We start from the raw sequence: 102,999 nt of genomic DNA, 5'->3' as shown, positions 1-102,999 counted from the left end.
GAAAGTCGCCTGAAGCCTTCCTGAAATTGACCAAAACCGATCCTAAAATCAGTGCCAAATAGTCCAAGAACTGCCATGTCGAAATGTCTATGATGTCGCCTGAAAATCGTGTATACTATGATGTATGCATATCACCTAATATTTTTTGTGTTGTCATCGGGATTGAGTACTTTTGCTCACAAATTTTCGTACTATAGAGCTCGTGCAATAATGAATAATGTGCATCCATTATTTTTCCATGTGAACGTATGGTCATTGTACCAATGGGGCAATGGACCTGTCTCCCAATGGCCATAAATTCAATATGCACGTGAATAAATTAAGGTACTCCTACCTTCAGTTGAAAACCACAGCTGATCTGCATGCCCTTAGGCCTTATATGAATCTCATATCCATCCATGCTGAAAATTCTATGTTAATAATCTTTAAAATGACTATTTTTATATTAATATGGAAAAATTACAATCTTTGACTCATTCTTCTTTAATATAATAATACAATCTTTTGATTATTTTTTAATGATATAACCTTTAAGGGGAGTTAATTTTAAATATGATAAAATTGGATATCCAGTGGATTTCGAGGTTAGGAAAGGGGAAGGAATCAGATGAGTTTTTGGTGGTAGCGTTGGGGATGAGGAAGGGGAAGGGGAAGTTATAACCTTTTTTTAGAGACATAGAGAAATTACCTTTAAAACTTTAAAAAGCAAATATAAATACCAGTAGTTAAAGGGACCCGACCAATCCAACTAATAGTAGCATCAGCATTCCAAAATTGAAAAGTGTAGGAATTAGATAGAAAAAGATGATATTGAGTTTCATCATGACAATTACAGAGGGGCACATAGAAGAAATATATCCAACTGACGATGAACAAAATTAGCCTATTAGGTAGAAAATTGTCAAACAAAAATTTTCAGTTTTGGAGAAATATTTAATTTCCAAATCAAAGAAAAATCCCATTTAGTATGAGATGAGATATTATGACAAGCCAAGTAGGTGATTTAACAATAAAATCACTAATGTTAGAGAAACCCCAACAAGGCTCAACAGAAGAGGGAAGTGGATGGGATTCCTTAAATAAGATCAAGCTAATGATAATTCAATAAAATCATTCTTACTAGACTTGTACACTATAAAAACTAAAAAGTACTCAAACTAATGTGAAAATCAATAAAATCAAGCTAAGCGTTCTCCAATTTTTATTGGCAAATCAAATAATGGCAGCAATAATAACAACATGACTTTGGCATATCAAACATGTGCTGATACCATTTTCTTCCGTCTGAGTAAACTTTAGAGATTACAAAAAATGAACGCCTTTTGAAGGCAAGGTATATGGACTTGGTTTATCAACATATTCAGATGTAAATTACTCAGTTATTAAAATTAGATTAGATTTGAAAAAAATGTTTTTGAAAAGATTGCCACCATTAATCCGAACTTTGCCTCGTCTGCCAATAATAATTCCTACTTTCGTTTATTCACCATCACTCCCAACTTTGTATACCTTTAATTTCTATCACCCCTCAACCGGTCATCTAACTTGATATAGCAAATTACCTAGACACGTGTCCACACGTGATAGGTCCAAACAACATTAAAAAAAATTAAAAAAAAAACTACCAAACCCACCCCCACACCTATCCCGAAAAACACCCACCCCCACCCCCCGGAAAATTGCCCCCAACCCCAAAAACCCCTCCCCCGCTGCTGGAAAACGGCGCCCACCGGCCCCTCCCCCGCCCTCGAAACCCACCCATTTCCCTTCCCCCACCCTCGATTTTGCAACCCAATGCAGCCAAAACAATCCTCTTCCCCGCCGATTTTGCCCCCTTATTACCCGCCGATTTCACCCCCTTTCCCACCGATTTCGCCCCCTTCTCCGCCGATTTCACCTACACCTTCCTTTCCCCGACGAATTTCGCCCCTTTTCCTTTCAAAAACCGGCGACAATCAGCCACGAAATGGGCCACAAATTGCCGAAATCGGCCAATTTAGGGTTGAAATCAACCATTCAACCCCAACATCGGCTGATTTTGGCCATTATTTGTGGCCAATTTTGGTGGTCGATTTTGGGGAGGGGGTTGTTTTGGCTGCGCTGTGATGTTTTGGCTGCGCTGGGAGAGGGTGTGCGTCGGTGGTGGTGGAGGTGGAGCGGGTGCTGGATTAGTTTTAGGTAATTTAAATTTTTGTTTTACATTTTTTTTAATTTTCTATTTTTTCAACCAATTAAATATTGACACGTGTGAAAAAAAAATCTAATTCACAAATGTTAACATGATTAATCGGTTGCAGTCATATGGGGGTGATAAAAATTAATATGGTATAAAGTTGGGAGTGATAGGGAATAAACGAAAGTTGGGGTTAATATTGGCGGACGAGGTAAAGTTGGGATTAATGGTGGCAATTTTTCCTTAAAATTATTATTTTCATTTTCTTATTTCTAAATATATATCTTTAGTTGTGTATTAAAGAATTTATGAAAAATAAATTTACATATTTGAAAAGTACATGATGAGACGAATCTTATAATAAGATTGAATTTGTTAATGTTAATTCTTACGGAGTATACATTTGTGTAAAAATGCGATAAAAAGTCTAATCAAATCAAACAAGATTAGAAAAAATCGTATCATCTTATTTCCTCCATTACATATTAGTTGCAACTTTGATATTTTGTATGTCTCACAAATAATACCCCAAAATTACAACTAATATAAAATGAAGGAAGTATTAAAAATCAGATCAGCGTAGCTTATTTTAAGGGAAGAGAAACTGACTTTAGTATCAAGAACTAGTTATGGAAAAGAGGGTACAAACTAAAAGCACGCATGTTTGATTGTAGCTAGAGACCCTCTCTCTTTAATTAGTACATGGTTTTGTTTTTAATTTTAAGAATAGAACTACATACATTAAGTGAAAGATTCAATATGGATTCAGTAGTTCAGTTGAACTCATATTGGATCTGAAAAAAAAAGAATGTTTAAACTAATTTTAAAAATGAACATTAGCATATAGATATGTTGTCTAGAGAATAAGAGTTAGGGTTTATATTTAAATGATAAATTATCCTTAATTAAAATTAAAAATTTAATTTGTTTGTTTTGAGTAAGTGAAGAGTATTATTCTCCCCAATGACTTTTTTTTTTTTTAACAACAGAAAAAAGAAACAAAGAAACAAAGTAGCAAAGCTAGAAAGATTAATTCTTCATTCGTTAGCAACCAAGTGTGCTCTTGTACTTGTACTCTGCTCACCTTCCAAACCACGCAAGTTTGTAGCTTACTTGCTGTCCATAAAATGCCAATGTTCGAGTCTTGGCAATTTTGGAGGATATTGACCAGATTAGTAGAATCCGAGAACAAAAAAATCTTATGCCAGCTTTTAGTGCTAGCCCGTCTGATGGCCATGAGAAAAGCTAGAGTTTCCGCATGAATAGCCAAAACCGCTCTACAGTAGTGTCCTTCACCTTTTTGAGACTCACCATCAGCACCTAACCCAACCCTACATTGCCTGTAATTTTCTGCCAAGAACCATCAATTAGAATTGTAATCCCCTGTGAGCTGATCTCGTTTGCCTGGAGCTAGAAGTCCTCCATCCCTAAAGATGCATAGAGGAAATCCGGGGGCTTAGTGCCTAAAACACTATCCTGTTGAGGAATCGGCATGTTCCTAAAAATCTCAAGTTCTTCCCTTGCCTTGTCAATATGACAGAGAAGAGCTGCCATATCGTTATCGTCTCCTCTGAATACCATTTCATTTCTATAGATCCACATACACCACAAATTCACTATAAAAGTAGTGATTATGTTGCTATGAATACCATCCTCGCTATAAAAAAAAGTAGGATATATTTCCGAATCCATTGTCGCATTGAAGTAGATACACCACAAAGACGTTATTTTCCCACGCAAACTGAGCCAGTATGTAGTCTTGAAAAAGATGTTGAGTACTTTCTTCTTCCTCCCCACAAAGATCACAAGTCACTCATAAAGATATGCCCCTATGATGCAAATTCTCCTTTACAGCTAGTCCATTCATGACTAAGGGCCTATTCTCATTGACTGAATTGAGCTGAACTGAACTGAGCTGAACTGAACTGAAATGAATATTTTATAAGAGAAGGAAATTAGGAGCTGAGCTGAACTGAACTGAACTGAATTGAACTGAACTAAACTGAACTGAACTGAACTGAATTTCAACGTAAGAGAACATACCCTAATTTCCATATGAAAATACTCCACTTTGGAGGGATGTTGAGGCACCATAACACTTTTAAAAAAAAAACTGGTGTCAGCCCACTGTCATCAATTCCTGAAGCTTTCATCCTTTGAAGGGAAGAACACTACTAGAAAACTGATGAATACCGACGGAATCTTTGCGACAGACACGAAATTTTGTCGGAAATTGCGAAATTTTCGAGGGATTTTTTTCCGTCGGAAATTTCCGACGGAAAAAAATTCCGTCGTAATATATGTGCTTTCCGACGGATTTTTCTTCCGTCGGAATACTATTTTAAAAATAAAAAAAAATAAAACTTTTTTTTACTTAAACCTAAAACGCGTTCCCTTGCCCTAAATTCCCAGAAATGTTCCGCCTCTCTTTCTCCTTTTCTCCTCCTCCCCTTTCTCTCTCCTCTTCTCCTTTCCTTCGTTCTTATCTCTCCTTTCTTACTGCTCCTCCTCTTTTCCTCTTCTCCTTCGGTCCTTCCCCTTCTCTTTCCTCTTCTCCTTCGGTCCTTCTCCTTCCCGTCTTCTCTTTCCTCGAGGTGAAAAATCGACCATCAACAGCAACAACAACAACCCACACATGAACATCAACGGCGCAATAACGAAGGTTTTTAGGCAAAATTCGACCATGAAAAGTCTAGATCTAGAGTTTTCATGGTTGAATTTCGCCTCATAAACCCAATATCGAGGTTTAGGAGGTGGAATAAGGTATGTACCTCTTTTTTAAAAAATTGTTGGATGTTTTTTTCGATTTTTTTTTTAATTTTTACGGTGGTTGGGGTTGTTTTGGTGCCGCGGTGGGTGGTTTAGGTGGGCGGTGGTGGGTGGTTTAGGTGGACTGTGGTGGGTGGGTCGGGTTTAGGTAGACCATGGTTGGTGGGTTTAGATCTAGGTTTAGGTGGGGTGTAGTTCGGGTTTAGATCTGGGTTTGGTGGGTTGGTAGTGTGTGGTGGGTGGTGGGTGGCGCTGGCCGCTGGGTTAGGTCTGTGTTTGTGGGGGGGTGGTTTGGGCTTAGGTGGGTTTAGCCGTTTAGGGTTAGGCCATGTAAGGATAGTTAAGATCTAGGCTTAGGTGGGTTTAGGGTTGGATAGGGTAGTGAAACGCGATTGGAGGTGGTGATACGCCGTGCCAGTGGTGGCGCGGCGTATTTTTTTTTAATTTCATAAATGAATTTTCCGACGGAATTGCGTCCGTCGGAGATTTCCGACGGATTTTGCGGTGCCCGAAATCCTTTCCGACGAAAGAATTACGTCGGAAAAGTGTTTCCGATGGAATTTTCGTCGAAAAAGACCCTATTTACTACGAACCCTTTTCCGACGGAATTCCGTCGGAAAGGTATTTTTCGACGGATTTTGAGGTGTTTTCGACGGAATTTTTCCGTCGAAAATGAGGTTTTTCTAGTAGTGGAACATCATGTCTTAATAGTATATTTACTTGACTTGTGATGCCTCTAATAATACAAAATATCTTCCTCCTACACTTTTGATAATTCTGAATTCAAGGTCACCCTCGCACTTTCCCATTCAAAGCGACCTCTCACACCTTGGACATCCCACCTCTTAGGCCCCCTTAAGATTGAATCACCAACCAAACTCGTCCTTACTCTTCTTAAAGGCTGTTCAGAAGCAAGAACAGGCACTACACCATTTACCAAATTTCATATTTGCTAACTTGATCATTTCCCCGAAATCAATTTTCCAAGTAAACCCACTCTAAGAAGGTATTAGTTACCCTATGCAAACCCCTATTTCCCCATGAAAGATTTGTCCTCACCTTAGGAACCTTTTTCCCAGTATACAAGGGACTCAAATCATTCTTATAGAGCACTTTAGAAGCCGAAAGTTGAGGGTTGCAATGCATTCTCTGAACCTACCTAAATAACATTGCATCATTTAAAGTACCTGCCGATATAAACCTCAACCCACCCATTCTCTTAGGGAGATGAATGTTATTGTAAACACCTTATTGTGTCTCCCAAAAAACTAAACCCAGTGATGAATATCTTTCACGTCATTTGATTATCAAGCAAGATGAAATGTGAAAGAGTCTTGTGATTCCTCTATTTTTAATAAAAATACTTATTTTTGTTTTCAAAAATCATTCATTCGTACCCTATTTATGAAAAATGTCCAGTCCATTTTAGTTTGGTCCATGATATGGGTCCAATAATGGTGTAGTTGGATGAGGCTTGAAAATACCTTTCCAACAATACATTATAAGCCCAATTCCAATGAATAATGAGGAAGTTATGGTCAAACTACTTGGGCTCAAACCGAATTTTACCTACGGCCCAATGATCACAGTGGGACTCAAGTGTGGAATGCTTGAAATATTCCATACAGTTATCCTTCTTGACCCAATGCATACCTTTTTCCCCTTTCGAGGCTTAGAAGAATCTAGCAATGATGGAGCCGATATCATTAGCAATAGAGATAGGTAGCTTAAAGCATTTCATCACATGAGAGGAGACATAAATGAGGACTATGTTGATCCAAACGAACTTTGCCAGTTGCGAAAGCTTCAAAGAGCTCCAACCCATAACATTTGTAGCAACTTAATTTATCAACCAAGTATGGAAAGGTGTCAGCCCTTTTATGAGAGAAATCAATTGGGGATCCCAAATGAATTCCTAAATTCTCCTTGTTTTCCATTCTTAAAATATTTTTTAAAAACTGTATTTCCTGTAGAGTTGAGGTGGTGTTAATTTATAAAGATTCAATTTACCCACTTTTCTGTAAGTAATTGTTGCCAATACTGAAACTCCATAGCACAATTCGAAATGATAATAGTAGTATTATTTACCGTTTCCCTATTACATATTCCTCCCCTTCACTAACCGTTGAAACAACCTCCCCTTGGAGTGACAAATTGCTTGTGACGTTTCTCCAATTCACGCCCCCAAAAAGTTTTATTGTCCAGACACCATTTATGAGCTTTATGTTAAGAACAAGTTGCTAAACAAGATGGGTGATCAAATATTAAATGGTAGTTTCACATTAATTAAGAAATTTAAAACAATCTTTTTAGTTAAGGATGATGATGCAATACATCACTTTTAAAAAATGAAGACAAGTCGATTTTAATTTAAAAATTATTTAACCTGTGCACATAAATTATTTTTTATTTTTTTCTTCTTGTAATCTTGTTAAGATTATGCTACTTTGTATTTTTTTTTTTTTTTTTTTTGACAATCAAGAAAGCAAAGCCAATTACATACCTAGCTGCTACAGCTAGCTTGTGGGCTTCTATTACATTAAGTCTATTGACTTTTACATTTGAGTTTATTCATTATTGCAAATATATCTTATTCGTATATCTTTGGAAGAGAATTGAAGGTACCTGTTGCAAAAAACATATAAACTGGACCAAAAACTCATACTCAAGTTACCTCTAATGGAGATTGATCTTATAACCTTATAGTAGTTATATAGTTGTGGGGTACAAATGTACAATCCTAATACATTGGTATATACTTTACTGAACTTACATATTCTTACGTAATACTACGTATTGTTTAATGTATTTTAACGATTTCATCATATATGAAATCCGTCTTAGAAAAGTTGGTTTTTTCTACTCCCTCCCTTTTTAAATACTTGTTCTATTTATCTTGGACACACGTGCCGATGTTAATCTTTGATTACTAATATCTTTAATTACCAATAAGTATAAATTCTAATAATTTAAAATTAATAATCTATTCATTGAGATGATTCCAACAAGTACCCACAAGACTATATTTTTTTCTTATGTATAAATCACAAACATTAGTCAAACTAGGATAAATGAATAGTGCAAAAAATAGAAATAGAGCAAGTATTTAAAAACGGATGGAGTACTATTCTAGAAAGTGAATTACATGGTTGAAAAATTTAAATGTTGGGTGCTAATCCCCTATTTGACACATTTTTTGTAAGGGCAATAGCAATTAGAGGTTTGTAAGAACAATTTAGAGGTTTGTGAACAAACCTCTTGTTGTGGGTTGAGGTTTGTTGTGGAGAGGTTTTGTAGACAAACCGATTTGTACTTGCTTAGTTGGCAAAAATTTTAAGCTTTACTCTTTTTTTCTTTACTTTTGGTTTGGATGCTTTTAATTAGTTGTATTGATAGTGGGTCCTTTACATAAACCTATAAATAGGTTTATATGAGGAAGTATAAATCAAGGGTTGTGAGACAAATGAAAATATCTCACAATCATTAAAATTAACATAAAAATATAAGGAAGAGATAGAAAGGAGGAGAGTGATAGGAAGAGTGAAAAAGGTAGTGTGGGCCCTACTAAAACTTTTCAGACATGTATCATGAGCAAAAACGGACAAAAAATTTTGGGGACCACTACCACTGAGTTTATATTTGTTCCACTAAAACTCCAGATGAACTTTTTGAAGTACCACTGAGACTATATTTTGTAACACTGAGAGTATTTTGTACCACTGAAACTCCAGTGATATCATTTGATTGCTCAATGAGACAACTTTAAATTGACACCTGAAATGCCTATATTACCCTTGTGAGACATGGCTTTATTGTCTCTCAACCCTCCGTTTATATAACTTCAGGTTTATCTATTGTTGATAAAAGATTTATTAGGGAAAAGGTTTGTGTAATGATGACGTGTCAAGTGAACAAACCGGTTTGTTATATTGTGGATGCCCTAAATAGTATACGACACATTATTAAAAATGAAATTAGACCATCTATTATAGTAATCAATTTGAATGACCCAGTAAGGCCTACTAATTTACTCATTTCAATAAAATTTGCATCCACTCCCACTACACTCCACTTACATTATCATACCGACTTTACCTAAATAAAGTACGAGTATAAACAATTCAATAAATTAATCCACTACATTTTTCTTAAAGTTTGTGTAATGAAGAATGTCTAAGATGTTGTGTAGTAACGGATATATACCCTCAGTTTTTAAATACTTACTCCATTTTTTCATGTGTGAAATTGTAGAAGAAATTGGAGAAAGTAATAAGATATGAAGGTAGTGGGGAAGGTGGAAGAATATTAAAAAAAATTACTGTATAAAAAACAAAACTAGTGAAGAAAAATTATAAAAAGCAAAAGTAGTGAAGAGAATTGGAGGAGAGAAAATATGAAAATAATAAAATATGATATGGTTTGTTTTATGAAAAAAGTTTTAAAAATTCTTTCAAAAAAAAAAAAAAGTTTTAAAAATTACGGAGTAGTTATTTTCAAAAGCAGTCTATATTTGACAAAAAATTTTAGAAATTAAGAAAAATTCCAAAATTCCAAATATTTAATTAGTTAATTAACCTAAATTTTGGCAGTAGAAATTAAGAAAAATTACCATGAAATTGGTTTTGTTAAGTAGCTAATTAAATTACATTTGAAATTTTAAAAAGTCATACATACCAATCTCGCAATGATATATGAGACCAATCAATTTATAGTACAATAATAATCAGAGTTATTATGAAACTGACTTATTGTACAAGCTTTATTATTGATTAACTAACCGCGAAGACATTAATTAAAGACGTAATTGTCTGTTATTATTAATCCAAGTCACAAATACACAATACATCAAGCAACAAGGAATTGCAATGAGAGTAAGAGATAACTCAAGTGGTTAGATCTCCGTTCCCCTCTTGTTTCCACGTCAGGACGGAGGTCTTGGGATCGATTCTCACCGCTCGCTCTTATGGCTTTCCAAATACCCAAAAAGTGAATTGCACTTAGAAATTGTAACACAATTTCCTATAAGCTCGGAAAAATTTGACCAACCTCTCATGAGATGGGGCAGTGTCTTTTACCACATTGAGGCCCAAAAGTGATGCCATTCTTGAGGTAATCAAAGGATAATTTTCTGGTTCCATTATCTTCAAATTGATGGCATCTTCCATGGCTTTGATAATGCTTGGGAAAGCGCATAATAATATGTCTAGCATCCCCATTTCTTCATTACAAGAAGGTGCATCACATGGAAATATAACCTTCATGTTTTCTTCTAGAATATTTAACTTCATTTGGACTTCACTTATGCTATTTTCTTCTTCAATCCCTTGACTACTTGCTATAACCTTCTTCAAAGACATCTCAATCTGTTGTACGTTTTACATGCATGTAATAGTTAGGTATAATATAATTAGCTCATCAAATAGCTAGCACACACATCCAATTCATAACACAAAAATAAATTCAAGTGCGCTATCTTACATTTTTACATGGTAATCTCAGATATATATGGTCAAAGCTAATATATGATTAGTACAAATAAAAAGTTAAAATGTGTCAATTTTTTTTAATAACATAAAGTAGTATCAATAACAAGAAATTGATTCATCTTATTACCTATTAGCTTAGGAGTTATTGCCAATCAATTACAATTATCGTTTTGACAAGGAAATTTTGTGAAAAAACACCTTTTAAATCCTTATTTTTGTGATCACCTTTTAAATTAATTAATGTTGTAAAAGACCACATAATACAAATTTTTTGTCATAATTTGCCACCAATAAATGAACAAATGGCCATTAAATCGTTAATATTCGAAACTCATTTTCTTGCAGGTGATGAATTACAATATAATTAAGATTTAAATTGAGTGGTTTTTTACAACTTTTTTTTTTTTTTTGACAACAAGGATTTAAAAAGTTTTTTTTTTTTGACAAATTTCCTTTTGATTGCTGATTATTGCCTTGAGGCTGACTACATGATGTTTGTACGAACACTTTACCATCATTATTAATACGTAATACCAATCATCCAAAAATTATGGTGGTTAGTTGCATTTTTAATTTTTTTTTTTTCCTGATAGCTAAATTTAATTTACTAATAAAAGATTGTAATGTTTCATGGACCAACTGCGCATAAGTGCATAACCTTTAGAATAATGTGTATTCACGTGCATATTGATCCCAACGAACAAAAAAGATAAATTTGCTATTGAGTGGTAATGAATACATATAGAACAAAAACACATGTTATGTTTACGCCATATATCAAATAATATGAAATTATAAAGTATGTACCAGATTCAGCATAAAATCTCCCCAAAACCGCACCATAGACCTTAAATAAGGATCGGATGATGGCAAGAGATGAGGAGAATTCTTCCAAGTTTCATCGATGTATTGTAGGATCACCAATGACTCCGAAATAGGGTTTCCTTTATGAACAAGTACGGGAACTTTCTTGTGTATAGGATTATACTCAAGTAGCGTTTGGCTCTTCTTTTTCAAGTTCTCTTCAACATATTCATAGGGTATGCCCTTGATTTTAAGGGCAATCTTAACCCATCTAGCGTAAGGGCTAGCATAAAAACCATGGAGTACCACCTTCTTTTCATCTTCCATCCCTTTCTTTTCCTAGCTTCCATCAATGATAGAAATTCATCAATAAAAAGTGTAAGCAACAAAATAAATTTGTAAAGACAATAATGAAAAAGGGAAAGAACATCAAATATTCAAATTTATATAGATTATTTTTGTTTTCATTAGAGATCTTGATAATCTGATATATGTGACCCCATGAATAATAGTCAACATAAAATGCCTTCAAAAAAAAAAAAAAAAATTGAATAAATAAATTAAAATAAAAAAATAGTCAACATAAAATGTGCAAGTATAAAAATCATATGGAATATCGATCCAAAATATGCTAGCTAGGTTTAAAGACTTGAGAAGTGATAGTAGAGAAGAATACCTTAACTAATACGGAGTAGAGGCCAAAACTCTTGAAAAATTCTAAATGAATTATGGACAACCGTACATGTTATACTATTCTTTGATGAGCAATAGTATGAAAATAATATAAACAAACATACTATAAATAGAATAATAGAGAAGTAAGAGTAGAGAAATCTACTTTACCCAGGGCCGTCTCATTCAATTTCAGGGGCCCTGTGCTATTTTTGACCCGGTGATTTTAAAATGTGTAATTTTTTTTTTTTTTTTACGAAAAAAAAAAAAAACATTAGGTTTTTTTACACATAACAAAGCTTATGTAAATGTATATATTAAAAAAAAAGAGAGAGAGAGAGAGAGAAACCAATATATTTCCTTTTTTTTTTTTTTTTTTTTTTTGAGGAAAGTATATTTCTTAATTATGTATTCTAAATTGTAAGCTTTGATTATTCTGTTTATAAAATAAGTAGCAAAACATGTGTTTTTTTAGGAAAATATATTTCTTAATTAAGTATTCTAAATTGTAAGGTTTGATTATTATGTTTATACTACCTCTGCTACATATTATTTGCAACGATTTGACATAAAGTAGAGAGGAAAAATGATCGTTGCAAATAATCTAATACTCCGTACTCTAAGAGCATATCCAATGGCAAGCTACAATGCTTTGTAGCTTGCTTTTCCACATCAATTTCTAAGCTACTCCGTACAACACTTTTTAAGCAACAAATTGTTCCAATGGTAAGCCACAACATACTGTAGTTTGCAAAATATAAAATTTTAAAAAATAATAGATAATTATACACATGTAACAATATGAGTGGAGATTATTTGTCTTTTTTTCAATCAAGCATGTAGCTTGGTTGGGCTACAGTTGCTTGCATGTTGCTCAATTTTTTATTCTCTAATGGCAAGCATGTAGCTAGGAACTTTATTTAAATAGCAAGCAAGTCCTTATAATTGAACCATTGGAGATGCTCTAATAGTGGTGTAAACTCCTAAGAAAAACCTGAATGAATTATAGTCGACCTTACATATTTTACTTTACTTTGATCAATTTCATGCTTATGGTTGCTTCAAGACATCAGGGATTTTATAACTCGGTTTTCTACGTACTTGTGCTCTCCGGAAGGTTCCTCGTCAGTGGGTGGCTCCGACTCATTGGTTGGCGCGCAACCCAGGCTCGTCATCGTCGTTTGTTAATGTGGTAGTCCTTCTAGGTTTTTTCCTGAATTGGTTGTTTTTTCTTTCTTCTTAACCCGTCTTGTCATTAAAACCTTACTAAGAAAAACCCTGTGGGATAAAAACATAGTGAAGGAAAAGGAGAACATCATTCTTCGTAATACGCTCGAGATGCCGCCTCATTAAAAACCTTACCAGGAAAACCCAATTTGGGACAAAACCATGGTCAAGGGAAAAAGAGTGCAGCGCGTATTTTCTCCCCCCTGATGAATACATAATTGTACTTGAGATCTTCTAGTACCGCAACGATGAATCCAATATGTTTGGATATCTTCTAATATGTAGTAAGTAAAGTATCATCCGTTGATCTTCGACTCTCCTAAGTTGAAGTTGTATCTTCAATTCTTCAGGTCTTCACGTGAACATGTGAAATGTCTTCATTTCACCATACTTGTGTTTATCTCTAAAAATTAAACTTATGCAGTTATGACTTCTTCTGGAAGTCGTTAATAATAGAAATTGATAATTATTATTTGATCAAACATTCATTAATAGACAAAACTTGACATATAATCTCATATGAATTATAATATAACATATGCAATTATATACATTAATCATGGTTCTTCTGGACCATAAGAAACAGTCTCACGCATAAGTATCCCGTTTCTTTAGAAGTTTCATAATTAACTACACGATAATTTTTCTACGTATAGAAATAGCTAGTAAATCTCACTAACTCTTATATACTCAAACTTCAGGTTGAGATGTCAATGATGTAGTCACATAAAATTTTCAAGAGTTTGATAATTGTAATATTCAAAAATTTGTAGGGCTGATTATTTAAAAACGTCGTATATAAGTTCTTCAAGAACTCTTCTTACATGATTCACAACATGTTATTAAATCGACGTTTTCAATATTTTCATCACAAGTATAATCCCATAGGAACATAAGTATTTCTTTCTAATTTTCCATCAAAGTTGTAAATATGTCTTACTATACTTAGAATGAACATTGACATACACCACAATTATTATATAGAAAATAAAGCATGCAATATGATATATAAAAATATGATAAACAAATTATACAATGAGTAATGCATTTACAACTTCGAACATATGCAATGAATAATCCAATAACCTAAGACTCACACATGCATATGAACATAAATAAGACTCGAAATAATGCAAGACACTGTACAGTGTGGATTTTAAAAATCCATATTTCTTTGGACTTCTGGTCCATGATAAACTTTTATTATTATCATCATGTCGACATTAAAATGGACATATATTCCAGATCCCTTATTCACTAGTCCATTATATCATGCATATGCATTATTTATCGGTTCCATCATATACCGGTATCATCATATAATTCCTCAAGGTACAATTTTAATTTGCATGGTATTTTGACAATGATATCTGAATACATTTTTCATTGGTACCATCATAATTTTTCTTACATCATAGGCCATCTATAATAATAATTCAGATATCTATACCACTTTTAGGGTATTTCATTCACTTTGGTATTTATATACTATTACACTATTAGTGTTAACTGCACTATCTTGCCAAATATCATATCTATTAAACATATCTTTATTTTGGAACCGATCATATACAACCTACACTTCAGGTGTAGTGATTCAAGTACAATTGGCAAGATTTTATCTCAATGTATACACATAATTAATATGACCAAAATGTATCTTCAACGCTATGCAACATGAGTCATAACTGAATACAAATCAAATCATAAATGTGCAACATATCTTGATAGCATATGGACGAAAGTTGGCTAGAAAACATTTCAAATTACCATTATTTATATAGGGATCATCAGTTTAATTAATTTTTTTGCCAACTTACTCCAATTCTCCCCCTAAGTTGGTAAAATATCTCATATATAGGGGCATCACAGTTCTTCACCAACTTAGTATACAAATTTACAATAAAATTCATTTCATGGGAGGATCATAATCAACAAAATTTATCTCTCAGAATAATTATATTAAAACAATCTTTTATCTCTTCTAGAGAGCAATTTTAAATTATTTCTTCATTAACTATACATTGCATAATACATATGTATTTATTATTAAATCTTTCACAATTTGTTCTCTTCAGGAGATCAATAATTCAACATCAATGGGGAGACATATGTTGTGCAGTTGAATTTCCTTCTTTTCTATTTCTTATGTGCTGACATACAATAGCCCCAATCAAGAGAATTGTTATACAAATATAAATTTTTTTTTTTTTTTTTGTAATTTCACTAGGTGGTGATCTTCGGGATCAGTAGGAACATTGATAGTAACACTAGTTACTTAAAACTTTCACATATAATTTGTACGTGGTGAGCTTTTGGTCACCTAATATTTGTCAACATATAAATTATTCTAGTGAACTTCTGGTCACCAATTATTCAGATTGACCAATATATTATCTCTTGAACTTTTCTTTTTACACAAACTATTAAAAATCACAATCTAAATATAGCTCAATCTCAATGTTATGTCTTGCCATTCAATTTATTTCATATATTTAACATGAGAGAGCGCCAGCACATTATTTCTTTCATATCAAATGAAACTTTAGGTTTTCATAACGGGAATTTATTAAACCCCGGATGGCCTAATTATTAATTATCACATCCAATCACTTTTGCTTTAGTATTTAAATTATGATCAGTTTTATAATATTGGTGATCACCTTATTAGAGATACTTTATGCATGGCCATGAAAATGATGTGATATAAGTACACCAGTGTGTTTCTTTCTACAATTGGCAAGACAATTAACTAATACTCATACTCCACTGGAGCATTGATTGTAATCTTGATACATGTTAACCTTGTTAGACAACATTTTATACTCTTCTAGAGTACTTTATATAATCATATCACATTTTAATGTATTAGAAATGATCTCTTCAGGATATACATAAAATGTGTCACTTAGCTTTCTCAAATTTGTCATTGTCAATTAGTGCTTCTTTCCTGTTCCAAGGATTCTTATCGTTGTAACCTTTTGCATTACCACACTTCAGGTGTGCTAGTTCAATAGCAACTGATCTTGTCCACCTAGGACATCAACTTAATATGTACATTTATAGCTATTATATAGGTAATGACATTTATTCATATCCATCTTCAGGATGGTATCATGCTAAATATTTGATTATCATGTGGTCACCTCTATTAAATAAATTATTGATGTTTAGGCTAGTGTATGTACCAAACTGACCATTAACATATTTAATTATTCATGTGCAAGGATTACATAAAAACAGTGGAATAAACACTATCTCCCCCTACTCCTTGCATATGGGGGTATAAAACTAGTCCAACAATCTTTAAATCCATCTTCTTCTCAAGCCATAAATTCTTTTAGCAATGCATGTATCAAACAAAGCAAAGTTATTATTTTTCTCTAGCCCAATTATATTAATCACATTAATCTCTTATAAGTGTGGGCATAATAAATATACTTTTAAATAAGCTGCTCACAAGTAATGTCGTGGATTAATTTCTTGAACTCATAACACTATTTCTTGCTCAAATAGCTAATATATGTAATCGTTTTGGTAATTCTCATGAATTTTCAATGAATTATATCAAAATAACATCACGCAAACATGCTTATATTATTATTATTGTTTCAATCTTGAGATTGTTCATTCACTTCTGGGAATGAGCTAATAGTCTAGTTGGGATCAAGGATCTCCACTTTTAACCCAAAGTTGGAATCAAGGATATCCACTCAAAGACCATATAATAATATATCGATTGTTCAAAGTATTTATTTATGTATTTATTTTCACTTTACATACATTGGTTTTGCTTACGGAGGATAATATAGCCAACAACATACCTTAGAAACTATTGTTGGACATTTGTAAGTCATCATGTACATGTATGTTTTCATATTATACTTAAGGAAATAAAATTACTAGTAATACACTCCTTGTCTTATTATCCACTTCAAAGTAAATCATAAGTATCTCATATAATAGCGGTGTCATGGTTATTAACCATTATAATTATTTATCAATCAAATCTCTGAACATCTACTTAGTAAAGAAAGGATTTTTCTCAAATTATCTTTACACAAATACTATAGTACTATAATTCGAGGTCAACAACAAATATTTATGTGATCAATTAAATTATGACATGCATCATGTAAAGTATACCAATATAAGTAATTTTGTGATCATCAAGGAGTTACAAGTAAGATTAGTCCATAAACTTAAAACACGTACTCATTATAATAGTTGAGCGTGACCTTATATAATAGTCAAGATACACTGATGAATTAAATTATATGCTATTTATTATAATTCCTCATAGATACTAAACAATTATATCCTAGTTTTACAGTAATTCATAACAGATGTTGACTAGTTTATAATAAAAAAAAAATCTGATGTCATATATAAGAAACATCATATAATAACTTAATCATGCTTATAAAACCATCTATTCCGCAAACAATATACTTGCTCGGTTTTATTTATCTAATTTTTTTTTTCAATCATTTCTCTCTCTCCAATCACATAACCATGAATGAAAGTAATAGGTTTAATAGAGTACTATAAGTATAATGCTACTGCATACATGGTACAATTATAAACAAATCGAATAATTAACCATATCAGGTACATAAGATCATGAGAGCAATGCTAAGTAGCCATAAGTAGCCATCACGAGTCATTAGACATAGAATAAAATTGACACATAATGACATCCATAAAGGATTAATAATTGCAACAGTGTTGGGATATAGTTCATGATACATGTGTGTGAATTAAAGAATAATCAAGTACGAGCAACACAGGATACAAGTGTAGAGAATGTTTTATTGATAATTTCCTTCATAAAGCTTGAGAATATAAGTCAACGTCAATCTAGGGAGTAATGGTAGCAACAATATATGTACATCTAGTTTATAGGAGATAATTAAGGAGGATAATAACAAGATATTATCACTAAGATTATGTCAATCCTATCATCAAAATCATGACATGATTTGAAAGATACCAAGCGACACGGACTAATATATATATATATATATATATATATATATATATATATATATATATATATATATATATATATATATATATATATATATATATATATATATATATATATAAACTATTTAATCTTAAACATGGATCCAATTAGATATAGTAGATGAAATTTGTGCTTAACTATATAATATACTCTGGCAAAACGAAACAACAAACATACATAGATTATGAGGAGGTGTAATGGTCATTATTATTAATTATGCAATTTGAATGGATGAAAACCATTGTCAGCATATAATATTGCCCAAATTAAATCTGATCCAAAATTTTATCTTCAAGGATACTATCACTCGAGAAATTATTATCAATCAAGAAATTATTCAGAACAAATTAATTGATGAAATAATAAATCATATGTGGACCTTTGACTATCAGATCTAATACTCTAGGTAATCCATTCAATCGATTAATCATCAATAATGTAATTCTAAATTCTAATTGTGGCTTACATACAAAAGGTGTATAACTACTAGAGTATGATTTTAGCATGTCGTCAAAAACAGAAATAAGCGTACCTTTGGCAGCATTAATATTTGCGGTTAATCAATCAAACGAGTCCATCGTATTGAATTTTACGGTTACTTTGATTGCCAATATCGAGATTAACAATCTAAGACTTCCCTTGATATTATGCTCATTTGGTTAGATTTGGTGCTGATAACGTGTTGTGAAATAAAGGGAATAAGAGAAGAATTGAGGAGAGAATAAATCTGTGTATCTTATTCCATATGATAAGGTGTATATATAAATACAATATATTAGGGTTTGATTGGATAACCCGAGATCTAGATTGTTCCGAAATGATACAAAGGAGGATATCCGATATCCACAAATATTTCATAACATTCATCCGTTTTTTTTATTTGCATTACTTCCCTATTTAGGTGTTTTTTTAAATGCAACACTTCTATATTTGGTAACTTTATAAAACTCCATATATTTATCGATCATTTCTCTCTCTTACTTTAAACCTTACTCAAATTATTTTATCATTTCTTTCTCTTCCATGGTCCCCTAAAAGTATCTTTCATCTTTCACATATGTTCTCTTTATTGGTTCCCATCTTACTTTTACTACTCCCTCCGTGTTTTTTTAAGTGACACACTTTCCTTAAACGGCCTTTTTTTTAAGTGACAGTGTGACACATTTCCTCTTTTAGAAATTCCTTACATTTTAATAATATATCTTCACCCCACTACCTCTTACTTTATCATCATTTCTCACTCCTTTCATGTTCCCCACTTCCTCTCACATTCTTTTACTTTATCATTTCTCACTCCTCCAACCTACCCAACTAACATCTTATTTTATTAAAGTCAATAAAATATCCTAAAACTACGTGTCGGTCAAACTGTGTCACTTAAAAAAACACGGAGGAAGTACTACCTCCGTTTTTTTTTTTTTGTTGTAACTTTGGGTTATTATTTGTGAGATATAAAATATTCCAAAGTTGCAACTAAAAAAAATAGGAGGTAGTATAATAATTTATTCATCCACTCATAATGTTATATTACTCTGATCTCCTAAAACTTTGTGCATTATAAAGTAATACAAATAAATTAAAAAAAAACGGAGGGAGTAAAAGAAATACATCATATTGTGAGAGGAGATATATTTGCGGATTTATGAGTTGTCTTAGTAGTACTATTGTGCCTCACATTAGTATAATATTTGATGTACAATTTATATACTTTACATACTTATATGTGCCATTGGAAAAATATTTGATGGTATTATTTATCTATTAGATGATATTTTATTCAATTCTCATATTAATATTTGCAACTTAGTCAATAGCCATCCTATTTGTTTCAAAACAAATACTTCCTCCGTTCTATTTATTTGACTCGCTTTGACTTTTACACTATTCACCACCTCTCCTTTGACCATCTTCTGTGAATAATATGTAAGAATAAAAAATCCAGGTTCGATTTTTTTGAATTTGTCTTAATAAGTACTATATATATATATATATATATATATATATATATATATATATATATATATATATATAATTTTTACTTATGGAGAATTAAAGTTATTAATAGTTAAAGTTTTGCAATAGCAAGCGTGACAAAAAAAAAAAAATAAAATAAAATAAAATTTGAACAGAGGAAATAGGTGTGAAAAAATAGGTGCTATGTGCCAAGAATGATTGGTATCTGTAAGTAGTTGTGTGTACTTTAGTAAGATTCCACTTTAGTCCGCTTAGAGCAAGTTTAGCCCCAAGTCTTAAGATTTGGGGTGACATCATCATTTTAAGTTTTAAGACTTATGCTTAAGATTTTTTTCATTTTTTTTCAAAAAACTCAAGCAAGACTCAACTTAAGACTTGAGATTGGGACCCACTACTCACACCTTACTTTTATTTTTATTATCTCTTTTTTTTTTTTTCGCTACACTTTTCTACATATAATATGTCAAATATTTAAGTCTTAGGGCTAAAGTGATAAATTTGTGTAAGTGTTAGTGAGTTTTAACAAAAATTTAATGACATCATTTTCAATGAGTACCACCAAAAATGATGTCACATCCAAGTCCTAAGGCGACTTGGGGCTAAACTTGCTCTTAAGAACCACACATATAGTGATTTGAAATCAAAGGAAAAAAATAATGATGTTGGTGCTAAGAGCCTAAGAGTACAAAATTTAATACTCCATTCGCCCCATTTTATAGCTCTCATTTTGACTAGGCATGTTTGTCAATATAACATTTTTACCATAAATATCGTTAGTTGCTTAAAACTAAAAAATATAACAATTGGATATTAATAATCTATTCATCGAGACAAATCAAATAAAACCCAATATGATTATGTTATATCTTACTTCGTATATATTAAGAGTAATGTAGAAGATTTTCTCATATTATGAATAGTGTCAAATTTTCAAATGGGAACTACAAAAAAGAGGGAGGGAGTAGCTTTTAGAGCGTTGTTTCTTGTTTTCGTTGTAGGGAATAAACTGTCTCATTATATGTACGCTTATTTTTATTTGTTGATGTTGTCGGTGTTTTAGGAAGGGTTTTTGTAAGTACTCCCTTCGTTTAAGAATATATATTGAACTTTTTTCACTATTTATATATTTAGCTTTGATTATAAATTTTTTAATAACGTAAAAAAACATATCTTATCATAAAATATGTTTAGGTATTAATATAAAGTTTTATAATAAAATTTTTGAAATAATTTTTATTTATATTTAACCATATAAAAATAAAGTCAAAAGAGTGCATTGACATGTGTGCAATATTGACCGTGTTTGATATTTAGAGACGGAGGAAGTGAAAACTGAACAACAAAAAAAGAAACATAAGTAACAGCAAGATCATGTGTTTGTTGCGTTTGGTCCCTTCCTACCTTAATAATAGAACAGACACAGTAAGAGCAAGATTAGCCCTAGGTCTTAAGATTTCAGATGACATCATCATTTTCTAATTTTGTGGTCTTAAAACAAGACTTTATTATTTTAAAGCATTTATGAAGTTTGGTCTTAATAAAATCTGAAGTGGAGTCTTGAAAATTCAAGACTCAACTTCAGACTCAATTTAGCACTCAATTAATTTTTTTTAATTCTAAAAAAATTTAATAATTTAATTTATATGTAAAAAATGAGTCTGAGCGGTTGAAGAGATAAATTTTATCCAGTCTTAAGGAGTCTTACATAATTATAAAGTAGAAAAATAATTAAATTTAATCTAAAAAGCTGATGTGACAATGAATTAAAATCTTAAGATGAGACTGCGCTAATCTTGCTCTAAATAAAATCCTTCCCTATTTGCCGAATTGATTTAATCCTCCAAATGGTAAAAATGTGACAAATTAGAGAGAAATAGAATAGAATGACTTGATTATTATTCATCAATGGCTTGAGTATTTATACAAAACCTAAGCTCATAAGATTGGAAACAATCTTCCTAAAAGATATACGTCTAACCATAAACCCTAAAGATATATTCTCAAAATAATATCTTAACATAAATATCCTAATTAAATATATTATTCTCTTAAATGATATCTACGGAAAATATATCACACATATATTTTCCGATATCTCTAACACCCTCCCGCAATCGTAACGGCAGTAACACGAACGTTGCGATTGGAAATTCTTCACTTTGTTGAAGTCGAGATGCACACTCTTGTGATGCCCCCTTCAAAAAAAAAAACATTCTTCAATGATGAGAACGTTCATCTTTTCGAACTCATCAGTCTTCAATCAAACAGGAACGTCATTCTTTTCGAACCTGTAAATATAACAATTTTTGGTTTTTCTAGAGCAAAACCGAGCTCCAATCAAATTTTGGTTTTTCAAGAGTAAACCACCCTCAAATCTTTTATTGGTTTTTCAGAGTAAACCACACTCAAATCTTTTATTGGTTTTTCGAAGTAAACCACACTCAAATCTTGGTTTTTCAGAGTAAACCACACTCAAATCTTTTATTGGTCTTTCAGAGTAAACCACACTCAATTCTCTTATTGGTCTTTTAGAGTAAAACCAAACTCATATCCAAAAGAGCAAAATCATGCTCGAATCAACTCACAAAAAAATAAATTTGCACAGCGGAATTTTTTCGGTAAAATTTATGAATCCCGCCGGTGAGAAAAATTTTCTAACCCACCGGCAGGGGGGAAAATTTTTGTGAGCGGTCCCAAGATTTAACCTGCTCTTGATACCATGATAAATTAGGGAGAAGATAGAATGAATGGCTTGATTATTATTCATCAATGGCTTGAGTATTTACACAAAACCTAAGCTCATAAGATAGGAAACAATCTTCCTAAAAGATATACGTCTAACCATAAACCCTAAAGATATATTCTCAAAATAATATCTTAACATAAATATCCTAATTAAATATACAGCTTGTCTTGTGTGCGGCCGATCACACCGTGTGACCACTTAAAGTAACCCCTATAACATTGATTAAGTAACCCCAGTAATACCAATCAAGTAACCCCTGTAACACTGATCGAGTAACTCTATAACAGTGATGAAGTAACCCCTTTAACACTGATTAAGTAGCCTCATTACACTAGCAAAGTAACCCTTATAGTGGCTGGCCACACGGTGTGGCCAACCACATATAAGACTATGTGTTAAATATATTATTCTCTTAAATGATATCTACGGAAAATATATCACACATATATTTTCCGATATCTCTAACAAAATGTCGCCAAGATCCTATGTAGTCATAAGTAGAATATTACAGTTCATTAATTCTCCAAAGCCCATTTATTGTAAGGTCAAAAGACATGCATTTGCTTCCGATCCGTATGAAACGCCGACAAGTAGAACCCTGCTTTTTGCCTTCCACATTGAAGGAGACAGAGAGAGTCTGTAGAATAAATTAAAACCACCCTTTCTCAGTTTCTCTCATCTACCATTTGCTTTGTTGCCTTCTAGGAAGTTCGGAGGGTTTACGTCCCTCCCTTTTAAGGATGGCAATGGATCCACCTTTGACCCGGATCCGTAGATCCATATCCTTTTTTACGAATATGAATTTGTAAAATTTAGACCCGATGAATTCGGATCAGATCTTGATCTAGGGTACAAAAACAGATCTGGATGTAGATCCATTCGGATCCAATCCGTTGCCCTCTCTACTCCCTATATGTGTTAACAGACACAAGTAGATTTGGTTATTAGGTAGTAGGGGTGTCCGTTCGGTTTTCGGTTTTGATTTAGTCCAAATCCGATCCAATCCGAAATATAATTCGGTTTTCAATTTTTCAATCCGATCCGATCCGAATTTCTCTCTTGATCCAATCCGAATTAAAATTCAGTTATTTGGATCCGATCCGAAAATCCGAATTATAATACATTTTTTTTTAGCGCCTAATACAATTATAAAAATAAAGCTTTACAATAAATAAAAGTCTTCAAAATCATGGTTAAAATAAATAGCTCAACGTCAAGTCATTAATTAATTAATACATAGTCTCTCTAATTTATTTTATGTAGTAGTAAGTATTTGAGCTAAACTTCAAAATATACAGAAATCCATATTTATACAAGGTTAATTTTACAATTCGGTTTTCGGTTTGGATTGGATCCAATTAGGGTCAATCCGAAAATCCGAATTTCCAAAAAATCTCAATCCGATCCGATCCGATTTAAAGTTCGGATCCGATCCGAATTGATAATTCGGTTTGGATTGGATTGGATTTCGGTTTTTATCCAAATTATGGACACCCCTATTAGGTAGGATAGTCCAATGATAAATTGATAATAGGGTCAGGGTCAGGATTAGGGCCAAGCTTAAATGACTAATTTTTTTTAGCTTAAATGACTTTAAATGAAAAGGGTTCTGGGGTCCATATAAGATCAAAATGTTTTTTCAATTTAATAGATAATGTAAAAATAATTACATAGATAAATTCATATATACTCCCTTCATGCCTTTTTTTATAAGTTAGAGTTATTATTTTCGCCCGTTTTTTTTTTTTTTTTTTTTTTATAAATAAGTTAGAGTTTCATTTTTGAAATTCTCTTACAACTTAATAATACTTTCTCCGTTCCAATAATATTGCAATAAAGATGAAATTACGCATCCTAAAGCACATTTTATATGTTAAATATCTATAACTGTGTAAAAGTAAAAATTATAAAAAGTTGATAATGAAAAAGTATCAATATTTTATATCTAAATATACATATTATGTTATTTTTTTTTTTTTTGAATAGACATATTATGTTATCTTATGCACCAACAAGAGTTGACTTAAGTGGTAAGCAACTTGATGTCGCTTAAGGGAGGTTTTGGGTTCGAGCTTCACCGTATGCAGAAACTCTTGAGTTGGATCCGGATGTCGTAGTCGGAGCTAAGCTCCAGTAAACCGGGTGGGCATCCAAAAAAAATATGTTATCCTATGCATGAGCACTACGGATACACTAGTTAAAATGCTTTATAATGGCTTTATAACGTTAAGGAAATACACCTCTTTATCTTATAATTTAGGAAATACCCTTCATGGATGGTAATTACGACCCAAAAGGGCCAAAACCATAGAGTACATGTCAACATCTAAATAAATACTCCGTGTATAGCACATTAACACCTAAAATTTCTGTATTGTTGGTGTGTTCTGTGTCTCTGTGGAGTATGCGTCTATGTTGTAAGTCTGCTAGTGTCTATAATCGAGGCTAGGACCTAGCTTCTGACTTGTTTTCACTGCTAACATAAGAGAAAAAAAAACCCTAAAATTTTTTAGTTCACAAATTTTCGTACTCGAGAGTCTGAGCATTCATTATTTTTAATGTGCTTTGTAAATTGTAATATATGGTCATTGTACCTGTCACACAATTACCTTACATTTATTAATTAAGCACGTGAAAAATATAACTAAACCTTCTTCAATTTTTTAAGTTGTACAGATGTATCATACTTCGTATTGATTTAAGGTGGAGTATTATTAGGGTCTGTTTACATTTATTGAAGTGAGTTGAACTGAAAACTAAAATGAACTGAACTAATTGGAGCTGAACTGAGCTGAATTGAACTGAATATTTTTTTTAGAGAAGGAAATTAGAAGCTTAACTAAAATGAACTGAATTGAACTGAATACGCCCTTCGAATTTATTGTTATTTATAACTAATAAATTGCTACTTCTATTTGACGACAAAATATTACTCAGACACACATTGCTAATGACCGTCTTACCCTTGTTTTCAATTGTTATTACTTCCTCATCCCTACTCACCTTCAAATTAAACCACAAAATTCAAACTAACCACTTCACATCATCTAGATTGCCACCACGAGTAATAACCCGGCCACCGTCACCATACCGCCACCACACCAGGCCATCACCACCCTCCTTTAATTTTCAATTCTAATCAAGATGTTTGTTAAAGACGTCTACACCACAATATGGACATCTGTGGGAGATGGGAGATGCCCATCTCCTACAAATGTCTATTCTGTAGTACATACATCTCCTGCAAATGTCCACACAACGGACCAGACATTTGTAGGAGACGTCTTTACCGTGGTATGGACATTTCCTACAGATGTCCATATAGTTCCATACCGTGGCACGAACATCTTATGCAAACGTCCATACGTTTTTGTGATTATTTTTTTTATTATTATCTTAAACATTTACTTAAAATTTAACATTTATTAATTAGATAAAAAAAACTAATAAACAGACTAATTTCTAATTCAAATGCTTACATTAGGAATTAATTTCGGATTTTAAAATTTTTCAAAAAAAAAAAGGCGGTAGACATTAGTCGGAGACTTCTTACCCATGGTAGAGATGTATGTCGCGATGTCTCTACCACGGGTAGGGAAATCTCCATTATACGTCCACAACTCCACACTGTGGGAGAGATGGCTCTACCATGGATAAGATTGATAGAGAATATCCATAGAATATTCTCATCTTAGGTTTAGGATATATTTTGTATAAGACGGAATTTTTGTCTCGAGGGATGTGAGAGGGGTGTATAAGACGAAATTTTTGTCTAACGGTTTAATGGTTGTAATTTCGAGAGAATGAAGTGACAATAATGGAGACGTGTTGTCTCCGACCATTGTTGATGATTATTCCCGAGCTGTTTGGATTTACTTTTTATTATGATGGAGAATATATCCATAGAATATTCTCATCTTAGGTTTAGGATATATTTTGTATAAGATTATCTTTGATATCTGTACATATCTTATGTTACCTAATATGATTAGGTTTCTCATTGTAACCCTATAAATATGATCAATGGAAATCACTATAATAAAGGAGTTTACATTATCTTACATGGTATCACAGCTTAGGTGAGATCTTGGGATCATATACAAAAATTCTCACCCTACCAGTGGGTTAGAAAATTAAACCCATCGGCGGGATATACACAAATTTTTTATGCTTCCGCAAACACACACATATAGATTTTTTTTTTCTTTTCTCAAAGTTTTTTTTTTTAAAAAAATCTTTATGTAGCCTTACGCCTTCCACCGATAGTAGCAACCACGAAAGCCGCCTCTATCATTGGTGACAATCGCATACACTACCGCCTCCCACTACTGGCAGTAACCATATCTGCCAACCTAATCCATGTGCCGCACTCTATTTCCACCTCCTCATGACCAACAATGATTCTTACATTGCCCTATTGATTTTTCTACACATAATCACATAGATTTTGTTTTGGTGGTGGTATACCAGAATAAGGTCAACTTTTGCACATCTCTTTTGCTATCAAGTTGGCTCTTCTTATTGTTGCAGCACTTGGAATCTTTGTGGAGTATTGATTCTTGCTACCTAGGTTTCTCGATCTTTTGAGAATTGATTAATTTCAAACGGTGGAATTTAATCTACTTTTTCTTGCGCAATTTTATTTGTTTTTCTTCAACTGTGATTTCACGTAGTAGTGTTGTGTCTTCTTTCCGATGATGGTTTGATCCCTTAGCTTCTTCATTCTCTGGATCTGCAACTTAGCCCAAGTCTGTGTGCGGCTCTTCTCCTTCTCCTCCGGCCTAGCAGTGCTTATCTCTACTCTATGTAGGTTGTGGATGTTGCTTCTCATCGTCATCACCGGCACATGTCTACTACTTCCCTTTTGATCATGGGTTACCATACAATCCTTACCTCTCGATGCGTGATTCAGATTCAGATGCAGTCTGAGCATCCGATTTTCTCCCGCTCCAACTGCGGGGGTATGATAGAGAATATCCATAGAATATTCTCATCTTAGGTTTAGGATATATTTTGTATAAAATTATCTTTGATATCTGTACATATCTTATGTTACCTAATACGATTAGGTTTCTCATTGTAACCCTATAAATAATGATCAATGAAAATCACTCTAATCGAGGAGTTCATATTATCTTACGAAGACATCTCCACTGGTGGTGTTGCCGTCTCTGACGACAGACATTTGTAACGTAAAATAAAATAAAATAAAAGACTTACTATACTGGCATGCGGCCTAAAAAACAAAAATACTGGCATGCTACGGTGGTGATCTATGGTGACGACCGATGATGATCCTCATCCGGAATAGGGTTATATTATATTATACATGCTTTTGATTCTAATAAAATTGAGTAATGATGGTCCAATATGGAATGAACTAATAATCATGGAATTGGCGATCAAATTTTTTTTGAATATGTCCTTAAATTCATCCGAGACATGAGCAAAATTCAAATTGGAGAAGAATATCGCCCTTGAATTCCCTTTACTGGGACTATGTTTCTACTTCATTCGATTTTCTTGTGCTAGAACTGTCTCGTAAAAACAAAAGTATTGTACGTGCTTTATTGAAAAGATTAAGTTCATAATTTTTTGAAGAATTCTTTATAGAGGACAAAAAAGTTCTTTCTTTGATTTCTTTCTTCGAGAGTGAAGACGTGCCCTCGGGAAGACAAAATCATATCAATACAGATTATTTCGTATAATAATAAATATTCAAATTACACAATTCAAACTAATTAAAAAGAGTTTAACCACACCTAGACCAAAATCTAAGAACTTGCTCTTTCTTCCCTTGAAAAAAAGAACTCTATCTGTCTCAAAATTATGTTCCTGTTTTGACTTTTCTTTATAATTAAACTTTAAAATTTTTGACAAAAATTCGTATAAGTATATAGTCTCAATTTATTGTTTTGTGATATCAATTTTTTTTTATAAAATTTTATTAATACTAGTAATACATAACTAATAGTCAAATATACATCTTTAAAATCATGCAACTTTGGAACATATTATTTTGAAGGAAGATATAAGTAAAGACATGTATCAAGTTGAAAATTCTATAATGGTTGATTGAAAATGACTCTTTTAATGATTATGTAGTCTGTGATTAATGTATTTTTCTCAAATTATAGAGTATATATATCTTAATTTTCGGTATAAATGATGTCATCAATATTTTTTTTATTTATTCAAATTTTAGTTTCATTTATTTAATTTTTAATTTTATTTTTAAATTCCTAACCCAATTATGGCACATGATCGAGCATAAATTATTTTCTTTCTTTAGAAAACTTGGATGGCTATTATTTTCACAAAGATCTCGTACTAACCATCTTATATATAAATATCTAATAGTATGTCCCAAGTTTAGCAATTTAATCATTTTTCTTTTTTCAAAACTAATCATTTCATTTTTTTAACCTTAAAAAATATATTTCTTGGCTGAAAAAAAAACTATTCAATGCATGTCTAAGTTCAATTTGAGATCCCTTCAAAAAAAAAAAAAAAAGGTTCAATTTGAGATCATTTCAAACATAAAAAAAAAAGTTTGATTTGAGATTGGAAAAGGAATTTGGCGTTACAAAATTGCAAAAGTTAATGTAATTCACAATAATGGCTGAGAGTACAGAACAATGGTGGAGTCAAGGTATATGGAATGACACAACAATTTTATGCGAACAAGTTGAACCACATAAAGTTTACAAAGGATTTTGGGAAAATGAATTATATCTTAGAGATACGTACACATCGACTATATTGTGTAATCTTTCAATAATCTTGGGTGTTACTACCTTCACTTGGTACTTGCTTAAGCCTCTTCAAACGCCATTAACGTCTCAAATGATTGTATGTTTTCATTTTCAAATTCGACCTTTATTCTTCTATTATAGCTTTCTTATTTAATTTTTAATGTATATGTTTATGATATATCAATATATTGATGATAATTTTGTTGTTGTCTCCTTCTATGTTGTTTGAATTTGCCTCCTAACCCTCTTTAAATGGTATGTATACTATGTATATAATGGTAGCTTGGCTTGCATGATTAGGCCGTAGGTAAGACATGGGTGACTTTTGTTTTGAAATAGCGACTTTAAGCAGTCTCAAAACATAAAACTGTCTCATATAAGAATTTTGTGGTGTATAATCAACAAATGAATTGAATGATTTATATCTAAAAGGTTCTAAATGTTGTTTGTAGATTATTGGGCATTTTGTCACCTTAAATATTACTTTAAATTTTGTAGGAAAATGGACGGAAAAAAACCTAATGCAAGTTATTTTAGATTGGAATGCGCAAAATTTTAATCTGATCAATTTTGAATTTCACAAAGTACACTCTTCATATTGAATTTTGAAAATTATGACGTCTTAGCTTATTTGGTATGCGGTTATTAACGTAGCTAAAAAATAATGGTTTACATACGTTTGTTAGAAAAATATAATGTTGATGTTGATGATGACACGGATACGTTATTAATATAAGGCACCCATTGTGTGCTTTAAAAAAAAATATTGATGATGACACAACAACGTTCAGTAGTTAAATATTTACCCCTCCCAATTTGATTGGAATTTCTTGGACACATTTTTTATATTAATTCTTGATTTGAATTGATAAATTATTCAAGTATAATCGGATATTAATTCCAAATTATGTTTATGGCAGGGTGGTGTGCTTGTAATGGGACTATTATTTTCGAATCGATTATTCGAGTACAACAAATTGCTACCACCAACAGTTTTATACGTACTAGAAACAATGTCATCAGTAGGCTTCGTATTACAATTATTCATGGTGGGATTAGAAACAAACATGAGTGTGATTATAAGAAGATTACAATTGAAATCTATAATCATAAGTTTATCTGGCTTAGCCCTTGCTTATGTATTCAGCGCTCTTGCAATCCTTGCAACAAACGAGTTCAAGTCCATTCGACTACTCGAAAAACCATCCATAAGCCTCCTCATTTTGGTGGCTCTTAATGCACAAACCTTCTTCATGGTCACATGTCACAACCTAAACGACCTTGGCATAAGCAACTCCGATATCGGTCGTATGGCTTCATCGATAGCCTTGATCCCGGACCTTGTACTAATGGTGACAAACTTGGTCATGACTTTTATTGTACCGCCTTTTTTTAATGGATCTAAACTTGAAAGGAGGAAGGCGTTCATCACTCTAGGGTACTATATTCTAGTATTCTTGGTTTTTAGGCCAATTGTTTTGTACATTATAAGTCAAACACCCGAAGGAAGAAATATGAGGAATTCCCACTTCATGTACATTTTTTTGGTTGTTCTTATTGTAGCTTGGATTGGTGAAGTGCTCAATGAGTTGCTACCGGTTTTTTTGTTTTCATTAACCCTACCGGAACACCCTTTGTCGTCGGTTTTCTCCGCGAAATTGGAAGCTATTACTTCTTGTGTTTTCTTCCCTTTGTATTGTGCAATGCAAGGGCTTAAAACAGATTTTTTCTCTTTGACCAAAAGAGCTTATGAGTTAGAATTTTTGTTGATTGTTGGTTATATTGGCAAGTTTTTGGGAACTAGCTTTACTTCAAGGCTATATGGGGTACCTTTTTGGAACTCTTTAGCCCTTTCTCTCATCATATCATCTAAAGGGTTGTTGGATGTTGCTGCAATTGGGATTATAAGAGACAAAGGCGTACGTTATCAATCTCTAATTTATCTTTTATTTGTCGGGATGATATCATGTTCTTTACATCTTACCTTTACATACTAAATTGCAATAATTAGAACATGAATACAGAATATACACATTGTTAACCTATTAAAATAGATTTTTGAAACGAAGTAGTTTAATATACTACCTCTGTTAATGGTTATCTGTAACTTTGAAATTTTTATACCTCACAACTAATACTCCAAAATTGCAGATAACTATTAACAGAGGTAGTAGTTAATTTAACATATAAGGTACAAATATTACTTTTAGTATGTTCAATTGTTTGATGATTGATTTGCTAACTTGTTTCATTTGATTTTTGCAGTGGTTGAACGTAGAAGAGTACACATTAGCAATGTTTCATTTTTTGATCTTAACAGGAGCATTATTGCCTCTAGTTAGACTATTCTATGAACCATTAAGTCAATACACTTCAATTTTTAGACCAAGTGTGACAGATTCAACCAACAGCAATACATTCCAAACATTAACATGTCTTTACAAGGAAGATAATCTGCCTGGAATTATACGTCTCATCGAGGCGTTTCATCCCACACGAACAAGGCCAATCCCCGTGATTTTGCTCCAACTCATGCCACTAACCGGACGTTGCACCATGCCTATCATGGCACCCTTGGATCATGTCAAGTCATTGCCTATGTTCCGTTCAAAGATTGCATTTTCAAATCGGATAGTTGAATCTTTCTTAAACCTCGAACGCGAGTCTAAAGGCTACACACGCCTTAAGCACTACATATCCATTTCAACCTATGAAACGATGCACAATGATATATGTAGCCTTGCCTATGAAAAAGATGCAAGCCTACTAATTTTACCATTTCATTTGCAAGTACAATGGACTAAGGTAGGGAAAATAATCGAAGACTCTTCGTTATCTATAAGGGAAGTTAATAAGATGGTGCTCGAAAAGGCACCATGCTCGGTTGCCTTGTTGCTAGATAGGGCCGATCCTCACTTAGGTATAATAGATACAAATATATATCAAGTAGCTATTATCTTCATAGGAGGGGTAGATGACTTGGAAGCACTCGCGTTTACTAGACTATTTGGTAATCATCCACATGTTAAGGCGGTTGTCCTTTGGTTAAAATCTCCGAACCAAGATAGGTATAATGCCTTAAATCATGAGGTGATTAAGAATTTTCAAGCTTCCGGTAGAATGGAGAATGAGAGACTAATGACATTAAAGGAGGTGATTGTTAATGATGGCGCCGACACCACTAATGTTTTGCTCTCAATGAATGGTGTTATTGATTTAGTTGTGGTAGGAAGACACCATGACTTTGAATGTGCACCATTGTATGGACTTTCTTTTGATGGGTTTTGTGAATATCCGGAGTTAGGGATTCTCGGTGACTTATTAGCTACTCCGGATTTTGGGTTTTCAGTTTTAGTAGTTCAACAAGAACCGAAGGATGATTTACAAGTAGTGTATGATAAACCAAAATGAGTTTCTAATGTCGATTTCTTGGAGAAATTTGATTGTGTTAGTTGTTATAAACGGAATACACGAATCATCATAGAGGTTATATTTACTTGGCCTATTGATTCCAAAAAAAAGGGAGCATTTTCGGGTTTTGAATTGTTAGAAGGTGATTCGATGCAAATGGTTTTGGTACATTTGGCTAGAAAAATCGAGGAGTCGAGTGGATTTCAAACTTCAAGTGAGGAGTTTATCAATCATATACAAATTGTTGGCATACATTGCACGATACTTCGTGTACATTCAAAGAAGTCACACCCTAGTAGAAAAACTTATTATGGAGAGGTCGGATAAATGTAGCAAGGTAAACCAATTTTGTGGTGAAAGAAAAGCTAAAATGTGATTGTGATTTATCTTGTAATTATATTTCATATGTAGTGACCATCCTGGAGTTTGAGTTTCCTCCAAACTTTAAGAGAAATCAAATTTCATTCCAAATGTTGTATAGTTGAATTGAATATATTTACTTATTTAGATATATTTTACACCTTTTACAATGATTCAATGAACAAATATAGAAGGGAGATTCTACATTATACCCCTGAGGTATTGACTATTCCACGTTGTACCCCTCCCTTTGAAAAGTTCCACGCTGTAACCTTAAGGTCCCAAAAGTGATTAAGTTGTACCCCTACTGTTATCCCTCCGTTACATGTTGCCCTTAGTGGGGCCCACTTTACACCTATTTATTTTTTTCTCAATTTTCGTGCTAAAAAATTTTCCATTAAAGGTTTTAGGGGTCACTTTAGTTTTAAAAGGTTCAAATTGAGCTCGGATTTTGCAAAAAAGTAACGTAAAAGCCCCGTTTTATGAATTTTAAATTTAACTATGAGAATTCAAATTCACAAAACGGGGCTTTTACCTTACTTTTTTTTGCAAAATTTGAGCTCAATTTGGACCTTTTAAGGCTAATATGACCCTAAAACCTTTAATGGGACATTTTTTAGCACAAAAATCGAGAAAAAAAAATAAATAGGTGTAAAGTGGGCCTCATTAACAGGAACATGTAACGGCAGGGGTACAGTTTAATAACTTTTGGAACCTTGAGGTTACAGCGTGAAATTTTTCAAAGGGAGGGGCACAAGTGCACAACGTGGAATAGTCAATACCTCAGGGATATTATGTAGAATTTCCCAATATAGAATAAATGCCGTAACTATGTAATGTATTGGTGTTCAAATTGTAAAATGCCCAAACCCCCTTTTTTTTCTTTCTTTTGAGAAAATTGAATGAGTAACTTAGGAAAATAATTTAAACAATTACTTTGTTAAAAAAAAAAAAAAAAAAAAAGAGAGAAAAAAAAAGGTAAAATCATTATATTGTCAGGAATGGGATTCGAACCCATGCCCTTTCGGACCAGTACCTGAAACTGGCGCCTTAGACCAACTCGGCCATCCTGACTTTTATGCCTAAAAGATCAAAATTAATTTAGTTAATAATAAATAAAACTACAAAAATCAAGTTTATTTTATGATTATTATGAACACAACGAAGAGTTGAAATTATGAACTGCCTACTATGCAGGTTGCTTTAACCATGAATTCCCTTCATCAAATTTCCAAAAAACCCAAAATAAGAATTTTTTCTGCCAAATTTATCACCTCTGTTGCTGCATTTGAAAACCCATTAAATTTTTCTGCAAATTTTGATGTTTTTCCCAGAAATTATATCGACCCTTATCAGATTTTTGCTTCATGGGGCAAATCAAAGGTGAATACAATCTGGGATGTAAGCATTTTACATACCCATTTACTAAAATCAGCTTTTTTTCATTCTGATATGTTTCTTTCAAATTCTTTGCTTAATTGGTATATGAAACTCTCTGCTATTGATGATGCAGTCCAACTGTTTGATGAAATGCCTAGCCCAAGTTTTATTTCTTGGAATATTATGATTTCGGGATGTAATAATAATTTATTGTATGATTTTGCTTGGAGATATTTCTGTCGTATGAGGTCGATGGGTAATGGAAGCAATGAGTATACTTATGGGAGTGTTATTTCTGCTTGTAGTGGTTTAGGGTCTTTGTTGTATGGTAAAATGGTTTATGCATTAACTCTGAAAGATGGGTATTTTTCTAATGGGTATGTTCGTTCTGGAATGATTGAACTCTTTTCGAAGAATAGTCGTTTTGATGATGCACTTCGGTTGTTTGATGATTGGCCTTATGAACAGAATGTGGTTTGTTGGAATAACATGATAAATGGGGCTGTGAAAAGTGGGGATCATGGAAGGGCCATAGAGCTCTTTCATCGAATGCGACGGTTTGCTGTAATTCCTAATAGTATAACATTCTCTGGTGCTTTAGGTGCTTGTATTGCACTTGAAAATGATGATATGGGGAAAAAGATTCATGCTTTGGTGATTAAACATGGTGCAGAGCAAGACGTGTTTGTAGGAACTGGCATTAGTGATTTATATTCCAAGTGTGGACTTATGGATGAGGCAATAAAAAACTTCTTCAGAATGCCCGTTCAAAATGTAGTCTCGTGGACAGCTATGATTGCTGGTTATGTGCAAAAAGGTGATGTTGTTTCTGCTATTAAGTTATTTGGGGAAATGAGAAAAGTTGGTGTTGAGGTGAACAAGTATACTATCACTAGCATACTCAGTGCATGTGCCAAGTCATACATGGTAGATGTAGCTATGCAAATGCACTCATGGATAATTAAATCTGGTTTGGCTGCTGATTCAGCTGTGATCGCTTCTATGATTAGTACATATTCCAAAGCTGGAGAAATACATTTATCTGAACTGCTGTATCTAGAGCAGGATAGCTATGATGATGAATGTTTGTGGAATGTTATGATATCTTCTTTTGTTCAAAATAAGAAAATCGAGGAAGCAATAAACTTATTTTGCAGGATGTTGCTGAATGGTTCTAAACCAGACAGCTTTGCCATTGGTAGTATTTTGAGCATCATAGACTGTCTATACACAGGGAGGCAGATTCATTCCTACATGCTTAAAACCGGATTGGTATTTGATCTTTGCGTAGGGAGCTCACTCTTTACCATGTACTCAAAATGTGGTCGTTTGCTTGAATCTTATGAAGTTTTCCTACAGCTTCCTGATAGAGACATCGTTTCATGGGCTTCAATGATTTCTGGTTTTGCTGAGCATGGATATCCTCATAAAGCCATCAAGTTGTTCAGAGAGATGCTGTTAGCAGGGAGCAAGCCAGATCAAGTGACTTTCATGGGAGTTCTGACCGCTTGCTCCTCACTTGTTACTCCTTTAATTGGTAAGGAAGTTCATGGCTATATTTTCCGTGCAGGGCTTAGCGAAGAGAGTTTCATTGGAGGTGCACTTGTAAATATGTATTCAAAATGTGGCGCTCAAGATTTAGCAAGGAGGGTGTTTGACATGATTTCTCAAAAAGATAAAGTTATGTGCTCTGCTATAGTTTCAGGGTATGCCCAAACCGGAGACATTCAAGAAGCATTGTCTGTTCTCCATGGAATGCTTGTGGCTAATATCCAAGTTGACTCATATACAGTTTCATCTATTCTTGGGTCTGATGCTCTTTTAAAAATGACCAACATTGGGATTCAGCTGCATTCCCTCATTTTAAAAATAGGCTTGGAGTCTGACGTTTCTGTTGGTAGTTCACTAATTACAATGTACTCAAAATGTGGAGTTGTCAATGATTGTCGTAAAGCTTTTGACCAGATAATTAAACCCGACTTGATTAGCTGGACAACTATGATAGTAAGCTATGCACAACAAGGAAGATCTACGGAGGCCTTAAAACTTTATGAAGCTATGACACGTGAGGGCATGGAACCTGATGCTGTGACATTTGTTGGAGTTTTATCTGCTTGTAGTCATGCTGGTTTGGTGGAAGAGGGTTATTCTCATCTGTGCTCTATGTCCAAAGACTACGGGATTGAACCTCACCTTCGTCATTATGCATGCATGATTGATCTTCTTGGTCGCTCTGGAAGACTAAAGGAAGCTGAATGTTTTATTCATAACATGCCAATAAAACCTGATGCCCTGATTTGGGGAACATTGTTGGCTGCCTGCAAACTACATGGCGATGTTGATATTGGAAGGCTAGCGGCCAAAAAGGTTATTGAATTGCAGCCATCTAATGCTGGGGCTTATGTATCATTATCAAACATGTGTGCTGATATTGGGCAATGGGATCAAGTGGAAGATATTAGACATATAATGAAAGGAACTAGGTTAACCAAGGAACCTGGGTGGAGCCTCGTGTGACTCGCTGTTCTGGTTTCTGTAATGCTTCAGTTGAACCTAGCTGGTGATCCTTTTCTTGGTTTCTTATTCTCGTCTCCATTTTTTCCAATACCACATACAAAGTCTTGACTTTGCTACAATTCCAAATCAATGAGGTATATAATTTTAAACATCTACATTTTTACGAAGTTTTGTCCCGGTTGAATGACCTGTCAGTTAAACTATGTGGAAAAAACTACTGATTTGTCTATTTGTCACCTTTCCAAATTAAGTCACTTATATAACACCTTGAAGAAATGATGGCTTAAAGGAATTTTAAAATAAATGATTTCTATTTGAAAGGGTAGTATATTAGTATACATTATTATGATATTGCCCAAGCTTAGAATAATGGTATTTACATGGGACAATAGGTATCTAACTAATTTCATATTGTTAAAATTGTTTTTTTCCGTAGCTCCTGGCTTCCCACAGTGTTAGATTCAATTTCTTCATTGCTTTATTTATTTATTTATTTTATTTGACTTTTTTTTTGTTGGGGGGGGGGGTGTGGGGGGTTAAAAGCAGAACTTGACATAGATAGCAGCCAAAGTAGGTGGCTGGTCCGAGTTAATTCCCCAGTAGGAGAATAGCTTGCATGATCAGCAGTGCCTGAGTTACTAGCTAGTTTTTCAGAAAGTAGCAAATTTATACAGACCAGGGGAGGGGCTGATAAATAGAAAGTTTGATACATATGAGAGCAGTTTAAATGCACTTCCTTAGCCAAGAAATCAGCAAGTTTGTTGGTACTCCTCCATTCAAAAGTAATACTGGCTCCTAGTAGATTGCTAAGCAATTCCCTGCAGTAAATTACCGTAGACATTGGCTTTGAATGTTGGTGTTGCTATATAATCTCTGTGATTGCCTGTTTAGAATCAGTTATGAAATCATTGTTCCCACTGTCGTGCAAGTATCCAATCTGGTGTTAGTTTGATTGCAGTGATCTCAGCATGGATTGAGCATGTTGTGAACCCTTTCCATTGAACGCCTTTGATCCAGTCATCGTTATGATCCCTGCAGACAGCTGCACAACCAGTTTCTTTTGTGGTCAGAATGAATGATGCATCACATCAATCTTGAGAGAGAGAGAGAGAGGAGGGGGCTTTGAACAAGATCTTGGGTTGGGCTTTATGGGCCATTGCTTGATTATTGAGATGATGTTCTTTTGTGTGCATTGACTGTCATGGATTTTTTGTGAGCATATATCAGTTACTATTGCATTACTTGATTTTTTTTTTTTTTTCCTTCAATCTGTAGGAAGAGTTCTCTGGGAATTGGGATGCTTGTGTAGCTAATGGTGTCAAATTGGAATGGGAACATATGTGAAGAGGTATCTTCAATTGGAAAAGATGAGAAGTGTAAAGAGGGAAGACTTTAATTTAAAAGAGATAAAAATGGTCATGCAAAATTACTTGGCCCAAATGAAGAGTTGCTTGACTGTCAGTGTCCCATATCTGCAAGATACCTGGCAGGCTGGCATGAAATATGGTAAAATTATTTTCTTTCAATATATTGGCTAATTAAAATGGTTTAGAAAACTAATTGCAATATTTCTGTTCATCAGAAACAAGGGTAAGGTGTAGTATCGTGAGCCTTGTGACTCCTAAGCCTATCCTCGCAGTGGCCTTGCAGCGAGATCATCCGATTGAGAATGGCATATTTGTTGATGCCAAGTCTCATAGACTCTGGTAAGGCTTATTATTATTGTTATATTATTACTACTATTAGTTTTTGTATTCTATATGCAGCAAATTCTCATAGTTCAACCTCGATGGCTCAATGCACTGCAACTTGTAGAAAGTCATGTACACATACTTATCTGTTTTAAGGACTATGAACTGCAATTACATCCATTCATTCTACCATTTTTTTTTATATTGGTAGATATTTTTTCTTATTCTATTGTTAGAATGTTAGGTCTGTAATAACATTATTCTAAACAATGACCATGTACAGGCTTGTCAAACAACATTGTAGGTCACTTGGCTAGAAGAATAAAAGATATGTACAAAAGTAATTGAGATCAATTGAAAATAGGTTACAGTACACAGATAGGTCAATTTAGCGGAACCATATACCAAGCTAAGCAAAGAAGAAGAATATAGTATACATCGATGAGGTTTATCTTTTTTTTTTTTTTTTTTTGGGGGGGGGGGGGGGGGGGGGGAGACAGGCTATCTTTTGTAATGCATTCTTTGTAACCTTTCTCTACACGATGTCTCTGATTTTGCTTTTGACAGTATTCATTATTCCTGTACAACTGTATCAATCATAGTAACCTTTAAATCCCACAAAGCCTTGTTTTCTAACCTTTCATATAATCATACTTGATACACCACAGCTGTAATGACAGCCAGAGCAACTTTCTTCTTATAAGGTGACAATATTCTCTGTTTGATCCATGTAAACAGTCTAGAGTAGTCAACTGCAGGAGTAGCACACCAGATTTACAAAGTCCCTTAGCCCAGCTGGATTTATATCTCCTCATTCATATAAGACCTCTTCTGAAGTACAAAGTAGCTGTATCAGACCAGAACGCACATTTGTATCCCTTTACACATAAGCCTTGAATTACCTTTCTTCTCTCAAACTAACTATTGTACTGTATTGCTAATATCTGATTTCCTGGCGCTAAAAGAAGTGGAGACAACACAATGCTATAATTTCCAAATTTTCAATTATGCACCCTACATGAGAGTATGAGACGATTTAACTCAAAAACTGCTCATTCTGAGTTTAGTTATATCTTAAGATAACAGTCAAAGAAATTCTTTTATTACTAATTGTGTAGGTATCTGCCAGTTAGATGTTGCTGTGAAGTGGAGACTGTATGCTGTTATAATGTAGGGTGCCTTTTTTTTTTTTTTTTTTTTTTTTTTTGGGTAGGAACTCTTTCATTACTACGTACATATGGCTTGATTTTTTATGTTGTGTGAGCTGTGATTGGAAGTTATCGCGTAAATTTATTGAATAAATGTCTATTTATCTGTTCATCTACTTGTATAAACTCAGGAGTACATCTTTAATGCACTTTGGTTGTCTGTCTAAACATGATGACCTGAACCCAGTAGTCATGTTCAACCAAGTTTAACTGGGATCGTTTTGTGTTTTATTGGTAATCTTAATCCCAATGATTGAATCTAACAAGATGATAAGTTTATGTAATAAAGGGATGCTATCATTTTCTGTTCTTAGTTTATGCCATTTGGATTAGAAATTTTAGGTGTGGGAGCTACTGGTGAACTTTTCTGGTGTCGGGTCTTATGGTCTTAATGGGAGCTTGTAAATAATATAATTTGCTGCTGTCCTACTGAAGGTTGTCATGTACTCAACATAAAATTTAGTACACTAGATCAAATGATCAATATCTGTTCAATAGCTATTTGATTTCGTTTCAAATAAACTTTTGTAACTTTGAGCTGGTGCAACTGACTTCCTTTCGAATAAGGCTCTTTACCTTCAGGTGCTAAAAAACCAGTTTTTTTTTTTTTTAATTTTCTTTTAAAGGAAATTTAAGTGTTCAAAAGTTCATTTGGTCTTCTATACATTTCTGTGCAGGTACATGAGCTGTGAGACTGACATTCTTCATTTATTTGTAGGTCTGCATGAAGAATGAAAAACACGCAGCTGAATATAAGATTTCCAACCCAGCCCCAAATAAGATGTTCGTTGAAGAAAAATCTGATTTTGGAACTTTTGCTGTTGTTGAATTAATTGAACAACTATACAGGAGCTGACTCAAAGACTATCTCAGGCATCAATCTGTTTCTGAGTTGAGTATTAATTTATAGCGAAAACATGCTACAGCCCACAGGTACAGGCTATTAAAAACCTCATTTAGGAACACATTTCATCTCACATCTAATTATATTTAAGCAATCAAGCATGACCCTCTGATATTCAGAAATGCTCACTCTACCCCAGGTGTGCACATATAAATTGATGAATAATGAATTCCCAGAATCCTTAATTGCTTGTGTTGTCAGAGCTAACTGCAGGTTATGATTGTAGAATTGCCAAGAAACCGAGAAACATGTAGGTGGAGAATGAGAAGTGGGGAATCCGGGGAATGATCACAAGGAATGCAGGAAGCCAGGAACATAAACCATTACTCTCACACCACACTTCCCACCACCCCCCCTCCCCTCCCCTCCCCCAATCTTGCCACCCACCCAGCGCACACACCCACATATACCCCTTGCAGCGAAAGTAACTGAACTAATGTTTTTCTCCCAAAGATACTTAGTATCGTGTATAGTTTTACACATGATTATCATTGATCAATGGTGTGTTTTGGGCCTTAATATCATATTGTAGGTGGAAAAACAAACAATGTTTACCATATTTTCACCAATCAAATACTTAGAGGGAAAACATAATTGGTGGAAATGAAAATTTAGTTTTGAAAGTTGATCTGATGTAACCTCTGTATTTAAGACATTAACTGAACTATTCAACGTAAACTTGTAATTATGTATTTGTTATAACATAAGTCGAAGAAGAAAGTGAGAGCATTAAAATGAAAATTGCATCTTGATCATGGAAAGAAAGGAAAATTAGGACTAGATAATTCGGGTTGAGTTACCCATTTAAGGTTTTAACCTGATAAGGCGATAACACGACGCTTCTTACTTTTAAATTAAAATTAAAATAATAAATAAATGTAGGTTGTGACTTTACCTTGATGGAAAAAAAAAATTGGATAGTCAAGCTCATGAGGTCATTGGTTACATGGTGCGATGAACATGACTTATGGTTAGTTAAAGGATATACTATAATATATACCGAATCAAATACTAGGTGTGATTATAGTCGTTGACAAAAAAAAAAAAAAAAAAAAAAAAAAAAAAAAAAAAAAAAAACCCATAAATTCCCATTCTTAAGCTCAGAAAAAAACACATATTACTTAGAAAAAAGGACAAAAATGGAGGGAGAAAACCATGTAAAGGTATATGGAATGTGGGCTAGTACATTCTCAAAAAGGGTAGAATTAGCCCTTAAAATTAAAGGCATCTCTTATGAATATGTTGAAGAGGATCTCCAAAATAAGAGTCAGGCCTTGCTTGAGTACAACCCGGTACATAAAAAGGTACCCGTTCTTGTTCACAATGGTAAGCCTCTTGCTGAATCGCTCATCATACTAGAGTACATCGATGAGGCATGGCCGGATCATGCCCCGAGACTTCTGCCTGATGACCCGTATGAACGAGCTATGGTTCGATTTTGGGCTAATTACCTGCATAACCAGGTATGTGTACATTTAAATAAAATAGCACGTCATTTTAATAAATGTTACAGTTAACGCGAAAATTCTAATTTGATCTTACAAATCACATATCAACATTTGATATTTTGTAGATGCTGGAAAGTATAAGAAATCTGTTCATATGCAATGAAGAAGCACGTGAAAAGGCCCTTAGTGAATTGCATGAATACATGACAATAATGGAGAAAGAAATGATCAATTTCTTCCCAAAAGATGCATCTTCAATCAAGCAAGAATGCCTAGGACTTCTAGACATCCAACTGATAGCAATATTCGGCGCGTACAAAGCTCAAGAAGAAGTGCTCGGCAAGACGGTATTAGACCAAGAAAAACATCCGCTCATTTATTTATGGGTGAATGCACTCATGAACTTGCCTGTGGTACAAGGAAACACCCCTCCTCATGACAAATTGGTGGCTTTGCTTCAGTTGTTTGTTAAGACTAATCAAGCAAGCACTTGAGTTAAAATAGAGCGAAATCTAGTTTCTAATATACTACCTCCGGTCCAAATTACTCGCAACTTTGAGGTATTATTTGTGAGATATAAAATATTCCAAAGTTGCGAGTAATTTGGACCGAATGTAGTACTACGTATAATTGTTTGTGTAATTTGTTGTTAAAAAAAAAAAAAAAAAAAAAAAAAAAAAAAAAGTGTGTTTTGTTTTGACTAGTTTTGTGTAATGTTTGTCTATTTGTGTAACGATGAATGATCGATCAGTTTATTGTACTTTGGCTATGAATAGTAAGCTTAATTATCATTTAGGATTGTTAATTATTTATGTGTGGTTGATAGCAGAGGTTTGGTGATTAAGATATCTAAGACTTATGCTTTAATACTTAGCTTTTTTTTTTTTTTTTTTGAGGCAATTTAATACTTAGCTTCTATCTGTTACTTAAATTGTAATAGATCATATTGTAAGGAATTATAGGTACTACGCAACGGAAATAATCATGAATTATATTCATATAGCACCTAACCAAGGATCTCATGCATAACACATAAAGAGTAAGAATTATACCTTTGAAGCGTGATTCCACTAGCAATCGAGCAAGAACAAGGGAGACAAAGAACCTCAAACGTGATTCCTCTACTTGGTCCACAGGCACAGGTTAAGACCTCCACTAATGCTAGTTAGTCGCGATCGAACTCTTCAATCGACCTTCTACGGAGAGGTATGAGCAACAAATTAGTCACGAACCACCACGAACCACCGCGAACACCACCAGGGTTGGTCGGCCGCAAGTCCAAGGGGGGGAGAGGGGTGCCGTGAGAGAGAGAGAGAGAGATGAGGGAATTGGGATTGGTTGCCTTGATTCACAATTCACTGTAAGTTGATTGTGTCTCTTGTGTGTGCAATCCTAGGCACAGATCTTATTTATAGATCATATCCATAAATAAGAGTCCATGACCAAAACCAATTCCTAATCCCAATCAAACTACACTAGCCCAATCCTATTCATGATTAGTTAAATACTCATAAGGCCCAATAATGGGCCTCTTACTTGCTTAACCCAATACCTTTGTGTGTGACCTCATAGGATCCATTCTAGCGGGCTTTGGGCTATTTTACTAGCCCAAAGATCATCTCTCATAGTCTAGCAACAGATGATGACGCCCCAAGAGAACGAACTTATTATCTCCATAATAGTGATCCTTGATATATCTAGTAATTGCACTTATCGAAGACATAACTCCTTCACATATTTCTGTATCTTTTCTCCTGATCGGGTGGGAGGCCTACGCCCCATAGAAGCTGTCTAACTGAGACTATCCCTTGGCCCGTAGGTCCTGACCATTGATGCATTTGAATTCTTTACCACGTATAGGAAAATGTTCAGTACCGGTTCTTACCTATAATACTGTTCTAGGCCATAGCGAAGGATTTTAAATGGGCGTTAGAGCCTCTATCAACTTACCCCTAAAATTTTCATTTTCATCATTAGTACGGAATAATTTACTTATACATTGACATACAAAAAGTATACAATTGAAATGAATCCAACAACAGACATCTTGCATATAATACTAATCATCAGTTTTATCAACCATCATATATAAAAAAAAAACCACCTATTTGTTGGTTCATTGGTTGAATTCGTTTTTCCTTTAATAAAGAACACTGGCTCTCCAACTTCTTCACTTATCTCTTCTCCTATCATGATACACAACAGATATGATTATGAATTTCGTTAGCATTCTTTATTGGAGCATTTGGCTCACAAGAAACAATGCTATTTTTGAGAACTAAGTAACAACACCGAACTCAATTTTATCACTGGGTTTGTCTATGAAAGAAAAGATAGGCTCAAGAGAGACACATTAGACCCGAAAATAAATTTATGAAGATGGAGAGTGTGAGAGGAGCAAGAGGCTAGAGTTGAATGGGGCATTGATTGCTATAAGGTTTGATGGAACTAGCATTATCCCCTCCCCTCCAAAAAAAATAAGTATTTTCTTTATATAAATATATTTTTTAAAAAAAGATTTAATAAAAAAAATACTATATATTGTACATACAATTTATATTTATCAAATTAAACAATCGAAAATAAGTTTGGTTTGGTGGTTGGGCTTGTATTGTGAGAATCATTTGGATATTTTGTTCCTAGGTTCACAGCCTCACGAATATATTTCATTAATCGGGAGATACAAATTTTAGAGATTGGATATAACTAATTAATAAATAGGTGCAAGTAGTAGTGTTTGTCCCACATAAAAAAAAAATTACAAAATATTTTCAATTTATTACCTAAGCGGGCTACTTCTATTGTCAATTGGTTTTATGATGGATCTCACTTGAGTATGATATTGAGAAAAACTATTCACGTTATTTGAATGGTCAATCATATATTTTACCTATCATTCCAAGAGATTGATAAACCCTATCAATTAAATTTAATTGTTAAATTGGACCACATCATCTCCCTTACGATACCTAAATTGTACCACATCATCTCCAATATAGTATCAATATAGTATCTTACAAGTTATGAATTTTTATTTATTTTGTTATTATATATTTCGAAAACATTTCCTTTTGATACAACAGAAATTCATAGTTATAATGATATTATAACGCAAACTAAGCTTGGGTGAATGTGACATACATGTGTATAGATGATTGTACAAATGATGGGAGGTTTCTATTTATAGGCCTCCATGAAGTGAGCCCCAACATTATAACTTCTAGAATACTTTACCAACTTCCATGCAAAGAATGATCTATACATATATGCCCTAGAAACTTCTATACAAACGGATACAAGATCATATGAACAAGTTTTCGGATATCTCATACAATTCTAGTATCTTACTTATGTACAAAGATGCATTAGACATCCCTAGAGTCATCCTGAGATTTTCAAGAACTATATTGTGCGCTGAGTTTGTATTAGTGAGTCCCATGTTGAAAGTCTTATTGCACTATTTGTGTTCTTTAGCCCAACAACAATAGACCTCAAGGTTTACTTCATTCAAAGAGTATTTGGTTTTTCAATGGCGCATTATTATGTTATTGTCATATGGGTGGCAGCCCATGAGCCGGGCAACCCTTACGCTACAATGTTGCCCTATAGCTAGGCCTATAGCTAGTGAGTAGTGACCCATGTGACGCTAACAAGCAAGGAGGGGTATGAGTCATGAAAATAACCAAGAAGTCGCCGGCCATTTTAGAGAGGCCAATTGCTATTTAAAAACAATTATATATACATACCTGCGTAAACTACATATAAAAATATTTGTTCAAAGGCCAAACAGAGGAGGACATGTAGATGATCAATTAGCTTAATCGAATAAGTTTTAAGAGAAGGTACTTATAATTAGGGATCAAACCATATACCTCTCTTTACACCAAAATTAGACGGGGACAAATATTCTACCTATGATTAATAATATATCAACTCATTTTATTATCTGTTTCACCCCTAATTTGTCAACAACCTTGTGTAAGCAAATGATTTCATAAGCTTGGTTTTAATTTTATCTTACGGGTCAGAAAAAACAAAGTACTCTCCGTGTATTTTATTTTGTTTTGTTTGAAAAGAAGTATGGTCAATATGATGGAGATGACTCCAATATAATTTAATGATTAATCAACAAAGTGCACAACTCATATTTGGTAGAGGGACATAAAAGAGAAACAATAATTCTATTGCGCTGTTAGTAGTATTTAGTTAGAAACAAACTACGTAGTACAAGTATATAATAAGCATAGGGTAATTTGGGAATTTTTATGGAATGTTCTACAGGCTTTTGGATTCCCTCCTTATTGGATCCAAATTATCAAGCAGTGTGTCTCTATAGTCACCTACCAAATCCTTGTTAATGGTAGGCCGACTCAGGTTCTTCGGCCGGCTTGTGGTTTGAGACAAGGAGATCCTTTGTCTCCTTATCTCTTTGTTCTCTGCATGAAAATTTTCTCAGTTATGCTTCGTAAGGCTGAGGCTTCTGGCCTTTTCCAAGGTTTGCGTATTACTCGGCGTGCTCCTTCAATCTCCCATCTGTTCTTTGCAGATGATCGATGCTTTATTATTTTTCCGGGTTAATCCAGACGCTTGTTCTCATATATTGGAAGTTGTTAACCGATTTTGCACCATGTCAGGCCAGATGGTTAATGTCCAGAAGTCATTTGTTAAATTCAGTTCTAATACTCCGGATGATTATCGAGAATTTTTAAGCTCTGCTTTACATATGAGGGCTCAAGATTCTATAGGAACATATTTGGGCCTCCCAGTGGATTTAGGACGTGCTAAATGTCATCAGTTCCAGCCTCTAGTTGATAAAGTATCGCAAAAGCTGTCAGCCTTCAGTTCTCGACATCTTTCTGCGGCAGCCAAGTTAGTTTTAATTAATACTGTGGTTATTGCTTCCTTAAATCATGTGCTTTCACTGTTCAAATTGCCTGTGACAATTGCTGACCGTATCAACCGTCTTCTGGCGCGATTTTGGTGGAAAAATGGTAATTCTAATAGAGGTATAGTGTTAGCCCCTCCTCCGGCCCTTCATTTTCCGAGAGGTTTAGGGGGGTTGGGCATTCGACATGTTCCTACTTTTAATTCGACTCTTCTAGCCAAGCAAATGTGGCGTTTAATTCATCATCCACAGCTTTTAGTTTCGAGGATATATCGAGCTCGATATCCTCACTTGTTAAACTATAAAGCTTCTTCTCTTCCTCCCCGTCCTTCCTGGGGTTGTCGAAGTTTGTTAGATGGAGCCTGTGTTCTTTCCCATGGAGTTATGTGGAAAGTGGGTTCTGGTTCCCAGATTAGTTTGCTTAATGACAACTGGGTTCCAGGTGTTTCTGTTTGTTTTAAGGACTCTACCTCTACTTATGAGTTTCCCACTATGGTGTCACATATTATTGATCCTGTTTCTCAGGCTTGGGATAGTACTCGTATCAGGCAACTTTTTCCCCCTATTACGGCAGATTCTATCCTTGGGATGGAAAGACCTCAGGAAAAAATGGATGACTTTGTCTATTGGAAGTTCACTCGGGATGGATCGTTTACTACAAAATCAGCTTATGCTCACTTATTGAGCCAAACCTAGTCTGATAGAACTTCATCCTCTAATATTCTTCCTGTTTGGTGGAGGAAATTTTGGGGACTTCCAATTCTTCCAAAATGGAAGCTTTTTATTTGGAAAATTTTACATGATGCTCTTCCTACAGCGGCTATTTTGTTCCTAAAAGGGATTCCAATTGATTCTACTTGTGGTTTTTGTCATCATCACCAGGAAACAATTTCTCACATTTTTCAGCAATGTGAGTTTGCCTGTTTAAGCCGTAGTTCTCACCCTTTGGTTAAGCTTCGAACTATGCCTTTGGAACAAGATTTTAATTCCCGGTTGACGGATTCTATTATGGGTATGGCGGTTTCTAAGGATTGGGCCGCTTTGGATAGTCTTTTAGCCTTTTTCTGGGCTATCTGGATAACTAGGAATAATCATCGCTTCCGTTCAGAGGTTTTTTCTCCAGCTGGAGTTCTTGCTGTGGCTGATTCTTGGGTTACTCGTAGTAGTAATGCTAGAAATTTAAGTGATCTTTTTCAGCCCTCTAGTCCTCCAGGATTTGCGATTTCTACTCCAAAGTATTTGGGGTCTGTTGGTTCTTCTGATGGGTATGATATCTGTCTTACTTTTAATGGAGCTTGGAATGCAAAGGATCAACGTGCTGGTATGGGTTGGTATTTATCTTTTACCTCTACTTCACCAGCTGTCTGGGGAGGGGCTCAGGCAGGTTTTGCTTCTTCCGCCCTCCATTCTGAACTGTTAGCTTGTCTCCTCGGTTTAAAGCAAGCTCGTGAAAAAGGTTTTTCTAAGATTCAGGTTTTTACGGATTGTGGCTTGGTTTGTTCTTTGATCCGGGGTCATCTTTCGGATTCGATAGCGGTGTGTTGGACTTTGCGATAAATTAGGCAGATCATTGCAGATTTCAGTAAATTCGACATTTAGAAGGTTTCAAGACAACTTATTGTTCGTGCTCATCATTTGGTTGGTTCAGCTCGTCGTCGTCATTTACTTTGTTTTCGTTTTTAATTTCTTAGTTCTCTTTGTCAAAAAAAAAAAAAAAAAGTATATAATAAGCAAACTCTTCTAATTTTGACTTTTTGATGACAACATCACAACAAATCTGTAGTGTTAGTTAGTTGATTAATTAATAGCAGTCGATCAATTGAACATAGCTAAGAGGATTATGTACTTGTATTATTATATTTCATGGTGACTCCTGTTCTTTTCCGTTGAAATTCAGTTCAGTTCAGTTCAGTTCAACTCAGTTCAGTTCAGTTCAGTTCAGTTCAGTTCAGTTCAGCTCTTAATTTACGTCTAATGATATTGCTAATGATATAAAGCCAAATTTCATTCTTTTAAGCTCTTATTACAACGACAACACACAACAACAACAACAACAAAAACAACAACAACAACAATAATAATAATAATAATACTAATCAATAAGTAATAAATAATAATAATAATAATAATAATAATAATAATAATAATAATCATCATCATCAATAAATAATAATAATAATAATAACAATAATAATTGAAATAATAATACTAATAATAATAATCAATAAATAATAATAATTATCAATAATTAATAATAATAATAATAATAATAATAATAATAATAATAATAATAATAATAATAATAATAATAATAATAATAATAATAATAATAATAATAATAATAATAATAATAATAATAATAATATGTACATTTGTATATACACATATGTATGGTAATAAATAATCAATAAATAATCAAAGATCACTAATCCGTAGTTAAAAATCACTAATTAATAAGTTCAGTTCAGTTCAGTTCAGTCAATCGGAACAGGCCCTATGTTCTATTTTATACTACGTAACAATAAGAATTTTTTTACTATGTATCAATAGGACTTTTTATTTTTATTTTTTTGACAAAGGATAATTAGGACTTTTTTTTTTAATACTAGGTATATCAATAGAAATTTACACTCAAAATTAATTAACCGTGACTTTACAAAAAAAAAATGTAGCAAGTTGTGTGTAGAAAAGATAATGAAATTGATCCAAAGTTTAGTAATAATAATCTTATATTATTGTTAACTATGGAAGGCTTTTTAGACCATATTACTCCACATGTAGGGATGCCACTAATTGAGATCAACATGTAAAGAACAACCTCATTATTTTTAAAATTGTTAAAATTGATAATGATGTATTGATTTCATGAGATCTAAGGTTATCAACGACCAGTTATTGCAAATCAAGCTAACCAATCTTTAAGAAAATAGCTTATATGATTAAAAATCTTGCAAATAAACTATAAATTTAGAAAAATATTGGATATTCTGATTCATGGGGGATATCCAACATGCAAAGTTTGAACTTCTCAGTTCTGTTCTTTCATGCTATTTTTTTAATTAAATTAAAAGGGTTGCTTCGTATATTGAAACAGCAATACACTTCATCCCCTATAAAACAAACAATTTGTTTGAATGGATCAACTTTAGGTCATTTTCAGTTGTTTTGAATTGTTTGTTAAAACATTTTCCATCCTTTTGAAGATGTTCTTTTTTTTTTTTTAATCATTTTAATTAGATACACATAGTTTCAGTAGAAATGTATGTTATATTTATGATCGTGAGTATGTAGTTTAATTTTATGCCTTTTTATACCGTTAAGACCATAAGAGTGTGCCTGAGTAACAATTGAATTCAAATGGTAGTAATGAATGAATACCATATTGAGATTTGAGTGAAGGTGAATATTATACCCCCTTCGTTTTACAATTTCTTTTAACCGTTTCATTAGGAGTCATACATGGGTTAATTCAAATTTTAATTGCCAATTTTATGATCTAAATAAGAAAACGGAAAACATAATTTTAAAGTGACACAAATGAAGAACGGCTCAATATGTTACTCTCGTATTTGATTCCAATTAAAAATGAGGTTTGCATTTAATCACAAAATTTTAGATATTTGATTAAGTCGTGAGCTTATGTCACAGATCACCAACTTTATTACATTAATTAAATCAATAATAAATAGCTCTAACAGCAATGTTATTTTAATTAAAGTCTTAAGCCTCATTAATTAAATGCTAATAAAGCCAAGATTGAACATTATATATATAACGATGTAGTCGTTATTAGATGTTATACCTTGTGAAAGAGAGGAAGAAGAGGCAAAGGTGACGCGAAATCGATGGCAGAAAAGAGCTCAGTGAAGCTACATGGAATGTGGGCGAGTCCTTTTGCTATGAGGGCAAACCTCGCCCTTCAACTTAAAGGCATAGAGTATGAGTACATTGAGGAAGATCTTAAAAACAAGAGTGAATTGTTGTTGCAATATAACCCTGTGCATAAGAAAGTCCCTGTTCTTGTGCACAATGGTCTACCCGTTGTAGAGTCAACGATCATCCTCGAGTATATTGATGAGACTTGGACTGATCCACCACATCTCCTCCCTAAGGATCCCTACGAAAGGGCCAAACTCCGCTTTTGGGCAGCCTATTTCCCGCCAGTAAGTACCCTTTATTTATCTAATTTGTTTTAATACTACCTCCGTTAAATGTTATGTGCAACTTTAGGGTATTATTTATGAGATATATAAAATATTTCAAAGTTGCACATAACATTTAACGGATGTAGTAGTTTTAACTCTGATCAAATAATATTTATAATGGAGTCAATTGACCTCACAAAATCCGTCTCAATATGCCATTATCCATGCCTATTTGTGATTTGTATTGATAAAATTTATAAACTAGATTACTAAAACACGATTGAAAATAATTTAACTACAAAATCTATAAAAATGATTGTTATCATTATCATCACCAAATTGATGATTAGTATAGTACCGATCAATACATAACTAGATGTGTATATATGATACGAGCAGGTGTTCGACCTAATGCGCAAGTCCCTAATAACAGAAGGCGAAACACAACAAAGCATGCTAAATGAGTTGCTACAAAAATTGGATGTGGCCGAAGAAGGAATGAAGGATATATTCCCAAATGGTGCTCCATCATACTCACAAGATGTTAAGCCTGGATACTTAGATATAGTGTTCTACTCGCTTTTCGGAACCCACGAAGTTGCTAGTGAATTCTTCGGTGTTGAGTTTTTAACACCGGAGAAGTATCCGCTATTGGTGTCATGGATTGAGGCATTGAAACAAGTTCCTGAAGTCCAAGAAGTCACACCACCAAAGGAAAAGATTATGGGGTTTTATCAGTACTATCGACAGAAGTTTGTACCACCTAAGGCGTAATAAATGAAACTTTAGTTTGTATAAATCTTGATTTTCTGGAGTGTAATGTATTTTTCTTGAATCTTTTTATTGTAAAATTGTTATTGTTATCCATGAAGTAATGAAGTATGTTCTTTTCTGATTTGAAATTTAAATCTAATTTTGGTTATATCTTTTTAATGATTGTTAGAACTTTTTAACGTTCGATTTACCAGCGAAAGGATAACTTAGTAAAGTGTTTAAGATCTAATAATTACGGAGTACTTTTTAATTTGTAAGCATGCCACTATGCCCAATAATTGAGATCAACAACCTCATAAAATAATGTTGTAGGAATGCCATTATGCCCACTAATTGAGATCAACAACTTTATAATGTAATTAATTTGGTTTAAAATTGATTATACTAACAGAAATCAACAATCGATATACCGAGGTGCATTTATATGTTTGACCACTGATATAGTTAATCAGGTAAAAGTAAAAATTATAAAAATGTGATAATTATAAATCCTAGTCATTATGACAAATTTAATAGGAAGTAATATTAAACCAGCATTACATCTCATTATTTGTTAAAGCATCAACTTTTTAAACAAACACATGTAAATGTCCCACATTGAGAAAAGAAAATAGAGTTAAACACTTAAAAAAAAAAAAAATAATAAAAAAAATTGTATAACTAAACGTTATTTGATACATGACTATGTCGTATGTGCTTAAGTCACTAATTGCCCAATGAATTATCTTATGTTATGACAGATAAAATGGGATATTAGTCATCATATAAAGATTGATACGAAAGCCATGGCAGAAAAAAAAACACAGTGAAGCTACATGGAATGTGGGCAAGTCCTTATGTTATGAGAGTCAAACTTGCCCTTAAATTTAAGGGAGTGAAGTACGAGTACATAGAGGAAGATCTACAAAATAAAAGTGAGTTGCTCTTACAATATAACCCTGTGCATAAGAAAATGCCTGTTCTTGTGCACAATGGTCTACCCATTGCAGAATCAACGATCATCCTCGAATATATTGATGAGACTTGGCCTGATCCCCCGCACCTCCTCCCTAAGGATCCTTACGAAAGGGCCAAACTCCGTTTTTGGGCTGCCTACTTTCTTTCAGCCGGTAAGCACTTATCCTTTTTTTTTTTAAGGTCAGGAGGGGTAAGGGTAAGAAATCCCCGTCCTCAAAGTGTCTCTAGTGGGGATTGAACCTTCAACCTCAAGGTTCAATTCCTACCACTATATCAAGCTTAGCTTTGTAAGCACTTATTCAATTTTTGTTTGTTTGATTTGGTTTGATGCTTTTTAAATGGGTCAATTGACCTCATAAAGCCAGTTTAATTTGAATATCCATTAATCATATGTAGATATACAGCTTAAATATGGTTATACCACCCAAGTGTTAGAATATGATTAGAAATTAAATTATTATTAGGATTGTAATTGTTCTTTTTACATACATAAGTATTGAAATTGTTCTTTCTACATACAAACTAATTAGCTAGTTTACAATAGCTATCTATATTAACGCATTGATAATTAGTACTTACAGACAACTTATAGTAACTATGTGATACGAGTAGGTGTTTACTTTATGTACATTAATTTGATTATATATTTGTTTACTTTATGTACATTAATTTGATTTTAATTCTCGTCGCATATTATACTCAAATAGTCAAATTGCATGGTTAAAATAGTCAAAAAGTTGTCACAATCGGCATTTGGTAAGTCTTACAAGCAATTCTTAAGTCAGAAACTCACCTTACAGAAGTGTACGTAACATTGTCTTATCCAACCCCTTGTTGATAAATAATTAACTTTTGTACAAAATTTAAAGAAAAATAAGTGTAAACCAGTTTTTTTTAAAATTAATTATTTTGAAAAAGAAGCACATTTGATGTCAGTTTCTTGATCATAACGAAATACTTTCTCTACCACATTATATTATTAGCTTCACTAGTCATTTCTAGAGAAGGTTTCTTGTGTATGTAATAAAATAACTAAACTAATTCCAAATTGTAATTAATCTAGGTGTTAAGAGATTGACTTTGTTTTTATACATGTAATTCAAAGTCTTGCAATGTAAGGACATTGACAAGGCTAAAGCCTAAAGCATTATATAAGTGTAGTCATTCCCATAAGTTTTACCCAATCTCACATTTGCCAACCCAAGGCCCTTCATCCGGCTGCTGCCCTCGTCTCCGGTCCTGACACTTAGACCATGGAGGAAGAGAGCTCGTTGCAGCTACACGGAATGTGGGCTAGCCCTTATGCACTTTGGGTGAAATATGCCCTTGAAATTAAGGGCATAGAATATGATTACAAAGAAGAGAATTTAGGAGATAAAAGTGAGCTACTATTGCAATATAATCCTGTCTATAAAAAAGTGCCTGTACTTGTGCATAATGGGCTACCAATTGCGGAGTCCATGATCATCCTTGAATACATTGATGAGACTTGGGCTGATCCTCCACATCTTTTGCCTAAGAATCCTCTTTTACGGGCCAAATATCGCTTTTGGGCCGCCTACTTTCAATTGGTAAGAAAACTTCTCCCTATTTTGCTATTTTTTCTTGTGCAGATGTGCAGCTATATAGTTATATATAGTAATATAACTTTATTTTGTTAACGCTCTCTTTCCTCATAATGTCATGAAAAGCCTTGGGGCTTTTAGGCTTTTAGCCTATCATTAATATATTGTCCTTATTAGGTATTAGGAATATTGGAAAATATATTATTGGTAGTGTGTTATCTCTATTTGTTTCTCCAATTCTCCTCCTTAAAAATTTGTGCATCACTCTTGCATATTTATCAAACACAATAATGTGAAAATTAGAATTTGCAAACTAAAATTGTGGCAAAATTAAGGGAAATTCCCTGTTTCTCATGGTGAGAAACGAAATTTGTTTCTCATGGGGGCATTTTCGTAAATAAATCAACAATTTTTTTAATTATTGTAGACTCCACAGTTGAATAAAGTTAAATAAAGTTGTTGGTTTATTTACGAAAATGTCATACCATGAGAAATTGGGGTATCCTCCAAATTTAATAAGATCTAGTTTATTTAATAGATTTTCTTCTACAGTAATGTGTAATATTATAGTCATTTTTTAGTTAAACTATAATATCCAACCAAATAAGGTTTAATAAGATCAAATCACTTATTTAAATTCAAGTGTACCTGTGATAAAACGTTGGCGTGCCACAGATCTTTCAGACGATGCAGAAAACATTGTTGACAGAAGGAGAAGCACACCAAGATGTCAAAAAGGAGCTGCTAAAGAAGCTAGATGTGGTTGAACAAGAAATCATTCAAGTGTTCCAAAATGGTTTACCATCTTTCAAAGATGTGAAACCTGACTACTTAGATATAATGATGTATTCCATACTTGGAACATCAAAAGTATTGGAGGAATTCTTCAACACTGAGCTTATGACTGCACAAAGGTACCCCCTATTGTTCTCTTGGGTCGAGGCGATTGATGAGAATTTTGAAGTGAAAGAAGTAAGACCATCTAAGGCTAAGCTTCTTGAATTTCTCAAAGCTATGCAACAGAAACAACATATTCCGGCATAGTAGTATGAAAAGCTTAATTAGGTTGTCACATGTCACTGGTTATTAGATATTACAGTAATAAGATGTATCCTTGTATTCAATAAATGATCATATATTCATATATTATTCAAGACGATCATTTTCCAATTTATTTGCGACAAGCTTTGAAAATAAATCGAGTTGTGTTTCTAGAAACAGACTCCTCCTAAACTTGTTAGGGTATAACAAGGTATATCAAGATAGAGGATGTCCCACTTTCTCATGGTGAGTTTGTTTCTCACATGACATTTTCGTAAATAAACCAACAACTTTATTCAATTGTGGAGCCCACAATAATGAAAAAGTTGTTGATTTATTTACGAAAATGCCCCATCAAGAATTCAAGATATCATAAAGCTAATGTTCGAGTGTCCCAGTATCTCTTAGCTCCGCCTAGCAAAGGTATGTCCGAGGGATTCGCCTTGACGCCTAAGTGGACAGATTAGGAAAAAGTTCCCATCATGAGTGGACAGATTAGGGGTAAATCTGTACTATTATGATCGGCTCTAATATAGATGAAGTACATATATTTCTCCAAACTAACGCCTTTTAAAAATATGAAGTTCCGTTGCCGGGAATCAAACCCGGGTCTCCTGGGTGAAAGCCAGATATCCTAACCGCTGGACGACAACGGATTATTGAATTGGATAATAGGTGTACAGTAGTAGTTGATTTGATTATGGACTAACTTTATTGAACTTTTGGAAAATTAACACTCCCAATTCCAAAGTACATAGGCCCATTACAAATTTGATGTACCATGGTGACAAGTGACAAATTGAACCCAAATATATTAACGAAGAGTCCATTTCAAAGGAGGTTCCATAATTTTTATGTATGTAGGTTCAATAATTGAAATGTACTCCGTAATAGATACAGATCTAGACCGTACCCGCAATTCAAAAAAAAAAAAGTCCATTTCAAAGGAGATTCCATTCCAAAATTATAATACGTATGATAATAGGAGAAGAAGCCTCTTAGCCTTATAAAGTGATTAACTCTCTCTTCTTTTACTAATGTGGGACACTTACATGTAGTGATACTTAAAAAGTCTATTTTTGAACAATATGACAACATACTGATTACAGACTAGTACATTACTAATATGAGGGGATACATTTAATCAATCTGAAAATGAGCACTTAAAGAAAACACGGGATTATTCATAACTTGCTTTGACAGCCACGTTAAACCGTCAGAAAATACAGTAAGATCATCTCTATGCCTTCATTGGGAGGTTCTTCTGCCGCATAACATGAAGAAGCTCAATGAGCTCAGGCTTTGATGGTGTCGCGTCATTAACTTCAGGAACTTGACTCAATGCCTTGGTCCAACTCACCAAGAGCGGGTACCTTTCAGCAGTGAACTGCTTATAGCCAAGGAACTCTTCGACAACGTCGAGAGTTCCTAAGTGGGAATACAACACTATATCCAAGTATCCAGGTTTCACTTCTTGGAAAGATGGACAGCCATTTGGGAATAACTCGGCCTTGATTAATTCTTCAATCGTATCCAACTTCTTCCAATACTCGTTCATTGTGTCCTCTGTTGGTTTACCCTGTACTTTTGTTATTAACCCTTTGCCTAATATCTCTGTTGCCTGCCCAAACCAATAAAACCGTACTTAGTTTGTTGACTGTAATCATTAATTATTTGGCTGACACTTTCTTTGTCCGGAATTAATTTGTTTTAATCTCTCAATAATAAGTGCTATGCTATTTCAATTATATCCCCATTTAAAAAAATTAGAAAATGTGTTTTTTTTTTTTTTTTTTTTTTTTGTACATCCTAAATGATGTGTTGTTCATGTTACCTCCTTAATACGGAAAATTGTATAAGATATACTGATAATAAAACATATATACGATGTGTTAAAATTTGATGAAAATGTTCAATATATTGTTGGATATTTTAGACATTTAATGAGAGTACTTAAGTGCATATGATTATACCGTAGCTATACTTGTATATTGGCAAACTTGCAATCAATTAAATTTAAGTACATATTCTGAAACAGAAAGAGTAATACGGGGATACAATTCATAAACATAGCATAAAATAGAGTCAACACAAGTAAAAATAACACAATATCGTAGCGAAGGGGCCAGGGCTAACCTGTTGTATAATTGCAGCCCAAAAGCGATGTTTAGCCCTAAGGTAGGGATCCTTACAGAGGAGATGCGGGGGATCAGGCCAAGTCTCATCAATATAATCGAGGATGATTGTTGATTCCGCAATGGATAGGCCATTGTGCACAAGAACAGGCACTCTCTTGTGCACAGGATTATATTGTAAGAGCAACTCACTTTTGTTTTGTAAATCCTCTTCTATGTAGTCAAAATCTATGCCCTTAATAATAAGGGCAAGTTTGACTCTCAAAACATAAGGACTTGCCCACATTCCATGTAGTTTTACTGAGCTCTCTTCCCCCATTAATTACTGAGCTATCTGCCTATCTCGCCGAATTCAATTGTATGCAGATCTCAATCACTTTAAAGTGTGTGTATTGATGTGCCTTCAAAAAAAAAAGTGTGTATTAATGTATATATAGTTATATACTCTGTAGTAAACTTCATTAATAATCAACGTTGTCAACTTTGTGTAGCGGCAATATAATACTCCGATAATATCTACTGTGATCCATATCAGCCATTAATTAATACTCCATCCACCGAATAATTAGTTTTTAATTTTATTATTAACCTCGTCTTATACAGCTGTGTAAGGCTGTGAAGGCTTGTTTGATTCATTTTATTTTTGCTTATTTAAACTTATTCAGTCTGATGTGATCTGATTTGGTCTGGAAGTTTGATTTGGTCAGATCTGATTGTCTAATTAGACCAAACTTTGACCTTAACTGTACGATAATAAGGAAAAAATGTACAAGTGGGGTCTTCTTAGATTCGTAATACGGAGTAATGTGTATTTTATTAATATGTAATTTTCATAATTTTTTTCATCATGGAATTAAAGATATTTAGCGATAAAAAAAACCTGTACATAAAACGATTATTTGATCTAAACTTATTTTTTAGATCTGATCTTGTTTGAACTTATTTTTTCTGATCTGTACTTATTTTTCTTGAAATATGTAAAAAAAAATAAGGTGAACTAAACAAGTCCTTAAATTGCTGATGTTTCTTTATAAAAAACTTTAGGTCTATTTTTAATAATACCAGATGTATGTATATTTTTATTTTTTCTTAATTTGCATAGCTACAATAACTGAGTAACAGTAATTAAAACAAAGGTACTCGTAGTTTTTTTTTTTTATTTTTTTTTTTTTTATGTAACATAATTATTTTTCCTTAATTATTCATCTATATTTTCACTTTTTCTTATAAAGTACCACCTCTACTTTTCTACAAATTTTGTGTCAATTCACTAAAGCATATACTGCGTGCATCTTGCTAATCGACAACTTTATTTTGAATTTTCAATCAGATTAAGGATGCATGACTACATGAGCTCATTGATGACATATTGACATCTTTCATCCTATGAGTCTATGACAGTATTACCCTTATAATATCTCATTCGACTCTATCATTGACGTATAATTTGTCTTAACTTTATTTTGTCGTCTAAAATAAATTGGGCGGAATTGAACCTTGACCTACATTCGACTCTATCATTTAAATTTTATTTTCCTACATACTATTTTGACAATTTGACAACTTACTTAGGTCATCTTCTTCTAACCTTGAAAAAATAAGTTAAGATTTGGTAAAAATAATTTATTCTAAATGTAAATAAGTTCAAACTACAAACATTTATTTTTCGATTACGTACAGTACTAAAATTAAAGATGTTTTATTCTACAAAATCATGTACTAATTTTAAATCAATTACGAAAATTGATACTGATCAATTACCCCTTTGTTTGGAGGTAACTCTGTCGCATGGCATGAAGAAGCTCAATGACCTTAGCCTTTGGAGGCGTTACATCTTGAACTTCAGGAACCTCTTTCAGTGCATTTATCCAAGATGCCAAGAACGGGTACCTTTCTGCATTGAAAGGCCTAAACCCAAAGAACTCTTCCGCAACATCAGAGCTTCCTAACAAGGAATACAACACTATGTCCAAGTATCCTGGTTTCGCATCCTCGAAAGATGGACAGCCATTAGGGAATAGCTCAACCTTGATTAATTCTTCGGCCATGTCCATCTTGTTCCGGTACTCGTTCGTCATTTCATCTGATGGTTTACCTTCTGTTATCAGTGCTTTACCCAATATCTCCGCTACCTACACATATACCACCGTACTGATTGTTAACTTGTCAATAAGTTTACCTCAAACCCTAACTATTAGTAAAATTGAAGATATAAAGTTTGATATGACCTAAGTTTTAAAAAAAAATTGGTCATATCAAACTTTATATCTCGTGTGGACACAATAATTTGGTATGACTCCATCCAACCACATCAGATCTGATCCGAATTGATACCTCTATATATATGTTGCTTGATATATTTTATTGATACTAGAGCTCAAGTAACAGAAGATTGATCAAGAGGTGAGGAGCTAACCTGTTGTAAATACGCGGCCCAAAATCGATGTTTGGCCTTTAAATAAGGATCCTTAGGCAGGAGATGAGGGGGTTCAGTCCAAGCCTCATCAATATATTCGACGATGATAAGTGACTCTGTAACGGGTAGACCATTGTGCACAAGAACAGGGACTTTCTTATGCACAGGGTTATATTGTAAGAGTAATTCACTTTTGTTTTGTAAATCTTCCTCTATATACTCATACTCTATTCCCTTGATTTTAAGGGCAAGTTTGGCTCGCAAGGCAAAAGGACTTGCCCACATTCCATGTAGCTTCACTGAGCTCTTTTCCGCCATTGATTTCGTGTTACTTTTGCCTGGTATTGCTCTCTTTCTCAAGGTATAAAATCTGATAATGACTATATCTTTATATAATGTTCGTTCTTGGATTCAGCCTTTAATTAACAAGACTTGGTCTTACGAAAAAAAAAGGTTAACATCTTAGGTCAATTCAATATTAGCTAAAGCTTGACTATAAGTCAACTTTGTACAGCAATAAAACTCCAATCACAACACTCCACTTAAAGATGTGCAAGAACAAGTCTTATTGTGGGAGATTGACCCGTTAAGGCATTTTAAAGGGGTATTATTTGTGAAACATAAAATATTTATTTATTACAATTAATATTTAACAGAAGAAGTATAAGTAATTTTACTTACATATGAGCAAATGTTTATTCTCAATTTAGACTAGTATCATTGAGTGATCAAATAGTACCATTAAATATTTAGTGTACTATATACGCATTAAGTAGTAGTAAGTAAATAGTACTATTGGTTCACCTACGTGCATATTTCAATTTTATGGAAAGGAATTCTAAACTTTCACTTACTAATTTACTTTTTTAATTTTTTTTTTCTCCCAAAATTTATCAAATCTCATTCTAAGTTTTTAAATCTCTCTATCACCCAAACATAATAACTATCTCAATAGTAATAAAAAAAACAAAACAAAAACAAAAAAAATTGTTATGGTTTTCTGTTTTTTGGTTTTCAAACTTATATAATATAAGTCATATAATAAAACAAAAATTAGTCAAACTTATTAAAAACATGATACTTTTGAAAGTGACAACAAAAAAGTGGAAACACCTTTTTCTTGTTTCCTGTTTTTGGTTTTTGTTTTCAAAAACACAGAAAACTGAAAATAGAAAACGATGCCAAACAATAATAACTTTTTTTATTCAAAATTTCTATTATAATCAATTAATAATCTTCAAAATCCTTCATTTTTCAAATTTAACTTATTTTAGCGATTAAAATCTTTAATTTTAAGATGGAATTGATGATTAAACGGTATCATTTGTAAATTTACACAGCGCCCCATAAGAATTACATCGTCATAACCCCATCACTAAATTAGGCAATTATTGGATCACCATATCGTTCATGAGCTTTAGCCATCAACTTAATCTTTCATTGAGTTGGTCCTTTAACATCGTATCAAGAATAAGTAAAACACAAAGGTGTATAGGTTCAAATCTATAACATGGCTCATGCCGCATCCACACTTCAAGCGTTAAAGAATGTCATATTATGAGGGGTGTAATAGAGTATGAACAACCAATTCAACAATGATTTGAAACTTAACTACCTAACTAAATCATAAATTGTTTTTTATCAATCACAAAAATAGATAAGGATCATTTAAATCTTTAATTGAGATGGTTCTTCCTCGGAGCATGAAGAAGCTCAATGACCTTAACATTTGATGGTATTGAGTCTTTAATTTCATCCATTTTTATTTAGAAGATGCTTCTTCTTTCACATTTACTAATACATATCTGTAGCCATATTTGAAAAGCATAGGTCGAGATTAATTTAGTAAGACGTTAAATGAATAAAAAAAAAATCTAAGAAATAAAAAGATTTTAGATAAGTGTTGAAAGTAAAAACTAAAAAGTGTTTCATCTAAAAAGCAAAAGGCTCAGTTTTGCATCCAGGGTCGTAGCAAGGGCAGGGCAAGTGGGGCGCCTACCCTGGGCCCATTGTTAGAAAGCCCAATTTTAGTTGAAGTCAAGGCCCCTTAAAATACAAAGCTATAAAGAGACTAAAGACTTAAATATCAGTTTTTATCAAAATATATCAAAAGTTTATTTTTCTCTTTGGTTTTATTCACCCTTGAAATTCGCACATACTGTAATATTTAATTCCCAAAACTAAATTTATTCATACCTAATTATGCAACAAATCCCCATATTTCACTCTATTTCCCTCTTTCCAAATTCTGACCATATTCATATTTTTCTTTTCTTTTCATATAAATCTCTATTCCCTAATTATATCAATTGAAGAAGAAAATTATTATAAATAGTGATATATGGTCTCAATTTTCTACAAGAAAGCTTCAATTATATCTAAAGTTCATAATTCTCCATTATAATTTTACTTCTTACAATTATTTAATCTTCTACATTTCTTGATTTGTTTGATTGGTTCCATTTGTTTATTTAAATTTGGGTGAAAAGTTTCTAAGTCTTTTGTCTTCACTCCTACATAGTTTCACTGAATCGCTATCTATTATTGTAAGGTTTATGCTTTTTTTTTTTTTTATTTATATTTTTTCCATTTTAAAATTTTACATTACCTTTTTATTTTAATTCATTTTTTGAGAACTTTGTTATTTTTGTCTTTTATTCTTCAAATTTGACATGTGGAGTTAAAATTGAAGCGGTTAATCATTTGTATTGCATACCCTACAAGTTAAAAAAGAAAACTACAATTATAAACTAATAGGGCCCCAAATTATGTGTTCGTCCTAGACCATCAAAATCTTAGAAACGGGCCTGTTAATTGCATCTGCCCTCCTAAATGTAACCATGACAACATACGTGAATAATGGTCCTTCTCTTAAAAATCTTTATCTATATGTTGCTAGGGCTGTTCATCGGTCCAAAACCGGACCGGACCAACCCGGATAAGACCGAAGACCGAAAATTAGAATTTTAAGAACCGAAGACCGGACCGATTAAGTTAGGACCGAACCCGGACCGGACCGAAAGAATCGGTCCAAAACCCGAAACGGACCGTTTTGGACCGATTTAAGAATTTTTTTAAAAAGAATATTAATTTTTAATAAAGTCAAGGAAAACACAAAAAAAATATTGGAAAAACGATATTGTAACGTCATTTTTGCGTCTTTTTTTGTATGTTTAGTGCAAAAAAACTTATAAAGTTAAAGTATTCTAAGCTTATTAAGGATAATTTTAAACGTTATTTAAGGTTTCACACATATTTTTTATTAAAAAATCGGTCCGGTCCAAAACCCTCGGTTTTGGACCGGACCGGACCGGACCGGACCGAAGACCGGAAAAATGAATTTCAAGACCCGAAGAACAGACCGATTAATTCGGTCTGGTCTGGTCCGGGTTCGGTCCGGGGTGATCCGGTCCATTTTTTCGGTCCGGACCGATTTATGAACACCCCTATATGTTGCTACGGATAATACATAAAAATTCTCTACATCCATCCTTAGAAAATGACCTTACAACTTTTTACCAGTAACATTTAGTGTAAGAAGAGTCGACATATGATTAATAATGGGACATCAAGAGAGTGATAGATGGCTCAAGTAATTAGAGCTTCCTTCTTGATTTTACGAGATCTTGGGATCGATTCTCACCTCACTCTAAGAAATTCTCCAACAAAATATGTTTCAAACTAACTAATTTAGTAGCACTCAACACTTTAATTTCATTAATTAATCAATAGTCTAAAAAAACCTTTATTACAAACATTCAGTTGTCTAGCTATTAGAATACTCAAATTAAGGACACATAATTTATTTTCGAAGCTCACTGCTCATGTACTTAATCCCTTAAACATTATAAATCACAATAGTTTTCAATCAATTAATCGATAATGATCAATCACGCCTTTGTTTGGAGGTTACTCGCTCTGATCTGTCGTCTGGCGCGAAGAAGCTCAATGACCTTAGCCTTTGGAGGCGTTACTTCTTTAACTTCAGGAACCTCTTTCAATGCCTTAATCCAAGATGCCAAAAATGGGTACCTTTCTTCAGTAAAAGGACTAAACCCAAAGAGCTCTTCCGCAATATAATCAAAGCTTCCTAATAAAGAGTACAACACTATGTCCAAGTATCCTGGTTTCGCATCCTCGAAAGATGGACAGCCATTAGGGAATAGCTCAGCCTTGATCAATTCTTCAGCCATGTCCATCTTGTTCCGATACTCGTTCGTCATGTCTTCTGATGGGTTGCCTTCCTTTTGCAGCACTTTACCCAATTCCTCTGCCACCTGCACATACCATATCATAATACTCCCTTCATCCAAATCATATTAGTTTTCTCGTAATTAAGGATATGACATGAATTTATTAACGAATTATGCGTTGACTAAACATATTGAAAAATGAATAGGAAAGATTGAGAAAAATCAATTTGCTTGGTGAATTACTCCTATCAACAATTAGTTTTAATTTAGGATTGTATGAATCTCCTAGACGTATAACAAGTGATCCAATTCTAATTCATCAATAAATTCAACCCAAACCGTAACTATTAATGAAATTGAACATATAATTGTACAAGTTTGATATTTTTCAATAAACTAGGTAAAAGATGAAAGAGTAGTGATCGATGAGCTAACCTGTTGTAAATAGGCGGCCCAAAATCGATGTTTGGCCCTTAGATAAGGATCCTTAGGCAGGAGATACGGGGGATCGGTCCAAGTCTCATCAATATACTCAAGGATGATCATTGACTCTGCAAGGGGTAGACCATTGTGCACAAGAACAGGCACTTTCTTGTGTATAGGGTTATATTGCAACAGCAACTCACTCTTATTTTGTAGATCTTCTTCTATGTACTCGTACTTTACACCCTTAAGTTTAAGGGCAAGTTGGACTCTCGTAACGTAAGGGCTTGCCCACATTCCATGTAGCTTCACTGAGCTCTGTTCTGCCATCGATTTTATGTCTCTTTTGCCTGGTCTTGCTCTCTTTCTCAAAGTAGAACATGTAATAAGGATTACATCTTTATTTAATGTATGTTCAATCTTGGTTTAGCTTAATCAACAAGCGAAGACTTAGAAAATAAAAATAGTCAACTTAGTACAACAATAATTGTATAACAATCCAATTAAAACACTTCATTTAAAAAGATTTGGTACAGCAATAGTTGGGGGTGTAATTTGAACAGGGCCGTCCCATATATTTTGGGGCCCTGTGCTAATTTTAAAAATTAGGCCCCAAAATTGATATTATTTTTTTTAATAAAAAATTTAATAATAAGATAGAGTGAAATTCTAATTTTATATTTTTTTTGTTTTTTTTTTTCTTGTAAAGTAAAGTACAATTTTCACTTGTAATGGTTCCCATGAGATTTGAACCCTGCTACTCTAGGTGTGTAATAATCATTGTTGTGATTTGCCGCTCTACCACTACGCTACAACATATTTTGTGAAATTTTGATGCATCATATATGATATATTGTAAATTGGATTTTGGGGCCCTTTTAATTTGGGGGCCCTGTGCGGTGGGGCTGGTTGCACAGCCTCATCACCGGCCCTGAATTTGAATATTCATAGAAAGTGATCAATCTATTACGGAGTACTGTAGTTATTTGACACTATTAGAGCTGTCAAAAGTTGACCCGACCCAAAATACCGACCCTAACCCGACCTATTAACCGACCCGTCTGAACCCGAAAAAAATGGTGACCCGAACCCGACCTGAAACCAACCCTAGACCCGAGTTGACACGAGTATTTGAGACCCGAACCCGAACATTAACCGACTTAGAGACGACCCGACCCGAATGTAATCCGTAAATTATTGACCTGAATCGAACCCAAACTGAACCGAAATTGACCCAAACCCGTTTTAACCCGTCAAAACCCGAATTCAACCCGACATGTTCCTAACCCGACCCGAATTCAACCCGACATGTTCCTAACCCGACCCGAATTTAACCCGACATGCTACAAACCCGACTTGAATTTCAACCCGACCTGTTACAAACCCGACCCGAACTAACCCGAATTGTTATTGACCTGACCCAAATTCAACCCGACTTGTTATTGAATCAATATGTATAGGTCGTTATCTCATGTTGGTTTTGTAATGGAAATTGAATCCTAACTCTATTCCTTCAATATTTCACTTTGAATTTTAAGAGGTTAGTTTCACAACACGTTTTTGGAACGAATTTCAGGGACGAAACATGTTTTTCGCAAATTATTGTCTTGAACCGAACCCGACTCGAACCCGAGAATGACCCGACTTGATTATAACCCACAAATTATTGACTTGAACCGAACCCAACTTGAACCCGAGAATGACCCGACCTGATTATAACCCATAAAGACCCGAATTTAACCCGACCTATTCTTCACCCGACCCGAATGCAACCTGACCTTTTACTAACCCGACCTAAACCCGACCCAAACCCGATAAGATGTATGACCCGACGTGACCCGACTCAAGCATGACCCAACACAAACCCGACCCGCATATGTTATGACATTAACCCGTATTGACCCGACTCGAGATGACCCGACTCACACTAACCCGACTCAAACTCGACCCGTTTACCCGAATTGACAGCTCTAGACACTATTAATACTACTCGTTGACTATTACTCTTTTTAAACCGAGGAAGTGGTAATGTGGTATATTTCCTAAAAGTAGGGGTCCTAACACGCGCTATATGGTTAGCCGTTTGAGAAGAATAATTACAGTTATATGCTTATTAATGTTTTATGACTATTTATATGTTATTTTGTTGTAATTATTTGCAAAGATGACTCTTTGTTTATGATTAAGGTTTACACATTACTCAAATTATATACTCTAACTAAGATACTACAAAACTACAAGTATTTTGTAACTTTTAAATAATTCAATAATGTAAATATTATTTATTAGTAAAAATTAATATTGAAAAAAAAAACTATTACCATTCCACGGTAGGATATATACTCTAACAATGTTACGACTAAACTTTGGAAGATGTAAAAAAAAAATTAAAAATAAAAAAACTTTGGAAGGAAAAAAACCATTACCATTCTACGGCAAGAAATATACTCTAACTAAGCTACTACTGACAAAACTACAAGTATTCTAAACATCTAAATAATTTAATAATGTAAATAGTACGAATTACGGAGTATTTATTAGTACAAATTATATAAGAAGTGTTTAGGGTAATTTTACCCCGCCACGTGGTCCAATCAGAGGATGACACGTGTCAGCCTCAGGATGGCCCGAAGTGGACCAATCCCTGCTTGACACGTGTCACTCCAGAAATTAAGGAAAAAAGGCGGCCTTCAGGCCCAAATCCCGAGAAAGCCGCAAAGCGGCGCAGCCCACCAATGATTAGGGTTCAGTGACCTAATCAGGGGCACAATTTCCAAAGACCCTATAAATAGGGAGATGTCTCTCATTTTGAGGGCACGTTTTACCATTTATTACATCTGCATTCTCTCACATCAGAGAAACACCTGAGCTTGAAATCCGAGCAGATACCCCCCTAAATTTCCGTTCTCTTTATTCCGTTTCAAGTTACTAACTTGACCGTCGGAGGCGGAGCTCTAACCACCCGAAGTCTCCGTTATTTTGCAGGTACAGCTCAGCCGGATCAGACTTCGTGACGTAACTCTCCTGAGGGACAAAAACACCCAAAACAAGAAGGAAAAAAAATAAAAATAAAATAAAATAAAATAAATAAAAAACACTATTATCATTCCACATAAACTAATCTAGTTAGGTACTAATATCTTTTTACCTTTTTTTTTTTAATTGGGGACAAATTGGTAAACAAACATTTTGATAGATATAGTTGTCTTCACATTATTCATAAGAGAATTTTCAAACTTTTTATAAGGTATGGAAAAAAGGAGGCAACTATTGCTATGGTACGGTAAATCTTAGTGCATGTATGCTGAGTCCACGAGCAAACTCACATGTGAGTGAAAGTGTTATCACACATTAATTGAATGAAAGTAAAGTGAATATTAAGATGTATATCCCACATTGAAAAAAAAGGAAATTTTTGTCATAATTTAAAATGGACATTCGTGACAAGTGCGGCCTAAATCCGTTTCTTAGGCGCAGCCCTTGTATAAGATCTGTGAGGCGATCACGACGCGGCCTTAAATCATCACCCAGACTTGGTTTTTTGTCTCCTTAGTGACCAAGGATACAAAGATACGACCTATAGAAGTGATCCTACACAAGTGTGGTCGTACCCTTTAGGTTGTATTCGGTTACTAAAATATTGTTTTTTATTTAGTTTCACGGTCAATGTGGGACTCTTTATTACCTTTTTATTTTTAATGATCTACTCCATATTATAATATGATTATTCTTATAGAAGTAGTATTTTATTAGTTGTAACATTGCGTGTGTTGTCCTTGCGCATGATACCCTTATACTATAAAATTTCTTTCTTGAAATCAATAGTGAAATTAATTGAATTAGTATCTCGATTATAGTTTAAAAGTGCAATTTTGTTTGATATTTTTAAAATTTAATTACATTTTATCATACTTAATCTCTGAAGTTAACAGGCAATTTCGATTCTTTTACTAATGGGCCATGCTCGCGGCCGCGACACTGTCGAGATTGTAGATGTCCATAAAAGAAATGAGGGTGTAGTTTGAAGAATCGTGGAAAGTGATCGAGCAATTAGTTAACAAATTTTATTAGTTCAAACAACACTATCAATACTAGAACTCGTATTCGTGTTACATTTTGAGAGTGAAAGAGTTGTAAATTTCTGAAGAAAGAATGTATGTAAAATTTAGTTATAGACCTCTTCAATAAGTTAAGAATGGTCTACTGTGAGTATGTATATGTGGGTATGATTTCTTGACCTAAAATTTTCATATCCAATTTTACAACGTACAAAAAATAAATGCAAGTGGTTTTCATGGATAACATAATCAAGATGGTAGATAATTTTGAAAGTCAAAGTTACACACCATGAACACAATGGAGGGAGTTTTCATTACAATCTTGATTAGTATGTGTTGTTCTACATTAATCGAGTGAAACTTAAGTAAGTATTGAAATATGTATCCCACATTCAAAAAAGATGAAATTGTATTCATTTAAGGCTAAAAGACTACTCAGCTACTCCCCTCAATCCCTTATAGAGTCATAGCCTGATTATTCATTAATAAAACTATTTCCACCTTATCAAAAATATGCAAATTCAGATAAATAATGCACTAGAAAAACCCAAATAAATTGTGAAATCAACAATGAATTGAAACCTTATTAACCCTGCTTAAATCATAAATAGTTTTGTATCAATCACTAAACTTAATAATGATCATTTATCCCTTTAATTGGAGATAGTTCTTCCTCATAGCATGAAGAATCTCAATGACCTTAACACTTGATGGAGTCGCATCTTTAACTTGAGGAACTTCACTGAGTGCCTTGGTCCAAGACGCCAAGAACGGGTACCTTTCTGCAGTGATATGCTTAAAGCCATAAAACTCTTCGACGACATCATAGGTTCCTAAGAAAGAATACAGGACTATGTCTAAGTATCCTGGTTTCGCTTCTTGGAAAGATGGACAGCCATTTGAGAATAACTCGGCTTTGATCAATTCTTCGGCCATATCCATCTTCTTCCAGTACTCCTTCATCTCATCTTCTGTAGGTTTACCTCCGTTTGTCATTGTTTTGCTTAATATCATCATTATCTGATCATACCATACAATTATTTTTATTGTTAGATATTAAAGAATTTAATACATACTCCCTCTATCCAAAATTACTCTGTCTCTTATTTCTCAAAATTAACAATATTAATAAATTATGAATTACCTTGCATTTAGTAAGTGACACAACTCTTGATCATGAATGAATTAAATTAAATATGTTGACACATACCACTGTGTACATATTTAACCAATCAAAATAAGTGGAACACAAATGACAAATGAAAAGTGACACATTTAACTACGTAGTACTATAAATGAAATGTCGTGACCATACGTACCATCAAGTACTACGGTGAGCACAATACTTAAGTTACAGAAGATCATCAAAGAGTAAGGGGCTTACGCTTACCTCTTGTAAGTACGCAGCCCAAAATCGATGTTTGGCTCTAAGGTAGGGATCCTTAGGGAGGAGATGCGGGGGATCAGGCCAAGTCTCATCAATATATTCGAGGATGATCATTGATTCCGCGATGGGTAGACCATTGTGCACAAGAACAGGCACTTTCTTATGCACAGGGTTGTGTTGCAACACCAACTCACTTTTGTTTGCTAAATCCTCTTCTTTGTATTCAAAATCTATGCCCTTAATAATAAGGGCAAGTTTAGCTCTCAAAACATAAGGACTTGCCCACATTCCATGTAGCTTTACCGAACTCTCTTCCTCCATTATGAGTTTTGTGAATGTGTGTCTTTTTTTTTTCTCTCTCTCTCCTGAATCCAAATTAAATTCTAGAGGATGTGTTATATATAAAGGTTTTTGTAACCTTCATATTTGACCATTCTTAAGGAAAGAAATGCCAATTGGTTTAAATCTTCTTTCAATACAAAGTACTAGCCATTCTAGTGGATGTGTGGTAAAGGTTTATGTAACCTTCATTTTTGACAATTCTTAAGAAAAATAAATTCTAATTGGTTGAAATCTTTTCCCAATTCAATTCAAAGTATTATTGATTTATGGGTAACAAATTAAGATCACATACATTGTATTTTAACAACAAATATATTTTAGGATTTTTTAGGAAATCACCAACATTTTTATTTTTATTTTATTTTTATTTTTTTTTTTTTTTTGAGAAAGCACAAACTATTCTTCTCGTTTTAGTAACAAGGACAAATAACAATTACGGAGTATTATTTATGAAATTTACCATAATCCATATAGGAAAACACAAGGACTTGCCCATGCATAATCCATGTAGCTTTACTGAACGCTCTTCCTCCATTACAACTATGGCTCGGATGTGCGTCTTTCTTCCTCTTTCTCACATAAATCAATTTTTAGTGGATATGTTGTAAAGGTTTTAGGCACCCTGGCCTTGAAAAATAGTATCAGCTTCAACTAGGTTAACATCTTCCCTCGAATCAAAGTATCAGCTTCAATATAGTCAACTTTGTCCAAATAAACTATCATAACTCGCATTCGTGTTAAGTTTAAAGAATGAAGGTGTAGTCATGTTGCAGATCTCTAAAGTAAAACGATTTAAGATCTAGTTAGGGTGTGGGCGTGTTGCACCAAAGGTTTGAATCACACAATAGATTTCGAATTTGGGGGGGAAGGGGGGGGGGGGGGGGGGGGGGGGGGGGATACTGTAATTAGTTCAAAATGTACATGTGTCTATAACGTTATGGGTCGTATAAAATGCTGAGATATGGATGTAGCTGAATGCGGAATGAATCCTAACTAGTGATTCTGACTTTTCAATATACAAAACACAAATCTATGGACATAGGATTGTCACATGCCAACAAAGCTCAATCTTGTGTAGGATAAGTCCGGCTAATTGCAGCACCTCTTCATCAAGGTAGTACTTGAGCTGTAGCCGTAGTCCATTATCGTAAACAAACATCATAGAACACCAAAAGTTACCATTGTCATGGACTCATGGTATGAATAATGCAAACCAAGAAAAACAATGATACCATGGCGGAGTATATGCTTTAATAATTAAATATGATAATTTGAGAAACCAGGCTGAAAAGTAGTAAACCAAAACAATCACCTCAATGTAATAATAGGCACAAGTACGGATCGTAAACAGGGTTCTTCCTAAGTCATCATCATCTTCTCTTAAAAACAAAATTTCTTCTGAGGAAACTAAGACAAAAAAAATTCACAGCCGCTCTAGTTCTTGGAAGCCTTTTCTTTAGTCTTCTGAATCTTCAATACCTTCTTCACAATCTTCTGCTCTTCAATTAAGAAAGCTCGGATGATTCTGAAGACACAATGAGCAAAAGAAGGAATTTGCATTAAAACTAGATGGTATGAAACAATGGGGTGAGCTAGATTGCAGAAGTGATTAGCATAATAGAGTATGAGAACATAGTCGACAAACCTTTCACGGACAGCACTGCCAGATAGAACACCTCCATAAGGACGGTTGACAGTACGCCTGTTCCTGGGCAATCGGCTTCTCTTGTACTCAGTAGGCCTCAAATGAGGAATCTGCAAAACAATAACCAAGGAATCAGTAAAAAGATGTCCTCAGAATGAATATAATACAAGGACAAACAAGTACTTTAGCAAATGAAATCAGTGAAACAGCCATTGTCAAATGAAATCCTGAGCATATAAGATACATCAAAAATTACACACTACATGGGAAATTTTTCTTGTTCACTCTGAAGAAGCAATGAAAGCAGCTAAATTAGGATCCTTTTATCTTGAAACCTGTTTAAAGTGGAACATAAATGAAGGAACAATGACTAATTACATTTGTATATACACATCCCAGTGACAAGATTTAAATATTCACCAGGACACAAGTCAGACAACCAAGCCTAAAATATGAGTAGCAACATATAGTCATAACTCATAAGATCCTCATACATGTAACATAATTCCTAAAAGAATCGCACAGTGAAGCATTCAATACTGACTTGACCAAAATAAAGTACCTCTAAAGGTGAACAAGTTTGGAAATCCCACATTTTAGTCCAAACAAACCCATAAACACAGAGCAATGACATAATCAAATTGTATCCGAAGACCGTGTCAATTAGGCTAGAGCCAATATCTACCCATAATCCCAAGTTAAACATTTTAACCAAAATCACAATGCTAGGATAACAAATTCAATACTGACTTGACTAAAATAAAGTATCTCTAAAGGTGAACAAGTTTGGAAATCCCACATATTAGTCCAAACAAACCCATAAACACAGAGCAATGGCATAATCAAACTGTATCCGAAGACCGTTTCAATTAGGCTAGAGCCAATATCTACCCATAATCCCAAGTTAAACATTTTAACCAAAATCACATTGCTAGGATAACAAGTCAAAATCGTCAAGCGGTAGCAATTCCAGCAATCAAGCAACACAGTTCTTTTAATATACCTCAGTCCTCAATACATAAATGAATATGATGACTTCAATTTAGGTTTACTTCAGTGAAATGCACAGTATGAACTATAACCACTTCACCTTAATGTTGTGAACACTATTGTATATGCCACTTTCTAATACAGCCACAGAAATCCTTCGCTATACATTCACAGCTTCACCCCATGCAAATTACAATTGGAATTTGGAACTTCTATTAGAGGTTCATATAAGTAATAGGGTATAGTTCAAATGTTATCTAACAAAGACTACAATGTTCTAAATTCTACCGTAACAGAGGTAGTAAGAAATTTAAGATGGAGATACAAGATACAATATCAATCCCAGATTAACACAGCTTACTACAACAAATAATATCAGCAACACAACTATGAGCAATAATCAACGAAATGCCTTCCCTCAGCTTACAATCATCCATCACAGAATCATCAAATAATCAATTCATTGCTTAACATAATAAACTAATGATAGTCTTTCAATAATAACCAGAATTCAAACAAACAAAATACCACATTCCACTGGTATCAACCAGTAACAAGATCATACAACATACTCCATGTTTCGCTGTCAAACTACTAATTCAAATTACACTATCAATGCGACTAATAGTGCCAAATTCAGAACGTGCATAAACAGATAATCAACAATCTGCATTTGCAAAATGAATCAGAAAAACAAAGAAAATGAGACATACTCCTTGAATTCTCTTTCCAGTAACAGGGCACTTTGGGCCACTAGCTCTCTTCTTTGTAGTCTGGTAAACCAACTTTCCACCTATTAATCAAAATCCCAATAATCAAACCAAACAAAAACTAACAAATCAAAACCGATTCAGCAAATTAGCAAAACCCCACAATCATAATCAAAACCCAGTAATCAAAAAACCAATCAAATCAAAAAGATTATAACTTTACTTCAACATCATGCAGCATTACAATCAAAACCCAGAAATGAACAAAAGAACCCCATGAAATGGGGGAAATTGAAAAGAGAGGAGAGAGAAAGAGGAATAACCAGGGGTTTTGACGATGCGATGTTGGTTGGATTTGGTGGCATAGCTATGGCGTTTACGGTAAGTGAGACGCTGCGCCATTGATGAGTTGTTTAGTTTCTCTCTCCTCCTCTTCTGCGTCTCACACTCTCTCTCTCTCTCTTACTCCAACGGCAGCAGAGGTTATGATAGGTTTGAGGAGGCGAAGAAATTAAAACCCTAATCTGTTTGTGGGAAACCTAGATCTAACGGTTTGTGTTGTCAAACCCTTTTTGACGATATAGATGTTGCCACGTTATCTCCTTTTTATTTGGTTTTTGTTTTTTTTGGTAATTAGTGGGATTTTTTACAAATTACAATTCGCTGTAAATTGAAATTCACAAATATGTTTTCCAAAAAAAAAAAAAAAAAAAAATCACTTATATGTGTTCAACCACATAATTAGTCGCTTCACAAAAACTGTTTAACAATAATTTAATAGGGTTACCTTTGCGACAGAGAGCTTATCGCAATGTTTAAATGGGATTACTTTAACAAGTGGGGTTATCTCTTTACAGATAATGGTTAAAACAAAAGCAAAGAGGATGCTCGAATGTATAATGGGATTACTTTCTTACATTAGTTGGTACACGGCTAAATTGGGGTTGCTCTTATGATATAGGGTCTTTTCAATAGTTCTCTGTAGTGTTTTGGGTATCGATTAGAAATTGATTTGCCTAAATCAAATTCTTCAAAACTTGCCTGGTATAAATATAATGTCACAATGTATAGGTTAGTATGTTACGAGTTACTATTAGCCTTTTAAAAAGTATTGACTAAAACTTGTCAAGATATATATTTATAAATACTATTCCAAAACGTGTAGACATGACTTTTACTGTATTACATTATTTTTCCATCAATTGTTTTTGCTTGCTAAATACCGCCAACGTTTTTTATCGAACCGCCAACAAAAGTAATGAAGGGAAAAAATTACCCTTATTCATCCCCATTTGGTTTTCTCTCTCCTTAGTCCATGAATACTCAAACTCACATGTGAACCACCACCACCCACACCACCACAAAATTAAAAGCAACCACCACCATTATGAGTCAACGGCCACCACCACCACGAGTCCACGACCACCACCATCAACGCCCACAACCACCAGGAGATTATGTTGCCCAACATACAACATCCGTCGAAAAACGCTGACCCACCACCTTCCCTCATCGGCTGAAAGGTGGTGTTGTTTATTCCGACGATCTACAAAACCGGCGCGCATAACCAGTCAATCGAGACAGTAATCAGCGTTCAAAACCGGTTACCGTGCCGGTTGACTAGTTTTGGACGCCGGTTAACCGTGATCAACCGGAGGCCAAAACCGGTCACCCTGCATGGTAAACAGTTTGGACGCCGGTTACCGGTGCCGTTCACCGATTTTGAGAGTCGATTTCCAGTCCCGTCAATAATTTCACCGTTGCATTCGTCGATCCCCGCAGCCTTTTACTCGCCGACCCCTTTACTGTCACAAATCTGTAACCACTGTCGCCGCTACCATACATTGACACACCACCGCTTCCCTACATTATTATGTTGTCGCTGCCCTTCACCTCCGCCCAATGTGGTTGTAGTTGGTGACAGGTTGACACTTGACAACAATGGTGATTGTGGATGGTTAAAGAGAGGAAAAAAAGAAAGAAAGAGTAATGGTATTATTGTCTCATAACATCAAATGTTGGCGGTTTTGATAAATATTGTTGGCGGTGTTTAACACCTCCCTTAAAATGGCTTTAAGCAATGTTGGGCTAAGCCATGGGCTTGGCCTGCTAACCTAAGACCTTTTTCAGGCTCGGGCCGGTAGCCTGGCCCAAATCCATGGATCATGTTGTCGGGCCTAAAATTGCATAAACATGGCCCAAACATGACCCAAGCCCATGGGCCTTTATGGGCAGGTTGGCCCGGCCTTTGTGCTTGCCCATAGGCCCATGAACATTCCTCAATATATTCAAATTTTCTTGCATTTTGTAAGTTATGAGATGGCTATATATCCAATGAATGATGGTTGATTATAAAACTTTGTTATTCTTCATTTTGATTAATTAATAGTTAGTTTGATATTTTTTATATTTGTAATAGGATATTTTGTTATACAATGGAGTTGGGCATGCCCACGACCTATTTACAGCTTGTGGCCCTTTTAAGTTCTTATATGGGGCCATAAAACGAGACATAGACCGTGTTGTGCCTACGTTCAAAATTACTTGGCATAGGCAAGGCCCATGGCCCAACACGAATTGTGTCAGGCAAACAATGTGCTAGTGCTTGGTTGGGCCTAATGGGGCGACGGACTAGCCCGGCCCAATGTCATATTTACTAATACTAATGACTACATCAACACTTAACCTTGTAGGCAGGCACTACTAGTTGGTAAACACTACATACTAGTGTCAAGATTTCAAATGTATCCTAGAAACTGCTACTGCTACTAATGTGAAAATTATAGTGTCAAGATTTCAAATGTGAAAATTATTATGAAACGAAAAGAGTACAAACAAAGTACAATATATTTTAAGTTTCTTCCAAAAACAAAGGGGCATATTATAGAATTTCCCCTATATCGATAAGTTAGAGAACTTAATTTTTTTTCTTTTAATATTTGATAAGTAAAAATTTGTCAATTGTAGTCATTTAAAGTTTGTATATTGCGAATTGTAGCCATTTACAAAAAAAAATTACAAAATGCAACCCAAAAGTACTAATAAGTTGTCATCCAATTCAATTTTTTCATCGATTTGCACGTCAAAAAAAAAATTTCGTCAAGTTTTTAGGAGTTATTTTAGCTCTTAAGGGTCCGAATTGTCAGATTAAGCTCGAAATTGACAAAAAATTAATGTAAGTGCCTCTTTTTCACGGCAAAAAATAGTTGCACACAAATCAATATTTTTTTGATAGGCAAAATGTGGCATTTACATTTTTTTGCCAATTCTTAGCTCAATTCGAATCCTTAAGCGCTAAAATGACCCTTAAAACCTTTAGAAAACATTTTTAAGCACACAAATTGACGAAAAAATTGATTTGGATGGCAATTGACAAGTTAGTAGTACTTTTGGTTTGCAATTTCTAACTTTTTTTTTTTAAAAAAAATGGCTGCGATTTACAAAATACAAACTTTTAGGCTGCAATTGACAATTTTTTCTTCCTTAATAATAATAATAATAATAATAATAATAATAATAATAATAATGGAAAATTGACAAAAATTATCTCAACCTTTTCCCGTTCACTCAAAATAATCCCAAATTTGGATTATTTTTAAATAATCCGAATTTTGACAAAAATTATCTCAACCTTTTCCCGTTCACTCAAAATAATCCCAAATTTGGATTATTTTAATAATCCGAACTTTGACAAAAATTATCTCAACCTTTTCCCGTTCACTCAAAATAATCCCAAATTTGGATTATTTTTAAATAATCCGAACTTTGAGGGTCATTCGATCAAAATGATCCCAACCAGTCACTTAACATGTATAACAGGTTAAGTTGTCATGTGTCGCTATTTAATTGGCTGAAAAAAATAAAAAACAAAAAATACCAACTGCTTGAACCTCCATCCACTACCACCCTCTCCACCATCTAGCCATGACACCATGTCGGAACACTCATCTCGCCGTCGCCTAGAAAGATTCTCCCCCGTACAAGCGTCAGCGACGCCCCTCCCTTGAATCACAAAAACACCCATATCGCAACTCGAAACCCCAAAAAACCCTCCCACACCCGCATTAAACCCCCAAATCAGCCCTCATTGTAGGGAATTATAGGTACTACACAACGGAATAAACATGAATCATATTCATACAATACCTAATCCCAAGATCTAATGCATAACACATAAAGAACATATAATCGTACCTTTGAAGCGTGATTCCACGTGCGATCGAGCAAGAACAATGGGAGATAAAGACCCCAAGTGTGGTTCCTCTACTTGGTCCACGGGCACAGATTAAGACCTCCACTAATGCTAGTTAGTTGCAATTGAACCCTTCAATTGACCTTCTACGGAGAAGAACAAGCAACGAACCAACCACGAACCACCACGAAACACCACACGCGCCACCAAGGGTGGTCGGCCGTGAGTCCAAATGGGGAGGAGAGGGAGCCGTGAATTAGAGAGGGAATTAGGGTTTTGGGATTGGTTGCCTTGATGTCAAAATTCACTGTGTGTGAATATAACTGCATTTTGAAACCCTAGGCATGGATCTTATTTATAGATCTCATCTCTAAATAAGAGCCCATGTCAAAAGCCCAAAACCTAATTATAATCTAACTATGCTAGCCCAATCCATTTCATGATTAGTTAATTGCTCATGAGGCCCATTAATGGGCCTCTAACTTGCTTAACCCAATACCCTTGTGTGTGACCTCATAGGATCCATTTTAGCGGGCTTTTGACCATTTGACTAGCCCAAAGATCATCTCTCATAGTCTAGCAACAGATCGATGTGACGTCTCAAGAGAACGAACTTATTATCTCCATAATAGTGATCCTTGATATATCTAGTAATTGCACTTATCGAAGACACAACTCCTTCACTCATCACCCTGGGTACCCTTACAACTAGGGGTTTAGAGGGTGGGGGAGGGCCGATTTGGGGGTTTAATGCGATGGGGGAGGGTTTATTTTTGGGATTTTGGGTTGTCGTAAAACACATTTTGGGTGGTGATTCATTAGGTTGGGGGTTTCGAGTTGCCTTTGAACAAGTTGCTATGCGCCGTCAAGGTTGGGGGCGGGCAGATCTGGCCGGGCGGGGTTAGGTGTTGCAGACATGGTGGTGGTTGGCCAGATTTGGGCGGGCGGAGTTAGGGTTGGGGGTTGCCGGATTAGTTGTGTTCGGCCGGTAAGGTTAAGTGAGTGTTGGTTGTGGATTTTTTTTTTTTTAAATAATTTTTTTCAACCTATAATGTGCTTACATAGTTACATGTGTCACTTAAAACAGTTTAAAAAAAAAAACCTCTTTAACAAGTTACCGGTCACTTGGGTTTATTAAAAGCGAATGACCCCTAAAGTTTAGATTATTTAAAAATAATCCAAAGTTGGGATTATTTTGAGCGAACGGCAAAAGTTGAATTAATTTTTTTTTCAATAATAATAATAATAATAATAATAATAATGTTTTGCTTATTTTTTCATAATAATTTAAAGGAAATTTTATATTTTAACACCCGAAAAAAACCCAAAAATGCAAAAAAAATATATATATATTTTAACACCATTTTTTTTTTAAGAAAATTGATTTTACCACCACTTAACAGATTCCGTCCAAGAATCCGTTAGGTGGGGTCCATGCTGTCACATGTTCTTAAACTATTGGTTTTAGAAAAAAGAAAAAAAAAAAATTACAGCCACCCAAACACCACTACCGCCACCAACACCGCATCCCTACCCCCACACGCACGGCTTCAACTCGCCGGCATCGTAACCCACCCCCCTGCCCAACCTAGACCACCGGAACCTACCCTCCTCCACAGTTGCGACCACCAAAACGCATCTCCTCCCCATCTCAGCGCACTTTTGACGGGGCTCTTCGATCTTCTTTAAAGCGTATTGTTACTGCTTTAGGACTTGGTTTGGCGATTGGCAGTGGCAGCTTGCCACCTTACCATTTGCGTTTGGAGGGCTTGGTGTTTATTCTGCAGGTGATGTTCGGCATTATGCTTTTCTTGCTTCTCGGTTACAGTTTGCTGGGTTGCAGACAAAGCTTCTACGACATGCTGACATTGTTGTTCATGGTCGAGCTTTTGAAGATGCTTTGAGTCTATTTAATGGCGCGATGGAGTTTGATTTTGTAAGTAATCCTAGTGAGGTCGCTGCCCCGAAACTGATGAAGAAATTGGCAGATATATATTTCACGTAGGTTACCGATTCTACAGAATCCACCTTTTCATTACCCCTTCGTCTATCAGCATTGTGGAAATCTCAGCAGGGAGATCACACGTCTGCTTGGCTTCGGGACGTTCCTGTTTCAGGATTGGGTCAGACTATGAACACAAAGCTTACCGATGTGTGTTATGCTCCCGATTGGGTGTTCCGTTGTTCTCTGCCTCGACACCGTGCTCTGCTTGTTCGAGGGTTTTTCCAGGGGATGTTTTTGGCGATCACGCGACGTCGTGTGCTGGTATCGTGGATATTAAACATAGACATAATGTTGTTTGAGATACCTTAGTTGATGTTTGCTATTGTTCTGGGATTTTAGCAAGGAAAGAGGTTGACATTGGGTTGTCTGGAGGGAACAACAAGTCCCTCGGACCTGCTGGTGTGTTACTTTATTCCTGGGATCGTGGTCGCGATATCTGTGTAGATTTGACAGGATCTTCTCATTTGACACGGTCAGGGCTATATGACTTTATTTCTAGACGGGTTGTGGCTGATGCAGCTCATCGGAAGCGGGTTAAGTATGAGGCTCATTCTCAGACGATTGGATATGGGCTCATTCCCTTCTCCTTTTCTTCGTTTGGTGAATTAGAGAAGGAGGTTGTCGCGTTGCTTAAGCAAGTTCAAAGGTTCTCGACGACGCAAGACATTGGAGAAACGTGCTGCAGCTCATATTTTTTACTAGGGTAGGATTTGCTATAGCTAGAGGAGTGGAGGCTCAGATTGTATTCCGGCTTCCCACTAATTTATTGTAGGTTGTATGACTTTTGTTTTTGAGATATAATAATAATAATAATAATAATAATAATAATAATAATAATAATAATAATAATAATAATAATAATAATAATAATAATAATAATAACCATGTGATAATAATAATAAAAATTATCTCGGTTTGGGGCGACTAGGGTTGGGTAGTTTTAGGCTTCATCACCGGCTTCCACGTCAATTTTCCGGCTTCTTCTCCGGCGAAGTGTTAGGTCTCAGGCAAAGGGCGTTTTCTGGGTTCTTAGCAGGCAACAACTACGCAATTTTCCGTCGAAATTCATCAGTCAGTTCAGGGCTTTTTTCTGAGAGGTTGCGCGACCATTTTCAGCGGTTTTCCAGCAGCAGCTTCAAACGTGGTCTACTCTGTTTTTAGTCGTGATTTTGGGTGCGTTTTTTGATCGATTTTGGTGCAATGTTCAGGCGGCTTTTGGGTCTGTTTTGAGGGCTGTTTACGAGCTGGTTTCAGGCTGGTTTTCAGGCGACATTCTGGTCGATTTTGAGGCAATATTCAAGTTATTTCTGCTCTGTTTTCAATCGTGTTTTTGGGTGCGTTTTTGGAGCATTTTAGTGCATATTTCAAGCGGCTTTTGGGTCAGTTTTGAGGGCTGTTTGCGGGCTGGTTTTCTAGCAAAATTCTGTTCGTTTTTTAGGCATAATTCAGGTTAGTACTGGTCGAGTTTTAGGCTGTGTTTTGTGGCAGTTTCGGGTGCAGTTTCGACTGCTTTTGGGTGCAGTTTATGGTCTGTTTCTGGTGCATTTTCCGGCGTATTTCAGGTCAGTTTTCAGGCGTTTTGGCTCTGGTTTAAGTCTAGTCGTGGACTGGTTTTCTGGTCAATTTTTGGCCAGTTGTTTTAGTGCGTTTTGGTGGTGTTTTTGGTGTGTTTTGGGTGCAGTTTTCAGGTAGCTTTATAGGGGTTTAATTGGAAGTTTCCAAGTGTCTCTTGGGAGGTTATTTGCAGCCTATGTCGGGAGTCACTGTGAAGTTTCATTGTCCGTTTGTGGGTCTTAGTGGTTGTCAAGATGGGAGTGGAAATGGCCTTACTCGACGTTCTCTAATCAGGCATCTTAGTGATCGTCATTGTTGTATCGGTGCGCGAGATATCACCCGACATTCTCTTACTTCTTATTTGGCTGTTTATAATGAGGCAGAAGTTACTTTTAGGCGTATGGGGATTTGGTTATGTGGAGTTTGCTATAAAACGCACACATTACGTTCTAAGTGTCGTCATGATAGGGATGTGGATGTGTCACCCCCCTGATGAAGGAGATGGTATTGTTCGTTTTGTGCTTCATAATTTCACCAAGCCGCAAGCTCCTTCTTCTCCTGCTCGAGTTGGTCATGTGGATGGTGAGGTGCGAGATCATAACGGTGGTTTTGATGTGGCTCTCCTTGATTGTTTATTCTCTAAGGGGTTTCGCACTGTTAAGTCTATCCCTCCCAAGTGTCGTTTGGGGTTTTCTCGGGTTTTGAAAGGTGCTCTTGATAAGGTGATCTCTAAGCCTGATGACATTTCTAATTGGGTCTCTTTGTTGGTGTTACCTCTTTGCATCCTTAAAATCTTTCGCCCGCGGAGTAGTCGTGAGTCTCGGTCTTCGGTCAGACGTTGGCATCAGGAAGAGAGTATTTCCCGTGCTATTTGTTCTTAGAGTGTAGCGGGTGGTAATTTGCAGCTTGTGAGGGAAATTTTGGCAGAGGATTCTCCTACTTTGTCGGCGGTTGATGATGAGGACATTGATTTGGAAGAGCGTAATATAAAGCAGTGTCGTAGGAAGATTTGCGATGGCCATTACACTGCTGCAGTTCGGGTTCTTTCTTCTTCAGGCGTTGCTCCTTATAATGACGCCACTCTTGCGGATTTACAATCCAAGCACCCTTCATATCAAGCTCCATCCTTGCCTGATATACCTATTGATCACCTTCATCTTGTTACGACTTCTGCTGTTGTTTTGGATCGGATTAAGAGCTTCCCTCGTGGCACATCATGTGGTAGGGATGGTTTGCGTGCTCAACATCTTATGGATTGCTTAAGTGGTGCAGCTGTGGCAGTCTCAAATGAGTTGGTTGACTCTATTACCGGGGTGGTTAATCTCTTTCTAGCTGGAAGATGTCCTATGGAATTAAGAGAGTACATTGCCAGTGCTCCTCTTACGCCACTTGTCAAGCCCGGTGGTGGTATCCGTCCTATTGCTGTGGGATACGGTTTGGCGGCGTCTCGTTTCGAAGGTGGGTGCTGTTATGGTTGGTCAGTCTTTAGGGAGTTACTTTGATGGCCTTCAATTTGGTGTTGGGGTTTCTTTAGGTGGTGAGGCAATTCTTCATGCGGTGAATCGGTTGATTGAGGACCGTGGTTCTGATGTGGGTCTATCTATGTTGTTGGTGGATTTTCAAAATGCCTTCAATCTGGTTGATCGTTCGGTCATGTTAAGTGAGGTACGTCGCCGTTGTCCGGGCATTTCGTGATGGGTTGAATTCTGCTATTCTAATCCAGCCAGGTTGTACTATGGGGACCAAACCTTATGGTCATCTCAAGGGGTGCAGCAGGGTGATCCCCTTGGTCCTTTGCTTTTTTCTTTGGTTTTACAACCCCTGGTGTGTAAAATTAGAGAGACTTTTGATGTATGTCTTCAGGCTTGGTATTTAGATGACGACACGATTATTGGTGACACTTTGGTGGTGGGGCAAGTTCTGCAGTTGATTATGGAGGAAGGACCTCGTTCTGGGTTATGTCTTAACGTGGAAAAAACTGAAGTTTTCTGGCCTACGGAAGACCCTCGAAGCAGGATGGTAGGTGTCTTTCCGCCTAATATTGCTCGACCTTTGCGTGGTGTTAGGTTGCTTGGAGGTCCCGCTAGTTCCGATTCTGGTTTTAGTGGTGAGCTTGTGATGCAGAGGGTGACCAAGACCATTGCCCTTATGGATAAGGTCGCTATGCTCGATGATCCTCAGTGTGAACTGTTGTTACTTAGGGCATGTACTGGAGTTTCAAAACTCTACTTTGCATTACGTACTTGTCCTCCTAGTACTTTTGAGGTAGCTCAACGCACTTTTGATGGAGCTCTTCGATCTTCCTTGGAGCGTATTGTTACCGCTTTGGGGCCTGGGTTTGGTGATTGGCAATGGTGGCTTGCCACCTTACCATTTGCGTTTGGAGGGCTTGGTGTTTATTCTGCAGGTGATGTTCGTCACTATGCTTTTCTTGCTTCTCGGTTGCAGTCTGCTGGGTTGCAGACACAACTTCTTCGGCATGCTGGCATTGTTGGTCTTGGACGAGCCTTTGAGGATGCGTTGTGTCTGTTTAATGGAACAGTGGAGTCTGACATTTTGAGTAATCCTAGTTAGGTCGCTGCCCCTAAACTCATGAAGAAATTGGCAGATATGTATTTCACAAAGATTACCGCTTCTGCAGAATCTGCTTATTCTTTAACTCCTCGACAATCAGCATTATGGAAATCACAGCAGGGTGATCACACCTCTGCTTGGCTTCGGGCGGTTCCTATTTTGGGGTTGGGTCAGACGATGAACGCCAAGACTTATCGCTGTGTGTTGTCCTATCGGTTGGGTGTTCCATTGTTCTCTATCTCGACGTCGTGCTCTGCTTGTTCGAGGGTTTTTGCTGGAGATATTTTCGGTGATCACGCGGTGTCTTGTGCTGGTATTGTGGGTATTAAACATCGGCATAATGTTGTTCGGGATACACTTGTTGATGTTTGCTATCGTTCTGGGATTTCAGCGAGAAAGGAGGTTGACATTGGGTTGGCTGGAGGGAACGACGAGGCCCTCAGACCTGCGGATGTGTTACTTTATTCATGGGATCGTGGTTGCGATGTCTGTGTTGATTTGACAGGGTCTTCTCCTTTGACACAGTCAGGGCTATCTGACTTTATTCCTGGGCGGGTTGTGGCTGATGCTGCTCATCGGAAGCGGGTTAAGTATGAAGCTCAATGTCAGGCGATTGGATATGGTTTCATTCCCTTCTCCTTTTCTTCGCTTGGGGAATTAGAGAAGGAGGCTGTTGCGTTACTGAAGCGGATTCAGAGGTTCTCGACGACGCAAGACATTGGGGCTCGTGCTGTAGCTCATATCTTCACTAGGGTAGGATTTGCTATAGCTAGAGGAGTAGGGGCCCAGATTGTATCTCGGCTTCCCACTAATTTATTGTAGGTTGTATGCCTTTTGTTTTTGAGATATAATAATAATAATAATAAATAATAATAATAATAATAATAATTTTTTACTTATTTATTTATTATACTTTTATTAATTTTTAATGGGAGATCTTTAAGCTTGTTGGCAATCTTGGCATCACAAAAGTTCTAAGAATGAAAATGCAATACTACTATTCAAAGTAATCGTGGGCACAAAAAATTGAACTCAAATAAGGTCAAATACTCTCGTACCCAGTGAACATTCGATTATACTCTCATAATTTACGCGATATATTATTTTTTTTTATTAGCAAAATTCTTAATTTTCTACTAAATTGTAAACCCTAAACCCCTAATATTTTTTATTCGAATCAGTAGATCATTCAATTATGGCATTTCCAGCAGCAATTCGATTTACCCCATTAAAATTCCCAGTTCAATTTCAACTAATTTCACCTAAATCATCTCAATCAACTCTTTTCTCAAAAACCCTTAATTTCAAGCATTTCAGAGTTAATGCTTCTACCTCGGTCAGTTCTTCTAATGTATCCGTTGCTAATAAGCCCTCTACTTTAAAAAAGGTAAGTTTTTAAATGGAATTTTGTCTATTTTTCTATTGAAATTTGTAAAATTATGTCATTTATAAGGAATTCTGGGTTTATTTATTATGATAACATTGTATTTATAAGTTGTTGAATTATGGAAGAGGGTATAGAATTACTTTCTGATTTTCATTAGTTTTTTTTGTTGAATTTGTTTTCAGAATGATTATTGGCAATGGAAGTTCAGTGATAAATCAATCAATATATATTATGAGGAACATGAAAAGGAGGGTTCTCAGCCTAGTAAGAATATGCTTATGATACCCACAATTTCTGATGTTAGTACAATGGAAGAATGGAATTTGGTGGTATCAGAAATTTTGGAGCAGGATGTTGACAAAAATTTTGAGGTTACTCTTGTTGATTGGCCTGGTCTCGGGAACTCGGACCGGCCGAAATTAGATTATACTGCGTATGTCATGGAGAAGTTCCTGGCTGATCTGATTAATTCTCCTGTCAGTCCTGTGTTTAAACCAGGTGTGCTCAAATGGCTATCTCATACAGTTATGAACATTTCATATTCATAGGTTACGAGTTGATTATGTGTGTTATAAATTTTGGCTGCAGAATGTATGTGTGTGTTTGTGTGTTTTTGAAGTATGACGACTTGATGAGCTTTGCTGCATCATATTGGTTTTGTCATATATTATAAGTTATAACCATCTGTTATGTGATTTGCATTGTGCTAAATGCTGTGATAGATGGACTTGAAGTACTGAAGACATCCATATCTATGGGCTGCACTCAGTTATCTCTCTAAACATTTTGTGCTTATGGTCTGTTTCGAACCTTCAAAGTATCATACTATCATACCCTTGTCGCAGTGTTTGTTTAGAAAACAAGTTCTTTGGTAATGAAGATTGAAGACTGATGAGCTCTTGTAACTTGTATCATTTTGTTGCCGAAGCTCCTGATTTCTCATTGTAAAATACTCTGACTTTACAATGATGAGGTTTCTATCCATGTTGTGTACTATCCTTTTTCAGTCAGTAGTCACATCATATATTTGTTCTGCTTTTAATATTGCAATGATTGTAAATTATTTTAGTAATCTAAATATTAATATTCTTTCTAGTAGCTAGTTTGCCTGCTTTGGGAGTATCAATACTGTTTGCTGAAACATAAGTATATTAAAGCGAGGTGAGGTGAAGGGGTAAGTATTGAAGATAAAAAAAATTCTTGTAGCTATTATATACTTAGTGGTTGATGGTTTACATGGAGGAATAGAAGGGAATTTAGGTAAATTGAGGGAAAGGAATCACAAAGGGGATTTCTTTGTTATGTTTGGTTTGAATCCTATTTAATTCCCTTTTAAAGTTGTAAGATCTAAGATGCTTAACAAGGGAATTCAGTGGATTCAAACCCTTTTCCCCACCTCTTCCCCTCTTGTTCCTCACACCATCCGTATCACCTTCATTTCAACTTCCATCTCTCCATCCATTACTTCATGTATTGTCCGTGGCCTTGTCTCCATGATGGTCTCCTATTTGCATTAAAATTGGCAGTGCGGCACCTCACATAGGAAGGATTCCTTCATCCTTCGAAGTAGACTTAAGATTCCACGCTCTGCCTATTTGGATTAATAGTTTGTTTGTTGCTTTCAAGAACAAGCATGCTTTTGAGAGTAAGCATCGTATCTCGTGGTCAAGGTTTCTTGAAGTTTGGAGTGCCCTTATTTGGAGACAAATTTTTCATTGTAAATTTTAAACTCTGTGTGTGTGTTTGGGGGGGGGGGGGGGGGGGAGGGAGGGGGGAGGAATAGTACAAATGGGACTTGTATGTCTGTGACTTTGTAGTTTATAATAACCTCATGATGTTGGAATTTTGTTATGTTAACTTCTCATTTCAGCCTGTCCCTGTCTTAGTCTCAATTAAAATATCTCTTAGTCTCTAATAGAATTAGATACTGTAACGAATCTGAGCAGGCCACTTGTGCTTTATATAAACAACAGCTGGCAGAGGAAAGAACAAGGTCTGAGACCTCTGAGCATTATCTCAACCAAGTTGGTGAGGCACAACCATACCAAGCAACAGCAACTTAAAGTTGCAGCCACTAGTTGGCACATTTGGGATAATGACAAAGGGTAGTATTTGTTAGTTAAAATCAGAAATTCTTGCTTTTACATTGGTTTTGCTGTGTGACCGAACTCAGTCCATTACAAATACTTAATAACTATCAATTGCATAGTAAAAATGGTACTTGAATGTCTATGACTTCGTACTTTATACTAGCCTCATGATGTTGGAATTTTATTATGTTTTAACTTTTCACTTCATCCCGTCTTTGTCGTAGTCTCTATTAAAATATTAGACCCTCTTCAATGGTGAGACTTGAGTGAGTTTTTTTTTAAGAGAGAGAGAATATTTTTTGCAAAGGATACCAATAAGTTGGTATCTAAATTTAGCAGCTCCAAAAGAAAGTTGCTAAGTTTAGATAATCAACTTTAAATCTCATTTGACAAAAAGTGTGGGCCCTTATCAACATTATAATATGTTTTGTAATTTATTTTAGTTTTAATTTTATTTTTTTTCTAAAATTAATAAACTTATATATGATTTGGTGGGCCATAAATTGAAAGTGACTTTAGTATACTTTAGAAAGTCTCACCATTGGAAAATTAGACTTCACATGAGTTGCTAAATTGAGAAGTGGGGTTGGATATCACCATTGGAGGTAAAAAACAACTCATTTTGTATTTCAATACTCAAAGTTGAGTCTCACCATTGGAGATGGTCTTAGTCTCTAATAGAATAAGATACTTAATTTTAGTCTCTAATACTCTATATTTAGTCTTTAATACTCTATATTTCACTTGGACATTCAATTCCCATGAACCACTTATTCTAGAGAAATGAATATGGAGAGCTACAAAGGAGAGAGTTGTGTGAGAAGTCAAACTGAAATGTGTATGTATGTTTTCACATCAATGCATCATGAAAAGCACTTCTAAACATCTTCAACAGTCAATAATTCGTTTCATAAACCCCTGGTCCCTGCACTCATGTCCACTTTTATTATAGGGTTCCCATGTATTTTGAGTCTGCATGTTTGTCACTTGAATGAGCGATCGTATCCAACTTTTTACTTTTGTCAAGGTAATATATGTAGGTTCGAAATGTGACAAAACTATGGTCAATGCAAAATTTCTAGACTTGAGGATGTAATTCATTATCATGGTATGATGTGATTGATATCAGTTTACTGTCCTATTTGCTGGTGTTATGGAAATTTTAGGATGGCTCATCTGCATCAATGATTCTTAAGCCTAATTCCGAACAATCTCTATTGTTCATGTTGTTGTTTTTGCGCTTCTCACTTTGATTGCTAGTAAGTGGTAATACAGTAGTACCTACTTTTTGTCTTCTTAAAATGTTCTTGCTGTTGTTTTTGCTCATGTCCTAGAGGTGTACACTTTTTCCTCAAGTACAAGGGATTTATATATCATGCATTTGTTTATGTCGTGCTCTTTGCTTGAACTGCTGATAGCTGCTAAATGTTTGCCTGTACTCGATTGCTTCCATCTGTTCATTTTCTTTTTTTCCTGTCCTAAAATTGATAGTATTATATCCTAGATACCGGAGTATATGCTACATATATGAGCATTCCTTCATGGAAGTTTGAGCGTGCCTTGGCTTGCTTTCCATTTATCCCTCAAGAAAGTAGTGTGTTTGCTAGCTGATGACATTAGGAAATTAGTCTCTAATAACAAGGTTTCTTACTCCTGAATTACATCTCATTGACAAACTATACTTATATTGACGTTCCCTCTATTTATCAAAATAGATAGAACTGATATAATTTTTTTTTTTTACACCAGTATATATATTACAGTGGAAGATAGGCAGCCCATTCCTCTGGGATATAATAGCCATTTCATGGGCTGGATTAAGGGCAGATTACTAATCTTAGAGATGCAGCAAACTGAAGATATACTACATAAAAACCTAATGTCCTTTATAATATTTGCTAAATCTAATAGGTGAAGTTGTGCTTCTGAAGGCTCTGGATGAGCTGCAAACTATCTGTTAGGCCGTTGCCCCTGGAATACCTTATTATGAGGAACTGAGCAGACCTTGCTGAATTGCAAATCCTTCAGCTTGCAGTGCCAAGGAAGCACCAAGCCACCAAGCTTATGTCACACTAGTGGCACTGCCATAAAATTCAATCACACCATGAATCAGTTTAAATTGTTGCCTCTGTCCATAGGCTTTGAAGAAAATTGCCGTTAGGGGGGGGGGGGGGGGGGGTAGGTGGCTTTGGGTTGTTGAATGTATGGAGTCTTAGGGTGCTAATTTGTTTTTTAGCTCACCACTGACTACTCTTCACCACGATTTATTTATTTATATTTTTTTTATTATTATTTTTAAAAAATTTTTGGGACATGTTCATCACTCAGGTAGGGGTTGGATTCTTGCTTGAATACATCCCTTGTGAAACTTATAGACCCCAAATAGCAATAAATTGAAAAGCACGCATGCTACGAGATTGTCTTCTTTCTATATATACGTGGAAATTTTATCTTCTTAGAAGTTAGAACAGAGGTAAATGGGAGAATTTCCTTTAGATTTTGTTGGCAATTTAACAGCATCGCCAAATAAAAAGCACCAATACCTTGGCATAAATTTGAATTTGATATTTGAAGACGGCTGTGGAAAGTTGCCTTTTGCCCTTATTTTCGTTTTCTATTATGTTGGGCTGTTGGCCTTGTTAATCCTTGTGCTATGTGGGCTACATTTAGTATGGCCTACTCTGGCCGACCATTTTTTTCTATTATAAAAATTGGTTTCATCATTTTGATTGTTTCTTCCTCCATTCCCCAAATATTGTAACATGGGGATGGGGCACGGATTTTGAGGAGAGGAGAAAGAAAACCATAAAGATAGGAACCCATGTGATGATGATGAGAGAGAGAGAGAGAGAGAGAGAGAGAGAGAGAGAGAGAGAGAGAGAGAGAGAGAGAGAGAGAGAGAGAGAGAGAGAGAGAGAGAGAGAGAGAGCATGTACAAATAGGGAATGTGTTGCAATTTCTGTGAAACTTCCTAAAATGGTAATTGTTGCAATACTTGTGGAACGGAGGAAGTATTTTTTTATCTCAGTATTACATTTATATTGTTTGATATAAGCTGCTAGTTTTTTTAGTCTCTGATAGTGTGTTTTGTGTGGAATTCTTGCTGTTTTGGCTTTTCCCTACATTTTTGAAGCTAATTGCTGCTAATGTCTTAGGCTACAAGCCTTCCTGTGAACTTCTATTTACGCATTGAGGTTCTATATGTTAAAGAGTACTAATTTTATCGTCATCAAAACTTTATGTGCCTACTTATATTTCTTATGCTTTTCTGGTACAAAGACAGGCAATGATTTGGTGGTTGTTGGGGGTGGACATGCTGCCACTATGACAGTCCTAGCTGCTAAGAAGGGTTTAGTGAAGCCAGCAGCCATCATAGCTGTAGCTCCAACCTGGGCTGGTCCTCTTCCAATCGTCTTCGGACGTGATACCAATATGGAATCCAGGTACTAAATGCTGAATAATTCTCCAAAACATCTCACAGATTCTAAAATGTTGTCAAATGGTCACTACAAGGATTGTAATATGACTAATATCATATATGCAGTTGACATCTACATATTTGCTGAAAGTTACATTAGTATTTTTCCTCTCCAAAAAATGTCACAATTTTTGGTCTTACCTTCTCTTAAGGTGTATATCCCCTTTCTGTAGTTCTTCCTTCGTGCAAAATATTTATAGACACAATAATTTATAAATAGGGTTAGGAGGCTTATTCATTTTTCATATTTCTTAGACATTTGCATATTAGATGTAAGGTATGGTCTCTCTGACATTAAATGATCAATTTGATGCTTGAATAATTGAAGCACAAGTGGCTATCGTTATCTTTTACAATGATCATCCTAAGTTTACATGCATTTATCCTGTTGTCCCTGAATGAAGGCCACACACGGTCGGGACTCATTAGTATTAATGGCAATTTTTCATATTATTTCACTTGTCTAAGTTTCACATCATCGCCCCTCCCCCCCCCCCCCCCCCCCTCTTTTTTTTTTCCTCTTTCTTTTTTTTTTTTTTTTTGGGGGGGGGGGGGGGGGGTTCCTTTATAAAAATTGTCTTGCTTATTATGCATTAGGGAGTTTTCCTTTCTTTAGGTCTTTACTTTTCACGTGTAACATAATAGAGAACTTTTTTTCATGAGATAAGGGGTACTAGAGGTTGGCAGTGTGAAGGTATACATTTACAATGTTCCTTGAGACATTTTGAGTACTAGATGTTAGGTATGGTCTCTCTTAATGTTAAATGATCAACTTGATGTTTGAAAAATCAGAGTATAAGTATCTATCAGCATTTGTTATCATTTATAATCTTAAGTATTCATGCAGTACTCTTGTAGACCCTTAGTATATGCTATATTTGACCGGGATTCATTGACAGAAATAGAGTTAATGACATAATTAATCTATCACGTGAAATGATCAACTTGATGTTTGAAAAATTAGAGCATAAGTATCTATCAGCATTTGTTATCATTTATAATTATAATCTTAAGTTTTCATGCAGTGCTCTTGTAGACCCTTGGTATATCACTCATTTGACGAGGACAATGACATAAATATATAATTGCCTATCACCATTCAAGTTTTCACATCATCATCGTATAGATATATTCTTTAATTTTTGGGTGAATATATATGTATATGATTAAGGATAATATATAGGAAGGTTAAGATTTTACCTTGCTTAATCTAAAAATGGTATATTGTTTGGTACAGACGTACAGTATGTAACAGAAATGTGACCTTTCAATTAAAGACATGGGTATTGTATATTGTGTTACATTAAACCATAGTGCAGCTCCTGATCTTTCATGCATTGTACAATCTATTCTCTCTTCAACTCTGGACTTAGGTCTGGTTTTCTTGTAAAATTGTAGGTATGGGCTTCTCAGGGGAACCTTAAGGGCCCCAGCTTTGGGTTGGATGATGTATAATGTTCTTGTCAGTAACGAAAATGCAATTCAATCCCAGTACAAGTCTCATGTTTATGCCGATCCTGCAAATGTTACCCCAGAAATTGTGCAGAGCAGATATGCGTTGACAAAGAAGGAAGGAGCTCGATATGTACCTGCTGCTTTCTTGACAGGCCTCCTAGATCCTGTCAAATCTCGAGAGGAATTTCTTGATACTTTTGCATCCATGGAGGGGAACATTCCTGTTCTAGTAGTCTCAACTTCCGGTGCTCCTAAGAGGTCAAAGGCTGAGATGGAAGCTCTCCGAGGAGCTAAAGGGGTCACTAAGTTTGTTGAAGTACCCGGTGCTCTTTTGCCTCAAGAAGAGTACCCCAAGGCTGTTGCGGAGGAAATTCAGAAATTCTTGCTAGAGATTTAAAAACCGAAGATGATCTGAAACTTAATTTTAGATCACGGTCAAGATTCAAGAAGGGGTATATGTAAAATTATGTTTTTATTTTTATTTTTATTTTTTTATCCAGTATTATAATCATACATCATTGTATGTACTTCGTATGAAGTGTATACCAGTGTAAGAATATACAAGTACAAAGTAAGTAAAAGTAGATCGAAATGGAAATAAATTGTTTTTAATACACTAGTATACTCCGTATGGGTATATGTATTTTGCGTTCATTCATCATTGGACTAATTATGAAAGACTGGCCATTATTAAAAATGTGGCTTTTGGGTTCACCCATCAATCTATCATACATTAGTGGCTGTTTGGTTGGCATAAAAATTAACGGGAAGTAAGAATTGCTAAGAATCGTGATAAGATGAAATTGTTTGGTTGACAAAATTATAAGATTTTTTATGTCCAACAAGTGAGCACTTTATATATGAAAATACGAACTATATAAAACTTGAAGTCATAGATGACGACGATATAATTAGAGGTAAGGTTCAAAGATCAAAGGTATTAGTTATTGCTCGTATAAGCTTAAAAAAATAAAAATAAATAGAAGGTACATACTAGATTATTCTAGATTACTAATACATCATGCTTTTTTTTTTTTTTTTTTGTTTTGAAACACTAGTATATCTTAGCTTACTCGGATAACTTTAAATTAAACATTACTTGTCCAAATTTCTTTTCTTTTGTACTTATGTTATTTGCTAATTTCAACTAGCTTGTTGTTGCAAATTAATTTAAAATTTTAATACATCGTTTTTTTCGTAAGTCATTGAATAAATACATAGAAGAGTTTGCTATGTTTCTTTATATATCTGATCAACCTAAACATATAAAACATCTACAAAACAAGCAAAATTAATTAACAAAGGTTTTCACAATAAACAAAAGAAGTCGAACTCACCTATTCAACACGTATTAATAATTAATAGTGCAATATGATCCAATATGATCCCGAAAGTAATAACTTGACGCATCGTTCGAGTCACACATTTTTTTAATGTCAATTAATATTATTAGGAGTGTTATTAAGAAAAGGTGACCCATTCAAAAACATTTTTAGGTAACGTTTCCTTCAAATCTTATCATATTCTTAAATAAATGAAATTGCTTGTCATGTTATGTCAAATCTAATTAGTCTAAATGCATCTTCTTTCGATTAATTAATAACAAACAGAAAAATTCACTAATGCACCTCCTTTTTTGAAGTTGATTGTATGTAAAAGCAACTATATGGCATCAAGACTTACACTTGTTCGCAATATTTTCTTCCAACATTTCCCGTACTAGTTTGAAAACTATTTCTTGTACATTAATTGTGAAAATGATCAAGCAATAGTAATTTATAGACTATATGAGCTTTAAATTAAATGCATGATGCACTATGTGTATGAAAATACTTTAATAGTTTAATTAAATTGTAAAAATCTTAATTAAAAGGGTGTCTAAATAAAGAACCTTGAAAGAGTTTATTTTCACCTAATAACTTTATATTGCTTAATGACGAAAAATACGTGCCTTTACCTTATATGATGAAACTCTAGTAACCCAAATTGAATAAATGGTATAGCCCTAAATTGATTAAACGTATTGAAACAATGCATATAGTAATGAAGTTTTGTGTAATTTTGTCACTTTTAGATTTCATAATACTCATTAATTAAGTCTACTTCGTTCATTAGTTAACTAGTCACTCTACATGATATGATGTCCCTAATCCCTATAAAACTTCAACTAACATTTTAAGCTTAAAATCGATTAGTAGGAGATGAATACTTAAATTTAATTTATTGCTATGCCAAGAACAACATTTTTACACTACATACATACCTCTAATAATAAATGTCTTTTTTTTTTATTAGAAGGTAAAAAAAATTATCATACCTGTTTGAAACTTCCGATTTCTCATAAGATGGATTATTCACTTAAGAGTGGGAGAAAAGATAAGGGATCCCTACCATCAAGGCCACAATAATTATTTTATTAACATTATGCTAAACAAATATTAAGAAATTCCAACAACTACACATCATGTTATTGCATGGTTAAAACTTTGGTGGTATAGGTCATTGAGCATAGATCATTAATAAGATTTAATTGAAATGGTTTTCTAATGTAAGATCGTTTTATATAAGATTTTATTATTAAAGTATCATGAATTCATAAGCTTATAAATTACGCAACCTTGATATCATAGATTTTTTTTCTTCTCCAATTAAATGCATTTTGTTGATTTAATGGTTACCGCCAATCTTTGGCCAATTGCTCAATAGATTGATCCCAATATATAATTGACCTAACTTAAATCACAAATATAGAATATACCTCGGCCATATAAAACAATAGTGTCCTTTTTCCTTCTTATTTTGATTGTTTAAAGAGCAAAATTCACTTTACATATATATAAATGAAGAAAAAATGTATATACAGAAGTCGTGATTAGGGTTGTGTAGAGAGCGAAAACAAAAGATTGTAAATAAGAAAATTAACCAAAGAATACAACAAAACGATCTCAAATACACACCTCATCATAAATAATCTTACAGGTTAAACAAAAAGAGACGAAGAGAGTATATTTGTGTCTGTGTTGCTGTCTTGCTGTATATAGTTTAGGGTAACACTTAATAAGTCAACGCCTTCAATGTTGTGTTTGGTACCCCGTACCCCCACATAGTGGCACAGGTGTGTGCTAGTCACGTGGCCCACATGTGATCTTCAAGAAATTTGCTTCCACTCTCTTTCCTTTTTAATCAGTGTACCTTAATTGTTGACATCTGTCTTTGATTTAGAGATAAATTTGATTGCCTAATACAAACAAAAAGATTTAATTATTTATCTCTTTAATACAAGTATAATTAAAAATGAAAAGAGCAACTGATAGAAGTGTTAATTCTCTTAATTTCGTAGGCCCGGGACCTTGTTGTCCCTTGCCCTTAATTCAAGGCTTGATTCCCTTAATTTTTGGTTTGTGAAACCGATTCTATGGTTTGGGCTAAAGCTGGCCTAGTGGCCCACAGTCTTACCTACCAAAAGCCCAAGGCTTCGATGGTTCATGTTAGTTACTCAACTCTCGCAGTTATTTTGGTCTAATAATGTTTGCTGTACAAACACCTTGAAAGTGAGGGGAAAGAGTAACAGTCTATTCACATTTACTGAATTGAACTGAACTGAACTGAACTTATTGAAGCTGAACTAAACTTATTAAAGCTGAACTGAACTTATTGGAGCTGAACTGAGCTGAGTTGCATAAATATTTTATGAGAGAAGCAAATTAAGAGCTGAATTGAACTGGATTGAACTGAACAGATTAGAGCTGAATTGAACTGAACTGAAATTAAGCTGAAGTAATAGGCCCTAAAGTATCCTCAATTTCTCATCCTTCAATGTATTTTTAGTGTAAACCCTTACTTCAAGGTTGAAAGGTGCAATCTTTCCCATTAGACCACACTTAACTTGAAGCTCATATTTTATACTATTAGTTCGAACACTTTTTTAATTTCATTTTTTAATTTACCAGCTTCAGATTAATTTGAACACTTTCTAATCAAAATAAATATTACTTTGTATTAAAATTTTAATATCTCTCATCTTTCATTACTAAAAAGTTACAATACCATTTTTTCTTTACTTCACATGCACTCAGGTGCGCACACACATACACATATATACAGAACACCGGTATCTTCTATGACATCTAATTGTTTAATAAAATAACGACTTATTATCTCCTATATCCTATCACATCTTTTTTTTTTTTTTTTTAATTTTTTTAATTTTTTTTTTATCAAATGACAGTTATTAACATTTTACGATTTTCAACAGCTTATTACTCATTTTGTTCCTTAATTACTCATTTTTTCCCTTAATTAGTGGCTTATTTGTTTTATTGTTTTCACGGGAATTAAAAAAGTTGTAGAATCTTTAAAATAAATAATTGAGAGTAAAAATATGCATGTGGGATTAGAGAGAGATAGAGAGGAAAAAAAAAGGTAGTTGGTAATTATTAAATAGAGGGACAGAGAAAGTGTTGAAAAATAATGTCAAAAGTACATAAAAAAAATGATGACAACTTATCAAAAAGAGTGTAACTTTGTTAAAAAAGTACACTCTTTAAATAGAAACAGGCCACTAATTTTGGTTACCTAAAGATAGAATACACGCCACTAAATAAGTGATGCGGTTCCAAGGCATCAATATTGTTATTATAATTATTTTTATTGTTATTTTTAGTTTATTATTAGATGACCGAATTTATTAGGATATTTTTGTTAGTTTAATTCGGTTAGTATAAGATAAGCTTAACTTTAAAGATCATATTTGCAAAATATTATCTTTACAAGTTAGAGTTAGTTTCCTAGTTAGATTAGAATTTGTTTTACCGATTTTTAGGCTAATTATTTAGCTTATAAATACGTGATGGTGTTTAACGAAAAGGATGATTGATTGATTTGAAATTTATAAAGTTTTACGTAAGCTTGTGCTTGTGTATTCTTGGCCTAGTTTAGGTTTTAAGCTTGTGTTGCTTAGCGTTTCTTGACCGAGACTCAAGATTCCAAACCTTTCAACTGCGATTGAAGGTTATATCCATCAAAATTCATATCAATAAGGGAAGAAGGAAGTACCTACAACTCTATGTCTAAAGAAGTGTTCAATTATTTATTTATTTGTTCATTTTTTTTTTGAAAGGAAGAGCAACTTAATCATTCTTAAAGAGGGTCCATGGATACATAAGGGGCAATTTAAGAAGGGATAAAATTTTCCCAAATTTGTTCAAGAAGAATTTTACTAAGTTGTGTGAGCTACTACATTCCCATTTCTTCTTACATAGTGACATTTATCCATTTGAGGCTAGCAAAAGAAGATCCAATAGATCAGATATCGCATCATGAAGAATAGTGTTCAAGTTATTTGTACAAATTGTATTTTTAAAGGCTATAAATGATGAATGTTACTTAACAATTGAGATGATGTGCAAAACCAAGTGTTTTGTGTTTTAGCCATACACTTATAAATCAAGGCCAATTTCATTTGCGGGTTCATGGTTTTAAATCTGAGGTGTCAAATTAAAAGTATCAGTCAATCAATATATTTATTAAAAGGAATTTTTTTTTTAGTGAGGGCACAACATTTCCAAACCTTCAATTTACAATAAATCTCCCATAAAGGGCAAACAAAACAAATCTGAATTCATTGACAAATATAACACAAAAGTTAAGCTAGAATATACCTTGAAAAATAAGAAAAATCACTACAATTAATTAACCTAATGCGATTGGCAAATTTTCAAAATAATTTAGAATTAAATCTTATTGGAACCTATTATCTCTTTTTAAAATCAACCTCTTATTATGAGACATCACCACTCAATCAAGCTTAATCATTATGCATGTCAGGTTACCCAAGCCACTAACATTACTTCATATAAAAACACGAGGTTAAGGAGATCAAATTTGAACACCCAACCTCTTATACAAGTAAGCTAAGAAGGATGATGTTTATTTAACCATTTAACCTAATTATCAATCAAGTTATAAACATGAAAATAAATGTATATAATTGCAAATCAAAAAATCTAATTAAAAAAAGAAAAAAATAGACATCATAAATATCAGATACATATATATAAACTCAAGGAATAATTAAATTAGCAACTCGGTACAATGTCCGGGCTACACACTAGTCATAATATAAAAGAGGTTGTGAGAGTGGCGGGGGATAACTCAAGTGGTTAAAGTTTATCTCCTGCTACTCCATAGTAAACTAGAATCAAATTGAATTTTAACTATAAAAAAGGGAGGAAGTATTATATTTTCTTAAGCTTGGGCCTGTTCTGATACGATTATTTTCAGTTCAGTTGAGTTCAATTCAGTTCTAATAAGTTCAGTTCGATCACTTCAGTTCAGTTCAGTTCAGTTCAGCTCTAATAAGTTCAGTTCAGTTCAGTTCAGCTCCTAATTTCCTTCTCTTATAAAATATTCTGTTAAGTTAAGTTCAGTTCAGTTTAGTTCAGCTCTAATAAGTTCAGTTTAGTTCAATTCAGTCAATGAGAACATGCCCTTAGTTTTCCTCTTCCCTTTCCATGATTGCCTTCATTGTGCTAAAAAATTAACCGTAACCATTATTTTTTCATGAAAAGAGCATTTAGATAAATACTCCCCAAGAGTATTTAGATAAATACTCCCTTCATGTATGTATTTTCTTGAGTACAAACGGTATTAAAATATTACGTTATACTTCGTATTATACAAAGGAAGAAGGTTGTACTTCGTAGTTAATACGTACCAATATTTTCTATAAGACCTAACCAAAGGCTTATTAAACGTTTTACAAGTGGATGTTGCTTTGAGGCTAACAAATGGGGCCAAAAGTTGATTAGTTGTCTTGGCCTCTCAAATATATTTCGTGACACAATAATGTGTCCTATCTCCTATGCAATTCATTTAACAACTTGGACAATAATAATAATCACTGAAATATTCAGTTGATAAGTCAAAATTTCCAAGGTATTCTTTACCTCGCATTTCTATTTTCTTTTCTTTTCTTCTTTTTTTTTTTTCCAAAAAAGAACAAATTTTTTTAGTGCATTACAATTTAGTGATTCTATACCTAGTGCATATTACATTATTACTTATTTGATCCAATAATTGACCGCATTCTTGACCTGTGAATTCATTCGATCAAGAGAATTTTTTTATGTAATAACTTTATACTACCTCCGGTCCAATTTACTCGCAACAAAGGAATATTTTATATCTCACAAATAATACCCCTTTGTTACGAGTAAATTGAACCGGATGTAGTATAAGTAATGAGTGAGTCTGTTTCACTACTCACTACAAGTTCACCCACTAAAAACTTATGTGTTTTAAAAAGACTAAGGCTACATGAAACATCAATAATGTTTAAGTGTCCTTAGCTTGTAATTAAAGTTGTAATAAGTGGCAATCTCATCTACAATGATCATAATTTTTATTGCATAGTACATAGAAGTTGTATAACTTACAGTTTATGAATTTAATCTACTTATAAAAATGCTCCGTACTTCTATTAGCTAATTTTTTCTTTACGAAAAGATTTTCATGTTCATACTTAGGGCCTGTTTATATTTATTTAATTTCAGTTCAGTTCAGTCTAGCTCCAATCAGTTCAGTTCAGTTTAATTTAGCTCCAATCAGTTCAATTCAGTTCAGCTCCTAATTTCCCTCTCTCATAAAATATTCATTTAAGTTCAGTTCAGTTCATTTCAGTTCACTTCAATTCAGCTCATTTCAATAAATGTGAACATACCCTTAGCCTCACATTAAAAGAACATACAAAGCTTATTGAAATCATTAATTGATGAAAAGTTGGATAGGTATGTAATAATTGTTGCGATGTATAAGTCAATAGTTTGATAAGCTAGCTAATGGGGAAACACTAGTTATACATATTTTGGTGACCATTATTAAGTAATGATAAAGACAATGTAATGACCACATGTATTAAATTTGATATACATTAAATTATATGATGTAGATCATTTTTTTGTTTTAATATAATAACGTATATATGTGGTATCAAAACTTTCTCTCTTTTTAAATCATTCATAATCAATATCACTTAATGCTTGACATCAATGAGCTAGGGTCTAGGATCTTTTAGCTGAATACTAGAACATTCCTTTGCTTAATCTGAAATGATTAAGCTAATACGTATATTTTTAGAAAAGTTTAATCATAATTAGCATGGTTATTAGTAGCTTAATCTGGAGAGTGAAGATGATGCATTAAGCCCTAATCAAAGGTCAAGGTGAGTCAACCTCAACGATAATCAAAGAAGAGAGACTCATCTTGTGCAATAAGCCAATAATAGAGTTAAATGAATCAATATATCAAGATCAATAAAACAGGAAAGAAATCAAAGAAAATATCAAAATATCCTATCCAAGATCTCAAATAATCAAGATATCATACAACTTGGATAATATCATAATAATCTAGTTTAAAATTTTCTTTTTTAAGCCATGACATGTGTATCGCTATTATCGACATTTCTAGTGTTCTTTCATTCGTTTGCATGCTTTTTTTGAGCGAAATTTGTCTAAACAAAGAGAAACAATTAATAATGATGTATTAGCTTTAATTTAATTTAATTTAATTTCAAATCTTAGGTATCACTATCCGGGCCAAACAATTCAAGATATTTAGATTTACATTCACTCATAGTCGGTATTTCCTAATCTAATGCAGTACAAGAGTTTCAAAATGTAATACCAGGCCACGTAATAGACTAGTATCTTCTATTTTGAGGATGTCTCATGTATGTCATGACATGGAAAACGTAACCCTATTACACAATAAATGTTACTCTACTATCCACAAATTTATCGATCATGAAATTTCTTTCTAATTTTTCATACACCCATCTCACATAAGAATTACCCTTAATCAGAATGTGATGTTCATTTATGTTTCACGTAGGACAACGTGCACCATATATTAAATCCAACTTCCATGTCATACACAGATATGGACCACCCGACGAAATCTGTCAAAACATTGATACACCAAAATTCTTGTATATGATGTGAATATGAATGTACTTTGAGGAAGATGTTGGCTACTGGAATAAGGTATATATATGAACAGGCAAACTGTGTTACACAACAAAAACACAAATCATATAAGGACACCTAAGAAAAAAACTATAAATACACTCATTTTGATTGATCAAAAAAATCAAACTCATATATATATGACAAATTTTTGTATGTGGCTGGCCACACGGTGTGGCCAGCCACAATAATTATTATTATTATTTTTTTTTAAAAAAAAATATCACAACTCTTTTCTCTCTTCTTTTCTTATCTTCTTCTCCAAACCATACATCACCAACAACCATATCTCTACTATACTCATTTTCTCTCTCCTCTTTTTTTAGCTTCTTCTTCAAGCCAAACCACACATCACCAACAACCATATATCTACTCCACCCATTTTTTCTCTCCTCTTTGTCAAATTGCTGCAATTAAAGCCAGAAATTGTAGAAATTGGGTGTTAAATTGCTGTGAAAAATTGTGATTAATTATCCTTAAAATCATCAACAACATTTGAAGTAGTGAAATTGATGAGAACCAAAGAAATGTGAGCTCGTTTTCTTCGTGGAATCTTAAATCAAACATTCTACGTCAAAAATTGTAGGGTGTTACTAGTTTGGTTATGGGTACTAGTAGGTGTTACTGGTTTGGTCAGGGGTTACATGTAGGGTGTTACTGGTTTGGTCAGGGGTTACTGGTTTGGTGATGGTGTTACTAGTTTGGTCAGGGGTTACATGTAGGATGTTACTGGTTTGGTCAGGTGTTACTGGTTTGGTGAGGGTGTTACTGGTTTGGTCAGGGGTTACATGTAGGATGTTACTGGTTTGGTCAGGGGTTACTTGTAGGGTGTTACTGGTTTGGTCAGGTTACTTGTAGGGTGTTACTGGTTTGGTCAGGGGTTACTTGTAGGGTGTTACTGGTTTGGTCAGGGGTTACTTGTAGGGTGTTACTGGTTTGGTGATGGTGTTACTGGTTTGGTCAGGGGTTACATGTAGGATGTTACTGGTTTGGTCAGGGGTTACTTGTAGGGTGTTAC

General features: G+C 34.4%; 12 protein-coding genes and 2 non-coding genes across 15 annotated transcripts; 6 read left to right on the top strand and 8 right to left on the bottom strand.

The window, feature by feature from the left end:
• Nucleotides 1-9,573: 9,573 nt before the first annotated feature.
• Nucleotides 9,574-12,076, bottom strand: LOC145601805 (glutathione S-transferase U9-like). Of its 2 annotated transcripts, XM_081657884.1 has the most exons (3): nucleotides 11,909-12,076; nucleotides 11,236-11,571; nucleotides 9,574-10,305 (listed from the first exon to the last, which is right to left on the bottom strand). In XM_081657884.1, exons 2-3 carry the CDS (start codon nucleotides 11,557-11,559, stop codon nucleotides 9,940-9,942), a joined length of 690 nt encoding a protein of 229 aa, XP_081514010.1. In that variant the 5' UTR covers nucleotides 11,560-11,571; nucleotides 11,909-12,076; the 3' UTR covers nucleotides 9,574-9,939. The 2 variants fall into 2 exon arrangements, with proteins under 2 accessions (XP_081514010.1, XP_081514018.1); XM_081657892.1 differs by lacking the exon at nucleotides 11,909-12,076 and having other exon boundaries at nucleotides 11,236-11,892.
• Nucleotides 12,077-29,498: 17,422 nt separating this feature from the next.
• Nucleotides 29,499-33,046, top strand: LOC145576575 (cation/H(+) antiporter 14-like). Its single transcript, XM_081634311.1, has 3 exons — nucleotides 29,499-29,732; nucleotides 30,556-31,554; nucleotides 31,901-33,046. Exons 1-3 carry the CDS (start codon nucleotides 29,499-29,501, stop codon nucleotides 33,044-33,046), a joined length of 2,379 nt encoding a protein of 792 aa, XP_081490437.1.
• A 1,229-nt stretch (nucleotides 33,047-34,275) lies between these two features.
• Nucleotides 34,276-41,840, top strand: LOC145601749 (pentatricopeptide repeat-containing protein At1g74600, chloroplastic-like). Its single transcript, XM_081657821.1, has 4 exons — nucleotides 34,276-37,437; nucleotides 38,579-38,809; nucleotides 38,886-39,009; nucleotides 40,921-41,840. The coding sequence occupies exon 1, from the start codon at nucleotides 34,598-34,600 to the stop codon at nucleotides 37,301-37,303; it is 2,706 nt and encodes a 901-aa protein (XP_081513947.1). The 5' UTR covers nucleotides 34,276-34,597; the 3' UTR covers nucleotides 37,304-37,437; nucleotides 38,579-38,809; nucleotides 38,886-39,009; nucleotides 40,921-41,840.
• On the bottom strand, nucleotides 34,400-34,480 carry TRNAL-CAG (transfer RNA leucine (anticodon CAG)). The gene has a single exon. It is a non-coding gene; the product is annotated as a tRNA-Leu (tRNA).
• Nucleotides 41,841-42,181: 341 nt separating the features above from the next.
• Nucleotides 42,182-43,359, top strand: LOC145601787 (glutathione S-transferase U9-like). The gene is made up of 2 exons (XM_081657863.1): nucleotides 42,182-42,569; nucleotides 42,680-43,359. Exons 1-2 carry the CDS (start codon nucleotides 42,246-42,248, stop codon nucleotides 43,046-43,048), a joined length of 693 nt encoding a protein of 230 aa, XP_081513989.1. The 5' UTR covers nucleotides 42,182-42,245; the 3' UTR covers nucleotides 43,049-43,359.
• A 7,854-nt stretch (nucleotides 43,360-51,213) lies between these two features.
• Nucleotides 51,214-52,388, top strand: LOC145601797 (glutathione S-transferase U10-like). Its single transcript, XM_081657876.1, has 2 exons — nucleotides 51,214-51,602; nucleotides 51,984-52,388. Exons 1-2 carry the CDS (start codon nucleotides 51,285-51,287, stop codon nucleotides 52,356-52,358), a joined length of 693 nt encoding a protein of 230 aa, XP_081514002.1. The 5' UTR covers nucleotides 51,214-51,284; the 3' UTR covers nucleotides 52,359-52,388.
• A 2,132-nt stretch (nucleotides 52,389-54,520) lies between these two features.
• Nucleotides 54,521-55,978, top strand: LOC145601820 (glutathione S-transferase U9-like). The gene is made up of 2 exons (XM_081657899.1): nucleotides 54,521-54,886; nucleotides 55,556-55,978. The coding sequence occupies exons 1-2, from the start codon at nucleotides 54,569-54,571 to the stop codon at nucleotides 55,922-55,924; spliced, it is 687 nt and encodes a 228-aa protein (XP_081514025.1). The 5' UTR covers nucleotides 54,521-54,568; the 3' UTR covers nucleotides 55,925-55,978.
• Nucleotides 55,979-56,505: 527 nt separating this feature from the next.
• TRNAE-UUC (transfer RNA glutamic acid (anticodon UUC)) lies at nucleotides 56,506-56,577 on the bottom strand. Its single transcript has one exon. It is a non-coding gene; the product is annotated as a tRNA-Glu (tRNA).
• A 342-nt stretch (nucleotides 56,578-56,919) lies between these two features.
• LOC145601771 (glutathione S-transferase U9-like) lies at nucleotides 56,920-58,477 on the bottom strand. The gene is made up of 2 exons (XM_081657841.1): nucleotides 58,058-58,477; nucleotides 56,920-57,542 (listed from the first exon to the last, which is right to left on the bottom strand). Exons 1-2 carry the CDS (start codon nucleotides 58,373-58,375, stop codon nucleotides 57,162-57,164), a joined length of 699 nt encoding a protein of 232 aa, XP_081513967.1. The 5' UTR covers nucleotides 58,376-58,477; the 3' UTR covers nucleotides 56,920-57,161.
• A 142-nt stretch (nucleotides 58,478-58,619) lies between these two features.
• Nucleotides 58,620-60,907, bottom strand: LOC145601780 (glutathione S-transferase U9-like). The gene is made up of 2 exons (XM_081657852.1): nucleotides 60,473-60,907; nucleotides 58,620-60,188 (listed from the first exon to the last, which is right to left on the bottom strand). Exons 1-2 carry the CDS (start codon nucleotides 60,788-60,790, stop codon nucleotides 59,814-59,816), a joined length of 693 nt encoding a protein of 230 aa, XP_081513978.1. The 5' UTR covers nucleotides 60,791-60,907; the 3' UTR covers nucleotides 58,620-59,813.
• Nucleotides 60,908-64,146: 3,239 nt separating this feature from the next.
• Nucleotides 64,147-65,523, bottom strand: LOC145601760 (glutathione S-transferase U9-like). The gene is made up of 2 exons (XM_081657831.1): nucleotides 65,101-65,523; nucleotides 64,147-64,749 (listed from the first exon to the last, which is right to left on the bottom strand). Exons 1-2 carry the CDS (start codon nucleotides 65,416-65,418, stop codon nucleotides 64,363-64,365), a joined length of 705 nt encoding a protein of 234 aa, XP_081513957.1. The 5' UTR covers nucleotides 65,419-65,523; the 3' UTR covers nucleotides 64,147-64,362.
• Nucleotides 65,524-69,366: 3,843 nt separating this feature from the next.
• On the bottom strand, nucleotides 69,367-70,909 carry LOC145588873 (glutathione S-transferase U9-like). Its single transcript, XM_081645470.1, has 2 exons — nucleotides 70,537-70,909; nucleotides 69,367-70,166 (listed from the first exon to the last, which is right to left on the bottom strand). Exons 1-2 carry the CDS (start codon nucleotides 70,852-70,854, stop codon nucleotides 69,792-69,794), a joined length of 693 nt encoding a protein of 230 aa, XP_081501596.1. The 5' UTR covers nucleotides 70,855-70,909; the 3' UTR covers nucleotides 69,367-69,791.
• A 1,210-nt stretch (nucleotides 70,910-72,119) lies between these two features.
• On the bottom strand, nucleotides 72,120-74,724 carry LOC145601738 (large ribosomal subunit protein eL34-like). Its single transcript, XM_081657811.1, has 4 exons — nucleotides 74,544-74,724; nucleotides 74,224-74,303; nucleotides 72,521-72,630; nucleotides 72,120-72,400 (listed from the first exon to the last, which is right to left on the bottom strand). The coding sequence occupies exons 1-4, from the start codon at nucleotides 74,620-74,622 to the stop codon at nucleotides 72,310-72,312; spliced, it is 360 nt and encodes a 119-aa protein (XP_081513937.1). The 5' UTR covers nucleotides 74,623-74,724; the 3' UTR covers nucleotides 72,120-72,309.
• A 10,829-nt stretch (nucleotides 74,725-85,553) lies between these two features.
• Nucleotides 85,554-93,582, top strand: LOC145588868 (uncharacterized). The gene is made up of 4 exons (XM_081645465.1): nucleotides 85,554-85,932; nucleotides 86,115-86,430; nucleotides 91,306-91,465; nucleotides 92,899-93,582. The coding sequence occupies exons 1-4, from the start codon at nucleotides 85,741-85,743 to the stop codon at nucleotides 93,350-93,352; spliced, it is 1,122 nt and encodes a 373-aa protein (XP_081501591.1). The 5' UTR covers nucleotides 85,554-85,740; the 3' UTR covers nucleotides 93,353-93,582.
• The last annotated feature ends 9,417 nt before the right edge of the window (nucleotides 93,583-102,999 follow it).

The sequence above is a fragment of the Chenopodium album genome, chromosome 2, assembly GCF_948465745.1.
Source record: "Chenopodium album chromosome 2, dcCheAlbu1.1, whole genome shotgun sequence".
In the NCBI taxonomy this organism is placed as follows: domain Eukaryota; kingdom Viridiplantae; phylum Streptophyta; class Magnoliopsida; order Caryophyllales; family Amaranthaceae; genus Chenopodium; species Chenopodium album.
Note: the sequence above shows the minus strand (reverse complement) of the source record. Positions and strands in the feature narration are given on the sequence as shown.

Excerpts from the sequence above, each read along its gene's own strand:
- LOC145601820 (XM_081657899.1), top strand. The coding sequence starts at position 54,569 with ATGGAGGAAGAGAGCTCGTTGCAGCTACACGGAATGTGGGCTAGCCCT. Across the intron at positions 54,887-55,555 it reads GGGCCGCCTACTTTCAATTG|ATCTTTCAGACGATGCAGAA; the intron begins GTAAGAAAACTT and ends GGCGTGCCACAG.
- LOC145601805 (XM_081657884.1), bottom strand. The coding sequence starts at position 11,559 with ATGGAAGATGAAAAGAAGGTGGTACTCCATGGTTTTTATGCTAGCCCT. Across the intron at positions 10,306-11,235 it reads GAGATTTTATGCTGAATCTG|ATTGAGATGTCTTTGAAGAA; the intron begins GTACATACTTTA and ends AACGTACAACAG.
- LOC145601749 (XM_081657821.1), top strand. The coding sequence starts at position 34,598 with ATGCAGGTTGCTTTAACCATGAATTCCCTTCATCAAATTTCCAAAAAA.
- LOC145601797 (XM_081657876.1), top strand. The coding sequence starts at position 51,285 with ATGGCAGAAAAGAGCTCAGTGAAGCTACATGGAATGTGGGCGAGTCCT. Across the intron at positions 51,603-51,983 it reads GGGCAGCCTATTTCCCGCCA|GTGTTCGACCTAATGCGCAA; the intron begins GTAAGTACCCTT and ends TGATACGAGCAG.
- LOC145601771 (XM_081657841.1), bottom strand. The coding sequence starts at position 58,375 with ATGGGGGAAGAGAGCTCAGTAAAACTACATGGAATGTGGGCAAGTCCT. Across the intron at positions 57,543-58,057 it reads GGGCTGCAATTATACAACAG|GCAACAGAGATATTAGGCAA; the intron begins GTTAGCCCTGGC and ends TGGTTTGGGCAG.
- LOC145601787 (XM_081657863.1), top strand. The coding sequence starts at position 42,246 with ATGGAGGGAGAAAACCATGTAAAGGTATATGGAATGTGGGCTAGTACA. Across the intron at positions 42,570-42,679 it reads CTAATTACCTGCATAACCAG|ATGCTGGAAAGTATAAGAAA; the intron begins GTATGTGTACAT and ends GATATTTTGTAG.
- LOC145601780 (XM_081657852.1), bottom strand. The coding sequence starts at position 60,790 with ATGGCGGAAAAGAGCTCAGTGAAGCTACATGGAATGTGGGCAAGTCCT. Across the intron at positions 60,189-60,472 it reads GGGCCGCGTATTTACAACAG|GTAGCGGAGATATTGGGTAA; the intron begins GTTAGCTCCTCA and ends GTATATGTGTAG.
- LOC145588868 (XM_081645465.1), top strand. The coding sequence starts at position 85,741 with ATGGCATTTCCAGCAGCAATTCGATTTACCCCATTAAAATTCCCAGTT. Across the intron at positions 85,933-86,114 it reads AGCCCTCTACTTTAAAAAAG|AATGATTATTGGCAATGGAA; the intron begins GTAAGTTTTTAA and ends ATTTGTTTTCAG. Across the intron at positions 91,466-92,898 it reads GATACCAATATGGAATCCAG|GTATGGGCTTCTCAGGGGAA; the intron begins GTACTAAATGCT and ends GTAAAATTGTAG.
- LOC145576575 (XM_081634311.1), top strand. The coding sequence starts at position 29,499 with ATGGCTGAGAGTACAGAACAATGGTGGAGTCAAGGTATATGGAATGAC. Across the intron at positions 29,733-30,555 it reads CATTAACGTCTCAAATGATT|GGTGGTGTGCTTGTAATGGG; the intron begins GTATGTTTTCAT and ends TGTTTATGGCAG. Across the intron at positions 31,555-31,900 it reads GGATTATAAGAGACAAAGGC|TGGTTGAACGTAGAAGAGTA; the intron begins GTACGTTATCAA and ends TGATTTTTGCAG.
- LOC145588873 (XM_081645470.1), bottom strand. The coding sequence starts at position 70,854 with ATGGAGGAAGAGAGTTCGGTAAAGCTACATGGAATGTGGGCAAGTCCT. Across the intron at positions 70,167-70,536 it reads GGGCTGCGTACTTACAAGAG|ATAATGATGATATTAAGCAA; the intron begins GTAAGCGTAAGC and ends TGGTATGATCAG.
- LOC145601738 (XM_081657811.1), bottom strand. The coding sequence starts at position 74,622 with ATGGCGCAGCGTCTCACTTACCGTAAACGCCATAGCTATGCCACCAAA. Across the intron at positions 74,304-74,543 it reads TCGCATCGTCAAAACCCCTG|GTGGAAAGTTGGTTTACCAG; the intron begins GTTATTCCTCTT and ends TTTGATTAATAG. Across the intron at positions 72,631-74,223 it reads CTGGAAAGAGAATTCAAGGA|ATTCCTCATTTGAGGCCTAC; the intron begins GTATGTCTCATT and ends ATTGTTTTGCAG.
- LOC145601760 (XM_081657831.1), bottom strand. The coding sequence starts at position 65,418 with ATGGCAGAACAGAGCTCAGTGAAGCTACATGGAATGTGGGCAAGCCCT. Across the intron at positions 64,750-65,100 it reads GGGCCGCCTATTTACAACAG|GTGGCAGAGGAATTGGGTAA; the intron begins GTTAGCTCATCG and ends TGGTATGTGCAG.